The following is a 136,779-nucleotide window of genomic DNA, read 5'->3' as shown; positions in this document are numbered from 1 at the left end:
CCAGACGGGAGGGCGCGGGCCCCCGCCCCCGAGCTCGCCCCGCGCAGGGCGCCCCGAACCCCGCGGCACCTCCCCGCTCCGGCCGCGGGAAGGGAACCCCTGGGCGGGCTTGGGGGTCTTCGGGGCCCACCTCGGCGCCAGACGCACAGCAGGTACCCCTGGGTCCGGGCTGGCCCTGGGCGGAATGAGAAGCAGAGGCGCCGTCCGTCCTGCCGCCGAGGTCCGCAGCCTGGAACGCAGGGGAGTGCGAGGTCGGCTGCGGACGGACGGACCTGGAGACCGGGCTTGGGAAACCGTGGCTTCGGAGGAACGTGGTGTGGACCCCACTCGCGGGGCGCCCGGCACAGGCCACGCAGAGCAGACGCCCGACTGGGCTCCCGGGGCTGGGTGCAGGGCGGGGGCCGGCGGCGGCGGGCCGGGGTTTCTTTTTCGGGGGGATGGGCGTGCCCTTGCATTACGGTGGTGGTAGCTCACAACTCTGTTAATCGTGGTTTTTACAGGGTGGGTTTCACGATGTGTGAGTTATATCTCAGTAAAGCAATTATTTTAAAAAGGAAAAGAAGAGGGACTCCCTGCGCCGCCCCTCTCTGCAGCACCAGCTTCTGTCCCTGGGCGTCAGTGGCTCCCAGCTCCTAGCTTGCAGCCAGCCCCGAGCCGCTCCTCCGCCTCACCCCTTCCTCACCCTGCCTCTTGCTTCACGGAGCAAGCTGTAGCCAGACCCTCCCTCAGCGCCCCTTGACCTGTGCATCAAATCCCCGGCCTGTGGCTTCCTCCAAGGCACCCATCCAGCAGTTTCCCTCTGTCTTCTACAGCATGGTTTTTTTTTGTTGTTGTTACTAGTTCTCATTAGTATAAAAGGGTGCCGTTTCTCCCATACTAACAAAACCCTCTCTTTATCCAACTTTTCTTACCAATTGCTAAGTCCAGTCTCCTTTACACTGCCCCGGGGTGTCCTCGCAGCCCTCAGGCTCAACAGCACAGCCAAGCTGCCTGTCCACTGCCCTCTGTCCATGGCCCTGCAGTCTTTTTTTTTTTTTTTTTTGAGACAAAGTCTCGCTTTGTCACCCAGGCTGGAGTGCAGTGGCACGATCGCGGTTCACTGCAGCCTCCGCCTCCCGGGTTCAAACGATTCTCCTGCCTCAGCCTCCCGAGTAGCTGGGATTACAGGCACCCGCCACCACGCCCAGCTCATTTTTGAATTTTTAGTAGAGACGGGGTTTCACCATGTTGGTCAGGCTGGTCTCGAACTCCTGACTTCAGGTGATCCGCCCGCCTCGGCCTCCCAAAGTGCTGGGATTACAGGCGTGAGCCACCGTGCCTGGCCTGCCCTGCATCCTTCTGTTCGCTTGGACCAATTACCTGACTCACTTGGGCTTCTCTCTCCCTCTCACTCCATGCCCATTTGGTTTGCAAATCCTGACAGCCCTACCTTCAGAACACATCCAGATCTGAGCACGTCCCACTGCCTCATTGCCACTGCCAATTCCTGGCCACCCCTGCAGCGGGTCACTGCCGTCACCTTGTCTTTCCCTTGCACCCTGGTACCCCTAGACCATCATGCAGCAACCAGAGGGACCTTTGAAAGTCTAAGGTCAGATCACAGGATTCCTCCACACAAAATCCTCCGACAGCTCCCATCCCAGGGCAAGGCAAAACCTGTCGTGGCCTGTGTTTGCCGCCCCCTACATCCCACCGGTTGACTTCTCCAGCCTGCTCTTGCTGCCACACGGCCTCTGGGGAGCGGATCCCTCTGCCGGGAAGCTTCTGCCAGTATCCACAGAGTTCCTTGCCTCCTTCCAGCCACTGCTCATGTCTCACCCTGAGCAAACACTTCTGCACCCTCTCGCCTCCCTGGCTCAACACCCCCCATCCGTTTTCTAAACCTGCCGTGCTTGTTCCCAGGGCACTTCTGGCCCTGGTGTCACACAGACTTACTGTCTTACTAGGTGATTCGCTTTTTTCTCTTCACTCCTAAAACATACAGTCCCTGAAAATAGGGATCTTTGCTTTGTTTCATGAAGCCAGACAAAAAGTAGGTGCTCAATATTTGTTGAATGCTGGATAAGATTACAAAGCCAAGATAAATCATGATGAGAGTTAGACGATATTTTTGTTTGTTTGTTTTTGTTTGAGACAGAGTCTTGCTCTGTCGCCCAGGCTGGAGTGCAGTGGTGTGATCTCGGCTCACTGCAACCTCTGCCTCCCAGGTTCAAATGATTCTCGTGTCTCGGCCTCCCAAATAGCTGGGATTACAGGCGCCCACCACCACGCCCAGCTAATTTTTGTATTTTTAGTAGAGACAGGGTTTCACCATATTGGCCAGGCTGGTCTCGAACTCCTGGCCTCAAGTGATCTGCCCGCCTCAGCCTCCCAAAGTGTTGGGATTACAGGCATGAGCCACTGCACCAAGCCAAGAATTAGAAGATAGTTCTAAAAGACATTTTAAAAGAACCAACGGAAACTTAGAGATGATAAAACCCAAGGAGGATAAACAAAGAAAACCACCCAAGGCACATCTTAAGTTGCAGAAAACTAGTGACAAATCTTAGAGGCAGTCAGATTAAACAAGGCGTATGACATACAGGCACAAAGAAGCCAAGGATTTCTTGTCCCCTCCTCCCCCTCCACCCAAAAAAAAAAAAAAAAAAAAAAGCCAGAAGAAAATGGAACATCTTTAAGGTGGTAAAAGAAAAAATACTGTCAATCTAGAACTGTATATGCAGCAATATAGCTTTAAAAACTGAGGTGATATAAAAGCATTTTCAGACAAAAGCTGCATGAATTATGACCAGCAGATTTGCAGTCCAGGAACTGTTATAGGATGCTCTTCAGATGAAAGGAAAATGATACCAGAGGCAAACTTTATAAAAGGAATGAAAAGTTCTGTAAATACTTTTTTTTTTTTTTTTTGAGACGGGAGTTTCACTCTTTGTCACCCAGGCTGGAGTGCAATGGTGCGATCTTGGCTCACCGCAACCTCTGCCCCCTGGGTTCAAGCAATTTTCCTGCCTCAGCCTCCCGAGTAGCAGGATTACAGGCACGTGCCACCACGCCTGGCTAATTTGTGTATTTTTAGTGGAGACAGGGTTTCACCATGTTTGTCAGGCTGGTCTCGAACTCCTGACCTCATGATCTGCCTCCTGGAGGTGGCAATACCTTAGATGAGAGAAGGATCTAAATCTGCAGGAAGATATACCATATTCATGGGTTGAGGACTCAATATTGTTACGATTTATAAGTCCTTGTTATGGACTGAATTGTGGCTCCTGCCTACCAAATTCCTATGTTGAAGCCCTAACCTCCAATGTGACTTTATTTGGAGATGAGGCCTTTAAAGAGGGGAACGTTAAAGGAGATTCTAGGGATAGAGCCCTCATCTGATAGGACTGATGTCCTCGTAAGATGAAGAGACTCCTGAGATGTTTGTGCAAGGAGGAAGTCCACCACGAGAGGTACACAGTGAGAAGGGGGCCGTCTGCAAGCCGGGAAGAGAGGCCTCACCGGGAGCCAACCCTGCCAGCATCTCCTCTAGAACCGTGAAGAAATAAATGTCCATTATTTAAACCCGCTAGTCCGTGGTCTTCTGTTACGGCAGCCGAGCAAACTAATACCGTCCCCAAATAGGGATGATAGGTTCACTGCAGTTCCAGTGACAATCCCAGAACACTTTTTACAGTGTTCAGCAGACACTGATGAGTTGATTCTACAACGTACGTGGAAATGCAACAGACCTAGGACCACTGAGACCACTCTGAAAAAGCAGGACTGGAGGACTCATCATACCCCCTGGTTTCAAGATTTGCCTTAAAACAGCAATAGTTAAGATAATTGGAGTTAGGACAAGGATAGACCTAAAGGCCAGTCTAACAGAAGATAGTGTCCAGAAATAAACCCCAACTTACATAGCCAGGAATTTTTTCTAATGGAGCCAACATTATTCAACAGGATAAGAAAGGTCTTTTTAACAAATGGTGTTAGAACAATAGAGTAAACATACGGGATGGTGGGGAATCATCCTTAGGCTCTTCCTCACACAACACACACAAGTTAAGAGATGTGTTACAGACTTAAACATAAAAGCCAAAACTGAATCTTCTGGAAGATATATTATTGCAACCCTGGAATAGGCAGATTTTTTTTTTTTAGAACATAGAAAAGCATTAGCCACAAAAGAAAGAATAAACTGAACTGCACTAAAACTTAAAAAATCTGCTGATCAAATGACAGTCAATAAAGTATAAATACACATATCCCTCAAAGGATTTGTACGTGAGGAATCCCTACAAATCAATAAGATAATGCAATTTAAAATGAGCAATAGACAAATATGTAAATTACAATCAGCGCATCAGGAGGTCAAAATCAGACATCAAAGAAAAGCAAGGGAAAATCACTGTGGCCCCAGTGCACACCCACCTGAATGACTAACCTGACAACACCAAGTGTTGACAACAATGTGGGGCCACTGGAATCTTCACACTGCTGCTGGAGTGTAAAACACTACCACCAACTTTGGATAAATCTTTGGCAGTTGTGGTACAGTTAAACATAAACACACCATGACTCAGTTCCTTCTACTTCCAGAGAATTACTTCCCAAAGAAACGAAAATAATGTCTGCAAGAAGACTGGCACACGAATGTTCATAAGAGGTTTACTTATCATAGCCCCAAATAGGGAACAACCCAGATGTCTATCGAGAATGGATACGGGCCGGGCGCAGTGGCTCACACCTGTAACCCCAGCACTTTGGGAGGCTAAGGCAGGCAGATCATGAGGTCAGGAGATTGAGACCATCCTGGCCAACATGGTGAAACCCCGTCTCTACTAAAAATACAAAAATTAGCTGGGTGTGGTGGTGTGCACTTGTAATCCCAGCTACTCGGGAGGCTGAGGCAGGAGAATCGCTTGAACCCCAGAGGCAGAGATTGCTGTGAGCCAAGATTGCGCCACTGCACTCCAGCCTGGTGTACACTGTGGTCTGTGCATACATGGATTACTATCACTCCACTCAGCAACACTTAAGGACGGAACTGCTGACATGTGCAACAGGCATGAACCTCACAAGCGTCTGCGGAGTGAAACAAGCCAGACCCACCAGTGTCCACATTCCACCATCTGACACCTATGGAGGCACAGCTCACCTACGGTGACAAAAATTAGAGCAATGATTGTGTGTAGGGGTTGTGGATAACTCAGAAGGTACAAGGGGTCCCTTTCTGGGGCCATGGGGATGTTCCATACCTGGGCTTCAGTGGTGGTCACATGGAGGTACATTTATTAAGACTCATTGAGTAGCTTTTACTTGTATGTGCATTTTGGTGTATGTAATTTTTACCTCAATTGAGAAAGAGTACAATGAGATAACACAACCAACAAAACATCTCACATTCAAGACTCCCAGTGCCACTCGCTGGTGTGGATGTGGAGCAGATGGGCAGAAGTGGGTGCAACCCCTTTAGCAAACCGTCAGTGTCTGCTGAGTGGACACGTAGCCCAGCAATGGCAACTCCTTGGCATCTCCCCACAAAAGAATGATGCGTCCAGCAAGGGTCGCCTCCCGGAATGCTCACGGCAGCTTTACCTGGACACCGCCTGATGTCCACCGGCGGGAGAGGGGCCAGGCCGCTGCGCTTGTTCTGCCTGGAGAGCACAGGCCTGTAACCAGGCAAGACTTTGCCGTGCCAGGGCTGAGCCGCCGAGTAACGCTGAGCCACGGACCCACGCCATGTGGCTCTGTGTTCGAGGAGCTCAGGGCCGGGGTGCACCACTCCGATGATGACTGACCAGGATATTGACCGGGCAAGGCCAGGGGCTGGGAACAGTCTGTTTGGTGGTTACATGCATGTTACACAGAAATTCGTTATGTGAACTTAGAATGTGTGTGCTCCAGTATGTTCTACTCGAGTTAAAAAGGAAAGAACAAGACGCAAGACAAGGAAAGCCCCTGCACGTGAGGACGGTGGAGGCCGGGGCGGCTGCGTGGCGGTAGGGCCACAGGGTCTGCTTCGGCCAAGGGCTGACCTGGGGACGGGCACTCCAAAGAACAGCACATGGGAATGTGGTGGGTTCCAGCTGGGTGCTGTGGAGGGGCCAGGGCAGCCACCATGGGGTAAGAGATGGGCTAAGGGGCACCAGGCTGGCCACAGGAGCTGCGACGGGGCACTGGAGAGAACGGGTGGGCGGTGGCGGGAAGGGCCAGTGGCCACAGCCCGCAGGCCTCCTTAGCCCAACCCTAGACTCAGCCCAAGCCGCAGGCCCAGGCTTGCTGGTGGCTGCAGCCTGAGCCCCCACCCCTAACAGACAATGGCCCGCGGGTCCCAGGAACCAGTGTCTGAGTCATCCAGCTGCAAGCCGGGGCCTCAAGACGCTGGGGCCATCACGCCTCAGGGCAGCGCCCGAGACGAGGACTGCGGTCCGGGCAGGAGTGGCCTCCAGCCGGCTTCTCAACTCCCGGTGGCCGTGGTGCCAGAAGCTACGCATATGCCCGCCATGCTGCCCGGGCCCCGGGGAGGAGCAGAACACAACCTCGGTGTTAGAAACGCACGGCAGCCTCGGCTCACACGGAAATGAGAAATAGAAAACCATTTTATTCGCATGGTTTACATTTACAGTTTATTAGCTAGTCAACATCAACATGCAAAAATAAGCACTAACTACAAACCTCTACGATACGGTTCTCTGTCAGCTACGGTGGTTCATTTGTTTTGAAAAGTCATCAGTACTTCTTTCAACTGAACGATTAATTTCTGTAATGGATAGCAATTAGACTCTACAGTTATGGAACCATCCGGCAAGGCCTCTGCAGAAACTTGGTCCCGTGGATTTCCACGTTATACATTCTCGAAGCAGGAAGTAAGGCGGCACACAGAGGGTGTGATATCGAAACGACGCAGCTACGAACACAGCCCCGCGATGTGATATCGAAACTATGCATGTACGAACACAGTCCCGCGGACACGGCCCGCGAGGCAGGCGGGTGTCCTCGAAGCCAGCCCCTGACGGTGGCGGCGCCAGGCGTTTTGGCAGCAGCTCTCGAATGAAGCCATAAGTGTCCCTCATGGCGCGGCATCGCGGGTCACTGCAGGTCAGTCCAGTGCCGCTGCCACCTTCCCCGGCCGGGCCACGGCCAACAGGAAGTGGTGAAGGACCAGCCCGTTCTCCAAGTCTCATCGTTCACAGAAGGAAAGAAACTGAAAACACAGGGAAATCACGCACTCCTATATTTTAAACGTTCTAAAGTTTCCCTCGGTGTTTAGGTCAGTCTTTAAAGAAGAGTTTCCTTCGCAAGTTGAAAGTACTTTTCAGAAGCATCAAATGGTTGACGTGTTACAAAATCCTACCAATCCAAATGTTTTCAAGTACAAACTTATGAAACCTTATTTTCTCTCTTCCTAAGAGTATTTATCGTTGCTCACTGATCTTTGGTCGCAAGAAACAGAAACGCCGCGGCAGGCTGGAGCGTGGGACAGGAGGAAGGCGTGGCCTCCCCGCCCGCTGCAGCCCGTCCCCGAGGCGTGCGCTTCACGACGTGGGGCCTACATGATGTACACCTTCTCGGCTTGTGAGAAGTGGAAGACTTCTTTGGTTCTCGGGCACACGACTTTATCATCTTGACGGATAGAAAGCAGAGACTGAAAAATAAAACCGGGAATGCATTAAGGCAAGCGAATACAACGTACACACAGATTTCCATGGAAAATCCCCACAATGAACCACCAGGGAATGACTCATCCTCTCAGGCAAAGTTCCTTCCCGAAGACACACCTGCCAAAGAAATCCCGGGGCCACCTCGCCTGTCCTTCCCACCCCTTCATCCATTTCAAATGAAGCTAAGGCAGGGTGGTGCGAGAGGACAGCCCTGTCCCAATGGCGACGTGTGCCAGCCTGGCCCCCCTGCCCTGCCCATCCCACACAGCCCTGTCCCAATGGCGATGCGTGCCAGCCTGGCCCCCCTGCCCTGCCCATCCCACACAGCCCTGTCCCGATGGCGACGTGTGCCAGCCTGGCCCCCCTGCCCTGCCCGTCCCACACAGCCCTGTCCCGATGGTGACACGTGCCAGCCTGGCCCCCTGCCCTGCCCGTCCCACACAGCCCTGTCCCGATGGTGACGCGTGCCAGCCTGGCCCCCCTGCCCTGCCCCCCTCACATTGTAGCCGTAGACGTAGCCATTGGGCAGCATCATGGGCGGATTGTTCTCGTTCATCACGTCGCCAGAAATCTTGCAGACCAGGCGGGAGTTGGCACAGTGGGCCATGGGCAGGGGCTGCGCCAGCTTGTTCAGGGAGCGGCTGCACACAGGGCAGTCAGGGCTCTTGGAGCTGCCGTCCTCCTTGTAGCACTGTCTGAGCATCAGGTCAAGGAAGGGTGGGGGCCACCCAGGGCAGCCGGGGTGAGCCCAGCCCCCTGTGGCCACTCTGCCCTGGGCTGCGTGCCCTTCTGGCTATGTGGGCGCCATGCTGACTACACGGGGCTGTCTTTCGAGGCACAGGAAGTGCTGCACTCGACAGCTAAACAGCCCCACTGAGGCCTCGGTGGAGACAAGAAGCCTGCGCCTTCTCACCCCGGCCTCCGGCACCAGGACCACAGGCACAGAGTGGCTCCGTCGCCCGCCGCCCTCTCCCCGGCCACGCAACCTCTCCAGGCAGGACGAGAGCCACCCAGCAGGGACGTTCTGCTGGCACCTAGGAACAGGCAGTGGGCAAGCACGCCAGCCCTCTCGCTCAGAGTTCCACAAAGAGGGGACAAGGGAGGGGGCCTGAGTCTCATTCATACCCCGGCACAGCCAGGTACCAGCGGCAATCCCAAAACACTCACTGCCCTCTGGGCCTGAGGCAGGTCACATGAAAGACATTCATAGGCGGGGACAGAGTCAGTTGCAGGAGGACAGTCAGTCACAGGTGGGGAGAGTCAGTCACAGGTGGGGACAGAGTCAGTCACAGGTGGGGACAGAGTCACAGGTGAGGGCAGAGTCAGTCACAGGCAGGGGGTGAGTCAGTAAGAAGCTGAGTCAGTCACAGGCAGGGACAGTCAGTCACAGGAGGGACAGAGTCAGAGGCTGAGTCAGTCACAGGCAGGACGGAGTCAGTCACAGGTGAGACAGTCACAGGGCAGGGGCAGAGTCAGTCACAGGCCAAGGCAGTCAGTCACAGGCAGGGGCGGAGTCAGTCACAGGCGAGGACAGAGTCACAGGCGGGATGGACTCAGTTGCAGGCAGGGACAGACTCAGTTGCAGGCGGGGGCAGAGTCTGTCACAGGCGGGAAGAAGTCAGTTGCAGGTGGGACAGAGTCAGTCACAGGAAGGAATCAGTCACAAACGGGACAGACTCAGTCACAGGCAGGGCCACAGTGAGTCGCAGGCAGGGACCAAGTCCGTTGCAGGCGGGAGCCGAGTGAGTCACAGGCAGGAACTCAGTGAGTTGCAGGTGGGATAGAGTCACAGGCAGGATGGAGTCAGTCACAGGCAGGGACAGAGTCACAGGCAAACAGAGTCGGTCACGGGCGGGACAGAGTCAGTCACAGGCGGGACAGAGTCAGTCACAGGCAGGGCAGAGTCAGTCACAGGCAAGGTTCTTGGTAATCACACAGGAAAACTAATCACACAGGAAAACTATTCTGAATGGTAATCTCCCAGCTGCCAGAACACATCAAAATCGGGCTTTTAGATCAATGCCCACGGCGGCCTCTGAGATGATGAGAGAGGAAGCGTGCCACTTCCCAGAGTGAAGGCTGCACGACGCATCCGAGGCCCCTCAACACGGCCCCACCCCGACCATCCAGACACCACGCAAGTGCAGCACACGGGAGCTCGGGGCTGTCTGTGGTGGGAGGACAAGAGTGGCAAGGTGCAGGGTCAGCGTGTTAAAACATGACCAAAGACGCCAACCCCAGGGCAAACCGCACTGTGCACGGGAGGTAGGATACGGTGTCTTGATGGCTGAGAGGCCGGCCTGCAGGGTGAGGGTGAACACAGAGTTGTTTCCCAGCTGGTGTAGTCGGTAGTTGTCGTACCGGAACTGCTGGATCAGCATCCGCCACCGTGCAGGGTCCAGAAGGTCCTGGAAGACAGAGGGCAGAGGGTCCTGGGGATGCTCCCAGGGAAGCTCCTGGGACAGCTTAAAAACGTGGGCCATGGTGAGGCAGGTGCCATCGGCCCACAGCCATCCCCCAATGACCGACACACTTTGCACTAAGGGTCAGCACAAAGCATAACTCCCTCAAGTGTTGACTGATACACACAGTGGGATGAGTGCTGACTTAACTCTGATTTCAACACGCAGTGGGATGAGTGCTGACTTAACTCTGATTTTAACATGCTGTGGGGTGAGTGCTGACTTAACTCCGATTTCAACATGCTGCAGGATGAGTGCTGACTTAACTCTGTGATTTCAACACACTGTGGGGCCGGTGCTGACTTAACTCTCTGATTTCAACATGCTGCGGGATGAGTGCTGACTTAACTCTGATTTCAACATGCCACAGGGCTGGTGCTGACTTAACTCTGCTACACTCACTTGTGAATCAACTTGAATGATCTGGAATGTGTGCATCCTGTGCACTGTGACAAAAAATAAGACTCACACAGCTGGAAGGACAGCTCAGTGCAGAGTGCCCCTCAGAGCATTAGGTGTAAAAACTCTTACTTCAGAGAAATCATGTATGAAATGGAAAACAGCCTGTCCATGTTAGGTTAAAGCATCACAGAACAGAAAATTAAACCTGATGAATGTCTGTCCCTAAATAACCTCAGGTTTAGACTTAAGAGAGAGAGTGTGTGTGAGCACAGGAGAGAAAAACCTTCACATCAACCCAGAAAGGCCACTCAGTCTCTAGCTTGGGGGGAGACGGCCACACCTGGAGGGAGGGGAGGTGGTCATCAGGGGACGTCACCCATCAGTCTCTGTAAGCTTCTCAGTCTCAGTTTAGGGTAAACACCACACTTAACTCCAACATTTTTAAAGGCTGTTTTTAATCTCATTTTTGTCTAAAAATCAAAGTCTACAAGGGAGGAAGCCCACAGTCCAGAAGGTCCTCACTGAGAAGGAACAGCTCCTGGCATCCTCACTCCCCAGGACTGGTTGCCTCTGGGCCTCTGGTGGCTTCTGCCATTCTCTGAACAAAATGCTTCCTTCTGTTTCTTGCCTGACCCATGGCAACGGGGCCCATGTTCCTGCCACGAGACACGGTTTTGCCCCCTGAATCTGGCAACAGATGAGCCTTGGGGCTGGCACTGCCTGCCTCCCTCTTTACCACACTGCAGGGCTGCGTCCGGTGAGAGGTGCATGCTCCACCCGGCCTAGGCCTGAAGTCTCAGCCCCCTGTATGGGTCAGCCTTTCCTGCATTTCTAACAAAATCCTCTCCAGAGCAAGTGAGAGAAACAAGGCGCCAACTCAATCCGGGAAGCTCAGACCCCACCCCTGAAGATCCTCATGACCTAATGATGATTTATTATGAGATGTCCCAAACGCCTGAGATCCAGGAGAATTCAGGCTGAGAAAGCTTCCAGCAGCTTTCAGAAGGCAGCAGGTCTGGGTCTGCCCAGGGCTTTGCAGTCCTTACAGGGTGGCAGGTGGGGGCTGCCGGGAAACACCCCTGCCTCTGACAGAGACTGGCGCCAGGCTCAGAGAACAAACTGTCAACTCCAGGAGGTTTTATCTGCTTCCCCCTTTTCCAGGAACTGAAACTGTTCCCAGTGTGATGAGCACAGGGGTGGGCACGGGGGTGGGTGCAGGGGTGAGCACATGGTGGGCACAGGGGTGGGCATGGGGGTGAGCACACGGTGGGCACGGGGGTGGATGCAGGGGTGACCACATGGATGGGCATGGGGTGGGCATGGGGGTGAGCACACGGTAGGCATGGGGATGGGTGCAGGGGTGAGCACACGGGCACGGGGGTGGGTGCAGGGGTGGGCACATGGGCACGGGAGTGAGCACAGGTGGGCACGGGGGTGAGCACATGGGCACGGGGGTGGCATGGGGGTGGGTGCAGAGGTGAGCACGGGCATGGGGGTGGGCAGGGGGGTGAGCACATGGTGGGCATGGGGTGGGTGCAGGGGTGGGCACGGGTGCAGAGTGGAGCCACTCACCCAGGAGCAGCCAGCTGCTGGGTTGGGGCCAGGTCTGAGCACAGGGTGCCTGGTTAGTGATGGCAGAACCCCCAACCCTACCCCAGTTACCACGGAGAGTCGGAGGCTCCAATATTTACAGATAAAATACAAAGCGTCAGCAAGAGAAAGAACCACGGAAGACGGTGCAGCCTAACTCCTGACTCAGGGGCTGCAGAGAAAGGAGAACCAGGGAAACAGGCAAGGAAGCTGGGCCCCGGCTGAACGCTCCAGGCTGAAAGGCTTCCTGAACCTTTCTCAATTGCTTTTTATTTTTTTTTTGGAGACAAGGCCCTGCTCTTTCACCCCAGCTGGAGTGCAGTGGCACAATCTCGGCTCACTGCAGCCTCAACCTTATGGGCTCAAGTGATCCTCCCACCTCAGCCTCCTGGGTAGCTGGACTATAGGCAGGTGCTACTATGCCCAGCTAATTTTCAAAAAAATTTTTTTTGTAGAGGTGGGGTCTCACTATGTTCCCCAGGCTGGTCTCAAACCCCTGGGCTCAAGCAGTCCTCCCACCTCAGCCTCCCAAAGTGCTGGGATTCCAGGGGTGAGCCACCACACACAGCCCTGATTCAAATTTCTTATGAGCAAAATGGGAGTCAAACAAGAAAAGCTTGTCTTGGCAGGCTGGACAGGCTGTGTGGCTGGGATGGGGCCCTCACGTCCCGCCCCATGTGTGGAAGCAGCTACAGACCAGAGACACACCCTGGATCCCCACCCTAGCATGACACCGACCCCAGGGACGCACGCCCTACCTTGTACGGGGAGATGTGCGTGTCGGGTGGGAAGGCCAGCATGCCCATGGCCTGGCGCACCTCGTCCAGCTGGCTCCCTTCTGCTTGGCTGAAGTGCTTTCTTGCATGTCTAAAAAACAACATTTTGGCACATTTAAGTTTGCATTTTAATTTTAACTTTTAGAGACAGGGTCTCACTCTGTCACCCAGGCTGCAGTGCAGTGGCACAGTCACAGCTCACTGTAGCCTCGAACTCCCAGGCTCAGGCGATCTTCCCGAGAAGCTTAGACCGCAGATGAGCAGCACCACACCTAGCTAATGTAAAAAACATCTTGTTAGAGACAGATTCTCGCTGTGTTGCCCAGGCTGGTCTCCAACTCCTGGGCTCAAGCCATCTTCCTGCCCCGGCCTCCCAAAGTGCTGGGATTATAGGCATGAGCCGCTGCACCCAGCCTGCATTTTTAAGTTGAAAAATCTGAGCTAACAACTTTTATGTCAGAGTCTAGGTACAAAGTAATCGCCTCACTCCAAGCCGACCTGCTGGGTGGGGCTGGAATGGCGGGAGGTGCGGCTCACCAGAGGCTGGAGGAGCAGCTACCAGACACTCCTTCCTCCAGGGGACAGGGCACCCAAGCCACACACACAACCCACGGAAAACACCAGAACTGCAAATGGCACCTGCCCCCGAGGCCTCTCCAAAGTGATTCTGGTTTACAAGGAACCCAAACCCTGAGGATTCCCACTCTCCCCGGATGCTCGCCCCCATGGACCCCGCAGCCCCAGCGGACCAAGAACGTGTAGTCTTCTCAACTGCAGTCCTTGCTGTTTGGCAGTGACGCCCAGCACAACCTTCCGAAGAACAGCCTCCCTCAGCCCACAGGCTGGACTCCCTGCAGATCCGGCCCAGCCCTCTCAGCCCTGAGCGTGCCACACACCACATGCAGCCACGATCTTTCCTGAGCCAACTCTGCGGGATGCACACAGGCCTACTCCAGGCCAGAACCCCACTCCAGTCTAAGGCTGGGCAACCAAGAAACCAAAGCAGAACATAACAGGTCCCTTTCAAGCTGACCAGCGGGCACCGGCTCACCCCCAGGGCCCCCATTCTCATACCCCCCACACACACAGGGTCACTGTCCCTCTGGCTGTCCTGAGGGCCTGCACCCCCATGTCCTGACCCTCACACGGGCCCCTGTGCACCCCACGTTCTCAGCCCTCAGGGCCCCTCTGCCAAAGCGACCCCAATGCACAGAACCAGGGGCCTCAAGTCCCATGTGTGAGTCAGCCCTGTGCTGTCCAGAACAAGGCATGTACCCAGGAACACAGGGCTGAGGAGGTGCCAGGCGCTCACGGTGGCCTTGGAGAAGATGCAGTGTCTGGCAGAGACTGGAGTTAGTGCAGGAGGTGGCCCAGCAGCCCCTTGATGGATAGCACGGGGACCACGTGGTGGAAGCACCACCAGGAGAGCCCGGGGCAGCAGGGAGTTGGGGGCGTCCAGGCTTGGGACCCAGCCTGGGGAGTCCACACGGCTGACCCCGCAGGGCGTGTGCAGGGCCTGGGAGTCGGGGGTGAATCCACACGGCCCACCCCACAGGGTGCATACAGGGACTGGGAGTCGGGGGTGAGTCCACATGGCTGACCCCGCAGGGTGCGTGTGCAGGGGCTGGGGACGGCCATCCGAGATTCCAGTGCCCATGCATCCCCCTCCTGGAGCGCGTGGGTGAGCGTGGGTCTGAGTCCAGGAGGAGCCCCACCCAACCTCCTCATTCCATCTCTGGAGACAAGTCACCCTTCGTCACACGCCAAGACGTGCACAGAACACGGCCAACGGGCATCTCACCTCCTCCCAGAGCTGCTGAAGAGAGGAAATTTAATCTCTGTGGTTGACATCTACAAGATCTCATTTGCATGACCTGGTTTACGCGTCTTATCTCACCATCAATCAAACCCCAGACAGACACTGTCCGCCTAACAAGCTGCCTCACCTCGCACCCCAGCTCCGTGATCCACAAATCCTGACCCCAAGACAGAAACAGAAAACCTAACAGTGGCGGCTGACTCTTTTCGGATCATTTGATGCCAGCATTCAGCCCCAACACACAGAGAACTGCAGCCGAGATGTGGGGCCCTCAGAGCAGGTCCGGGGAGAACAGCACGGTGTGCATCCACAGGACACAGAGGAAACAAAACCGTGACTTTTCTTTAACAAACTAAATGCAGCTAACATAAGAAACACAAAAACATCCATTTTTCTTTAAAAATATAAACACACGGGCCAGGCACGGTGGCTCACGCCTGTAATCCCAGCACTTTGGAAGGCCAAGGTGGGCGGATCACAAGGTCAGGAGTTCAAAACCAGCCTGGCCAACATGGTGAAACCCCATCTCTACTAAAAATACAAAAATTAGCCGGGCATGGTGGTGGGCGCCTGTAATCCCAGCTACTCAGAGGCTGAGGCAGGAGAATCACTTGAACCCGGGAGGCGGAGGTTGCGGTGAGCTGAGATTGTGCCAGGCAACAGAGCAAAACTCAATCTCAAAACACACACACACACACACACGGAGAGAGAAGAGAGAGAGAGAGAGAGAAAACACCCAGAAGACAAATTCCTAAACTGTGCCTGGCCAGGCTGAGGTGTGGGTGTGCGACAGATGGCACGGAGCTGCTCACACAAAGCCCATGAAGTACAGGCCAGGTCCCAGCCGCCTGGGGTCAGGGATTCACTTACTCATTTACTAAAAATTAAAGGCGTTAAAAGTTAATCACTAGCAGCTCATACTTTTGCATTTCGCAAAAACCCACAAATGCCCCAGGCAGGGCGGAGCTGCAGCCACTCCAGCCAACGAGGCCCCCTGCCCGGCCCAGCACGCTGGCTCCACAGACAGCAGGACTCACCTCGCCTGCCCCAGTGGACCCAGAGGCTAGGCTGCTGGCCTCAAGCCCTGTAGATGGTGCCCGACGCTCCAGCGCCATGTGGACCGTGAGTTCAGAGGTGGACGGGAAGCTCCTGCGGGCTGGGACCCTGGCAGCAGGTGAGAGGGCCCTGCCTGGAGCCCTCAGGAGACACGCGGCCAGGCTTCTCTGCCTTCCCTCTTGTCCAGCCTCAGTGATACACACCACCCTCTGGGCTCCCAGCCAGACACCCGCACTCCCTCACCCCACAAATGTCCTGCCGATGCCCCACCTGCCACCCCAGCCCAGTTCCCGTGTGCCTTGTGGGTGGCTCAGGGCCACGCTGAGCTGAGGCCGGACTTCCCTGACCAGGCCCTGGCACCTGGAGAACCACTCCCAAGATGGCCCCAGCAGAGGATGTAGCTCACACTGCGCCTGCCCCCGAGACACTGGGGTGTTGTTTGCCACACCTGCCCGGCTGGCGGCTGAGGCTTCGAGGCAGCACGTGTCTGCGTGGGGGACGAAGGACACGCACTTCCTGGGACCTGCCTGCTCCCCTGCAACAGACGAGGCCGCAGAGGGCACACTCTGAGCTCGGCTCAGACATTATGAGGTGGAGGCCCCGCGAGTCTCTAGGGCAGATTCTACCCAGAGCGGGGGGAGCACAGGCAAACAGACCCTACCCGGAGTGGAGGGAACAAGGCACACAGACCCTACACGGAGTGGGGGTAACACAGGCAAATAGACCCTACCCAGAGCAGGGGGAACAAGGCAAATAGACCCTACACGGAGTAGGGGAAACACAGGCAAATAGACCCTACCCAGAGCGGGGGAACACAGGCAGAGACCCTACGCGGAGTAGGGATAACACAGGTAAACAGACCCTACACGGAGCCGGGGTAACACAGGCAAACAGACCGTATACGGAGCGGGGGTAACACAGGCAAATAGACCCTACACGGAGCCGGGGTAACACAGGCAAATAGACCCCATGCGGAGTGGGGTAACAGGTCAACAGACCCTATGTGGAAACAGCTGCCGCCTAGATGAAGACACCTGTGACAGAGGGACTCCGGGATGGACACGTTTTGTTTTCAGACTCCAGGGCTGACAGTGGCCGGGGCCCTCAAGGAGACGGAGGCTGACTCGGGATGGAAGAAGACTGCCGCCGGACAGAAGCCAGCGACACAGGCACCGAGGCCACACGGAGGCCAGAGCAGAGCGGGAGCCCCTCCTCTTGACAGGGCGCCCCTGGCCGTGTCCCCGCAACACTCACACGCCACTCTCCGCTGGCCCGGGTCCCGAGATCCCCGCTTTAGCCCTCTCAGCCACAGAAGGGACCCCGTCACAGGCCTGGCTCAGGCCTGGCTCCCTCGTGCATGAAGACGAGGCCTGACCTGCCACCATGCGCCCGGGTCGGCATCAGGAGCCGGAGCAGGACCCCGGGCCTCTCCAGGGTCCACGCGAGGGCGGGGACTTGTTGTGGTTCTGCCGTGCGTCTTGGGGACCACCCTCAGCACCTCATCGCGAGATGCCCACTTCTCCAAATGGGCCCTCTGTGGAACACTCGGCCACCCGGCCCACTGCAGGTGGATATGGAATCGCGGCCGGGTTTCTGTGGGCATGGACAGGCTCCCCCTCCTGGCAAACACACCTGCTGGGCACTCGCCCGGGAGCTGAGGGCCAGCCAGGCCCACACACCCCACACAGCAACTCAAGCGTCACCGCAAGGCCTGGCCACTCAGGAACCTCCACAAAAGTGAGTGAGACGACCTAGCACTCAAGGAGCAGCCCTGCCCCGAGACGGGGTGAGCACGAACTGGCCGACACTGCCCAGGCCAGGGACCACCGCTGCCTGACGGTGCCCACTCTGGGGAGCCAGCGGACAGCCTCTCTTACTTTGCAGACGCCGTGTACCCCAACTGGGCTGAGCCACAGTGACAGCCAGCATCCCCTTCTCAGGCCTGACCACCAGGGCGCCGCTGGCCTCAGCTCACTGCACGCCGCCCTTGGGTCGGAGACAGGCCGGAGAACCCAGAAGTGCCCTCATCACACGCTGTCAACACTCCCCGATGACGCTGAGAGACATTCCCAAGCTCAGGACGCTTGGAGCTACCTGAGGACCACACGTCAGAGACACTCCCAGCTACTGAGGCTGGCGGCACTTTCCAACGTGGAAAGGGGGTGCCGGGAGCCTGATCCACGTGTTTTACGTGGACGGTCGGGACCTCAAAGCTGGTTCCCCTGGCAGCCACGGGGGTCTGGATGCCCACCTGGGGTCACACCTTGGTGGGGGCCCTGCCAGGCTCCAGGCCTCACTCCCCAAGTCCCATTCAGGAACAGTGGGAGAAGCAGCCACCTGAGCGGGCAGGGGTCAGACTCAAGACCCAGGGGACGTCCCAGGACCCAGACCACGACAGGGAGGGCCGGCAGGGGCTGCAGCCGAACATCCTGCCCTCCCTCGAGGAGACGCACGTCCGCAATGCCTACCTCACAGCGTCCAGTCTCTTATTCTGCCGGATGAGTTCAATGAACTCCTGGATTCTGAGGCTGAACTCCAGGCAGCTCTGAGGGCAAAGACAAGACGAGGGCTTAGACAGCACATCCCACAGAGCCCAGGTGCCCGGGTGCCGCACCCGCATGTCCACCAGCAGACCCCACAACCAAACCTCTGAACCCCTCTCTCACAGGCACGGGGAAGGCAGGGCTGAGGCTGCAGCTGCCACTTTAACCTGCAGCAGACTTTCCAGGGAACACTGGGTTCTGAATGTGAGTCCCGCCCCTGCTCCTGCAGCTGCGGTGGGGCGTGCAGCCGCCCAGCATTTCAACCCGAAGGCCGGGGCACTCAGGGCGCTTCCAGGAGCACAGCTGGGAGGGCAGAGCAGCAGGTGCAGCTGCTGGAGCAAAGGCACCAACCCCTCTGCAAGGACAAAGCAGCTTCCTGGGTCCCGCCCTGAGGCCACTGCTTCCTCTACATTCCCACCGGGCCTCTGGACCCAACTATCCCGAATGTAGACTGGGTGCTGGCTTGAGCCCGGGGCTGTTCTGGGAGAACGTGGGCAAGTCCTGTCCCAAGGTGCTGATGCCCCGGGTGGGGAGGAGACAGGGACCACATGTGGGGTTGCTGGCTGGTGCCTCACAGGGGCATGAGGCAGAGAAGCAAGCTTGGAGCAGGCAGGACCCAGGTTGGCAGGGTGGGGAAGAGACAGGGACCACATGTGGGGTTGCTGGCTGGTGCCTCACAGGGGCATGAGGCAGAGAAGCAAGCTTGGAGCAGGCAGGACCCAGGTCGGTAGGGCGGGGAGCGCCTGCACTGAGGTTATGGACGGGGGACCGCACAGACACCTGGCGAGAACACGGCGGGCAGAAGCCAGGGCCGGTGCCGAGGCCCCAGGCGGGTGGCACGTGGAACGGAGGCCTGGCCCAGGGGACACTGAGGTCCTAGGTGGCTGTGAGGCCGAGGGGCGGCTCGCGTGAAGGGAGGGCGCTTCCAGGATGTGTAGAAGACGGAGAGAGGCCGAGTTGGGGCTGCTGGCTGAAGGCACTATGCCTGAGGCGGGGGCCGGGGGGAAGCTCCTGCAGGACCAAGTCCCACATGTGTCTGCCTATGAGCCTCTCACGTGCACCTAAGGGAAGCCCAACCCTCAGTCTGAAATCTCAGCAACCTCAGTCCAATGTGGGCCGAGACTTGTGGCTGGGGTGCGGGCAGCGGCAACATTGACCACAGTCATCCAAGATGAGACGCGGATTCTACGGAAGTGACACGTCCGTCTAAACCGTAAGATCTTCCGTGTGGTTTCAGGACATTCTCAGGGCTTCACCCCGGAAACAGGATATAGGCGTGGGCACCACGGAGCGAGTCTTGGGCTGGGGCCGCGTGTCACTCTGGGTTCACATGGCCTGGCTCTCAGGACGGCATGAACAGAAACTCCACGTGGCAGATGAATCCACCCCGGACCACTGCATTTAAGTTGAAGCTCATCACTTCCACTTCCCAGAGCTTTTCCCACTGAGCTTTCTGAGGAGCCACCTGTGCTCCAGCCCACCCCACCTGCCAGACTTGCTGCCCCGACGCACAGAGCACCCACAGCAGTGGCTCCGCGTGGGTGTGGGGAGGACTGGGCTGCCCAGACCCCCCCGGGGGCCACCTGCCTTCCAGGGGCTCAGAGGGGCTCAGGTCCCTGTCCTGCTGCCTCTGCCCTGTACCCTCAGCCCCTCATCACCCTGTGTCCCTAGACAGACGGGTCAACAGGCTGGACGCAGAACTCACAGGCTTGCTCCAAGCTGGGGCAGGAGGACTGTCTCTGACCCCAGCAGTGGCACAGGCTCTGGGTGGGGAGTGCCAGGCTTGGTACAAATCAGCTGAGAGGCACAAAGTCATCCCAGGGTCCCGAGTCCCCACCCCACTAATCAGCAGGCAGACTTCGGTCAGCACTCACTCCGCTCCCTTCAGAGGCAGCCCGGCAGGAGAGGAAGGGAAGGGCCAGCGGGAAGAGACAGAGGCTCCCCACCAGGGCCCCACCTGCCTCCCAGGGGCTGCCTGATGGCTGCCTTGTCTACAGCAGGCGAGTGCCGGGGCTCTGTCTAAAGGCAGGACACAGCTGCCGAGGGGTTGCTCTAGAAGAGCAGGACTCTGGGCCCCCTCTAGGTTACCGCTTCACACAAAAGACACCTCAAACCTGCTTTTCAATGACACCTTTTGCTCTAGTAGGTTACTTTCAATGGGTCCACTAATATGTAAGTGTGTCTATGTCGTGAAACTTAGGTATTCAGACCCAAATCTAAAACACCGAGTTTACACTGTCCCATACAGCGTGGAGCGCCAACAAGGCTGTGTCCGCCCTGCGACAGGCGCCCACACTGATGGCTCCGTGTGGCTTTCGCACAGACGTGCAGCAAACAAATCACTGCTTCAGTGGCCTTCAGGGCCACTCACCCACCCATGCCTATGAAATCCATCTCTCAGCCAGGTCAAACTTGGGCCTCAAGTTTCTTTTCCCATCTAGGTTCGCACAGCTGGTCCCAGGGACCCGTTAGAGCACAGTCTGGCTCCTCCTTGCCTCCCCACACACCCCCCGGCGTGCGTGCACATGTGAGCAGACTGCACAGACAGCCGTGTAACCCGACTGGCTCGGCTGCATCTCGTACCGGGCATGTTTTCGTGTCATTTGGAGTCGTCAGGGCGCATTTCTGGACAGCATGCAAATATGGATTCAGGCCCCGTCCAGTCTCGACTTCATCCAACACCAGGCACACTCATCCAATCTCAACTCATCCAACACCAGGCACACTCATCCACCAGGCATCCAATCTCAAGTCATCCAACACCAGACACGCTCATCCACCAGGCATCCAATCTCAACTCATCCAACACCAGACACGCTCATCCACCAGGCATCCAATCTCAACTTCATCCAACACCAGGCATGCTCATCCACCAGGCATCCAATCTCAACTCATCCAACACCAGGCACACTCATCCACCAGGCATCCAATCTCAACTCATCCAACACCAGGCATGCTCATCCACCAGGCATCCAATCTCAACTTCATCCAATACCAGGCATGCTCATCCACCAGGCATCCAATCTCAACTCATCCAACACCAGGCACGCTCATCCAATCTCAACTCATCCAACACCAGGCACGCTCATCCACCAAGCATCCAATCTCAACTTCATCCAACACCAGACACGCTCATCCACCAGGCATCCAATCTCAACTTCATCCAATACCAGGCATGCTCATCCACCAGGCATCCAATCTCAACTCATCCAACACCAGGCACGCTCATCCAATCTCAACTCATCCAACACCAGGCACGCTCATCCACCAAGCATCCAATCTCAACTTCATCCAACACCAGACACGCTCATCCACCAGGCATCCAATCTCAAGTCATCCAACACCAGACACGCTCATCCACCAGGCATCCAATCTCAACTCATCCAACACCAGACACGCTCATCCACCAGGCATCCAATCTCAACTTCATCCAATACCAGGCACGCTCATCCACCAGGCATCCAATCTCAACTCATCCAACACCAGACACGCTCATCCACCAGGCATCCAATCTCAACTCATCCAACACCAGACACGCTCATCCACCAGGCATCCAATCTCAACTCATCCAACACCAGGCACGCTCATCCACCAGGCATCCAATCCCAAATCATCCAACACCAGACACACTCATCCACCAGACATCCAATCTCAACTCATCCAACACCAGACACGCTCATCCACCAGGCATCCAATCTCAACTTCATCCAACACCAGGCACGCTCATCCACCAGGCATCCAATCTCAACTCATCCAACACCAGACACACTCATCCACCAGGCATCCAATCTCAACTCATCCAACACCAGACACGCTCATCCACCAGGCATCCAATCCCAAATCATCCAACACCAGACACGCTCATCCACCAGGCATCCAATCTCAAGTCATCCAACACCAGACACGCTCATCCACCAGGCATCCAATCTCAACTCATCCAACACCAGACACGCTCATCCACCAGGCATCCAATCTCAACTTCATCCAATACCAGGCACGCTCATCCACCAGGCATCCAATCTCAACTCATCCAACACCAGGCACGCTCATCCAATCTCAACTCATCCAACACCAGGCATGCTCATCCAATCTCAACTCATCCAACACCAGGCACACTCATCCACCAGGCATCCAATCTCAAATCATCCAACACCAGACACGCTCATCCACCAGGCATCCAATCTCAAGTCATCCAACACCAGACACGCTCATCCACCAGGCATCCAATCTCAACTCATCCAACACCAGACACGCTCATCCACCAGGCATCCAATCTCAACTCCACCCAACACCAGACACGCTCATCCACCAGGCATCCAATCTCAACTTCATCCAATACCAGGCACGCTCATCCACCAGGCATCCAATCTCAACTCATCCAACACCAGACACACTCATCCACCAGGCATCCAATCTCAACTCATCCAACACCAGACACGCTCATCCACCAGGCATCCAATCTCAACTCATCCAACACCAGACACGCTCATCCACCAGGCATCCAATCTCAAATCATCCAACACCAGACACGCTCATCCACCAGGCATCCAATCTCAACTCATCCAACACCAGACACGCTCATCCACCAGGCATCCAATCTCAACTTCATCCAATACCAGGCACGCTCATCCACCAGGCATCCAATCTCAACTCATCCAACACCAGGCACGCTCATCCAATCTCAACTCATCCAACACCAGGCACGCTCATCCACCAGGCATCCAATCTCAACTCATCCAACACCAGGCACGCTCATCCAATCTCAACTCATCCAACACGAGGCATGCTCACCCAACCTCAACTCATCCAACACCAGGCATGCTCATCCACCAGGCATCCAATCTCAACTCCATCCAACACTAGACACATTCATCCACCAGGCATCCAATCTCAACTTCATCCAACACCAGGCACGCTCATCCAGTCTCAACTCATCCAACACGAGGCATGCTCACCCAACCTCAACTCATCCAACACCAGGCATGCTCATCCACCAGGCATTCAATCTCAACTTCATCCAACACCAGACACACTCATCCACCAGGCATCCAATCTCAACTTCATCCAACACCAGGCACGCTCATCCAATCTCAACTCATCCAACACGAGGCATGCTCACCCAACCTCAACTCATCCAACACCAGGCATGCTCATCCACCAGGCATTCAATCTCAACTTCATCCAACACCAGACACACTCATCCACCAGGCATCCAATCTCAACTTCATCCAACACCAGGCACGCTCATCCAGTCTCAACTCATCCAACACGAGGCATGCTCACCCAACCTCAACTCATCCAACACCAGGCATGCTCATCCACCAGGCATCCAATCTCAACTTCATCCAACACCAGACACACTTATCCACCAGGCATCCAATCTCAACTTCATCCAACACCAGGCATGCTCATCCAATCTCAACTCATCCAACACGAGGCATGCTCACCCAACCTCAACTCATCCAACACCAGGCATGCTCATCCACCAGGCATTCAATCTCAACTTCATCCAACACCAGGCACACTCGTCCCCCAGGCATGCATTCAGGGCCCCGAGTCCTGGCCCTGCCTGTCCCCACAGCAGCTTCAGACAGGTCGTGTGCTCGTGGCAAGCCCCCAACACCCTCCAGCAACACTGTCTGGCAGGTAATTAGGGCTTGCAGAAATATCCTGGCAGCACCAAGAACCTATCTTCCCTCTGACATCCACAGGAAACGGCCCTGGCGGAGTTCCCACTGTGAGGTGTGTGCCGGCTCCCTGGGAGGGAGTGTGGGGCTGGCACTGTGTGGTGGGGCCGCAGGTTACATACCAATTCTGGCTTTCCTTTTAGGGTTTCCATACCAAGGTCCAAACTCTCTTTAGGGGAGCCACTAGCCGCTCTACTTTTTCGTCCCGTCTTTGCTTCGTGCTTGTTTTGGCGGCCCTGAGTGGCAGTGTGTCACTCCTGGCTGGTAACTGCGTGCACCCTGCCAAACTCAGCCAGGGTGAGGTTAAAGCAGCGCTCAGTTTAGAAAACAGAAAAGTTTTGCTAATGGAGGCAGAAGTGTTAACATAAGTTAAAACATTTCTGCAAGCCCCTAGGGTGACAATGCCTTTTAATAAGCAGGTTTAAATTTTGTCCTTTAGGAGTCCATTTCTTAAGCTTCTTTTGGTCTCTAGAAAAGTCGGTACTCCGCCGGGCACGGTGGCTCATGCCTGTAATCCCAGCACTTTGGGAGGTTGAGGCAGGTGGATCACAAGGTCAGGAGATCAAGACCATCCTGGCCAACGTGGTGAAATCCCATGTCTACTAAAAATACAAAAATTAGCTGGGCATGGTGGCACATGCCTATAATCCCAGCTACTCAGGAGGCCAAGGCAAGAGAATCGCTTGAACACTGGAGGCAAGTGAGCCAAGATCGTGCCACTGCACTCCACCCTGGCGACAAAGTGAGACTCCGTCTCAAAGAAAAAAAAAAAGAAAAGAAAAGTGGGTATTCATTAACAATATCACAGCCCAGAGCTCTGCAGCCTCGCAGATGGAGAATGACTTCCCAACCAGCTTTTCTGTGTCTATAACTGAGTGCAGGGAGCGCACAGAGTACCCCCATGGAGCAGGACTGATCTGTCTCCAGGCTCTAAGCCCAGCAGCCCCAACACGCTGTGTGCACGTGGTCAGCCTCCTGTAACCCACCCCTTCTGAGCCTCATGCCAGGTGTACAGAAACTGTAATGCCAAATGAGGTGCATTTTTCCAGATTTTAGCCTAAAAGTGTAACACAGCCACCAAAAAAACTCCCAAACCCAACCCCCACCTTACAAACCAAAACCAAACTACCGTGAACCACCAGACAAGGGGGTGCTGGCTCCAGGGCAGGTGGTGCAGCCTCGGCCCCGACCCACTCCCACCCCAACCTGGGAGTCCGTGCACCTTCATCTTCCGGAGCCGGGACTTGTTGTCATGGCACCAGGCCAGGCAGGTGGCCGTCTCACGCCTCTCCAGGGACTCCTCCACCTCTTTGGCCGTCAGGAACATCTCAATATTCACTAGGTCCTTAGAGGAAGGAAGCAGCACCTGATCAGAATGTGCTGGCTCAAGGCCCCCATGCCACCCTCCCACACCCCAGCCTCCATGAGGCAGGCCCAGCACCGGCCACCGCTCGAGATGTATCTCCAGTCCACACTGTGGGTCTGCACTCGTGGACTACTCAGGGCCGCTCTGAGATCCTAGGAACAGAACAGCCCCCAAGGACCAAAAGGTCAGACGCTCACGTAGACAGCAGCCATAGCCGGGCAAGGGAGCCAGGCTGGCCCCACCTGTCCATGGAGAGGAGCTGCTGAGACACACATGCAGGCAGGGCCAGGCCACATGCCAGGTGGCCCCGTCTCCACTCCCCACAGCCCCCCAGCACATCTACAGCCCCTCCCTGGGCAGCCCCCTCATTTCAAAATCAACAGTAAGCAAATAATAACATGCTAAATAATACATAAACTTATGGCTAATATCACGGTAGTTACAACCAATGATTTATATGAAAGCAAAGAAAACAAAAAAAAAAAAACAAAAAAAACCCCAAAAAAAACAGAGTAACCCAGGCTTAGTTAGCATCAAGTCTCCACTAGTGGCCAGGCACAGGGGGTGGGTGCTCAGTGCCTAGCAGTGGAACCCATGGTCTCTGGCAGGGGCAGGACAGCAGCTGGTATGGGGCTCCACCAGGCACGGCAAGGCTGGGGGCAAGCGCTCAGGTGGTCCTCAGCAGCAATGACTCCCGACCTTCCCCAGTGGGACCAAGGACAGCACCTCTGCCTGCACATAGCCCAGGACCCAACGGCCCAGGATGAGGCCACAGTTCACCACTTGGGTCCCACAGCCCCACGTCTGGACCACCGGCCTCACAGATGCGCTGTTTTCTTTGATGATTTCTCTTTTCTGAAACCCCTCATAATGTTGTTTTCTTGCACCTTTTCTTTCATGATTTCTTGTTTCTGAAACCCCTTCATAGCGTTTTCTTGCATGTTTGCTTTGATGATTTCTCTTTTCTGAAACCCCTCATAGTGTTGTTTTCTTGCATCTTTTCTTTAACGGTTTCTTGTTTCTGAAACCCCTTCATAGCGTTTTCTTGCATGTTTGCTTTGATGATATCTTTTTTAAAGCCCCTTCATAGCGTTTTCTTGCACATTTGCTTTATTTCTTTTCTGAAGCCCCTTCATAGCGTTTTCTTGCACAATTGCTTTGATGATTTCTTTTCTGAAGCCCCTTCATAGTGTTTTCTTGCATGTGTGCTTTTGTTTGTTATTTTGAGACAGAGTCTCGCTCTGCCGCCCAGGCTGGAGTGCAGTGGCGCAATCTCCACTCACTGCTAGCTCCGCCTCCTGGGTTCACACCATTCTCCTGCCTTGGCCTCCCGGGTAGCTGGGACTACAGGCGCCCGCCACCATGCCCAGCTAAATTTTTGTATTTTTAGTAGAGACAGGGTTTCACCGTGTTAGCCAGGATGGTCTCGATCTCCTGAACTCGTGATCTGCCCGCCTCGGCCTCCCAAAGTGCTGGGATTACAGGCGTGAGCCACCGTGCCCGGCCTCTTGCATGTTTGCTTTAATGATTTCTTTTCTGAAGCCCCTCCATAGCGTCTTCTTGCACGTTCGCTTTGATGATTTCTTTTCTGAAGCCCCTCCATAGTGTCTTCTTGCACGTTTGCTTTGATGATTTCTTTTCTGAAGCCCCTCCATAGCGTCTTCTTGCATGTTTGCTTTGATTTCTTTTCTGAAGCCCCTTCATAGCGTTTTCTTGCACGTTTGCTTTGATGATTTCTTTTCTGAAGCCCCTTCATAGCGTTTTCTTGCACGTTCGCTTTGATAATTTCTTTCTAAAGCCCCTTCATAGCGTTTTCCTGCATGTTGATGATTCTTTTCTGAAGCCCCTTCATAGCGTTTTCTTGCATGTTTGCTTTGATTTCTTTTCTGAAGCCCCTTCATAGCGTTTTCTTGCACGTTTGCTTTGATGATTTCTTTTCTGAAGCCCCTTCATAGCGTTTTCTTGCACGTTCGCTTTGATAATTTCTTTCTAAAGCCCCTTCATAGCGTTTTCCTGCATGTTGATGATTCTTTTCTGAAGCCCCTTCATAGCGTTTTCTTGCATGTTTGCATTGATGATTTCTTTTCTGGAGCCCCTTCATAGCGTTTTCTTGCATGTTTGCTTTGATGATTCTTTTCTGAAGCCCCTTCATAGTGTTTTCTTGCATGTTTGCTTTGATGATTTCTTTTCTGAAGCCCCTTCAGGGCAGGCGAATGTTGGGTCTCCCACAAAGTCTTGCTTTGTTTTGCAACTTGAAAAACCATTTTTTTTTTTTTTTGAGACAGGGTCTCGCTCTCTTGTCCAGACTGGATGGAATGCAGTGGTGAGATCACGGCTCACTGTTGCCTCAAATTCCTGGGCTCAAGTGATCATCCCACCTCAGCCTCCTGAGTAGCTGGGACTACAGGCGCACACCACCATGCCCAGTTAATTTTTTATTTTTATACAAATAGGGTCTTGCCACATTGCCCAGGCTGGTCTTGAACTCCTGGGCTCAAGTGATGCTCCCACCCTGGTCTCCCAAAGGCCTTGTTTTGTAGTTTTGCTCTAAATTTCAGGAGGTGGCTCCTGGTCTATATCCTGCCTCATGTCCCATCCACACAGCCTCGGGGTCTGAACCCAGCTGGATCTCTCTTTCTGAGGGTTTCTCCAATGTCCGGGTCTCCGGTTGTGAGAGTCACATGAAAGATGTGAGGCCAGCTGGCAGCAGGCTCGTACGTCAACTGAAACTGGAAACCATGTAAGTGAACTGGTTTTCTGTCTCACACGAAATGCTCATGCTGACTTTTGTTTGTTTGTTTTGAGACAGGGTGTTGTCCTGTTGCCCAGGCTGGAGTGCAGTGGTGCAATCTTGGCTCACTGCAGCCTCCACCTCCTGGGCTCAAGTGATCCTCCCACTGCAGCCTCCAGAGTAGCTGGGACCCCAGGCACCCACTAACACTCCCAGCTAATTTGAAAAAAATTTTGTAGAGAAGGGTTCTCACTTTGCTGCCCAGGCTGGTCTCAAACTCCTGGGCTCAACGGATCCGCTCGCCTCAGCCTCCCAGAGTGCTAGGATTACGGGTTCAAAGCCCTGCGTCCAGCCTAAGGCGGCACAGGCAGGCGCACAGCACCAGCCACACTGAGGACTCTGTTCTGCCCCTCCTGGGCAGCCTTCCCTCGGCAGCAGGCTTCCTGTCCTGTTCCTGGGTGGCCTTCCCTGGGCAGCAGCTTCCTGTCCTGTTCCTGGGTGGCCTTCCCCCGGCAGCAGCTTCCTGTCCTGTCTCGTCTGGGACCTTGCTCCAATCCAGAGCATGAGGTTATTTTCCTAAGTTTGTCACGTCTCCAATTTTGGTGCACAGGAATTTTGATGCACAGGTAGGAAACTGGGGTCCCACGTGGGAATTTCATGGCGCCCCCTACAGGAAGTCCAGGTCTGACCAGCGCAGACGGGGTTTACATTTCCACAACCTGGCAGCTCCCCCCTCGGCCACAGCAGCACCTTCCCCAGGGCTTCCTAGTGCCGTGGTCACCTGTGGTCAAAAGCGATTCCTCAGCTCAACGCCCTCCGGAGCATCTCAGCGGAAAGAACCCCTCCCCCCCAACCCAGTCCTCATGGGTTCCACACGCCCACCTTCTTCCACACAGCAGCTCCAGGCCCTCTTTGGGACAGACACGCTCAGGGCACCCCAACACCTCGAGTCTAGCCTGTCTCACCCTGCTGAGGCCTACTCCAACTGGCCTTAGAATCATCAGCCCTCCCATATCCACCCTGCTCTACGCACTTCTGTGGAACGCGTGACCTGTGCCCACCACAGGACCCCCTTCTTTCACTTCACACCTCTCTCCCCCAACACAGTGCACATTCCCTGGGCCAGGGGCACCCACAGCTTATGCTTCAGCAGCCACCGCCAGGTTGCTTGGCCACACCCCGTAGGTCCCAAGGACAATGTGCTGGGCGTTTAGGAGAGGATGGCTAGGTCATCTGTGAACACACGGTGGGCCGCCCCAGGCAGCCAGGACATATGGGCAGCACGGAGTGAGGGCCTGTGCATTGGGGGAAGCCGGGCACACGGGGCCAGGGAGGCGGGCGGGTGGGTGGGACAGGCACGTGGGACGGGGCACCGGAGCAGACATGTGCTGGCCCCACTGTCCGTCACATGAGCCTGGGCAGGTGCAGGCGAGAATGCCCTTCCCTGACACCCAGGTGGAGGAAAAATGGCACCAGATGGGGGCCACAGCAGCCCAGTGGGCAGCTCGGCAGAGGCATCACAGACGACCCCGTCCAGCGACGAGAATGTTGGGTGCACACTGGAGTGGCTGCGAGTCATGACCTGGAGACTTCGGAAACTCAACAAGACTGCAGGGCACCCAGGAGCACCAGCCGCGGTCACCGCAGAGGATCAGTGCACTTTGCCATGTGGCAGATCAACTCATGGCACAGCTGTGACACGTCACACTCACACTTGTGAACCGAGACGCCATACCCCAGCGGTGCCGAGAGCAACAGCACTGTGCAGGTCTGGGCAAGTGAGGGCCTCCAGGACACGAAGACTCACTCGCTCACCCTGCCCACTGGGCAGCTGCTCGCCACTCCCCTCCTGGAGGGCAGGACGGACACCACACACACAGGAGCAGGGAGGCCGTGCAGCAGTGGGGAGAAGGCATGGGTGGGAGGGTGCCGCTCCGCCCAGGGCAGCTTCTGAGAGAAGCTCAACGAGGTGCGGGACAAATGCCGAGGACAGGAGCCAGCAAGAGGGTGGGGCCGGGTGAGGACAGGAGCCAGCAAGAGGGTGGGGCCGGGTGAGGACAGGAGCCAGCAAGAGGGTGGGGCCAGGTGGGGACAGGAGCCAGCAAGAGGGTGGGGTCAGGTGGGGACAGGAGCCAGCAAGAGGGTGGGGTCAGGTGGGGACAGGAGCCAGCAAGAGGGTGGGGCCGGGTGGGTCTGGGGGTGAGTCTAGAGTGTGGGGCCAGGTGGGCCTGCGGGTGAGTCCGGAGTATGGGGCCGGGTGGGCCTGCGGGTGAGTCCAGAGTGTGGGGCCGGGTGGGCCTGCGGGTGAGTCTGGAGTGTGGGGGCCGGGGTGGGCCTGCGGGTGAGTCCAGAGTGTGGGGGCTGGGGTGGGCCTGGGGGTGAGTCTGGAGTGTGGGGGCCGGGGTGAGCCTGCGGGTGAGTCTGGAGTGTGGGGGCCGGGGTGAGCCTGTGGGTGAGTCTGGAGTGTGGGGGCCGGGGTGGGCCTGGGGGTGAGTGTGGAGTGTGGGGGCCGGGGTGGGCCTGCAGGTGAGTGTGGAGTGTGGGGGCCAGGGTGGGCCTGCGGGTGAGTCCAGAGTGTGGGGGCTGGGGTGAGCCTGTGGGTGAGTCTGGAGTGTGGGGTCCGGGGTGGGCCTGGGGGTGAGTCTAGAGTGTGGGGCCGGGTGGGCCTGCAGGTGAGTGTGGAGTGTGGGGGCCAGGGTGGGCCTGCGGGTGAGTCTGGAGTGTGGGGGCCGGGGTGAGCCTGTGGGTGAGTCTGGAGTGTGGGGGCCGGGGTGGGCCTGGGGGTGAGTCTAGAGTGTGGGGCCGGGTGGGCCTGCAGGTGAGTGTGGAGTGTGGGGGCCAGGGTGGGCCTGTGGGTGAGTCTGGAGTGTGGGGGCCAGGGTGAGCCTGTGGGTGAGTCTGGAGTGTGGGGGCCGGGGTGGGCCTGGGGGTGAGTCTAGAGTGTGGGGCCGGGTGGGCCTGCAGGTGAGTGTGGAGTGTGGGGGCCAGGGTGGGCCTGCGGGTGAGTCTGGAGTGTGGGGCCGGGTGGGCCTGCGGGTGAGTCTGGAGTGTGGGGGCCAGGGTGGGCTTGGGGGTGAGTCTGGAGTGTGGGGCCGGGTGGGCCTGCGGGTGAGTCTGGAGTGTGGGGGCCAGGGTGGGCCTGGGGGTGAGTCTAGAGTGTGGGGCCAGGGTGGGCCTGCAGGTGAGTCTGGGAGTGTGGGGCCGGGTGGGCCTGGGGGTGAGTCTGGAGTGCCGCAAGGCGGGGGAGCTGGGCAGGAGCGTGACAGGAGTGTAGGGGAGGCTGTGAGCCAGCAGGGCCTGCAGATGGCTGCATGGGGGGGTGAGTGTGGCCCCACGGGCACCCGAGGCCTTGGACTGCACAATGTGAGGCCGCCTCCAAGGCTGGGAAGGGAGCCTTGTGCTGGGGTTGAATGCAGCCAGGGCTGAGGCCCATGATGCCCCAGGTGGGAGCCACACACATGTGGGTGGGATTTAAGCCGTGGAAAGAGAGAAGACCCCTGGTTAGACAGAAGCAGGGAGGAGGTGGGCTGAGGAGCCATGGCAGGGGAGCAGCATGGGAGGGAGGCCTGTGGGGCCAGGCGCATGGCTGGGCATGGGGAGGCTGGGCCCGGGACAGGGCCATGGGGCACAATCCTCTCGCACAAGTCCTGCCTGAGAGGTTCTCAAGTGTTGTCATCTCAGTCAAATGGAACACGGACGCCACCTTAATCCGAGTCAGGTGAGGCTGTGCTCCCACAGCGGGATCTGGACAGGGGCAAGGGCGACGGGCCCAAGTGCTGGTCTGGGAGGCTCCAACTGCCATGGGCCCCCACGGCAGTGGACAACTGACCGATGGCAGAGAGGCCGCCCCAGCTAACCTGGCCCAAAGGTGCCAGAGGGCAGCACCGCCCAGCGTCTACTCAGCTGTACCCACGGAGGGCAAGGGTGCCACGTGTTTCTACAGGGTGCCGCAGAAAACACGGAAAACGCACCCTCCTGAGATAAAGGCAAAGCTCTCACGAGGCAGCAATGGAGCATGTGTCAGCGCAAAACCCAGGGTGCAGGCAGCGGGCGGGAAAATCCTAAGCAGGATGTGTGCAGACACCACAGGAAATGAGAAGAACCTGGAGAGCCGCTTAGACACTGACGTCCTGCCTTCAGAAGGCTAAGTCCCAGGTGCGTTTCCACCAAGGGTCAGGGCCTCTCAGCTGGGGAGGAGGCCCTCACCACAGTGCGGACACACACACGGGGTGGGGGAGAAACACGCACACGGGGGGGGCACACACACGGGAAGGGGACACACGCACACAGGGGTGGGGACATGCACACGGGGGGAGGGGGACACGCACACGGGGAGGGGGACACACACACACACACTGGAGGGGGGACACACGCACACGGGGGTGGGGACACGCACACCGGGGGAGTGGGACACGCACACAGGGAGGGGGACACACACACACTGGAGGGGGGACACACGCACACGGGGGTGGGGGGAGGGGAACACAAGCATGTAGGGACACAGGCATGCCGGGGGACATGCCACAGGGCGGCTGGCCACAGGCCTGGGGCCAGCTGGGGCGCTGTGCCTGCGTCTGGCGGGCACCCACCTCGATGCCGCTCTGGCGCGCCAGCTTGACGGCCGTGTTGTAGTAGCCGCAACGCAGCAGGTGCTCCACCATCATGCGATCCATACGCTTCCTCTTCCACACGCTGGCCGCCGCGGGCTGGTCGCTGCTGTGCTCTTTGAGGTGCTCGATCCGGCGCTTGCACAGCTTGGCGCTCTCATCCTCCGCCTGGATGGATTCCACCGCCTGAGCCACACACAACAGAGGCCCGTTCAGGACAGGGATGCCCCACAGCCCTGCACCAAGGGAGGCCAGGCTGCCCCAATCCACAACACTCACAAGGAGAAAAGCGGGGATTAAGGGACAGAAAAAAAACCGTGCTCTACCGAGTCCACCAGGCAGGTGTGCCCGGCCCAAGAGCTGCAGACAGAGGCAGTGAAAATCCACCACCCTGGATCTGCAGCTTCTCTCTGCTATTTCTGGCTTTATATTAATATACCCTGAAGCCATGTTGCCAGATGCATACAATTTCAAATTTGCTATGCCTTTCTGGTTAAACTGTTTATCATTATAAGGTGACTTAAAAAAAATCTTTTGCAATACTTTTTTTCTTAAAGTCAATTTTGTTAAAAATGAATCAGGCTAGATAGAAACGTTCCAGGCCTGTGCTGCCCAACACAGCTGCCACCAGCCCACGTGGCCGCCACACACTTAAGGGCAGTGGTGCAACTGAGGAACTGAATTCTTCGTTACAATTTGACAGCACGCACGGCGACTGACTACTGGACAGATCCAGGATCCGGGCTGGCTTCTTTCAGCACATTCTACCAATTTTGGCTTCCAACTGCTGTGCAGAAATCAGCTGTCCGGCTGTCTGTTGCCCCTTTGGAAGTGATCTTTTGCCCTCAGGAGCTTTTCAAATATTTCTTTGTCTCTGTTTTCTTCAGTTCCACCACGGGAAAATCCCATGTCGGTTTATTTTCACTTACTCTGTGTCGGATTCTGACCTGGTGGTACTCATCAGTTCTGAAACCTTGGTAACTCTCCCCGCACCATCTCTGTCCCCACCCACTGGTGGGCTCTGGTGAAACACGCCACAGGTTTCTGCTCTATTCCATGCTTTACTCTCGCAGCCACTTTGATTTTTCAGTCTCTGTGCTCCATTCTCGATCACCCTCCAGTTCACTAATTCTGTCTTTAGCTTTGTCTGTTAACTGTTAAACTGTTATAGGCAAATGTTGAGTTTTTCATTTTTGGTTATTATATTTCCCATTTCTTGAAATTTTAATTCCTTTTAAATTCTGAATTTTTTTTTGTTTGTTTGTTTTTTTGGAGACAGAGTCTCTGTGCAGGCTGAAGCGCAGCGGTGCGATCTCAGCTCACTGCAACCTCCAGCTCCTGGGTTCAAGTGATTCTCCTGCCTCAGCCTCCCGAGTAGCTGGGACCACAGGCGTACACCATGCCCGGCTAATTTTTTGTATTTTTAATAGAGACGGGGTTTCGCCATGTTGGCCAGGCTGGTCTTGAATTCCTGACCTCAGGTGATCCGCCTGCCTTGGCCTCCCAAAGTGCTGGGATTACAGGCGTGAGCCACTGTGCCTGGCCAATCACTTTTTTAAGACAGTGTCTCACTCTGTTGCCCAGTCTGGAGTACAGTAACACAATCTCTGCTCACTACAACCTCGACCTCCTGGGCTCAAGCGATTCTCCTGCCTCAGCCTCCCAATTAGCTGAGACTACAGGTGTGTGCCACCACGCCTGGCTATTTTTTGTAGAGATGGGGTTTTGCCATGTTGCCCAGGCTGATCTCAAACTCCTGGGCTCAAGCAATCTACCTGCCTCGCCCTTCCAAAGTGAGCCACAGTGTCCAGCCTTAAGTCACTTTTTATACTGTCTGTTCCCTGCAGAGACTTTCAAACTCTTTTTTTGAGATAGGGTCTCGCTGTCGCCCAGCTAGAGAGTGCGGTGGCATGATCGTGGCTCACTGCAGCCTTGACCTCCTGGGCTCAAGCAATCCTTCTGCCTCAGCCTCCTGAGTATCTGCTGGGGCTACAGGAGGACACCAGTACGCCTGGCTATTTTTTATGTTTTGTGGAGATGGGGTCTCCCTGTGCTGCCCAGGCTGGTCTCAAACTCCTGCGCTCAAGTTATTCTGCTGCCTCAGCTTTCCACAGTGCTTTCCAGGTGTTAGCCACCGCGCCCAGCCTGCTTCTGTTCTTTAAGCACAGTAAGGTGTGGCACCTGGCAGCCCCTGCACCTGCAGTCCGTGCAGCCCTCTGTCTACTGCCTGCTGGGTCTCCAATCCATCGTGGTGTCTTGAGACAGGGTCTCACTGTCGCTTAGGCTGTCTCTGTGCTGGACGTTGTACTTGAAAACTGAGAATCTAAGAATCATCTTATACCCATATTGAAGGTATCCTCCCCAAGAAAGAATCTGAATTGACTCTGCCCGGAGCTGGAAGGCACCACCAGCCGGGACCACCTCACTGGAGTGAAGGCTGAGGGTCTCCAATCACCCCAGTCCTCTGAACGTAGGCTGCAACGCTGTGTCAACGCCAGTCCACTTCTGGTACACCCCACCCTGAGCTGTAGTACCGTGGGGTCCCATCTTCTCTCCACTGGGCCCCACTTTCCAAGGCCTGGGTCATCGGTCCTCACCTCCATCTGGCCTGGCCAGCACTCCAGGGGGCAACAGCAGTCTCTTGCTGCTCACCTCTGACCCCTGCCCTCCGGTTCTGGCCTGGCGATTCCTTTCGGTTTCATGGTTTATTGGGTATTTTCAGTGCGACGTTTCAAGATATCTCATCCCACTTTCTGGGTGTCCTCAGTGGGCCAGATTAGTCCCAACGCCCCTGTCCACCAATCCCAGTGACAAGGAACTCCACACGCTCCTTGGAGGTGAAATTCCATCTAAAAATAATCGATCAGGCCGCGTGCAGTGGCTTACACCTGTAATTTCAGCTTTGGGAGGCCAAGGCAGGTGAATCACCTGAGGTCAGGAGTTCGAGACCAGCCTGGCTAACATGGTGAAACCCTGTCTCTACTAAAAATACAAAAATTAGACGGGCATGGTGGTGGGCGCCTGTAGTCCCAGCTACTCGTGAGGCTGAGGCAGAAGAATCGCCTGAACCCGGGAGGTGGAGGCTGCAGTGAGCTGAGATCGCACCACTGAACTCCAGCCTGAATGACACAGTGGGACTCTGTCTCAAAAAAAAAAAAAAAAAAAAATCAATCAACCTGCTATACATCCTGGTCTCCCTGTGGCCTGGACTCTGGACACTCCTGGAGCAAGACAACACGGTCTCTACAGGAACAGGAAGCTGGCCTGCTCAGCCGACAGTGGCCCCAGAAGGCAGACAGCAGGGAAGGGGGCCCCCAACCGCACCTCCCGCGTTCCCATCATTGCAGCTTGCCTGTCTTAGGACTCATTTTCGAGACAAAAGGGGTGTCCATGCCCCAGACCGAAGAGGGACCGCCGGGCGGGACCAACCTTCCTCTTGAGGACGCTGAGCTTCTCCACCACGCCGTCCAGCAGGCTGACCACGGAGTCCACGGCGGGGCAGCCGCTCAGCGTCTTCTCCAGCTCGGCCACCACCATGGTGACGTGGCTGGTCTCCCGGTCAATGTTCTTCTGAGCGGCGCGAAAGCGTTTGTTCAGCGTCTCGTAGGGCACCTGGAGAGGAAGAAGGATGGTGAGGGATCTGCTCCCCTGGTGTGAGCCCCACCAGCCCCACACCCAGGACACACCAGGTCTCCTCAAGGCACTTGTAGAGGCAGAAGTCTCAGAAGGTTCATGGTCTCATAGTATCTACTCTAAACCTCAACCAAGACCCACAAAAGCCCTGCTGAATGGAGAGCCACTCCACATCCCTGGATGAGAAGCAACCTCAATTTTTGCCAAAAACATTGTACGTGTATGTTGACAAAATAATCCCAAAGTTCATCCAGAATAACGAACAGTTAAAGAAATTTCCAAACAGGAGAGGAGTGACCAGGGTGTGAGGCTATCAGACGGTAAAACACAGGCCTGGCCGGTGATCAGCCAAGCTGCTGCGGCTGCAGGCGCCACCACACTAGGCCAGGCCGGGCAGGGACAACGGTGCATGGGGCGTGGGCTCCACACGGGCTGGGGTTGGGCACAGCAAGCCTCAAACACGCACGTGAAGCCACAAGCGCATGACCCACACCTCTCCTGTGTGACAACATTTGCCTTCCCCACTCGTAAGAACCATCCATTCCCTGTGGAAAATAAGCCTATCAAGGAGAATCTTAAAGTCATCGTTAGTTTTCTGTCCCTCTGAGAGAAGCGCTGCTGAGTTCTTCTCCGCCCGTTTCCTGTGCTCTACGGTTTGAAAGCAGCATGACAGAATCACGCCCCAGCGCTCCCCGGCCTCTGTGGCCGGGCTCCCGCAGGAAACACTGCCCGCGGTCCTGGCTGCGCTGGCGGCCGGCAGCTCACCACACAGCACATCAGCAACACGGCCGTGCTGCCGCCCAAGAGCAGTGGGCCCAACTCTGCCGTCGCAGCTGTGCCGGAACAAGCGCTCCACCTCCGCCTCCTCTCCAGCCGTGCCCAACCATGGAGGACAGACTCTCGGGTACCGCCTGCTCCCCCGGCCCTGGGCACGCCTCGACCTCGTGTCAGCCACTGTGCTTAGCCGTGAGGCCACGTGAGGAAGGCAGGGCTGCAGTGAGGGAGACCTGGACGCAGCTCAGCGCTTGGGCTTCCCAGAAGTAGGGACAGCCAGGGCAACAGAGACAGGACTGGCCTCAGCCAAGGAAGGAGCCACACAGCAGGGCTCTTCCCCAGACTCACTTTCCCTCTGAAAGCAGGGGCAGGAGGCGGGTGGCAAGGCCAGCCCTGAGCCTGTCCCCCCGGCTGCCACTCCCCACTCGGCCTGGCCCCAGCTGCCCTCCACTCAGACATCCCCCAGGGCCGACGTGGACCCACCGCGGGTGACAGGGTGCACACGCTCTCGTCCACACCAGACAGCCACACAGGAGGGTTTGCAAATGGCAGCCAGCATCACCGTCTGCTACCGAGCAGGACTCACACTTGCTGGTGAGCAAATGAGTCAGGATGTTGAGAAGGACGGCAGGGAAGCTATCAAGACACAACACGTTTAACCGACTCACAAAGCAGTGACAACAGGAGACGGACTCGAAGCCAGGCACCGTGTGTGGCATCTGGAACCAAGCTTGCTGGTGCCACGCAGCCTGGGGTCCCATCATCCACACTGCCTGCCTTCAAGATTTCTCCCAAGGATTCGGCACTGCTTAGGAAAGACGGGAAAGATTCTTTTCGTCTGCTCTACATCTAGTGGATGGGAAGTCACAGCAGACAGCACTTCAGCTCTCCATAAATACCTGACCAGTGCAAGCGAGCTCAACGAGACCCACTGGGGAAGGCCCCCCCCCGAGGCCCTGACACCACAGCCCGACACCGGCCTGCAGGACTCTCCCACCGGAGACCCTATCTGAGTGTGTCCTGCCACGAGGTAGAATTTCTAAACGACGCAAGGCATATACTCAGTCTTTGCTCTGCCTGTGCAGGCGCCTCACAAGAGCAGGACAGAAAGTCTTCGCCATCAGACCATTAGACAAAGCGGCACAACCACCCTCGCTCGCGCGGAGGAACCCACACAGCATCCGCACTCGAGCACATTCCAGACCGCCACCAGAAAAGGAAAGGCCTCTCTGGACGTCCCTTAGCTGCATTCAAGTTCTACGCGGGAACGGGGCCTTTCTGGACTTTCCAACCCCTGCCGGGCCGTCCGCCTCACCGCGGTGCTGACGCCGCTCAGGCACAGGGCAGAGCTCCGGGCAGCTGGTGTGCTGCAGACAGGAACCCTGTGCTCCCAGTGCAAGGGAAAAGGCCCTGCCCAGAACGCGCCACGGTTACGCAGAACGCAGGCATGAAGGAGGCCGGGGAGGGGCTCACCGGGGCCACGGTGTCTTCACAACTGGAAGACGCCACCTCCCTGCCAGTGGCTCTCAGGGTCCACATCCAGCCGCTTACTCCTCAGGCCTCCCACGCCTCTGCGCACGCTCCTCCCACCTCCCTGCCTCTGCTCCTCCTCCAGCGCTGGCCCGGGGCTATCCAATCTGAGTTCAGGGGATGAGCGCAGCACCCCCTCTCACTCCAACAGGGCAGCTGCTGACCCAGACAGCAGCTCCTCCCCACATCCACGCCCCCCAGAGGAGCCAGGCCAGCCCCGGAAAGCACCGCCTCCTCTTCCGGGGGACCCAGCACGTGACTCCCGGCCCTAAAAGCTCCCCTCCACTGGCCTGGGCTGGCAGGTTAGCAACAGCCCCTTCACAGGCTCCTTAAAGGGCATTTGGTGACGGAGTGAGTGGAATTTCAGAAATGCTAAAGACTCTAACTCGAGCCAAATTATCACTCAAGAATGAGGACAAACTGAAGTTACTTTCAGATACGCAAGGGCTGTAAGCTGAGCACACACAAACCTTCCTGGCAGAAAAACTACTCAGAAATATTGCTTAGTGATCAAACACAATAAATCCATGGAGAAAGACAATGTAAGACACAAGAAACAGCAATGCAGAGAGGGGCCAGCAGATTCTAAGACACAAGAAACAGCACTGCAGAGAGGAGCCCGCAGAAGATACAACTCGCCCAAATGAGGACAGGCAACCTCACAGACCGTATCACAGGAAGAACGGTGAAAAGGGGCAAAGCATTAAAAATAGATTCCTAATAGCAGAGGCAACAGAAAGAGACAAATGGGACTACATCAAACTTAAAAACTGCAGAGCAGGAAAAACCAAGAGAGTAAAAAATGGGAAAAAATAGCTGCAACCCAGGGATCTGCATATGGAGATACTATCCAGAATGCACTTTTAAAAACGCCTACAACTCCACAACCAAAGGAAATATCCAATTTTAAAATGGGTGAAGGACTTAGACACTTGTACAGAGAAGATAAACTAATGGCCAAGCGGCACATGACAAGATGCTCCACACGACCAACCACTGCTCAGGGGACACAAGTGCAGACGTGAGGCATCACCTCGTGCCCATTAGGACGGCGATCACTCAACACCACAAGCTATGCCACAGCAGGAAGCGGAGCAGCGGGACACGCGTGCAGCGCCAGGGAACGTGCCCGGCGCAGTGTGGAGAGCAGCGAGGCAATTCCTCAGAACGTTAGGCACAAGGCTCCTGAGTCCCCAGCAGGCCACGAGAACTGAAGGCAGGGTCCCAGGAGGTATCTGCACACCTGTGTTCATGGCAGCCACGAGGCAGAAGCCACCCACGTGTCCATCACCAGCGGAATGAAGAAAGAAAACATGGCAGTCACACACCACATAACGACATTTTGGTCAACAACAGACCGTGCAGGTGATAGTGGTCCCATTAAGATTAGGATACTGCATTCTCACTGCACCTTTTCTATGTTTCGATGTGTTCCATGCAAAACACCACCGTGGAACAGCTGCCTGCAGTATTCAGCGCAGTGACATGCTGTACAGGTTTGCAGCCCAGGAGCCACAGGCTGTACCATGGTGCGGGCGTGCAGCAGCCACACCATCTGGGTTCCTGTTAGTTCATTCCGCGATGTTCACACCGCGAAGTCGCCTAACGATGCATTTCTGAGAGTTTTTCCATGTAAGTGACACATGACCGTATCTGCACAGGTAATGGTTCATTTCAGGCATCAACTTGATGGGATTAGGGATACCTAGAGAACCTGTGAAGCATTCCTTCTGGGTGTGCCTGTGCGGGTGTTTCCAGAGGAGACTGGTGGGTGAGTGGGAAGATGTCCTCCAGGTAGGTGGCGCCATCCAGTCCGCTGGGGCCCAGACAGAACAAGAAAGGCAGAGGATAAGCAATTTCCTGTCCCTCCTGGAGCTGGGATCCTGCCCTTTGGCATCAGAACTCCAGGGTCTCTGGCCTTTGGACGTTGGGACGTACACCAGCATCCCCCAGGGTTCTCAGGCCTTTGGCTTTGGACTGAGCCATGCACCAGCTTCCCAGGGTCTCTGGGGTGCAGGTCTGCTGGGGGACTCAGCCTCTGTAATCACACAAGCCAGTTCCCCAATAAATCCCCTCATCTACCTCTGTATATTATCAGTTCCGTCCCCCTGGGGACAACTAACACAATACACAGTGGCACAGTATTCAGCCTTTTAAAAGAGGGCAATCCTCTCACTCACTGTAACAGGGGTGAACCTTGAAGACATTATGCTAAGTGAAATAAGTCAACCATGAAAAGACAAATCTGCATGACTCTGCTTGTATGAGGTGTCTCACACAGTCCAACTCTTAGACACAGAAAGCAGAATGCTGGATCCCAGGGGCTGGGGTGGGGAGGAGGCGGTTTTGTTCAATGGCTATGGAGTTTCCGGTCTGCAAGATGAGAGGGTCCCGGTGATACAGATGGTATGACTGTACTGTGTGCTTACGGAACGGTGTCTACGCTATAAATGGATAAAGTGGTTGCTGTATAAAATGGCTGATGGCAAATTTTATACATATATAATAGTATCTTTTTAAATTAAAAAATGTTAACAAAAATTCTAATGAATTTTGGTAAATGGCACCTGACTGCAAGACTTCTTATAAAGCTAGAGTGCTGAAGCCAGTATAGCACTGGTCTAGGAATGGATGCAGGGGTAATACAGGGTGGGGAACCCAGAAAAGGACCCACAGGCAGGGTCTGTTTACATCCAGGCAAGGGGTCAAGGCATCTGAGGGGAAGGACAGTCTCTGCAACAGCCAGGACAGGGAAGGGATGGCCCTCAACCCAAACCTCACATCCCATGAAAAGTGCCTCCGAATGCATCACGGACCTAAACACAAAAGCTCAAACTGTGAAACTCCTTAGAAGGAAACAAGGGAGAAAATCTTTGCATCCTTGAGACAGGCAACAATTTCTTAGAAGGATACAAAATGTACCAACTGTAAAAGAAAAATCCATCCTCTGAACCTTATCAAAACTAAAACTTCTGCTCTTCAGAAAACAATGTAAGAAAGTTAAGAACACGAGCCATAGACTGGGAGAAGGCCTTCACAGCACAGCTGACAAAGGGCTTCCATCTGGAATACAGCCAACTCCTGCAGCCTCAGTATTACGACAAGCAAGCCCCCCAACCCACTTTTCTTTTCTTTTCTTTTTTTTTTGAGACACAGTCTCACTCCATCACCCAGGCTGGAGTGCAATAGCGCGATCTTGGCTCACTGCAACCTCCGCCTCCCGGGATCAAGTGATTGTCCTGCCTCAGCCTCCTGAGTAGCTAGGACTACAGGTGCCCGCCACCTCGCCCGGTTAGCAATCCCATTTTTTTAATGGGGAAAAGGTTTGAACAGGAACATCACAGAGAAGTTCTATGAAGGGCAGGTAATCTCTAGGAAGACGTGCAACACCGTGAGTCATCAGGGAAATGCAAATTAGACCACAGCGGAAAGCGCGATGGTGAATTTTATGGGTCCATTTGACGCTGCCAGGTTCCCCAACAAACATTTGGCCAAGTATTATTCTGGGTGTGTCTGTGAGAGCATTCTGGGATGGGATTAATGTCTGAATGGGTAAACTGAGGAAAGCCCACAGCCTTCCCCTTTGGGGAGGGGCCCTGCCCAATCTGCTGAGGACCTGAAGGGAAAGGCAAGGCTGGGTAAGAAGGAATTCCTCCTGTGGGCGGGGCATGGTCTTTTCTGGCCTTTGCACTTGGACTAAAACCCTGGCTCTTCTTGGATCTCCCGCCCGCCCGACAGCTTCCGGGTTAAAACTGTTACTGTCAGCCCTCTTGGTTCTCAGGCCTTGAGACTGAGACTGGAACTACATTTCAGCTCTCCTGGGTCTCCGGCTTGGGACTTAGCCTTGATAATTGCACCAGCCAATTCTTTGTGACACAGCTCCTTACATGCACGCGTGTGCATGTACACGCACGCACACTGCCACACACACGCGCGCGCACACACACACGCGGATGCCACTGGCTCTGTTTCTCTGGAGAACCCTGGCACCCAGAAGAACAGTTCCAAGTCAAGAGGCCGCCACCACATGCTGGTGGAGCCGGGATACCTGGACTGTTGCTGGCAGCAGTTCTGATGATCCTTCTGGAAAAAGCGCTTAGTTCTTTAAAAGGTAAAGACACCTACCAGATGACTCAGCCATTCCACTCCCAAGAAAAATGGACATAGAATATCCACATACAGGTGCAGGAATGCTTGTTCACCACAGTTCCAGTTGTCCATTGACCAGGACGGGTAAACAAACCACGGTGTGTCCACACAGAAGAGTCCTCCAGCAATCAGAGGGAGGGCCACGCCGCCTGGAAGCAGCCGGGCACAGCAGCACAAGCAGGCTCCATTCACAAGGCACCCTCACCAGGGCCGGGCTCACCTAGTGCAGCGGCTTTCTACAGGGACAACTTGCTCCCCAGGGGACATCTGGCAATGTGTGGAGACCTTTTTGATTTGCCACAATTGCAGCATGGCTGTGAACTGGACAAACCACAAGAGGAAATTAACTGGAACAAAGAAAACCTTAACGATCCACCAAAAAAAAAAAAAAAAAATGAAAAAATGAAGACAAAAGCATAGGAAATAGAAAGCAAAATAAGATGGTGAAGAGAAGTCCACGGTATCAATAATCATCATAAATCTGGATGGCTATGGAAAGACAGAAACATCAGTACAACTTTTTTGTTTTTAAAACATCTCTGAGAAACCGAAGCAGATAAAAAAAGGATAAAGCCACAAAGCAGTACCATTCAATAGAGTATAGCGTGAGACACATTTGTATAGTTTCAAATTCAATAGAGTATAGCGTGAGACACATTTGCAGAGTTTCAAATTTTCTAGTAGCCATAGTACAAAGAAACACATGAAATGTGTTTTAATATATTTTATTTAACCCAATTTATCCCGAATATGTTCATTTAAACACTCAATATAAATTACCAGGGGCCGGGCGTGGTGGCTCATGCCTGTAATCCCAGCACTTTGGGAGGCCGAGGTGGGCAGATCACAAGGTCAGGAGATGGAGACCATCCTGGCCAACACGATGCCCCCGTCTGTACTAAAAATACAAAAAAATTAGCCGGGCGTGGTGGCGGGTGCCTGTAGTCCCAACTACTCGGGAGGCTGAGGCAGGAGAATGGTGTGAACCCAAGAGGCGGAGCTTGCAGTGAGCAGAGACCACGCCACTGCACTCCAGCCTGGGTGACAGTGCGAGACTCCGTCTCAAATAAATAATTAAGTAATTTTCAGGGCCAAGCATGGTGACTCGTATCTGGAATCCCCGTGCTTTGGGAGGCTAAGGTGGGAGGACTGCTTGAGGCCAGGAGTTGGAGACCAGCCTGGGCAACATAGAGACACCCCCGTCTCTACAAAAAAAATACAAAATAAACAAACAATAAATAATCATTAGATATTTTACATTCTTTACCCTCTTTGTACTAAATCTTTGAAAGCCAGGGCATATTTTACATTGACAGCACACGACGATTTGGACCAGCAACATCTCAAGTGCTCAACAGCCACCTGGGGCTCACAGAAAACACACCGGTGAGGCGAAGGAAACTGGAGCCACACTACTGACAGGGGGAGGAGGGTGCGTGGGGTTTGACAGGAGCTACAGAGCCTGGGCCTCACCCTTCAACCCAGGTATTCTACTTCTATGGACCTGGACTAAAAAATCCCGACTCCTGTGTGCAGAGCTGCACACCACGGACGCCCCCTGCCCTGCCGGACCCCCACCCTGCCCTGACCGGCCCCCACCCTGCCCTGCCGGACCCCCACCCTGCCCTGACCGACCCCCGTGCCCTGCCGGACCCCCCTGCCCTGCCAGACCCCCACCCTGCCCTGCCGGACCCCCCTGCCCTGCCGGACCCCCGTGCCCTGCCGGACCCCCGTGCCCTGCCGGACCCCCCTGCCCTGCCAGACCCCCACCCTGCCCTGCCGGACCCCCACTCTGCCCTGCCGGACCCCCACCCTGCCCTGACCGACCCCCGTGCCCTGCCGGACCCCCCTGCCCTGCCAGACCCCCACCCTGCCCTGCCGGACCCCCCTGCCCTGCCGGCACTGTGCAAGCATGCTCTTCAGTTGTCTATTAAGCTGAATCATACAAAAAATCCCAATGTCATTTTTAATTTTACCAATTTTTACTGATACAATTCACAGGCCGTAAAATTCACCCTTTTAATATGTACAATTTAGTAGTTTTTAGAATAAGCACAAGGTTGTACAAACCACTCTACATCTAGAAGATTTTCATCACTCCAATAAAGGAACCCGCTGTAGTCCCCTCAGACCCAGGCAATCAACCACCAACCAATTCCATATAAATGGAATCACACGTGATGTGGACTTTTCTATCTGGCTTTTCTCACTTAGCATGTTTACCAGGTTCACCTGTGATGTGGCATACAGAGACGCTCCATTCCTCTTCATGGCTGAATGGTCTTCCGTGGTATTCGTATACCTGTTTGTTTAGGAATTCACAAGTGATGGACCTCTGGCTGCTATCGAGAAGGACATGACATTCTTTTTTTTGAGACAGAGTCTCACTGTCGCCCAGGCTGGAGTGCAGTAGTGCGATCTCAGCTCACTGTAACCTCTGCCTCCCCGGTTTAAGTGATCCTCCTGCCTCAGCCTCCCAAGGAGCTGGGACTACAGGTGCACGCCACCATGACCGGCTTTTTTTTTTTTTGTATTTTTAGTAGAGACGGGGTTTCACCATGTTGGCCAGGATGGTCTCAATCTCCTGACCTCATGATCCACCCGCCCTGGCCTCCCAAAGTGCTGGGATTACAGGCATGAGCCACTGCACCCGGCCCGAGGATGACATTCTTAAGAGTTTCTACTGCTCTTGGGGATAAGCTGAGGAGGGGAACTGCCAGGTCCTATGGTAACTCCGTGTGTCACCTGAAGAACGGCCAGGTTGTTTTCTGAGGTGGCTGCATATGAGGATTTCAATTCCCCACATTCACACCCAACAACTCGCCATTGTTTTTGCTACAGCCCTTCTGGTGGGGTAGGAAGCAGCACCTCACTGTGGTTTTAGTTTGTATTTCCCTAAGGATTAATGATGTGCTTAGTGGCCATTTGTATATCTTTGCAGAAGTTTGCTAAAATTGTGTGCTCATTTAAAAAATGTTTTCTTGGCTGGGCGTGGTGGCTCACTCCTGTAATCCCAGCACTTTGGGAGGCTGAGGCGGGCGGATCACGAGGTCAGGAGATCGAGACCAACCTGGCTAACACAGTGAAACCCCGTCTCTACTAAAAATACAAAAAAATTAGCCAGGCATGGTGGCAGGTGCCTGTAGTCCCAGCTACTTGGGAGGCTGAAGCAGAAGAATGGCATGAACCCGGGAAGCGGAGCTTGCAGTGAGCCGAGATGGCGCCACTGCACTGCACTCCAGCCTGGTGACAGAGTGAGAATCCAACTCAAAAAAACAAGTTTTCTTTTGCCTTTGTATTAATGAACTAGAAGAGTTCCTAACCTATTCTGAATACTAAACCCTTAACAGATATATGACTGGCAAACATTTTCTCCCTGTTCTGAGCGGCTGTCTTAGTCAGCTCAGGCTGCTGTAACAAAAATATCACAGACTGGGCAACTTAAACAGCAAACACTGATTTCTCACAGTGTAAAGTACTTTTGTAGCATCTATTGAGATGATTATGTGGTTGTTGTCCTTCATTCTATTAATATGATACATGACATTGATTTTCACACGTTGAACCAACTTTGCATTTCTGGGGGAAATCCTACTTAGTCCTGACACATAATCCTTTCTATATTTTGTTTTCTTAGATTTTCTTAGTTTTCTAAGATTTTGTTGAATATTTTGGCATCTATTTTCTTTCATCTGGAACAATGGTCTATGGTTTTCTTGTGATGTCTTTGTCTGATTCAAGGTTATATCAAAGTTATACTGGCCTCATAGAAGGAGGTGGGATGTAATCCCTCCTTAACTGTTTTTAGAAGAGTTGGTATAAATCCTTCTTTAAATGTTTAACAGAATTCATCAGTGAAACCATCTGGTCTCAGGCTTTTCTTTGTGAGGTTTTTTGTAGTAACTTCACCTGTTATAGGTCTACTCGGTCATCACTTTTAACTTACAAAAATAACAACTGTATATGATTCAACCTAACATTTTTTTTCCTTCTACACATTTTGTCTGTGTCTCTTGTCCAGTGCTTATTTATTTTTATTTACTTTTTCACTTACTTATTCATTCATTCATACAGGGCCTCACTCTGCTGCTCAGGCTGGAGTGCAGGGACACAATCATGGCTCACTGCAGCCTTGAGCTCCTGGCTCAAGTGATCCTCCTGCCTCAGCCTCCCAAAGTGCTGGGATTACAGGCATGAGCCGCTGTGCCTGGCTTGGTATTTCCTTTTAAATTCTGGTTCTATCTTATCTGGTTATACCAAAGAATTAAACTTTTATTTATCACATCTCCCCAATTTTTCCTAAGTAATTTGTTGCATTACAGCTTTTTATGATCACGGGATTTCTCTACTTAGCGAATGTTAAATTACATCTCCTCCAGTACATCTTCCCCTTTGGTGACTCACAGAAGTAATCCTCCCTGATTTCGTCACTGAAACAGAATGTGGCAAGCAGTGTGAGTGGAGACATGCGTGAAATGTCTGCACCTGCCCGCCCGCTGCCCCCACACGGTGCCATCAGCTTCAGGATGCGCTTCCTCAAACCTTCTCCAGTGTTTGCCGTGCTTCTGACAGAATTTGCTGACAAAAAGAAACGCATTTCAGTGTGTCATCATCATGTTTTCACCAGCACGGGAAGGAAGAATTTCCCCAATGCATGAGGCTCTTTGTCTTTTGCAATTAACCAGAAGAGGTTTCTAAATATTGATCACGAAGCTCATCACAGGGCCAGAAGTGCTGGATTAAGCCCTGGGTGGCAGTTTACATCCCTCTCCGTCCTGGAGGGGCCAGTCTCATGTTCTGGTGTGGGGCACGTAATCACGGTGGCTTCCTGCCATCCTGAGCTAATCTCCCCAAGCACAGCACATACCCTGAGGGAGGCTCACCAAGGAAAAACGCTTTGAATCCCCTAAGAGGCTTCTTGAAAAAATGACACTTCCAGTCAACTTCTGAGGGGATGTGACCAGATTGATGTTGCGCCCTACAAAGCTCGCAGTGGCAAGAGCGCTGTCGGCCCTGAGCTCTGCGCTCCCTGTTGTGTGCACGCCCAGTTAGGCCCAGCCTTAGCCAGCCACTTCCTTGCAGGAACCTTTTTAAGCCACTGGTCCGTCTTGGAAAGGGTATGCGACCTGCGGCAGCGGCACACACGCACACCACGCAGCCCCAGCCTCGGAAGCCGGCAGCACGGAAGAGCCGGGGCCGTGCCCCACGCGGTCCAGTGCCCTCATCCCCTGGTCACTCCCTGACCAAACAACAGAGACTGCAAGCGGGCAGGAGTGTCAGTTCATAATCACAACATTAGCAGAGCTTCCTCTCTCACCTTTCCATAAAACATTTCAAAGGGAGCCAGCTGTTCTGCCACAAGGTCACAACTTTGGCAGTTACATACCTGGCTGTGGTGTCTGGCAGGGCCCAGCCCTTCTTGGTGTCCCTTTCATTATAAATAAGAAATATTTATCAAACACAAAAAGAACAATATGATACCATTACGGTTTTCATGCAGAAACACGGCATCCCCTGCTAGTGCCAATCTTCCTTCGGGCCTTTCCTGAAACAGCTCCGTGGCAGTCAGGCTGCCTGCTAAGGACGCTGTTGGATCGTCTGTCTCTGCTGCTTTGGGTTATGGTGAATGGGATGTGTTCTAACTGGCTGGCGGTGACATAGAGGATGGCGACTGGGTTTCGTGCACTTACTGTATGCCCCGTTATTGTGCTGACTTTCTCAATGGTTACACTTCCTTCTATTTCAATTCTCACTGCTTTAGACAGAATTGCCAAAATAATATTTAATATTATTTTGTTCATTTGTTAATTGGAGAATTTATTTCTTCTCTATCCTTCAAAAGAGCTTATAATCCCAGTGGTCAGAAACAAGCAAAATACCATTATGTGAGACAGCGGTCACGACTCACGAGGGAAAAGGGCAGAAGTGGGAGATGCTGGGGCTGCAGTTTCAACAACGGAGTCAGAGAAGCTTCACAAGGTGACAGCTCAGCGAAGATTGAAGGAGGTGAGGACATGGGACCACGGACGTTGGCAAAGATTGAACGTGAGGACATGGGACCACGGACATCTGTGGAAGGAGCGCTCCAGACAGAGGAAGGTGGCAGTAAAACCCTGGGCTCGGCATGCTGGCCTGGCTGAACGGCGGCAGAGAGGCCACTGGCCCAGCACCCTACAGGGCAAAGGGCCTGGGAGCCACTGTAACGACCCTGGCCTTCATCCCCAGGACAGGAAACTCCTAGAACAAAAAGACGACAGGATCTAGCGCTGGGGCAGCCGGGGTGGGCATGAGCAGAGCAGGAGCAGCCAGAAGGCTATTCAATATTCCAGAGAGAGACGCGACTTGAGCCACAGGGGCAGAGGCGGGAAGAGCAGCAGCAGCTGGGCCTGGGCATGTCCTGACGCCAGGGTGGAGGGGCAGATGGGCTGGGCATGAGCTGTGACAACAGAGGCATCAAGGCCAACCTGAAGGTTCTGGCCTGACCAAGGGAGATGGAGGGGCTGCCCTTCCCGAAGAGAAGGGAGACTGGTAGAATTGGTTTGGGCAGCAGGTGTTAAGATGATAAGCTCAGATCTAAATATGCCAAGGAGCTGGGCATGGTGGCTCACACCTGTTATTCCAACACTTTTGGAGGCCCAGGAGGGAGGATTGCTTGAGCCCAAGAGATGGAGACCAGCCTAGACAATGGAGCGAGAACCTATCTCTACAAATAAAAAAATTAGCTGGACACGGAGGCAGGAAGATCGCCTGAGCCCAGGAGGTCAAGGCTGCAGTGAGCTGTGATCATGCCACTGCACTCCCGCCTGGGTGCCAGAGTGAGATCCCATCTCTAAAAATAATAATAATTTTAATGCCCAAGTGCCTTGCCAAGTGGGTATGTTTTACAGGCTACTGGATACAGGGCTCTGGGGTTGGGAAGATACCTGCCTGGGAGTCATCAGTATACACAGAGGGTCCTATGAGTCCACTAGACCCTGTGAGAGCACCAAGGCAGCGGTGCTCACAGCAACACCCAGGGCCAAGGACTGAGCCCGGGGGGAAACGCGAGGATGGCGCTCTAGGAGCCCAAGGGGGTGAGCTGTGTTCCAGCCCTGTGAGAGGTCGAGATGGGCAGCAAGAATCCATCATGGGTCTCAGCAGTGTCTTGGGGTTACCTGGTGCCCTGACTATAGCACTGTGATGGGGGTAAAACCAGATAAGAAGCAATTCCAGAGACCCCAAGGCAGGGCTGGCTCAGACACAGGGGACCTGTGGGTCCCGCACACAGTTAACCAGAAGACGGCGCGTGTGCCTCTTCGTGGATAACCGGAAGACAGCACGTGTGCCTCTTCGTGGATAACCGGAAGACGGCGCGTGTGCCTCTTCGTGGATAACCGGAAGACGGCGTGTGTGCCTCTTCGTGGATAACCGGAAGATGGCACATGCCTCTTCAGGTCACAGGGATGGGGCAGGCGGTCGGGTGCATGAACAAAGGCTGGCCTTGGGCGGGGCACAAATGACATATCTCCAGTAACAGGAAGGAGACAGTGAGCACAAGCGGGCAGGTGACAGACAGGGCCAAGCCGCGAGCAGAGCACAAGGACGGGGCAGGCATGGGGGGCTCCTGGAGAAGGAGGGGCATATGGAACAGTACCTGGGGTACAGGGTGCTAAAATGCCTCAAGAAGCATGGCCATGCTGCCAGGCAGTACTTGACACCCACTCCAGGCAGCAACCGGGTTCCTCAGCAGTTAGGTGCGGCTTCTGTGGCCAGTGCAGGGGCCTTGCACAGTGGGGTTTCCATGCTGGAATGTTCTAGAACAATGGGAAGCAGAGAAGGGCAGGGGCTGGGGCTACATCGCGAGGGGTGGAGGCAAGGGAGAAAGGAAATGCAAGAGGCTGACCACATCCAGATGAGGGCACAGGCCATGAGACCAAGACATACTCTGGAATGCGGCAAGTGGACAAAAGTGAGATGCGAAGTTTAGGAATTTCCCAGACAGACGGCGGAGAAATTGGTTCGGCCAACAGCCACTGACTGACTCCTGTGCCAGGCACTCGTGGGTGTGACGTGAACAACGACAAAGGACGGCCCCTGCCCTCGCAGAGCAGACGCTCTAAAGGAGACGCCCAACCAAAGCACAGAGAGATGCAGGCGACGACCGCGTCAGACTGTGAAGAGTGCTGCAAAGGAAACCAGGCAGGCAAGGGACAAAGGGCAAAAGGAACCACATCCTAATTTTATTTAGGGCAGCAATGAGCCCACACTCAAGCACGTGCTCTCTCTCTATATATGTATACATACACACACACACACCCACGTACTTTTTCAGGCTCCTTCAAAGCTAGAAATGGCCAGCCCCACGCTCTGGGTAATGAGCTCAAGTGCAAACACGTGGGAGGATCTCCACTAAGGCCCCATGCAGGGAGCTGGCCACGCGGGGCGGCACTGATTCCCCCTTACCCTCCTCCTGGCTGCGAAGGCCACGGCCCCAGCAGCCATCGTGGACTCAAGGATAAACGTGAGAAACAGAAATCGAGAAAACCTCCGAGTTCTCGGCTGTCACTGAACACGTGCCGGGGGACATCACTGTCAACTGACTTGGGAAGGGTGGCTTAGTAAGGCAGGTCTGGGGCTCGTCTGGGGCTCCAAGGCCGAGATGCGGCATTTGGTTTTGCGCCTGGTATTGTATCTTTGAACTGCCTCCCAGACATGCGAAGAGAGCTCCCGGAGGTGACTACACGGGACGGCCTCAGGGAGAGGCCTGGGGAGGGCAGCAGTGTGGGGACAGGAGCTTGGAGACCGTCTGTGAAGCCACACAACCTCTGGAGGGCTGGCTGGTGACATAAAACAAAAAGCCTCCAAGACTAGAGAAGACAGCATAGGCAAGTGAGGACATGCAGCGAGGGGTGGGGACAGCCCAGAGGATGGTGTCACGGGAGCGTCTCGAGGCAGTGGGGTCCGCTGTGGACTGACCACTTTCAGGAGCATCACCCTGTCCTCAAGAGGAACATCTGGGTGGAGTGTTGGGGGGCAAAAATCTGATTTAGGTAAAACAGGAAGAGAGACATGAAGGGGCAGAGACAGGGAGTAGTAGTTGGAGGAGGACGGGGGGGCAAGGAAGGGGTTTAGTTCACGAGAGGAAGACTCAGAGCCATGTGCACACCAGGGAGCTGCACAGCCAATGGGAAAACCGACCAACAGAGAGGGAGAAACAAGTGCAGGAGCAGCCACGAGGCAAAGGGCACAGCACAGGTGAGGGGGGCACAGTGCAAGTGAGGGGGGCACAGCGCAGGTGAGGGAGGCACAGGCACGGGTGAGGGGGGCACAGGCACGGGTGAGGGAGGCACAGGCACGGGTGAGGGGGGCACAGGCACGGGTGCGGAACGGCACAGGCATGGGTGAGAGGGGTACAGGTGAGGAATGGCATGGGTGAGGGCTGCACAGGCACGGGTGGGGGGGCACAGGTGCGGGTGGGGGGGCACAGGTGAGGGTAGCATAGGTGAGGTGCAGATGTAGGTGGGGGGCGCACGTGAAGGTGGTGCAGGAGCAGGTGAGGGAGGAGCAGGTGAGGGGGCAAAGGCACAGGTGGGGGGCACAAGTGAGGGCAGCACAGGTGAGGGCAGTGCAGACGTGGGTGAGGGTGGCACAGGTGCGGGCGAGGGTGGCACAGGTGTGGGTGAGGGGGTGCAGGTGAAGGCAGCACAGGTGAGGGCGGTGCAGACGCAGGTGAAGGGGCAAAGGCGGGGGTGAGGTGGGCACAGGCATGGGTGAGGAGGGCACAGGCGCGGGTGAGGGGGCACAGGCGCGGGTGAGGGGGCACAGGCGCTGGGGAGGGGGACACAGGCGCGTGTGAGGGGGGCAGAGGCACGGGTGAGGGGGGCACAGGCGCTGGGGAGGGGGGCACAGGCGCGGGTGAGGGGGCACAGGCGCGGGTGAGGGGGGTACAGGAGCGGGTGAGGGGGGCACAGGAGCGGGTGAGGGGGGCACAGGCGTGGGTGAGGGGGGCACAGGCGTGGGTGAAGGGGGCACAGGCGCGGGTGAGGGGGTACAGGAGCGGGTGAGGGGGATACAGGCACGGGTGAGGGGGCACAGGCGTGGGTGAGGGGGGCACAGGTGAGGGGGGCACAGGCGCGGGTGAAGGGGGCACAGGCGCGGGTGAGGGGGTACAGGAGCGGGTGAGGGGGTACAGGAGCGGGAGAGGGGGATACAGGCACGGGTGAGGGGGGCACAGGCGTGGGTGAGGGGGGCACAGGCGCGGGTGAAGGGGGCACAGGCGCGGGTGAGGGGGTACAGGAGCGGGTGAGGGGGTACAGGAGCGGGTGAGGGGGATACAGGCACGGGTGAGGGGGGCACAGGCGTGGGTGAAGGGGGCACAGGCGCGGGTGTAGGGGGCACAGGCGTAGGTGAGGGGGTATAGGAGTGGGTGAGGGGGTACAGGAGCGGGTGAGGGGGGTACAGGTGCGGGTGATGGGGCTCATCCACCACAGGTGTGGGAGCAGGTGCAGGTCAGGCAGGGTCTGCGTGACAGGCATGGGCGAGCATGAAGTAGGAGGGAAAGTCTGAGACAAGGATAGGTATGAAAGGCTCGCCTGGGAGGAGAGGAAGGAGACTGCTCTGGGCCCCTCCCTCGAGTGGGGCAGCACTCAGGGTCCCGGTCCGGGTCCACAGCCGGCCATCAGCACAGCAGGTGCTTTCTTCTGCTCAGCCACATTCAGCTCAACAGTCACTAAATGTGGTATTAACACAGTGAATAATTCTTTTTGTTCAGGTTTTCAAAATAATGGCCCCTAGCTATAACGATTCTGAAATAACAGACCTAAAAATCATCAGCAGTTACCCCGGCAGGAAGTGTGCTTTGCAATGCCTGGGTCAGCACCCAGACATCCCCACTCGGCCTGAAGCCCCCAGAGGGTGGGGCTCGCAGCACGGCCTCTCTGCAGACGGGGCAGTCACATGCTACAGGCACCGGCCGGCCTTGTCTTCGTTCTGGTGCCAGTGTGTCTCCTTGGGCTTGCTTCCCATTCTGCTGACCACTGTACCCACAGACCCAGTCACTGCCCAGCACCCAGTCTCACTGTGAGACCCTCCCTGCACAGCTCGGGGACACCCCCAGCCACATCACCCCAATGGTGCTGTGTGCCTGTGTGCCTACTGGGGTGAGAGCTGGCCAGGACTTCAACACGGTCCACAGAGCCTCACCCCAAAACTTAGCTCCGCCAACCACACAATATCGCATTCACTGGAGGAAGCTCATCCCCACCCCCGCCCCAGCCCCTGCCCCTGCCCCCGCCCCCGGCCCCACCCCCACCCCCTGCCACTGTCCAACATTCACCTCAACCTCATCAGTGTCTTTAAAGGATCTGAGATGTCTGTGTGCGCTTGTGCTGATGCCTCCCTCCCGCCGGAGCGTAGACAGGGGCCTCACTTGTCTCCCCATCATGCTAGCCCAGGGCCTGACTGTGCAGGGCCTGACCGTACCTGGCCGATGGAGGCTCTCAGACCGCTGCGGAGGAGGAGGGCATGGGAGAAGCTAAGTGCACCTGCAGCCCTGCTCTGCACCCCCGCGGCGGTGCCTTGCTTAGGTCCCAGGGCCGCTCCAGGCCTCACGTCAGTACTGCCTCCAACCTAGCCCAGCCATTACGGTGAATCAGGCATTAAAAAGCCCTTTCTTGACTTGAAATGTGTTAAAAAATAATACTTAAAAAACAAAAACAAAACCAACCCCCCAGCTAGCAGTGAATTCAAGTCTACATCCTCATCTCAGCCTTGCCCAACCAGCTGGAAAGGCCCAGGCCTGGGAGGGAAGACCTGTGCCAGCACGGAGGCCGCGGAAGCCAGCCCAGGGCCAAACCACCAGCGAACGGTGGGAGAGGCGAGGGGAGTGGAGCTGGGAGCCACAAAGGGCAAACCATGGCTCTTCTGGGCAGAAGGAATTTCCACTGTGCTCTAGAGACCGGGCGGATTCTGGAGGGCTGTGACGTTACTGCAGATGAAGTACATCGAAAAAGCTGGCCACAGAAGAGGAGGAGACCCGGCCTAAGACTCCTCAGACACAGCATCACCAGGGTCCAACCCAATGTGTGTGTCAATAAGTCAAACGCTTCGTGGTTGCCTGTGTTTCTCACACTCGAGAACACATGATCCTCCCAAATCCAGCCAAGATGGAGTGAAGAAAACTACAAAAGGCGGAGGAGCAGTTACAACTTCAGCACACAGCTGGCACCCGAACTCCCTACCACAGGCACAGACCCAGGCTGTGAGGCATCAGGGCCATGCCTGGGCAACCAGACTGTCATCAAACCAAAGGCAGAACATGCAGATCTTCCTGTAGAGAATTCAGACACCTGAGAATGCAACCACAAGCCCGGTGTTTCTCAGCCTGTCCTCTGGGGAGAGGACAGCATCACCACCTCGGGTGTGAGAGGACTCACTGGAGCTGGGAACCCTTGCTGGGGCTCCAAGAGAGGAGAGGTGGGCCCAGGTGGGGTTCACAGAGAGGAGCCAGGTCCAGACCAGGGTCTCCAGGTGATGAACGCCGCTTCCCGCCCTGGGCTGTGCAGACACCCATGTGAAATTCTCTAAACTATTATTTTTCTTTGGCTATCTGAAGGGAAATAGTAGGAGTAGATACACCAAAATGTTAATGAAGTTCTCTCTGTGCAGCAGGGTAACTTGAAGAAAAAACAAATTACTTTTATTTATTTATTATTTGAGACAGGGTCTCACTCTGTCACCCAGGCTGGAAGGCAGTGGCGCAATCTCGGTTCACCACAGCCTGGATCTCCTGGCTCAAGTGATCCTCTCGCCTCAGCTTCCCAATTAGCTGGGACTACAGGTGCACACCACCGCACCCAACTCATCAAATTACTTTTATAATCAGAAAAAAAAAAAAACCTTTTACAAAATAATGAAAGCAAGGGCTTCCAATTCAAGATGGTGAACTATGCATGTTGAATTGAAAGATGGTGAATTCCTGAGGTCAGGAGTTCAAGACCAGCTGGACAACATGGAGAAACCACGTCTCTACTAAAAAATACAAAAAATTAGCTGGGCATGGTGGCGGGTGCCTGTAATCTCAGCTACTCGGGAGGCTGAGGTAGGAGAATTGCTTGAATCTGGGAGGCAGAGGTTGCAGTGAGCTGAGATTGTGCCACTGCGCTCCAGCCTGGGCAACAGAGCGAGACTCCGTCTCAAAAAAGAAGAAAAAAAAAAAAAAAGATGGTGAGTTATTCATCTTTCCCCTCCCCCACAAGGCATTACCCACCACCCTACACCAGACGGCGTTCACAGCATTTGACAGCAAAAAGACACAGCCACAGCCAGGACGCAAGGCTGAGTCCTCATGAGCCACACCTCCGTTTGGTAAGAGGAAGAAACAAGTCCCTTAAAGCAGGATCCAGCCCAGCAATTCTCATGGGTGTGTGCATGTCCCCAGGGCACATCTAGCAATGTCTGAAGACATTTTGGGGGCATGCTTTTGGCATCTGGCAGGCAGACACCAGGGATGCTGCTAAACATCCTATACTGCACAGCCCCCACCACCGACAAAGGCTCATCCAGCCCAAATGTTCACAGCCTGGTCCACCCCTTTGGTGGAAATAGAAGCTCATGACGACAGAGGTGCCCAAGGTCAGTGCGTGTTGGCTGCAGCAATTCACGTCTGTTCCATTCTCTTCCCACTTCACCAGGAAAATAGAAAAATAAGTATCTGCCAGGCACCCCGGAGCCCCACCAGCCGCCCTGACGCTGTGAGGAAGCAGACATCCCAGGTGTTACTGCTGAAACCCACCTAGGGCTACCAAGCCCTCTGAAGAGAAAGGAATCCCCTGTGAGTCTGTGGAGGACTCACATGGCAGGAAAGCAGTTTAACTCTTACCAGGTGAAGATCCAGTCCAGAGCATGCCAGCTGCTACCACCCTGCAGGAGGACGTGCTCTCAGACTAGAGAAGCAGGACATCCACCCCCCACCTTCCACAACCCCAGTCCTGCAGCCCTCGGTCCCTTCTCTGACATCTGCGCTGGCCCCTCCTGGAAACTGAAGAGTGCAGCTCTTGAGCTGTGAGCTCAGCATGTTCTGTTTAATTCTATACCAATAAATGCTTCTAAATCAAGGATCCCTAGTTTCCCAGCAAAACACCTCCATTATCCACTAGGAATCACTCCTGAAAACTTCTACGAAAAAAAGTTTTAACTCAGTAGTGACACAAGTGTCAACAGAGAAATTATAACACTATAATATCTCTTTACCTGTATGACTATCTGCATGACTATTTTAATCAGAAGCTATGCAATCACTCTGGAATACAAACTACATTCACGATTACAAAACAGCAGAAGACCTGAAGAAGAATCCTTTCCGGAGACCTTCCATCTTCCTTCCTAGTTCCTTCAATACACAATGAAAGGATTTCTGGAAACTTTTCCTATCTAGTGTTTCCCACATTCACCAGCCAGTACCAGAAGTGACAAACCACCACGGTTCTGATCTTCAAGCCTTCTTGTGTGTTAGCTGAAATGACAGGCCTGGAGGTGCACTGCGTGAGACAAAGTGGTCAGTGGTTAGGACTCCCTACTAATATCACCACAATGTCCTTGTATAGACCTCTCTCAGCTGCAGGGTCTCCATCTCTAAACCAACAGAGATCCACTAATGTTACTGAGTATTAAAAACCAAAAAACCAACCACCTACATCTTGGAGGGATCTAGCAAGAGGCTAGACCTTTGGTAATGTCAGCAACATTGCCCTCCCTTCCTTGATCAAAAGAAGTGCTGGACACACAAGCACCATGAAACCCCACTGCGAAACCATTAGTGTGCCGGGCGCGTGGTTCACACCTGCCAGCCCAGCGCTTTGGGAGGTCAAAAGGCAGGAGGATCGCTTAAGTCCTGGAATCCAAAACCACCCTAGGCAACAGTGAAACCCCGTTTCTTTTTAAAAATATGAAATAAACCGCTAGTTAATAAAGAGGAGGAGAAGCTTGCTTCTGCTTTCCTATGAAGACCAGCTACACCAGGGTACAGCCTGACTCCAGCAGCGCTAACTGTAGCAGGGACCTTTTAATGAATGCTAGGCACTGCTTGAAACAATACGTGATCACACCATTTCACCCTGAGGTGACACAGGCGCTACCATTGCTTAAACCTGACAAGAATAAACAGTCACCAAGTGGGCCCTGATGTCTCCCAGTAAGATTCACACCCCAGCAGGATGGCTCACAGCCTGTGCTCTTCAGCCCTTTGCTGAACTGCCCTGGGGCTGGGGGAACGCACAGCAACCTGGCCATACTGCATCCTCCACACCTGTCGCCACACCGTCCGTCCTGAGACGGACGTGAACACCAGAGCGCTCTGGGAGAGAGAAGCTACGCAGCTCTCCAGGAAGGCAACACAGAACCACAAAGCTCAGCCGCAGCTCTAGGAAAGCTATGACCTTGATCTTTTAAGGAATTCCTTCCCAGGTGCTTCATATCAAATCCTCTACTAACTAGGTAAAGAACAAGTATCGGCTCCTTCTACTAGGAGCACAAATTTCATTCTAAGCAGTGCGACGTGGCTAGGTGACCACCCAAGGTCACGCAACCGGCAGCCGGACGGCAAGAGCTGTATTTCAGGTTTGGTGACGCCCATCAAAAAGGTCGCTGGGTGCCATCAGGCCGTGAGGTTTCTCCTTACAGTTCCTAACTAGCGACCGGCGCAGCCGGCACCTCCCAGCCCTGGGCTCCCGGGAGGGCGGCCGGGCACTGGCTGGGCACGCCGCGCACTCCGTCTGCCTGGGCGCCAGAGACCCCACGCCCCGCAAACTCCGGCTTCCACCCCAGCCCCAAATTCGCCACCCTTCGCGCTGCCACAGTCGTCGCTGGCTCGGCTCACGCAGCTCTTCAAGCAGAGGGGCCACAGTCGGGCGCCTGGCAGGGCCAAAGCCGCCGCCCACGCCACACCTGCCCGGCGCGGACCGTGCGCCCCTGAGAAGCCCGCACAGCCCCGCGAGGCCGCGCCCAGCTCCCGCCGCCCTCGCCGCTGGCCCTCCCGGGGCGGCCCCTCGCGGCCCGAGGGCACTGGCTGGAGACGCCTTCGCTGCCCTCAGCCTGCGCGGCGCAGGCGCCCACCTTGAGGGTCGGGTACTCCTGGACCTTCAGGGTCATGGACAACTGAGCCGCCGACTCCTGCACCGCCATCTTGAAGCGGCCAAAACATTAGCGGGCGGGGAACGCGCGAGCGCGCTGCACGCCGGGAAATGACGCCACGCGCCGGCCGGAGCGGGATGGGGGCGGGCCGATGCCCCTGCACCAATCGTATCCGCCCAGTCGGCCGGAGGCGGAAGAAGGCGCGAACCAATCACTGCCGGGTTTCCTCTCGTTCAGCCAATCAACGATAGCCCCGGCTGGCGGTTTCCACCTTGAATTCGCTACCGGGTTCAGGCCGCAGACGCCGGGGCTGGGGATGCTCCTGGCCCGGGGCGGGCCGATGGGGTGCGAGCTGCGGCCCGGGCGGGTGGAGCTGGGGCCGAGCGGGCTGGGGGACTTGGCGTCCGTCCAGTTACTCGGGGCTCCCGCGGGGTGGTCCCCTGTGGGTCCCTCGTGTCTGCGGTACCAAGGGCAACGCCGACAAAACGCCTGGCCACATGCACCTGTAGCCAGCTATTTTTCTTTGGCCCTATTTTGACCGATTTACAGCTGCTGGAATCCTGATGTGGAACCTCCGACTTCCCATTGGAAGAGGAAAGGCCCAGTACCTAAAACTGATTTATGGACAGAAACTCCCGAAGCATGAGAAGCGTGTGGCTTCTCCGCCCTCTCCTTGCAGGGCGGGCAGCGCTGGCATCCAGGTCATGCCCTGCCTTCATTTCAGCCACTTCACATTCTCAGCCTTTCAAACACCACCCGTCTCCCTCCTTTCCAAAATAAAACTGAAATTAGATTTTATTAATTAGGAAATGACGTCCCAATTAAACCACCTTGTGTTTCACATAACACATTTCTAAACAACTTTTAAAATACTTCGTGTTTAAACAAAGGAAAAACATCTAAGGTGACACAGCGATGAAGCGAGAACCTCCGCTTGGAGGCTGCTACATGTTACAGCTGCAAGACATCCGACCCGCACTGTGGAGTCTTTCTGTGTCTTACTTAAACAGGAGTTGGGACTAAGGAAAGTGTTATTCCTCAAGTGTGTGGCTGCAGACTCCAGTCTTTTAGACATTTGAAGTAAGTTTTACAGTGAGGTGCACAAATCTTAACTATACAGCTTTAATGAATTTTCACCCATATTTGCACTTTTATCTAACCATGTCCTGGTTGAGATTTAGGACATTTCCCGTGGCACAGAAAGCTCCTCTGCCCCTTCCCGGGCTATATCCCCATCATTCTAACCCTGCTCCCCGTAACAGCGTTCCTGACCTTCCTATAGATGGAAGCATGCACTCTGTACTCTTTGCGTCCTTTCACGGTTCGCATCGTGTCTGCCACTCTCCGGGATGGTCCCAGTAGTACACGGGAGCACTGCAGCGGTTGGATGGACTGCCCTCCTCTTAGAGACTGCCTTCACTTCACCAGGGATTCAAGATTAACCCAAAGGAAAGGACACGGGTTTCATTTCCATGGTAAAATGATCCTATCCTAGTACCATCTACAGTCAGAAATACTTAGGAATTATAAGGCAGAGGTTTGCACGTTGGAGAGGTTGTTTAACCCTCTACAACCTTTGAGTCATTCATTCTAGGTTTTCTTATGTTGGAAGATAAAACTGTATTTGAATTAGTCCTTTTGTAAACCAAAAAGTGTCTGAGACAGATCTCAATCAGTTTAGAAGTTTATTTTGCCAAGGTTAAGGATCATGACCAGTGACACAGCCTCAAGAGGTCCTCAGAACACATGCCCAAGGTGGTTGGGTTACAGCTTGATTTTATATGTTTTAAGGAGATGTAGGCATCAATCAGTACATGTGAGATTTACATTGGTCCGAAAAGGCAGGACAACACAAAGCATAGCGGGGCTTCCAGCTCACAGGTGGATTCAAAGATTTTCTGATTGGCATTTGGTTGAAAGAGTGCTTATCTAAAGATCTGGAATTGAGAGAAAGGAGCATCTGGGTTAAAAGGGGTTGTGGAGACCAACGTTCTTATTACATAGATGAAGCCTCATAGGTGGCCACCATTAGAAGCAATAGATGGCAAATGTTTCCTATCTAGATCTTTAAAAGCTGCTAGACGGCCGGGTGCTGTGGCTCACGCCTGTAATCCCAGCACTTTGGGAGGCCGAGGCGGGCAGATCACGAGGTCAGAGATTAAGACTATCCTGGCCAACATGGTAAAACCCTGTCTCTACTAAAAATACAAAAATTAGCTGGATGTGGTGGCACTCATCTGTAGTCCCAGGTACTTGGGAGGCTGAGGCAGGAGAATCACTTGAACCTGGGAGGCAGAGGTTGCAGTGAGCCGAGATCACACCACTGCACTCCAGCCTGGGTGACACAGCAAGACTCTTAAAAAAAAAAAAAAAAAAAAAGAGCTGCTAGACTCTCAGTTAACCATTAACTTCTTCAGAATCAGAAAAGACCCGGAAAGGAAGGGCAAGGGATTCCCTACAAAGTGTAAATTTCTCCCACAAGAGACAGCTTTGCAGGGCCCTTTCAAAATATGTCAAAGAAATATATTTTGGGGTAAAACACTTTGATTTCCTTCAAGGCCAGCTATCTGTCATGTGATGCTGTACTAGAGTCAAGTTGGAATTTGGCATCTTATTGCTACAGAGTCTGTTTTGTCAGTCTTAAGATCTCTGTCTTAATGTTAATGCTGGTAAGTTTTGTGCCTGAACTCGAAAGGGAGGAGAGGATACTGAGGCATGTCCAACTCTCCCTTCACGTTAATAATGGCAGGAGGCAGACAGAGCAGTTACCCAGTGAAACCCGACCTTCAAGCCGAAGACAGTTTAAAGCCGACCTACAAGTCCCAGGTAAATCCATGGACTAGATTGGGAACCTGTCTTCCTGCTTGGCATGCTTTCCTCTGATTGGTCCCCACCCTTCACCTATTTTACATATACCTATCCTTCCCTAATTGGCTTTTTGTTTGTTGGTTGGTTTTTTTGTTTTTTGAGATGGAGTCTCGCTCTGTCTCCCAGGCTGGAGTACAGTGGCACGATCTCGGCTTACTGCAAGCTCTGCCTCCCAGGTTCATGCCATTCTCCTGCCTCAGCCTCCTGAGTAGCTGGGACTACAGGCACCTGCCACCACGCCCAGCTAATTTTTTTTTTATTTTTAGTAGAGACGGGGTTTCACCGTGTTAGCCAGAATGGTGTCGATCTCCTGACCTTGTGATCCACCCACCTCAGCCTCCCAAAGTGCTGGGATTACAGGCGTGAGCCACCGCACCCGGCCCCTAATTGCTTTTTACACTGTTGTCCCCACCTTTGAGTGATGCCTTTGTTTTAGCCATTTTTGCATCCTCACAAACCAATCAGTGTGCACTCTGAGCCCATGAAAGCCCCAAACCCAGCCACGTGGAGAGAGAAACCATCTGACTTCAGGTGGGGGACCACCCTCACATCCCTGCTCCACTGAGAGCTGCTTTGTCACTCAATAAAATTCTTCTCCATCCTCCTAACCCTTCAATTGTCAATGTATCATCATTCTTCTTGGACGTGGGACAAGAGCTCGGGATGCACCAAATGTGAATACAGAGAAGGCTGTAACTCCATGACCCTTTGCCCTTCACCAGCAGAGGGCAGCCACCCCACGTGACAGAAGTAGCAGCGGGACTGAGCCATCCCTGGAGCCATAGGCTGATGCGGGGCAAGCAGCTGACAGAGCTGTTGACGCACCACTGTCCATCAGGATGCAGACTAAAAGAGCTAATTAGCATGCTGTAACACCCCCTCTGGGGCTTCAGGATCACAGCACCCCTACCTGGGCGCCACCGTGTTCCCCTTGTCTGGACGCCGGAGTCCACCATGGGAGTGGCTTGCAACATGCCTGGTCCAGCCACAAGCCCTGCACGGAGCCTGCGTCTGTGCTGACACTTGGAACCGTTGGCTGGACCCCGCACTCACTCGCTCACACACCCCCTCCCACTGGGGGCTGAGTGCACAGTCGCAGCAGCCACAAACGCTGGGGTGTGGGCCTGGCATGACCTGACAGGCCAAGTGAATGGGCATCTCCTGTGGCAAACCTGGGCCTGAGCAAGGCCTGGGCAAGGGTGTCACTGGCTGGGGGTCTCTGGCTGACAAGTGACCAAGAAAAGTCCTGCGTCGCCATCGTGTCCTGAACTGATTTTTCAGGTTTCTTTGAAACCCCCTTGGCTGAAGGTGGGGGTAGGGGGTTCCATTCAGTCAGTTGGGGGAGCTTAGAATCTTATTTTTGGTTTATATAACTTGAAATTGTCCAGCTGTCAGACTCTGACACCAACTGGCTATCCTACAATCCAACCCCATTCACACTCACTCGCAGAGTTAGCACAGACTCCACAGGCCAAGGGCTCCGTTCCACAAGGCTGTCCCCACTCCAGGTGACGGCTGCACATGGGGTGCCCAGGCCACCCACAAGGCAGATGACACATTTGGGGCTCCCACAAACCCTTCCTCAGGTTCAATAATTTGCTAGAATGACTCACAGAGCTCAGGAAACACTTAATGCTTCCCAGCTTATTATGAAGGACACAGCTCAGGAATAGCTAACGGGAGTGCATCGGGCATGGTGGGGCAAGGAGCTCCCAAGCCTTCTCTGCACGGCAACCGCTCAGCACTTCGGGGCATCCACCAGCCAGGAGGCTCTCCTGAATCTCATTATTCACACATTTTCATATCTCAATCCCCAGCCCCCCTCATCCCCAGAGGTGGAGGTGGAGTGGGAGAGGGGCTGAGAATTCCTGCCAACCAATCTCCGGGTCTTTCTAGTGATATCTGGAGGCCCCACCCAGAGTCACTTCATTAACATAAACTCAGGTGTGGTGGGAAGGGGTTCCTTATGAAGAAAGAAGACACTCCCACACTCAGGAAATCGCAAGGGTTTTAGACACTTGGTGACCGGAACCAGGGACCAAGACCAAATATACTTTTTGTCGTAGTATAGCATTCAACAGCTGCCACGTTCTGCGTCTCTTGGTTCAAACTTCCAAGATCTTAGGCTCCAAAGTCTTGCCCAGTGTGGGCTGGCTGTCCATCTGGACTAATCAGCTATGCCAGGGATGAGCTGTGGGGCACACGTGGTTCCCTTGTGTGGGTGGGCCAGGAGCACCCAGAGAAGAGCAGCCCAGAGACGGATGGTGCTGGGTGCCTCCTGCATGGCCGTGTGGGAGGACCTGACCTGTAGCTCAGGGACGCACCGTCATAGCCAGCTCACATCACATGCTGCAGGGGGTCCACATCCTGGGGCCCTTCTTATCTCCACTGATGGATGTCAGGGCTCTGCTACTTAAAGGTAACCCCCTCAAGGTCGAGGGGGTGACTCTGCCCCAAGCTGCACAACACAGCCCTTCCTCTCATCCAGCCAGATCAGTTTTCTGCGCTGGAGTTGCCCTTGTCGTTATTTTGATCCACACATCTCTTAGGAGGTGGTTAACACCTGCTGAAAAACTTAATTCTTGAATGAATGAAACATGTACCTCACATCAGGTAAGAAGATTTTACACAGTTCACTGTTCTGTTGGTTTTTATTTATTTATTTTTTGAGACAGAGTCTTGCTCTGTCACTCAGGCTGTAGTGCAGTGGCACGATCACAGCTCACTGCAGGCTCTACCTCCCGGGCTCAACCGATCCTCTCACTTCAGCCTCCTGAGTAGCTGAGACTATGGGCATATGCCATCATGCCTAGCTATTTTTTAAAGTTTTTTTGCAGAGACAGAGTTTCACCATGTTGCCCAGGCTGGTCTCAAACTCCTGGGCTTGAGCGCTGACTGTTTTGTTGGTAAGAAAATAGCATCTGATTTTTCCCTTAAAAGTATTTAGTAATACAAACTATAATTAGTTCCTATGGTTAGCTGCAGAGGTGGAATCGACTCAAGCCACACAATTGTTATCTTCACAACATCTGTTTGTAAATGTCTCCAGTAAAGGCCTCCCGGCTCCCTGGAGGAGGAGGCCGGACACCTGCCAGTGCTGGACGGTGGCCTCCCTGCTCCCAGGTGGGGCCCAGCCAAGGTGAGTGCTTGAGGTAGCTTCTGTTGGGCCAAGCATCTTTTCCTCTGGATAAATACCCGGTAGTGGAATTGCTGGATGGTAGTTCTATTTTTAGTTTTTTGAGAAATTCCACTGTTGGTGGAGGGACTTCCCACTGTTAACCAGTACAGCCACCACTAATGTACACGCCCACCCACCGTTCCCACGGTTAACCAGTACAGCCGTCACTACTGTACACACCCACCCACCGTTCCCACGGTTAACCGGTACAGCCGTCACTAATGTACACACTCACTGTTCTCACTGTTAACCGGTACAGACATGCCCACCGTTCTGTTAACCGGTACAGCCGTCACTACTGTACATGTCCACCCACCGTTCCCACAGTTAACCAGTACAGCCGTCACTAATGTACATGCCCACCGTTCTGTTAACCGGTACGGCCGTCACTAATGTACACGCCCACCCACCGTGTGTGAGAGCTCCCTTTCCTCAGCATCTTCAGCAGCATCTGTTATTTTTTGTCTCTCTAATAAGAGCCCATGTAACTGGGGTAAGATGACGTCTCGTTGTGGTGGTGACTTGCCCTTCCCCAATGCTTAGAGGTGCTGAGCATTGTTTCATACACCTGTTGGCTGTTCGTCTGTCTTCTTTTGAGGTATGTTTATTCCCAAAATAGACATTTCTATTTTGGGGGCTAAAAGTGCCCTCAGGCCACTTTCTAGTGGGATTTTTTTTTTAAATTGTTGCTTGAGTTCCTTGTATACTCTGGATTTTAGTCCCCTGTTGGATGAATAGTTTGCAAATATTTTCTCCCATTCAACAGGTCGTCTCCACCCTCTGTTGACTGTTTCCATCATGGTGGGTTTTTTTGGGTTTTTTTTGAGACGGAGTCTTGCTCTGTCACCCCAGCTGGAGTGCAGTGGCACAATCTCGGGTCACTGCAGCCTCTGCATCATGGCATTTATTTTATTTTATTTTATTTATTTATTTTTTGAGTTGGAGTCTCACTCTGTCGCCAGGCTGGAGTGCAGTGGCGCACTCTCGGCTCACAGCAACCTCCGCCTCCCGGATTCAAGTGATTCTCCTGCCTCAGCCTCCCGAGTAGCTGGGATTACAGGCGCCTGCCACCACACCCGGCTAATTTTTGTTTTTGTTTTTGTTTTGTTTTGTTTTTAGTAGAGATGGGGTTTCACCATGTTGGTCAGGATGGTCTCAATCTCTTGACCTTGTGATCCACCCACCTCGGCCTCCCAAAGTGCTGGGATTACAGGCGTGAGTCACTGCGACTGGCCCACATCATGGCATTTTTAAAATTCATCATTTAATGTCATTCTAAGTAAAGAAAAATAAGCAGTTATTCACATGAATTGTAGTGTTCATCATCACCTAACGCTAGTTTTATTTTTTATTTTTATTTTTACTTATTATTATTATTTTTGAGACGGAGTCTTGCTCTGTCGCCCAGGCTGGAGTGCAATGGTGCAATCTTGGCTCACTGCAACCTCCACCTCCTGCATTCAGGTGATTCTCCTGCCTCAGCCTCCTGAGTAGCTGGGACTACAGGTGCCACCACCACGCCCGCCTAATTTTTTGTATTTTTAGTAGAGATGGGGTTTCACCCGTGTTAGCCAGGATGGTCTCGATCTCCTGACCTTGTGATCCGCCCGCCTCGGCCTCCCAAAGTGCTGGGATTACAGGCGCGAGCCACCGCGCCCAACCTGTCCAACGCCAGTTTTAAGTGCAAACATAAGCAAATCATAGTGTTCACCATCATTTGTCTGACGCCAGTTTTACACGCAAACGTAAGCGCTTTAGTTCGAACACTGCGTCACCAAACTCACAAGGCCTGTGCTTCCCAGCTCGATTGCACAGACCTGTTTTGTTCTTCTTCATGGAGTGCTGCATGAAGCTAATGCAGCTGTGATTTCATTTCTGATGTGCACATATTCTACCAATGCCCTCTACCTTTAACTTACTGACAAGTAAGGGGTGTCTGGAGGGAAAAGGAACTGTGGGTTGCCTGATCTTTCCTCCTATCCACCATGTTCAGCACACGCAGTTCTAATGTGAGGAAGTCCCATGCGTAAGAAGTACATGATGGGGTATGTGTTTCTTAGCACTCCCCTGTTTCTTCTGTGTTTATAGCATGTTCTGGTTCAAACAGAAGGCATGGCCTCTCTGGACTTCGGGGCCCCTGCTCACTCCGTCCTGGATGTGACACCCTCACTTGTACTCACTGGAAACCTTGCTGCCCTTCCACACCTCATGGACCCCTCAGAATTCTGTGTTCGTGGGGGACTACCCATGCTCTATGCAGCTGGGGTGCCGGGAACAGGTGCAGATGGGATGTCTCTCACCGTTGACCATCTTGTATATGCAAGATTTGGGGTTTTTTTCGAGACCGAGTCTCGCACTTTTGCCAAGGCTGGAGTGCAGTGGTGTGATCTCTGCTCACTGCAAACTCTGTCTCCTGGGTTCAGGCAGTTCTCCTGTCTCAGCCTCCTGAGTAGCTGGGATTACAAGCACACGCAGTTCTAATGTGAGGAAGTCGCATGCGTAAGAAGTACATGATGGGGTATGTGTTTCTTAGCACTCCCGTTTCTTCTGTGTTTATGGCATGTTCTGGTTCAAACAGAAGGCATGGCCTCTCTGGGCTTTGGGGCCCCTCCTCACTCCATCCTGGATGTGACACCCTCACTTGTATTCACTGGAAACCTTGCTGCCCTTCCACACCTCGTGGACCCCTCAGAATTCTGTGTTCGTGGGGCACTACCCATGTGCACCACCACACCTGGCTAATTTTTGTATTTTTAGTAGAGACAAGGTTTCACCATGTTGGTCAGGCTGGTGTCGAACTCCTGACCTCAAGTGATCCACCCGCTTTGGCCTCCCAAAGTGCTGGGATTAGAGGCATGAGCCGCCTTGCCCGGCCGTATCTGCAGATTTGTTTCTTGAATTAAATTGGGAAAAGTTCCAGTTACGATTTCTTTTTTTAAATTTTTATTTATTATACTTTAAGTTCTGGGGTACATGTGCACAACGTGCAGGTTTATTACATATGTATACATGTGCCATGTTGGTGTGCTGCACCCATTAACTCGTCATTTACATTATGTATATCTCCTAATGCTATCCCTCCCCACTCCTCCCACCCCACAACAGGCCCCGGTGTGTGATGTTCCCCACCCTGTGTCCAAGTGATCTCATTGTTCAATTCCCACCTATGAGTGAGAACACGTGGTGTTTGGTTTTCTGTCCTTGCGATAGTTTGCTCAGAATGATGGTTTCCAGCTTCATCCATGTCCCTACAAAGGACATGAACTCATCCTTTTTTATGTCAGCCACGATTTCTTTAATGATCTTTTCCTGCCCCATTCACTCTTGCTTCTCCTCCTGGGATGCCAATTACGTAAAGGTTGGACAGTTGGACACTGTGGTCTCCGTGGCAGTGCCACAGGACGGCAGGGCTCAGTCACGGCAAGCTGGGAGGAGCTGAGAGCCGACTCCTGTGCTCGGTGTGTCTGTTGGGCTCAGACACACAGGGAGCCAGAGATTTTGTGTAGACACGTGAGGAGAACTGCTGAGCACATTTGACATGGCAGAGCTCCTGAGCCGCGGCCCTGGCGAGGGTGTGAGGAACAAGAGAGGATAGCCAACAAGATGGAGAGGAGATGGTGCTGGGCCATCCACACTAACCTGGCAGGAACTGGAGACCTGCTGGGGTGGCTGTACAAAACAGAACAGAGAAGGCAAGAAGAATGCAGTGCTGCACAGCCCCTGCACATCAGCATGGATGCTCCCAACGGGCAGAGCTCACAGAAGGCAAGGATGCAGCCCTTGACCAGGGAGGAGCGAGGACGCAGAGGACCAGGGAGGAGCGAGGACGCAGAGGACCAGGGAGGAGCGAGGACGCAGAGGACCAGGGAGGAGCGAGGACGCAGAGGCCAGGGCAGAGCATGACTTGGGAAGTCCAGGGCGCAATTGGCAAAGGATCCTCAGCTATGACACCAAAGGTACAAGCAACACAATGAAAAACAGAAAGATCGTACTTCATCAAAACTAGAAATGTTTGTGCATCAAAGGACATTACGAAGAAAGCAAAAAGACAACCTACAGAATGGGAGAAAATATTTGCAAATCATATTAGATAAGACACTTGGAGACAGAATATATAGTGTTTACAACTCAACAACAAAAAGACAACCCCATTAAGAAATGGACAAAGCCCTGAGTACACATTTCTCCTGAGAAGACTTATAGATGACCAATTCGTCACTGAAAGAGGCTCACTATCATGAGTCCCCAGGTAAGGTGAATCGTGACACTGAGACATGGCTTCATGGCTGCCAGGAAGCCAAATCCAAGTGGCTGGCATCAGGGAGACTGTGGGAAGTGGGAACCTCCTACTTTGCTGGTAGGTGCAAAATGAATGCACTTGCTGTGGAAGGTACTTTGGCAGGTTCCCAAAAGTTAAACAGAGTTAGCATAGTCAGCAATTTCACTCCTACGTAGATACCCCAAAGAGCTGAAAATTGGCATTCCAACAAAAGTTTACACATGTAATAGCAGCACTATTCAGCCAAAATGTGGAAACGGGTGCCCATCTACTGGTGAATAAATGAACAACACGTCGCCCATCACATGACGGAATATCATGCAGCCATGAAAAGGAGTGAAACACAAGCACGTGCCACAATGCAGGTGAACCTCAAAAACACCAGCTAAGGGAGCTAAGCCAGTCACAGAAGAGTGCATAGCGTGTGACTCCAGTACTAGGAAATGTCCAGAAAATGCAAATCCGTAGGGACAGGATCAGACTGACAGTTGCTGGATGGGGGTGGAAATGGGAGGTGACTGCCGCTGGCACGGGGTCTCCATCTGCCCACCTGGGGCAGCTTCATGCCGCATCTGGGCCTCCTGGGTACTGCCCACCCCAGGTGAGGGGCCACCCCACAGGCAGGGCTCCTCTCTGGGCGTTGCACCTCAGGGGAAGACTGGACACTGGCCTAGAGATGTTGTTATTTGTTGTTAAATAAAATTGAGGAATTTTAAAAGATAGTTTTTTCTTGTAAAAAATATGTACCATAATATTTCTCATTTTCATCATTTGTAAGTGTACAATTCAGTGGCATTAGCTATATTCACAATGTTAGGTACCCATACCACTATCTATACCCAAAACATTCATAATTCCTAACATAAATGATGCATCAATTAAACAAGAACTCCTCATTCCCCTCCGCTCCCAGCCCCTGGTAACATCAGTTCTGGTTTCTGTCTCTATTAGGCTGCCTGTCCTAGGTACCTCATCTAAGTGGAATCATATAACATCTGTCCTCCTGGGTCTGGCTTATTTCACTAAGCATAATGTTTTCAAGGTCCACCCATCTTGTAGCATGCTCCAAAGTCAAATTTTGTAAATTTTATAAATCTTGTACATTTTTCCATTTTTCTTCAGGTACTGATTTCTAACTTTATACTGTGATGGTCAGACAGGATTCTTTTGTATGATATCTATCCTTTGTAATCTGCTGAGGCTTAATTTGTGCTTAACATGTAGTCTATCCTGGAGAATGTCCCATGGACATTCCTTTTCATGGCTAAATAGTATTCCATTGTATGTGTGACCAAGCTTTGTTTATCCATTCCTCTGTGGATGGACTCTTAGGTGTTTCCAGCTTTTGGTTATTGTATATAATGCTGCTATGAACATTCGTGTACAGGTATCTGCTTTCAATTCTTTTGGATCTAAACCCAGCAGTGGAATTGCTGGGCCATAAGAAAGTTCTATTTTTAGCCATTTGAGGAACTGCCAAATCGTTTCCTACAGAGTCTGCACCATTTTCCATTCCCGGCAGCAGTGCACACACAAGGGTTACAGCCTCTCCATGTCCTCGCCAATGCCGGTCTTTTTCCATTTCCTTAATCATGGCCACTGTCATTGGTGGAAAGCGGCATCTCTGGGTGGATTCAGTCTGCGTGTGCCCCAGGACTAATGGTGCTGGGCATCTCTTCATGTGCTCATCGCCCACCTGTCTATCATCTCTGGAGAAATGTTCACTCAAGTCCTTTGCCAGGGCCAAGCACGGTGGCTCACACCTGTAATCCCAGCACTTTGGGAGGCTGAAGTGGGCAGATCACTTGAGGTCAGGAGTTTGAGACAAGCCTGACCAACCCTGTCTCTACTAAAAATACAAAAATTAGCAGGGCATGGTGGTGTGCACCTGTGATCCCAGCTACTTGGGAGGCTGAGGCACGAGAATCACCTGAACCCAGGAGGCAGAGCGTGCAGTGAGCCGAGATCACACCACTGCACTCCAGCCTGAGCGACAGAGCAAGACTCCATCTCAAAAAAAAAAAAAAATCCTTTGCCCATTTTTAATTTCTTCTTGTTTCTTGTTGTTGAGTTATAGACATCTTTATACCCTCTGAATATTAGCCCCTTGTCAAATAGATAATTTGTAAAATTCTCCCATTCTGTCTTTTCACTTTCTTGATAGGGTCCTTTCATGCAAAAAAGTTCTTCCTCTGATAAGTTCAACTTCTCGATGTTTTTGTTGTTGCTGCCAGTGCTTTTGGAGTCATATCCATGCACTTATTACCAAATCCAACATCATGAAGATTTCCCCCCGTGTTTTCTTCTAACAGTTTATAGTCGTAGCTCTTAAGGTAGGCCTTTGATCCATTTTGAGTTAACTTTGCTTTATGGTGTAAGATAAGGGTCCAACTTCATTATTTCGCACACATATATCCAATTTCCCCATTGCTGTTTGTTGTGAAGATTGTCCTTTCCCTATTAAACGGTCTTGGCACCCTTATCAAAAATCAATTGACCACAGTGTGAGGGCTTTTTTCTGGGTTCTTTAGTCCATTGGTTTACATGTCTGTCATTCTGCAGTGCCATACTCTTTGAATTACTGTAACATTGCAGTAAGTTTCAAAGTTGGGAAGTGTGAGTACTCCAATTTTATTACTTTTTTTTTGACAGAGTCTCACTCTGTCACCCAGGCTGGAGTGCAATGGCATGATCTCGGCTCACTGCAAGCTCCGTCTCCCTGGTTCACGCCATCCTCCTGCCTCAGCCTCCCGAGTAGCTGGGACTACAGGTGCCTGCCACCACGCTCGGCTAATTTTTTGTACTTTTTAGTAGAGACGGGGTTTCACCGTGTTAGCCAGGATGGGCTCGATCTCCTGACCTTGTCATACGCCTGCCTTGGTCTCCCAAAGTGCTGGTTTTACAGGCATGAGCCACCGCACCCAGACTTATTCTTCTTTTTCAACAATGATACAGGGACTCCTTCAGGTTGAAATGAAAGGACACTAGACAGTAACTTGAAGCCACATGAAGAAATAAAGGTTTCTGCTAAAGGGTAGTTATAAAAGCTAGTACTGTTGTATTTTTGGTTTGTAACTTCTTTTTTTATTGTCTACACAATTTAAAAAATGCATAAAAATCACTATTAATCTTTGTTATTGGGCAAAAAATGTATAAAGATCTAATTTACGACATCATCAACAGAAGAGGTTCCGGAGTAGGACAGGAGAGATTTGATATGCTCTTGGAGTTAATCAGGCACAAACTCAGATGGGAGTGTTAGAACTTCAGGATATTGTATGTAATGCAATTCTCAATGGTAACCACAAAGAAAATAGCTATAGAATATACACAATAGGAAATGAGAAGCGAATCAAAAATTTCACTGCAAAAAAATTCGCTGAACACTGCAGTAACGGAGGAAATGGGGAACGAAACGGCTCCCAGGCACGTAGAAAACAAGCAGCAGCAGTCAAAGAAAATCCTCCTTATCCGTTCTCCCTTTAAATCAAAGACAGAGACTGGCAGAATGAATTTAAAAGCAGGGTTCAACCATGCACTCCTATATGAGACTCGTGTTAGTTCCATAGACACAGGTTGAAAGAGAAAAGAAGGGAAAAAGATGTTCCGTGCAAACAGTCTCAGAAAGAGAGCAGGTGTGGCTATCCCAACATGATACCAAATAGATTTTAAATCGAGAGACATGTGCCCTCCAAGAGACAAAGAAGGACATTATATATATAGATTAACACAACGTTCAGTACAGCAAAAATACAGTAAATATAAGCATTTGCCCACCAAACAACAGACGCTCAAAATATGAAGGAAAATGCAACAGAATCAAAGGGAGAAATAGAGAGTTTTACAATAATAGCAGGAGATTTCAAAACCCGACTCTCAATAACAGATGGAACAGAAGATAATTAAGGAAATGGAGGACTTAAAAACATAAACCAGTGAAACCTAATAGACACATCCAGAACCCGTGCCCAATAGCAAACCCCAATGAAACCTAATAGACACATCCAGAACCCCCACCCAACAGCAAAACCCAATGAAACCTAATAGACACATCCAGAACCCCCACCCAACAGCAAACCCCACTGAAACCTAATAGACACATTCAGAACCCCCACCCAACAGCAAAACCCAATGAAACCTAATAGACACAAGCAGAACCCCCACCCAACAGCAAAAGCCAATGAAACCAAATAGACACATCCAGAACACCCACCCAACAGCAAAACCCACTGAAGCCAAATAGACACATCTAGAACCCCCACCCAACAGCAAAACCCAATGAAACCAAATAGACACAACCAGAACGCACACCCTACAGCAAAACCCAATGAAACCTAATAGACATATCCAGAACCCCAGCCCAACAACAAAACCCAGTGAAACCTGATAGACACATCCAGAACCCCTGCCCAACAGTAAAACCCAATGAAACCTAATAGATACATCCAGAATCCCCACCCAACAACAAAACCCAGTGAAACCTGATAGACACATCCAGAACCCCCACCCAACAGCAAACCCCAATGAAACCTAATAGATACATCCAGAATCCCCACCCAACAACAAAACCCAATGAAACCTGATAGACACATCCAGAACCCCCGCCCAACAGCAAACCCCAATGAAACCTAATAGATACATCCAGAATCCCCACCCAACAACAAAACCCAATGAAACCTGATAGACACATCCAGAACCCCCGCCCAACAGCAAACCCCAATGAAACCTAAGAGATACATCCAGAATCCCCACCCAACAACAAAACCCAATGAAACCTGATAGACACATCCAGAACCCCCACCCAACAGCAAAACCCAATGAAACCTGATAGATACATCCAGAATCCCCGCCCAACAACAAAACCCAATGAAACCTGATAGACACATCCAGAACCCCCACCCAACAGCAAAACCCACTGACACCTAATAGACACATCCAGAACCCCCGCCCAACATCAAAACCCACTGAAACCTGATAGACACATGCAGAACCCCCGCCCAACATCAAAACCCACTGAAACCTAATAGACATATGCAGAACCCCCGCCCAACAGCAAAACCCACTGAAACCTAATAGACACACGCAGAACCCCCGCCCAACAGCAAAACCCACTGAAACCTAATAGACACATCCAGAACCCCCGCCCAACAGCAAAACCCACTGAAACCTAATAGACACATCCAGAACCCCCACCCAACAGTAAAACCCACTGAAACCTAATAGACACATCCAGAACCCCACCCAAAAGCAAACCCAATGATACCTGATAGACACATCCAGAACCCCCGCCCAACAACAAAACCCAAGTGTGCAAAGGACATGCTCCAGGATAGACCATATATTAGCCACAAGTTAGGCCTGAGTAGATTAAAAAGGATCGATATCTGTGATGGTTGACACTGAGTGTGAACTTGATTGGATTGAAGGATGCAGGGTATTGATCCTGGGTGTGTCTGTGAGGGTGTTACCAAAGGAGATTAGCAATTGAGTCAGTGGACTTGGGAAGGCAGACTCACCCTTAATCTGGTGGGCACAATCTAATCAACTGCCAGCAAATATAAGGCAGGCAGAGAAACATAAAAGGTTGAGACTGGCCTAGCCTCACAGCCTACATCTTTCTCTGTGCTGGATGCTTCCTGCCCTCGAACATCAGACTCCAAATTCTTCAGTTTTGGGAGTCGGACTGGCTCTCCTTGCTCCTCAGCTTACAGATGGCCTATTGTGGGACCTTGTGATTGTGTAAGTTAATACTTAATAAACTCCCCTAATATATCCTATTAGTTCTGTCCCTCTTAGAGAACCCTGACTAATACAGTATCATACAAAAGAATCTCTCTGACCATCACAGTATGAGGTTAGAAATCAGTACCAGAAGGAAAATTGAAAAATTTACAAAGTTATGGAAATTATTTTAAATAAGACTCTCTTAAACAACCAGTTGGTCAAAGAAGAAATCACAAGGGAAATGAGAACATAATTAGAGATACATGAAAATAAAAACACACTATACCAAAATTTAGGGAATGCGGTAAAAGCAACACCCAGAGGGAAGCTGATAGCTATCAATGCCTATGTTAAAAAGAAGAGTACAAAGACTGGGAACCAACCCAAAAGCCCATCAGTTATAGACTAGATAAAGAAAATGTGGCTTGTGGCCGGGCGCAGTGGCTCACGCCTGTAATCCCAGCACTTTGGGAGGCCGAGGTGGGCGGATCACGAGGTCAGGAGATCGAGACCATCCTGGCTAACACGGTGAAACCCCGTCTCTACTAAAAATACAAAAAATTAGCCGGGCATGGTGGCGGGCGCCTGTAGTCCCAGGTACTTGGGAAGCTGAGGCAGAAGAATCACTTGAACCTGGGAGGTGGAGCTTGCAGTGAGCCGAGATTGCGCCACTGCACTCCAGCCTGGGCGACAGAGTGAGACTCTGTCTCAAAAAAAAAAAAAAAAGAAAAAAGAAAAGAAAAGAAAATGTGGCATATACACCACGGAATACTATGCAGCCATAAAAAGGATGAGTTCATGTCCTTTACAGGGACATGGATGAAGCTGGAAGCCATAATTCTCAGCAAACTAACACAGGAACAGAAAACCAAACACCGCATGTTCTCACTCATAAGTGGGAGTTGAACAGTGAGAACACATGGACACAGGGAGGGGAACATCACATAGCAGGGCCCGTCAGGGGTGGGGAGCAAGGGGAGGGAGAGCATCAGGAGAAATACCTAATGCATGAGGGGCTTAAAACCTAGATGACGGGTTGATCGGTACAGCAAACCACCATGGCACATGTATAGCTATGTAACAAACCTGCACATTCTGCACATGTATCTCAGAACATAAAGTAAAATAAAAATAAAAATTTAAATTTAAAAAAAGAAACAACAACAACAACAAAAAAGAAGAATGATCTCAAATTAATAACCTAACTTACATCTTAAGGAACTAGAAAAAGAAGAGCAAACTAAACCCAAAGCTAGCAGAAGCAAGGAAATAATAATTAGCAAAAGCAAGAAAATAATAGAGAAGAGACAGAGAAAATACAGGCCAGGTGTGGTGGCTCATACCTGTAATTCCAGCACTTTGGGAAGCCAAGGTGGGAGGATCGCTTGAGCCCAGGAGTTTGAGACCAGCCTAGCCAACATGGTGAAACAGGGTGTGGTGGCATGTGCCTATAGTCCCAGCTACTTGGGAGACTGAGGTGGGAGGATCACTTGAGTCTGGGAGGTCGAGGCTGTAGTGAGCCATGATTGCACCACTGCACTGAAGCCTGGGTGAGAGAGAGAGACCCTGTCTCAAAAAAAGAAAAAAAAATAGAGAAAATTAATAAAACCAAAAGTTGATTTTTTAAAAAATATCAACACAATTGATAAACCTTTGAGTAGACTGACAAAGAACAAAAAGAGAAGACACAAATAAAAACCAGAAGTGAAACCAGATGTGAAAATGGCCTTATAGAAATAAAAAGGATTATTAGAGAATATGTCAACAATTGTATTCCAACAAATTAGATAACATAGGAGAAATGAACAAATTCCTTAAAACACACATTAACCTAAATGGACTCAAGAAAAAGTAAAAAATCCCAACAGACCTATAACATGTAAAGAGATTAAATAAGTGATTTGCTTTAAATTACTGATTAACCTTCCAGCACAGAAAAGTCCTGGGCCATATGGCTTCACAGGTTAGTTCAACTAAACATTTAAAGGAAAATTAATACCAGTTCTTCTCAAATGTTTCCAAATAGTTGAACAGGAGGAACACTTCCTAACTCATTCTACGCTGCCAGCATTACCCTAATACTGAAACAAAATAAAGACATTCATGGAAAAGAAAAGTACAGACCAATACCACTTACAAATACAGATGCAAAATCCTCAGCAAAATATTAGCAGATTGAATGCAACAGCATCTTAAAAGGATTGTTCATCTATTCATCATGACCAAGTTAAATTTATCTAGGAATGCAAGGATGGTTCAACATGAGAAAATCAATCAATGTAATACACCACAGTAATAGAATTAAGGGGAAAAAATCCACATAATTATCTCAATTTACACAGAAAAAGTATTTGACAAAATCTAATACCTTCCATGATTTAAGAAAGAAAAGCTCAGAAAACTAAGAATGGAAACAAAATTTCTCAACATGATAAAGGGTATTATGAGAAACCCATAGCTGGGCAGGCATGGTGGCTCATGCCTGTAATCCCAGCACTTTGGGAAGCCGAGTGGGGATGAACACTTGAGCCGAGGAGTTCAAGACCAGACTGGACAACATAGTGAAGCCTCGTCTCTCAACAAAAAAATATTAAAAAATTTGCTGGGCATGGCGGTACACACCTGTGGTCCCAGCTACTTGGGAGGCTGAGGTGGGAAGATCGCTTGAGACCAAGAGGTGGAGGTAGCAACGAGCCAAGATTGTGCCATTGCACTCCAGCTGGGACTACAGAGCAAGATTCTGTCTCCAAAAACAAAAACAAAACATGGCTGCGGGTGGTGGCTCACGCCTGTAATCCCAGCACTTTGGGAGGCTGAGGCAGGCGGATCATCTGAGGTCAGGAGTTCGAGACCAGCCTGACCAACATGGAGAAGCCCAGTCTCTACTAAAAATACAAAAAATTAGCCGGGTGTGGTGGTGCATGCCTGTAATCCCAGCTACTTGGGAGGCTGAGGCAGGAGAATTGCTGGAACTCGGGAGGCAGAGGTTGCGGTAAGCTGAGATCGCACCCATTGCACTCCAGCCTGGGCAACAAGAGTGAAACTCCGTCTCAAACACACATACACACACACACACACACACACACACACAGCTAACATCATACTCAGTTGTGAAAGACTGAAAGCTTTTCCCCTAAGGTCAGGAACAAGGCTCTCACCACTACTATTCAACAGCATACCAGAAGTTGTACCAATGCTATAGACTGTGGGCGGCAAGCCACCCAGGTGCCGAGGCAAGAGACCAAGGGCACGAGCTGTTCCAGTGTAATAAAATACATAAAATAACAAAAGTTATACTAGATACAGATCATAGATATGATTATATATGAATATAATTAATCATTAGTTTGTAGCAATTACTCTTTATTCCAATATTATAATAATCCTTGCTCTACAATTATAACCTAGGAAAAACCAGGCCATACAGAGATAGGAGCTGAAGGGGCACGGTGAGAAGTGACCAGAAGAGTATGAGCCCTCTGTAACTCCCAGACAGGGCCACTAGAGGGCTCCTTGGTCTAGCGGTAACGCCAGCATCTGGGAAGATGCCCATTACCAAGCAGACCATGGTCTAGCTGTAGCGTCAGTGCCAAGGAAAAGCACCCGCTACTTAGCAGACCAGGAAAGGGAGTCTCCCTTTCCCCAGGGGAGTTTAGAGAAGACTCTGTTCCACCACCCCTTGTGGAGGGCCTGACATCAGTTAGGCCCGCCCGCAGTTATCTGGAGGCCTAACCGTCTCCCTGTGATGCTGTGCTTCAGCGGTCACGCTCCTGTTTCACTTTCATGTTCCCCTCTGTACACCTGGCTCCGCCCTCTAGACAGCAGTAGCAAAATTAGTGAAAGTATTAAAGTCTTTGATCTTTCTAAAAAGAGCATAGAAAAAATAATGACCTAAGCTGTCCTCTCTCTCTCTGCTTTGGCTACCTAACAGGGAAGGGCCCCCTGTCCAGTGGACACATGACTCACGTGACCTTATCAATCATTGGCGATGACACACTCTTTACCCTGCCCCTTTTGCTTTGTATCCAATAAATAACAGCACAGCCAGGCATTCGGGGCCACTACTGGTCTCCACGTCTTGGTGGTAGTGGTCCCCCGAGCCCAACTGTCTTTTCTTCTATCTTTTTGTCTTGTGTCTTTATTTCTACAATCTCTTGTCTCTGCACATGGGGAGAAAAACCCACAGACCCTGTAGGGCTGGCCCCTACATAGAAAAAAAAAGAAATGAAAAACACCCAAATGGATGGGAAGTGGTAAAACGATCTCTATTTGAAGATGACATAATCCTACATATAGAAAATCCAAAAGAACCCACAAGAAGGTACAATAGCTCATAAACAAATTCAGCAAAGTTACAAGATCAACACATCAAGATCAACACGCAAAATTCATTTGTTTCTGTGCATCAGTATTGAACAATTCAAACAGGAAATTAAGTAAACAATGCCATTTACAACAATATCTAAAAGAATTAAATACTCAGGAATAAGTCTAACCAAGGAGGTGAAAGACTCGTATGCTGAAAATAGAGAAGATTGCTAAAAGAAATTAAATAACACCTAAATAAATGGAAAGACATCCCATATTCATGGATAGGAAAACTTAATACTGTTAAGATGTCAATACTACCCAAAGTGATCTACAGATTCAACACAATGCCTATCAAAATTCCAACAGCCCTGTCCAAAGAAATAAAAGTAGATTCTCAAGTGTATATGGAATTGCAAGGGACTCCCAACAGCTTAAAAATGAGGAATTTAAGGCCTTTTAAACAACAGGAATATTTATTTAAGATCATGCCTAAGTCTTCTCAGGGAATCTTCTGGAGAGGGAACTTTCCAGAGACGCCTTGGATCCTCATGATGTTGGTGCTTGGTGTGGTCTGGGAGGGCCTAAGTGTTCTCAGGGAATCTTCTGGAGATGGAACTTTCCAGAGATGCTTTGGATCCTTCTTCTGGAGAAGGAACTTTCCAGAGATGCCTTGGATCCTTATGACGGTGGTGCTTCATGTGGTCCGGGAGGGCCTAAGTGTTCTCAGGGTATCTTCTGGAGATAGAACTTTCCAGAGATTCCTTGGATCCTTATGATGTTGGTGCTTGGTGTGGTCCAGGAGGTCACTAGAAGGGAAGTGGTCCTTCCATTCTCATCCTCTTGATTTTTAGATTATGTCTTGTCAACATTAACAGATGTGACTGAAAAGGCAACTTTACTCAGAGTTCTGTGCAAATGTCACAGAAGCTATCACTTTATTGTGAAGGATGTAAATTCAGGGTTTTTCATTGTTGTTGGTGGTGGGGTGTGTGTGTGTGTGTGTATAGGTGTGTTTAGAATCAGGGTCTTGCTCTGTTGCCTGGGCTGGAGTGCTGTGATGCACTCTTAGCTCACTATAACTTTGAACTCCTGGGCTCAAGTGATCCTCCTACCTCCGCCTCCCTAGTAGCTAAGACTACAGGCATGCCCACTACACCAGGCTAATTTTTAAAACTTTTTTTGTAGAGGCAAGGTCTCGTTATGTTCCCCAGGCTGGTCTTGGACTCCTGGTCTCAAGTGATCCTCTATCTCAGCCTCCCAAAGTGCTGGAATTACAGGCATGAGCTATGATGCCTGGCTGCAAATTCAGTTTGATCCCAATGCAGTGTGTTGGGTAACAGAAGACTCAGAGGACTAATGAGGAGTCCAGTATGTAGGATATTGGACCCCCAGGCCCTTTATGGGCCACCATTCCATGTGTGCATAAAATGACAACTTACCATGTTGAAATGTTTCACTGTTACTGCCAAGTGAAGTCTTCACTTTTCAAGATCTCGAGGGAAAGGGACCGGATGTATTTATGTAGCAGGGAGTTCTGGGAAGCATTGGTCCTGGGAGCTATGGCAGGACCAGCAATGACACCACGTGGTGCTCTGTGAGGCCCTGAGGAGAATCCCCTGCTGGTGGGTGGGGGTGGGGGTCGGGGGCTGGGCCTCAGCTCAAGGCCTCCCATTATGTGCATTCTCCACACGGAAACCTGGCGTCTGTGGTGCAGCTCCTCTGCACAGCTCAGATCTTCAGTGCCACATCACGGGATCCACAGGTACCCTGGAACCCTGGCCGCAGCTGGACACCTTTAACCTTGGGTGTGGAGGCTTCCTGTGGAGTGGCCAGGTCATCACGCTCAGGGAAGCCTTCCACCACTGGCAGCAGTCTCTGGTCATGTCTGAGACCTGCTATGTCCTGTCATTTCTTCTGGCCCCACATGGTCCCCTGTCTGGCAGTGCCCACGTCTTGGCCACCCTGATGCTGGTGGTTCTGAAACTTTCCAGAGGGTTCCAGCTGGTTCTGTTTTAAGGATAGAAACCATCAAAGAACAAAATTTCAGCAAATTGAGTTTTGAGATGGAGTCTTGCTAGGTTGCCAAGGCTGTGGGCTTAAGCGATCCTCCCACCTCAGCCTCCTGAGTAGCTGGGACTACAGGTGTGCACCACACACCCAGCTTAATTGTCTTTTATTAGTAATTCATGAACTGGGCAGCACCCAGCCTGCAAAACAGACAGGAGCTCCTTTGGGCATGGCAGCTGACCAGCCATGACAAGGCAGCTTCAGTAGCAAGGACCATCACAGCACAAGCAGCCCGGCTCTCCTGAGGCTATTTTCCTTGTATGGATTGACTTCCTGATTATGCCGGCTTGGGTTGACTGGGTCCCTTTTGATTGGTTGCCATGAATCTTCTGGTTTTTGGAAAACTGGCCCGTTTGGGGATTTCTTGTGGTGTTTTTTGTTTGTTTGTTTGTTTGAGACAGGTTTTTGCTCGGTCACCCAGGCTTCAGGGCAATGGCTCAGTCATGGCTCACGGCAGCCTCCATCTCCTGGGCTCAAGGGATCCTCCCACTCCAGCCTCCTGAGTAGCAGGGACCGCAGGCATGTGCCACCACCCTCAGCTAATTTTTTGATTTTTTGTAGAGATGAGATCTCACTGTGTTGCCCAGGCTGGTCTTGAGCTCAAGTGATCCTCCTGCTTTGGCCTCTCAAAGTGCTGGGATTACAGGTGTGAGCCACCATGCCTGGCCTCCTGTGGTTCTTTTTAAAGTTCCAGTTTGATTATGTGCCACGTAGCACGTTTTAGTTTGGTCTGTTGGGGCCTAGTGCAGGAGCTCAGCCCAAATTAAGCTCCCCAGACATTTTATTTAATAGAAGTGGGCGGGTTGGCTGGGCGTGGTGGCTCATGCCTGTAATCCCAGCACTTTGGGAGGCCAAGGCAGATAGATCACTTGAGGTCAGGAGTTCAAGACCAGCCTGGCCAACATGGTGAAACCCCGTCTCTACTAAAAATACAAAACTTAGCCACGTGTGGTGGTGCATGCCTGTAGTCCCAGCTACTTGGGAGGCTGAGGTAGGAGAATCGCTTGAACTCAGAAGGTAGAGGATGCAGTGAGCCGAGATCGCGCCATTGCGCTCCAGCCTGGGCAATAAGAGTGAAACTTTACCTCAAAAAAAAAGAAAAAAACCCACAGATAAGCTCATTCTAAAGTTTGTATGGAAATGCAAAGGAACCAGGATAGCTAAAACAATTTTGAAAAAGAATAAAATGGGCCAAGTCCAATGGTTCATGCCTGTAATCCCAGCACTTTGGGAGGCCAAGGTGAGAGGATTGCTTAAGGCCAGTAGTTTCAGACCAGCCTAGGCAACATAGTGACAGTCTGTCTCTACAAAAATAAATTTTAAAAAATTAGGCAGGCATGGTGGTCCACGCCTGTAGTCCTAGGTAGTTGGAAGGCTGAGATGGGAGGATCACTTAAGCCCAGGAGTTTGAGGCTGTGGTGAGCTATGATCGTGCCACTGCACTCCAGCCTGGGTGGCGGAGCAAGACTTTGTCTCTAAAAAATAAAAATAAGAGGCTGGGCGTGGTGGCTCATGCCTGTAATCCCAGCACTTTGAGAGGCCGAGGTGGGCAGATCACAAGGTCAAGAGATTGAGACCATCCTGGCCAACATGGTGAAATCCCGTCTCTACTAAAAATACAAAAAATTAGCTGGGCGTGGTGGTGCACGCCTGTAATCTCAGCTACTCAGGAGGCTGAGGCAGGAGAATTGTTTGAATCTGGGAGGCGGAGGTTGTAGTGAGCTGAGATCGCGCCACAGTACTCCAGCCTGGTGACAGAGTGAGACTCTGCCTAAAAAAATAAATAAATAAATAGATAAATAAATAAAAATAAGACTAAAATGGGAGAAATCTGTATGTCCCATTTCAAGACTTACTCTATATATAACCATAGTAATGAAGGTTATGTGGTATTCATGGAGGAAAAGACACATTGATCAATGTTACAGAATAGAGTACCCAGAAGTCGACCCATGCTAGTACAACTAACTGGGTTTTGACAAAGGTGAAAACTTAATCTAATGGAGAGGATAGTCTTTTCAGCAAATGGTCCTGGTGCAATTGGACACCTGTATGCAAAAAACAAACAAACAAACAAAAACACCCAAACAAAAAGCAAAAACACCTTGATTTAAACATCACTTCTTCAACAAAAATTAGCTCGAATTGATCATCGTATAGGTTTAAATGTAAAATTATAAAACTTTTAGAAGGAGACATAGGAGAAAATCTTTAGGACTTAGGGTTTGGCTGAGAGATATTAGACATGACCCTGAAAGTAAAATAAAACGTTTGGTAAATTGGACTTTAGCAAAGTTAAAAACATTTGCTCTGTACAAATCCTGGTAGGAGGATGAAAAAACAAGTTTCATGTTAGGAGAGCATATCTGCAAACCACACATTTGATAAAGGACTTATGTCTAGAATATATATACTCAAAACTCAACAGCAAAAAAACCACACCACCCAAATAGTAAATGGGCAAAAGACAAGAAGAATTTTACCAAAGAGAATACAGTCCTCGCTCGGTATCCACGGGCTCTGCATCTGTGGATTCTACCAACCACGGATCCAAAATATTTGAAAAAAAAATTGTGTTTGTATTGAACATGTATAGACTCTTTTCTTGTTATTATTCTCTAAACAATACAGCATAACAACTGTTTACGTCGCATTTACATTGCATTCAGTATTATAAATAATCTAAGGTGGTTTAAAGTACATGGGAGAATACTTTGTTATGTGCAAATGCTGTGCCATTTTACATCACGGACTTGAGCATCCGGGGATTTTGGTATCTGAGGAGCGCCCTGAAGCCAATCCGCATGGATACTGAGAGATAGCTGGATACAGATGGCAAATAAGTGCATGAAAAGACATCCAACGGTGCTAGTCACACGGGAAATGCAAAGGAAAGCCCGAATGAGAGATCACTACCTACCTATTAGAACAGCTAAAATGGATAACATTAAAAATAGTGACAACACCAAACGTTGGCAAGAATGCAGAGCTGTCACATATCACTGGTGAGAAGGTGAGCTGGTCCAGCCACGCTGGCGAGACAGTCTGATGGGTCCTTAAAAAGTGAAACATACGCTTACTTCACAACCCAGCAATCACACAGCTGGACACTTGTTCCAGAGAATCAAAAACTTACATTCACATAAAAACCTACATGCAAATGTTTGCAGATTTCTTTGAAATAACAAAAAACAAAAACATCTGGAAACAACGGAAACATCCCTGAAAAGATGCACGGATGAAGAAACGATCCCATCCCCCATCCTCCACGAGCGACACCCCGGGGTCCTGGTGTGAGAAGAGGAAAGGGTTGCCCATGTCCCCCTCCTCAGACCTGCGCCCAAGGTCCCTGCACCCAATTCCCTGCTCAAACAGCCCCTCCTCCTGGTCCTCACGTTCCCCACCCCGGTGATCATGCCCTGACACTGTGGTTCACTGGATGTGCACCCGTCCACATCGGCTCCAAGCCGCTTCTCCTCAGGCAGGTCCGCGTTGCCCGAACTCTGCCCTGCCAGCCCCATTGTCTCTACTGCAGACCCTACTCATCCCTCCTCCTGCCAGGTTCCCCTTAGGTTCACTCACCTCCCTGGAAGGCATGCTCTGACCCAGGCCACGCTTCTCTGACCCCTCTCCTTGGCTTACCCACTGTTGCTCTTAGCTCCTGTGACTTCAAGTGCTGCCTCTGGGCACCAGGCTCATCGGCCATCCACCTCCACCGGGGGTTCCATGGATGTGTCCTGTTCCCCAGGTCTCCTCAGAAACCCCGTCCTCCCTGGAGCTTAGGTAGGACCGCAGCCCAGTCAGTGCAAGCCACCCACCACCCCAGGCTTCTTCCTCACCGCTTCTCAGCCCTACCGCTGGAAAGCAGCCCTTCCCCCGTGACCACGAACGCCACTGTGTCTCCTTGCCTTGCTCCTTCAATCCCCCTCTGAGAGCAGCCAGAATGACCCTTATGAAGACAAACCCAAAATCTCTCCCTGCCCCCAAGTCCTTCCACCCTTCTCATGGCCCACAGAGCAACCTCTATCCAGCTTCCCCACCTGCCACACTCCTCCTGCCTCACCCAGCCCCGGGGACTGCTTTCCAGGGACACCGCTGGCGTTCCTCACGCCTGCTGATCCCAGGCCTGTGGCACTTAGGAACCCGACAGTGTGATGCACCTGCCGCCGGGCCTGGTAGGAGTCCAAAGGCCCAGGGGAGGCACGGGACCCAGAGGATGGGGCAAAGTGGGCAGGACTGGAGCCATCACCTCTAGGTCTAAACCCAAACATTGCCAGACACTAGCTCTGGGGTCCCAGGCCACAAATGGTTACACAAAAGTCCCTGTGCGCCGTCCCCTTGGCTCCTGTACCCTGTATTGTAGCAGCGCTGTCTCACCAGCCTGCTTGGAGTTTGACGCGAGTCTAGCCGGGTGAGAAGCCCGTAGGGCAGCGGCGAGCAGTCTGTGCTGTGTTAGCTGGTGGTTCAGCAGAGTTGGACGCGAGTCTAGCTGGGTGAGAGGCGTGTAGGGCAGTGGCGGGCAGCCTGTGCTGTGTTAGCTTGGGGTTCAGCAGAGTTGGACACATAGTTGAGTGAGAGGCATGTAGGGCGGGCAGTCTGTGCTGTGTTAGCTTGCTGTTCAGCAGAGTTAGATGTGTAGTTGGGTGAGAGGAGTGTAGGGCAGCGGCAGGCAGCAACACAATAAACCAACTAGATCTAACACACAACCAGACATTCTACCAAGAACAATAGCAACATATACATCCTTCTCAAATAAGCATGAGTCATTTTCCAGGATATACCATCTGTTAGGCCACAAATTAGGTCTCAATCGATTTTAAAATGTAGGTATCATACAAACTCTTCTCCAACCACAACAGGATAACGTTAGAAATCAATAACAGAAGTAAAACTGAAAAATCCACAAATTTCTGGAAGTTAAACAACACACTCTTAAACAACCAATAGGCCAGAGAAGAAATCACAAGGGAAATAAGAAAATATTTAGAATGAAAACGAAAACACAGCAGACCAGCACTTACAGGATGCCGCAAAAGCAGTGCCACAGGGGAAGTTCATAGTTATAAATGCTTACACTAAAAAACTAGCAAGATCTCAAACCCGCAACCTAACTTTACAACTTAAGGAGCTAGAAAAAGAAGAATAAACTAAACCCAAAGCTAGCAGAAGAAAAGAAATACTGAAGGTTAGAGAAGAGATAAATGAAATAAAGAACTGAAAAACAATAGAGAAAAACCAGTAAAACCAAAAGTTAGTTCTTTGAAAGATCAACAAAATTAACAAGTCTTTCACTAGATGGACTAAGAAAATAGAGGGAAAACTCCAGTTACTAAATCAGAAATGAAAGTGGGCACATTACTACTGACTCTATAGAAATAAAAAAAAATTGTAAGAGAGTACTATGAACAACTGTATGCCAACACATTGGATAACATGGATGAAATGAACAAATTCCTAGAGACACAAAATCTACCGAGAAACAAATCAGGAATAAACAGAAAGTCTTAACAGAATTATAACTAATGTGGAGATTGAATCAGTAATCAAAAATCTGACAAAGAAAAGCCCTGGACTTGATGGCTTCACTGGCAAATTCTCCCAAATATTTGATGAAGAATACTGATTCTTCTCAAACGCTTCAGAAAAACTGAAGGCGAAGGACTACTTCCTAACTATTCTATGAGGCCAACATTATCCTGATGCCAAAGCCAGACAAAGACACTATGAAAAAAGAAAACTGGGCTAAGTGTGGTGAATCACACCTGTAATCCGAGTACTTTGGGAGGGTCAGGCAGGAGGATCACTTGAAACCAGGAGTTCAAGACCAGCCTGGGCAACATATTGAGACCCCATCTCTACAAAAGAATAAAATAGGCTGGTGTGGTGGTGCACGCCTGTAGTCCTAGCTACTTGGGAGGCTAAGGTGGGAAGATCACTTGAGCCTGGGAGTTCCAGGCTGCAATGAGCCATGATTGCACCACTGCACTCCAGCCTAGGCAGCAGAGCAAGACCCTGTCTCTAAAAAAAAAAAAAAAATTTTAAAGAAAGAAAACTACAGGCCAGGGCCAGGCACAGTGGCTCATGCCTGCAGCCCCAGTACTGTGGGAGGCTGAGGTGGAAGCTCAGGAGTTCAAGAACAGCCTGGGAAACATGGGGAAGCCCCATCTTTACATAAAATACAAAAATTAGCTGGGCATGGTGGCATGTCCTGTAGTCCCAGCTACTCAGGAAACTGAGGTAGGAGAATGGCTTGAGCCAGGAGGTATAGTCTACAGTAAGCCAAGATTGCATTACTGCACTCCAGCCTGGGCGACAGTGCAAGACCCTGTCTCAAACAAAACAAAACAACTACAGAACTAACATCCCTGATGAATATAGATGTGAAAATTCTCAACAAAATACTAGCAAACCTAATTCAGCAGCATATTAAAAAAAGGATTACACACTACGACCAAGTGTGACTTATTCTTGGAGTACTAAGATGGCTCAACTGAAAATGGATCAGTGCAATACACAACATTTCTAGAAGGGGAAAATCCCCCACATAACCATCTGAATTGATGCAGTGGCAGCATTTGACAAAATTCAACACATTTTATGATTTAAAGAAAAACACTGAACAAACTAGGAATAAAAGGAAACTGCCTCAACATTACATAATAAAAGCCATATACGAAAAACCCACAAGGAAGGGTGCCTGTTTCCCCACTGCTATTCAGCATAGTACTAAAAGTGCTAGCCAGAACAATTAGGCATGAGAAATAAATGAACTAATAAATGAATTCAGCTAAGTAGCAGGATAAAAAATCAATACATTGTTCATGCTAACTAACAGTGAACAGTCCAAAAAGGAAATTATGAAAACAATTCTACTTACAGTAGCAGCAAAAAGAATAAAATAAAATATTTAGGAATCAGCTTAACCGAGGAGGGTAAAGACTTCTGTACTGACAACTACAAAAAAATTGCAGTAAGAAATTAAAGAAGACATAAATAAATAAAGAAGACATCCCATGTTCATGGATTGGAATATGTCAATAGTACTCAAAGTGATCTACAGATTTAATTCAATCCCATCAAAACCACAAAGCCTTTTTTTCTCAGAAATGGAAAAACCCACCCTGAAACTCATATAGAATCTCAAGGGATCACAAATAGCAAAAGCAATGTTGAAAGAAAAGAAGAAAGTTAGAGGACTCACACTTCCTGATTTCAATACTTACTACAAAGCTACAGTAATCAATAATTTAGTAATCTGGTAAACTCACTATAAAGTTACAGCGATCAAGAATACAGTAATCTACAGTCTGTTGTCATACCAGTGTGGTACCCTGGACCTACATGTCTATCTTTATGCCACTACCACACTGGCATAGAGACAGACACATAGGTCAATGAAATAGAACACAGAGTTCACAAATAAACCTTCACGTATATGGTCAAATAATCTTTGACAAGGTGCTGAGACTGTTCAGTGGGGAAAATAATAGTCTTTTTGACAAGCGGTGTTGGGAAAACAGGACATTAATTTGCAGAAGAATAAAGTTGGACCTTTTGCCTCACACCATATACAAACTACAAAAACCTAAATGTACAACATAAAACTGTAAAACTCTAAAAAATAATAATAAGACAAAGCTATACAACTTTGGATTTGGCAATAATTTCTTGGATATGACAATAAAAGCATGGGCAAAAAACAATGTCAACAGAGTAAAGAGGCAACTCACTAGATGGGAGAAAATAGTTGCAAGTTGTGTATGTGATCAGGAATTAGTATCCTTAATATGTAGAAAACTCCTAAAACTCTACAATGAAACAAAAAGCTGATTCAAAAATAGACACATGACTTGAATAGACATTTCTCTAAATAAGTACTCAAATGGGCAATATGTATATAAAAATGCTTGATATCACCATTCATTAGGCAAATGCACATCTAAACTACAATAAGGCTGGGAAACAGTGGCTCACACCTGTAATCCCAGCACTCGGCGAGGCTAAGGGATTGCTTGAGCCCAGTTCAAGACCAACCTGTGCAACATAGTGAGACCCCCCCCCCCACCACATCTCTAAAAATAAATAAATAAAAATAATAAAAATAAAATAAAATAAAATTTAAAATTAGCCAGGCCTGTATTTCCAGCTACTCAGGAGACTGAGGTAGGAGGATCACTGGAGCCCAGGAGGTCAAGCCTGCAGTAAGCTATGATTGCACCACTTATACTCCAGCATGGGAAATGGAGTGAGACCCTGTCTCAAAAACAAAAAACAAAACAAAAACCAAACAAAACTGCAATGATATACCACCTAACACCATTAGGTTGGTTACTATATTAATAAACAAACAAGCAAACAAAAAAACACACAAAAAATCCAGAAAATAACTAGTGTTGGCGAGGATGTGGAGAAACTGGAACCCTTCTGCACTGTTGCTGGGAATGTGAAATGGTACATCCACAATGGAAAACAGTACGGTGCTTCCCCAAAAAATTAAAAATAGAATTACCCAGCAACTGAATTTCTGCACATATACCCCAAAGAATTGAAAGCAGGCTCTCAAAGAGATATTTGTATGCACATGTTCATGGCAGCATTATTCACAATAGCTAAAACATGAAAGCAACCTGTATTAGTCCATTTTCATGCTGCTGATAAAGACATATGCAAGACTGGGTAATTTATAAGGAAAAAGAGGTTTAATGGACTCACAGTTTCACGTGGCTGGGGAGACCTCACAATCATGGCAGAAGGTGAAGTGCACGTATCACATGGCGGCAGACAAGAGAAGAGAACTTGTGCAGGAAAACTCCCCTTTATAAAACCATCAGATCTCGTGAGACTTATCCACCACCACAAGAACAGCATGGGAAAGACCTGCCCCCATGATTCAATTACTTCCCACTGGGTCCCTCCCACAACATGTGGGAATTGTGGGAGCCACAGTTCAAGATGAGATTTGGGTGGGGACACAGCCAAACCACATCACAACCCAAGTGCCCATCAATGGATAAATGAATAAGCAGAATGTGGTATGAACAATGGGATACTATTTAGCCTTAAAAAGGGATGAGATTCTGACACAGGCTGCAACACAGATGAATCTTGAGGACACTGCACCAAGCGAAATAAGCCAGTTGCTAAAAATACAACTACTACAGAATTCCACTTATATGAGGTAGTTAGAGTAGTCAAAATTATAGAAACAGAAAGTGGAATGGTGGGTACCAGGGCCAGGGGAAGGGAAATGAGGAATTATTGTTTAATGGAGACAGAGTTTCAGTTTTACAAGATGGAAAGAGTTCTATACAGATGCATGGTGGTGATGGTTGCACATCACGAGTGTATTTACCACCACCAAACTGTACACTTAAAATGATTAAGGTTGTAATTTTAAGTTATATGCATTTTACCACAATTTTTAAAAGTTGAAAAAAAGACAGAAGTGAGGGCAGTGGTTGCACTGGGGAGAAGGAGGAGGGCAGTTACTGGCGGGGGCTTTGGAGGGGTTTTTGACACAGTGTTCTACTTCTCAAACCAAGTGGCAATTACATAAATATTGCTTTGCTTTTTTAAAAAAGATTGTGGCTTTCTTCTTCCTAGAAGACTGTGTGTTGTCCTCTTGTCTAGCGTGCTTTGCTGATAGAAGCTGCCCCATGGGAGAGCCTACATGGCTGGGAGCTGAGGGTGCCTCTGCCCAACAGCCGACAGAGAGTAAGCTCGGATGCAGACTTCCCCAGGCAAGCCTTCAGATGAGACCACAGATGCTGTGCCATTGTCCTGATTGCAGTCTGGTGAGAAGCCGATATGCAGAGGACTCAAGCCATGCCTGGATTCCTGACTCATGGCAATGGTGAAATACTGAATGTTTTTTAAGCTGCAAAGTTTTGGGGAATTTTGTTATGCCCCAATAGGTAACAAATAATGCTATGTACAGAATCCTATGTTACTACTTATTTTATCTTGTGACTTTGAAAAAAATCGATATTTGACTATTGCTTGGCTTTTATCATTGTAATTGATAGGCTGCTTTCATGATAACTGCTTTTGATGTAATCTGAGTGGTTTTCTTTTTCACTTTAAAATTTTTTTGTCTTTTGTATTCTGTAGTTTTACTCCTAAATGTAGAAGTGTAGTTTCATCGTCTTCCCCCAGCTCAAGTCTCACAGTGTTCCTGAATCTCAGGATTCACATTTTTCATTACGTATAGAACTTTCTTAGTGATTATCTTTTTAAATACTGTTGCTTCCTCATTCTTCTAATCATTCAGAATGGAACCCTCATAGATGTTTGGGATCTCCTCATTCTGTCATCATGCTCTGCCTCGCATCAGAAGTAATTTCTGCATATATCACAAATTCAGCTCTCAGCTGGGTCTAAATTGCTTTTTAAACTCACTCATTGAGTTAATTTTAGCAAGCATGGTTTTTCATTCTACATATTCCATTTAGTTCTTCAAAACTGCCTATTCTTCTCCCACTCCCTTGCAATCGTATTCTTGTTCATTTACTTCTTTTATTCCTGTAATTCTTACCCATGTTAAACATGTTTAATTAATGTTCTCTTTTTTGCTTGATTCACCTTTTGAAGGCCTTTGGTGGGGGAGTCCGTTCCTGCTGTTCACACATCTGCTGACTTCCCTCATGTGGTTCTTTCTTTGCATGTTTTGTACTTTATGATTGTAAATTCATCTTCAGTGGGCTTTATGGGTAGGAACTGGAGGGGGCTAGATTGATAATGTCTATGTGATTTTGTTTCTATCACTGTGCCTGCTTCTGTCATGGGCTTCAAGGGTATTACTAGCCTGGGCCCAGGTTTTATATCAAGTTATTTGCTGCAGGGGTGGTAGAGCCTGGACTGTGAAACCTGTGAAAATTCGATACCTAAGCTGGGCACAGTAGCTCATGCCTGTAATCCCAGCACTTTGGAAGGCCAAGGTAGGAGGATCACTTGGGCCCAGGAGTTCAAGACCAGCCTAGGCAACACAGCTAGACCCTGTCTCAAAAAAAAATTCAATACCTGAAGTCTAACAAGGCTCTGAGTCCTGATTATCAATTGTCAACAAAACTGTTTCTGTCTCACAGAACCACAATAGGCAGGCAAACACAGAACCATCCTATTGTCTTCCTGTTCCTGTGGGCACACTCATTCACATCTCTCCTGACGACATAGCCCTTTGACTGCCCTTGTTCCAGTTCCTGATTCACATGGATCCAGGGAGGCCTTGTCTCCTTTCCCATGTGAGTGTGGAGACTTAAACCCCGAGGGTCCAGACGAACACTCTCCTGGGCTGCTGCCCTTTGGCTCTCACACTTTAAGACCTGTTTTTCAGCCTTCTGTTTGTCTCTGGTTCCTGTCACATCCCTGACCTCCTTGTGAGCTCAGCTCTGCATCAAGTTTGTTGTTTCTATCTTGTGCTCACAAGTTCTGTTCTGGGAGGCTTTTGGGGTTAGACCATCACAGGTAAAGACAGAAGGGGAAATCTACTTTTGCACCATTTCTAAGATCAATTTCTAGGCTTGTTTTCAGAACATTTGCCATCCCCCTCTGTTCTGGTTTGAATAATTGTCCCCTCCAAAATTCATAAAGTTTGATTGTCATTGTGATGATCTTGAGAGGTGGAACTTTTGAGAGGCGATGCAGCCACGAGGGCTTTGCCCTCCTGAATGGGCTGGTGCTGTTATCATGGGAGTGGGCTTCTTATCAAAGGATGGGTTCAGCACCCTTTTCTTTCTCTCTCTCTTTGCCCTTCTGCTATTCTGCGATGTGATGATGCAACAAGAAAGCCCTCACCAGATGCAGTCCCTTGAGATTGGACTTCCCAGCCTCCAGAACCATAAGCCAACAAGCTTCTGTAAGCTGTCAGTTACCCAGTCTGCAGGAGTCTGCTATAGCAGCACAGAATGGATGAAGACATCCTCTGTATCATTTTGCAATCCTACAAGAAAGGTGTTCTTTTGTACTCATTTCATCACTGGCTAAACTGGACTCTGGAGGGCTAAAGTAACAAGGCAGGTCTGTCTGCTTCCAGAGGACCTGTCCTGCTGCGACAGTTCTGGGCTCCCCTGGGCTTTGTGGCATTTTACAGCTTGCAGTCATCCTGCAAGGTAGATGTTACTTCTCTTCCCATCTTATGGCTGAAATCAAGCCTTACAGCAGTTATACAAGTTATGTGGCAGTTTTCAGCGATTGTATTAAAAAATATTTTAGGTAGACAATGTGGTGTATATACGCAATGGTATACCAGTCAGCCTTAAAAAGGAAGACAATGCTGACATATATGACAATATGGATGAACCAGAAGGGCGTTATGTGAAAAACCCAGGCACAGAAAGACAAATGCTGCACGATCTCACTCACAGGTGAAATCTAGAAAAGCTGAACCCACAGAAGCAGAGGGTAGAATGGTGTTTACCTGGGGCTGGGGCTGGGCAGTGATGTTGGTCAAGGGATACAACATTTCAGTTACATTGGAGGAATATGTTCTAGGGATCTATAGTAGGACATGGTGACTGGAAAACTGCTAAGAGAGTAGATGTTAAGTGTCTTCACCACACCAAAAAAACAAAAAGTATGTGAGTTAATGCATGTTAATTAACTTGATTTAGCCATTCCACAATGTATTCATATTTTAAAACAAGTTGTAAACAATATATACAATTATTATTTGCCAATTAAAATACATACATTTAAAAATATTTTAGATATTTGTCCATTTTTGTTTCAAGTTTACTTGCTGGTCATTTTATTGTTAAAAAATTCTTGGTTGTTTTTGGCTGGGCACAGTGGCTCATGCCTGTAATCTCAGCACTTTGGGAGCCTGACGTGGGTGGACCACCTGAGGTGAGGAGTTCGAGACCAGCCTGACCAACATGGTGAAACCCCATCTCTACTAAAAATACATTAAATTAGCTGGGCGTGGTGATGGGTGTCTGCAATTCCAGCTACTCGGGAGGCTGAGACAGGAGAATTGCTTGAACCCGGGCGGCAGAGATTGCAGTGAGCTGAAATTGCACAATTGCACTCCAGCCTGGGCAACAAGAGCGAAACTCTATCTCAAAAAATAAAAATAAAAATGACCATTTTTTTTTCTGTGTGTATATGACTGACAACACCGGTGGTTTCCTTTAATACCTCATCGACGTTCCCAGGCACTTTTTGTATTTGAGGCGTGTGAATAGGGTGGCCCTTGTCTTGAGCGTGATACTGGACACACCGACCAATAAAATGGGGGCCTTTGGCTGCACACCAGGCGCTCTGGGTACTGATGAGCTCGCCCCCGACTCCGTGCCAGGAATCAGAACGGTTGCCCGGGAGAGTTGGCAGAAAGAGGAGGAACCGGACGCAGTGATCTACCTGGTTTGTCCTGGTGTCCAGTAACTTGGAGTTCTTCTTTCACACGTGGCTGGCACAGAGGAGACACTCATAAATATCCGAGTTGAATAAAATAGTCCATTGACGTGGAGTCGCATGAAGCAGCATTCGTCCATCCAAAACGCCGATGCTTCTTTAGAGTGGACTGAGTTTTCCCCCAATACTAGGTTGTCCCACGCGATGGACAAAAATAGCCCATGTGGCAACGGAGGCTGGCCGGGGGGACCTAGTGCCCACGCCTCTGGCATCCCCACCAAGGTGACTGTCCAGTAGCTCCCAGAACAGCCCATCCGTGTAGGGCAAACGCCATGAGCCCCTCCTGTGTGCAGGCACAGGGCAGGCCCAGGCACAAGGAGGCGGTGGGCAGGCACATGAACAGCCAAACACTGACCATGGAGGGCGGTGGTCATCTGCTCATCACAGGGGAAAGACTGGAGGTGGGAGAGGCAGGTGCCACCCGCAGGAGTTGGGACGAGCTGTGCACACGGCTGGGCACACGCAAAGCTGAGCCTTCTTCGTGAGCAACACGGTCACATTTGGGTGTAGGAATCTTGGCTGGAGTTGCCCAACGTGGGGAGCAGACAGCTCTGCAGCCAGGACCCCAGCTGGAGAAGGCAGCGCTTGGAACAAGCCAGGACAGTGGACGGACGGGCCGGGACCAAATAGAAGTCATGATAACGCGCTGACAAACTGTGCAGACGAACACTGTGTGCAGACGGAGGCCATGGAGAGTGGTGATGGGGAAGACGCTGGATCCCTGGCTGGCCTGCATCCCTCTCTGTTCTCAGTTGCCTGTGGAATTCCAGGGAGCTCTGCTCCAGCTACACTGCACATAAAAGTGGGCAGGAAGTGGATCCTGGAGAGGAACTGCTTTTCTGGACTGAGCTTGCTGCTCAGGGCAGCCCCACCTGCAGGACCCCAGTGTTTGCTGGACACTCAGCCACGTGGCTGCCTGTTGAGCTCTGCAAGTCCACGCGGGAGCGAGGAATTTCTCCCCAGAAGCCTCTCCATTTTATTCACCACCCCCTAGTAAATCACAACCTGACTTGCTGCAGAGGATGGAGTGCCTGGGACTCGTCTGACCCCAGCTCCCCTGGGGAAGTGGGGGTGGTACGTCCCTGCACCCGGCCACCTGCTGCCTTCTCATGGGCTGCCTGTCCATGCCGAGCAGACAGGAAAAATGCAGTGAGGTCCCTGCCTGTGCACTCCATCAACCACATCGTCCCTTCCCGGCAGCCTCACCTAGGCCCCTCCAGCTACGACCCCTCGTCCCCTGCACCGATGCCTGGCCTTGGAGGTTGCTGCTCATTTTTCTGGAATTTTTTCTTAGATCTCTGCAGGGCTGCCCCTCCCCCTACAAGGGCTCTACACGTGTTCCCTCCTTCAGGACTCCCACTGGGCTTCCCCGACAGGGCCCCACCCTCCCCAAAGCTCTGGTGACACCTGCCAGGTTTCCTCCAGGCCACAGCTCGGCAGCCCGATCTTAGAACAGAATGTGGCACGCAGGGCAGGTCTGGCTGAGGGCCCAGCATTGTCAGCGGGGTCGGAGGTCTTCCCAGGCCTCGAAGGGGAGACGTGGGCTTCTCAGGGCAGCCCAGGACGCGTCCTCACGAACCACAGCGAAACTACAGCAGGTGTCTCGCGGATAGGAGTCTGCATCATTCCGTCTCCATGCCGTGGTTTCTGAAATTATGCAACTATCTCAGCATTCCAGAGGGCTCAGAGTAGCCACGCGCAGAGGCCCTCCCCATGGGGTGGATGGAAGCGTCCACTCGCGACGCGAGGAATATCCCTGGGCCCCTCGGGAGAGTCTGCAGGGGCAGCCCCTGGGTGAGCAGGCCCAGTGCGGCCTCTCCCTGAAGGGACTTTCGGGCCCTCCCGGGTCGGGGCTTCACCGGCAGCAGGCAGGGCTTTGATATTAATGCTTAAAGGGAAAGCAGAGCTGAGCTGCCAGGACGTTGGTTGGCTACAAACCCTACTCTTGTTAAAAGAGAAATGGGGTCGGGGAGGGGGTTCTCCAGCCCTGAACTTCCCGGGCCGGGCAGGACGCGGTCCCTCCAGGAGTCGGGGTCCCCCCGCCTGGGGACGCACTGGGGCGGGCGCGCTTCTCCTCCCGGGGTCCCATGTGCCGCCGGCTCTCGGAGGGTAAATCAGGGCTCGGGTGGGGGCGATGGGGGGCCCGCGGCCTCGGTGCCCCTGGCCAGCCCCGGGGACAGCAGGACCGCAAGGACAAACTCCTCGGAGGCGCACGGGCCAGGCCGCGGGGCGAGAAGCGAGCGCGGGAGGGCGGCAGCTGGCGGAGCGGGAAGGGAGTGGGGCGGCTGCGGCTGCAGCGCGGAGGAGCGCCATTTACGTTCGGGCCCGCGCCGGGCGCTGACGTGGGCGGCCCTGTCTCGGCTTCCGGGCCCGGCGCCGTCCCGCAGGGTCCTCAGGGCGGACGGCGCTCCCGCCAGCGGCGCTGAGTCTGGCCCGACCCTGCCCGACTTCCTCGGGGACAGGCGGTTTAGAACGTGCGGAACACCAGGCCCGGGGCCTCCGCCGGGCTGCAGCCCCGCGAGCTTCCCGCCAGGCTCCCGCCCCGCCCCGCCGCCGCGTCCCGGCCGGGCGGGCCCTGAGCCGCCCGCGTGAGTCCGTGCGCCGCCCGCGCTGGGAACCAGGAGACCAACCGCGAGGCCCCGCCCGCGCGCGCCGCCGTGTCCCCGCCCGCGCGGTCGTCGGAGCGCGGCTCAGCGGCGCGGCGGAGACTCGGCACGGCGGCGGCCAGGCGCAGGCGGGCGGGCGGAGCAGCGGACGGCGCCGAGGCCGCCCCACGCGCCGGGCTCGCGGCGGCGCAGCGCGCCGGAGTGGTCGGGGCCCGCGGCCGCTCGCGCCTCTCGATGGGCAGCTCGCACTTGCTCAACAAGGGCCTGCCGCTTGGTAAGGCCGCGCGCGCGCGCGTTTCCGGCCGCGGGCGGGGGCGGGGCGGGGCGGGTGCCGCGCGGGCGGGGGGCGCGGGGGCGGACCGAGCGCGCGCCCGCGGGCCGCCGGCTTTGTGTGCGAGTGCGCGTGCGCGCCGGCGTCCGCGCGTGGCCGCGGTCGGGGGCGGGACCGCGGGAAGGGTCTTGCGCATGCGCGGGCCGCTGCGTGTGCGCGAGCGCCGCAGTCTGCTGTCCCCGCCCGCGGCCCGTGCAGGTGACACAAAAGGGCCTGTTGGGCCTCTGGGCTGCCCCGCCGGACCCCCAGCTCCACCGACCCTAGCCCCGTCGGACCCGGGACGGCATCCCGGGTCCCGATCCCCGGCCGCTACCCCGTCCCCGGTCATGACCCCGTGGCTGGGCCTGCGGGGCCGGGGTGGGGCGGGAGCAGTGCGCAGCTCGGGGTGTCCTGGGGCGCGCGCTCCCGGGCCACTCGCGGGAGCGCGCCTCCCGCCGGGAGGCCGCCGGCGACCGTGGCCGCGCGCTGTGGGGGAAGGGGACGGGGCGCGGGTGCCGGGTCTGACCGTGGAGGAGGCCGCCGCCCTCAGACCGGGCCCAAAGCGCAGCCCCCGGCGGTGACGCGGGAGGGGCCGGGGTCTCCGTTCCCGCGAACTCCGCGAGGTCCCGGACCGGCCCAGCGTCCCCACCTGCCCTTGCCTGGGCCCGCCCAGGTCCCGGGGCGCCTTCCTCGCGGGCTGCGGCCGCGGAAGCAGGGAGCACGGGCGGGCGCCGGGCTGGCCACCATCGCCATCTTGCAGCGCCCGCGTCCTGGGCCGGCCCGGGCCGCTGCGCGGAGCCTCTCTCTCCCTCGACCCGGCTGCAAAGGCAGAGTCCGTACGCCTGAGCCCCGGGCCGAGACTGGAGCGTTCTCTGGCGGCCTCCAAGGGCGCCAGTGTCTGGAAGCCCGGCCTGGGCCAGATCCCTTTTGCTGTCGTCTCCGTGATTGCCGGGACAGAATTCCCTTCCAGTGGGGAAAAGGGAAGGCGGTCGCGCCCTTCCCGGTGCCCTGAGTGGGGAGGTGAAACCCTGAGAGTTGGGGCAAGAGGGCCCGGAGCTAGGGCCGAGGCGGCGGGTGCGCGGGGTGCTCCGTTGAGCCCGAGCCCCCCCTCCCCCCTCCCCGGCCTCTCCACCGTTTCTGTAGGAGCGCGGCAGGGAGCACACGTCCCTTGGGAAGAAAACGGCGCTGGCGGCTGGGCCCGCACCGCGGCCGTCCTCGCTGAGCTCCTAGCGCGTGGCCTTTGCGCGTCTGTGTACCCCTCTGCAGCTTGGGGCAGGGTTGGGGCAGAACCGTGGGGTAACTATTTGCCGTTGCAGCTGAGGATGACAGCTGCGGTTTGGGGGTCCCCCTTTCTGTGTCCTGGAACTTTGTAGGGCGTGGCTCTGCCCTGGGCCTCAGCACCCGGCCTCCCAGGTCTCGCCTGCCTGCCCAGGCCTGGCCACCTCCCTCTGGGGTCTGGGTTTGGCTCCTGGTTGGCGCTGTCGGCTCCGCAGACGCCTTTTGCTCTCTGTGATTCTGTTGCCCATCTTTGAGCACCTGCTTCCATGCAGGCGTTCTCTGCAGAGCTCTGGGAGGGACACGCACTGGGGGTGGCATCTGGTCACTCCTGGGGGTGCCTCGTCCGCCTGCCCGGCCATTTTTGGGGTGTCTGCCGTGTCCCCAACATGCACTTCTTCCTGTCAGCCTTGACCAGGGCAGCTGTTAGTTCTGAGAGGTGGGCGTGTGGTTGGGGATGTCAGCGAGTAGGATCTTCCCTTTTATGCGCTTGTCATTAACCTGAGAACGTGGCAGTGGGGGAGGAGAGGCTTGGCCCGGGGTGCACAGGACTGTGGGCTGGTCCTGTCCCTCTGATGAGTGGGACGAGCCTTGGTCCAGTCTTGTGGGCTTGGCGCAGAGCCGACCCCCCGCCATGTCCTGGTGGGATTGGAAGTGCTGGCTGGTCCTGTCTGCCTCCCCCAGGGGCTGGGAGCCCCCCACTCTTTGGACATTTGTAGTGTAAGGTTCCATTATCCAGCAGACAGCCACTGTTAACCGTCACTCTTAATAAATTTTTTCTGGAGGAACCCTGGACAGAAGTAGTCATGCTCTCCAGGAAACGGGCCCCAGGCTCGAGAGGCCCAGTCTCTTCCCTCGGGGCTTAGAGGTGGCCGTCAAGCCACACCTGGTTCCCCACCAGCCTGGCAGTTTTTCTGATTTTTCTCCTCTGACTGTCACTTGCCCTCTCAACTTCCTGTGGCCAGTGCCCCCAGAATGTGACCTGGTCTAAGCTGACGGTGGTGTCGCTGAGCCAAGAGGCGTGTGGCTGGCACCACCAGTGTTGCTGAGAACTCTTCAGGCAGCACTTTGTGCCCAGCTGTGCCCTGGTGCTCCCCATGCAGTGCCCAAGTCAAAGGCGTGTGCCCTGTGAGGTGTTTACCCCGGTTGACTCACCTTGTAGAAGGACTTAATGTTTCCCACTCCACTCGGGGCTGGAGAGGGCTCCGTCCGGGTGGTGCTGACGGTGCAGGCCTGGCCCAGGGCCCAGGGGTGGCCAGGAGGTGGTGGAGGCAGCAGGCGGTGTCGTTCGGGTTCCGTGGTTGAACTGCATCGCCCGAGGGAACGCTGGTCAGAGCGCCGGGGTCCTCTGGTGGTCGCTGGATGTTGGTAGTTGTGGGTAAGAGCTCTGTGCCGGGAGTGTCTGGACCCCCAGGTCCTCCGTTGTCAGCTGCAGTGGCCGGAGCCCACTGCTCTCCCCCGCACTGGGTCGTGGTAACCCACAACGTGCCACCTGCGTCACTGACCGTCGTTTCCAGAAGCCCCTCCGGCCACACATTCCATGTGGTATCTCCCACGAGGAAATGTTCGTTTTTTTCCCTGTGAAGCCAGAAATTTCTTGGTGGCTCTTTGCCGAGCCAAACGTTACCCTTGAGTTGTCTCTCTGGGTGGCCCCAGGTGGTACCAGTTCTCACGGGTGTTGAAGGAGAGTGAGGATGGCCCTGAGGGAAGCCCAGTTGGTTTGGTTGGGGAGGCGTTGGGGCTTTGGCCCTGAGAGAGGTGTGGGCGGTGTTGGGACCAGGCCCCTTCTGCACCCTCCCCTGGCACCGCCATTAACTCTCCAGGCCTGGTGTGGCCCAAGCCACCCTGCCCACCCATGCTACCCTACCCACATGTGCCACCTTGACCTGCTTGTGCCATCCTGCCCGCCTGTGCCACCCTGCCCACCCGTGCCACCCTGCCCACCCGTGCCACCCTGCCCACCCGTGCCACCCTGCCCTGCCGCCCGTGTCACCCTGCCCGTCCGTGCCACTCTGCTATGCCGCCCGTGTCACCCTGCCCTCCCGTGCCACTCTTCCCTGCCGCCCGTATCACCGTGCCCTCCCGTGCCACCCTGACCTGCCGCCCGTCTGTGGTGTGGGGGCTCCTGGGCTGCCCTGTCTGCGTGGCTGGCAGGAGCCTCAGAGGCATCCGAGGCTGTCTCTCCAGTGGTGTCGTGTGTAGAATGTGTTGGGACGGGGAGGAAGGTGTAGCCCTGATACCCCACACGTGGTAGGAGCCAGGAAGGTGGTGTTCTGGGGGTTCCTGGAGCTCACAGGTTGTGTGCGTGTGCTCGCTGAACAAACAGGGAAACGTGCGGCTCCACGGATGTCCTGGAGAGGAATCTTGCTGGCAAATCCGTGCCTTTGATGGCAGCCCCTGCGCTGTGTCCTCTGAGCTGTGATGCGGCCCTGTAGGCCCCGTGGAGTGCGGTGGCTCCCTGGCTCACAGGGATGCTGCCATCCAAGGTGCCATATCGGCTCGTGGATGACTTGGGCAGTGTCTGTCTGGGGTGCTGTCGTCGGAGGAGCTGTTTCAACCTGTGGGTGACGGGCCATGTCTGTCTGGGGGAGGTTCTGTTGGCCCCGTGCTCTCAGCCCAGTGGCTCCATGCTGCTGTGCGGCTCCCTCTTGGGGGCCTGCCTTCTCTGCCATTGCAGGGCAGGGCCTCAGTTTCCTCTGGGCGGCAGGCAGCTGTATCTCAGGACTGGAAGGCTCCGGGTCAGGCTGTGCACAGCCTTTGTTCATGTCAGCCCCTGGCTGGGCAGCACCGCCAGGCCCTACTCTTTGGGCCTCCAGGCCTGGACAGCCAGAGGGGGCATCTTACCAATGCCCAGATGGCTGCCGGGGACTCACGGCAGGGCAGCTTTGTCACGAGAGGGCCACTCGAGCCCGGAGTAATCAGGGCTTATGGGGACAGGGCAGGGTGAGGGCCGGTGAGACTGTCCAGCCTTAGGGTGCCCTTCTGGTGGTCGGGGAGCCCTTCCTGGGCAGCGGCTTTAGGGGCTGCTGTGGGGAGGGGGAAGAAGGTGGGGTTGGTGAGGAGGGGCTTTTGGGACACTGTCCTGGTGGAGGCCATGAGGGAGGGGAGCGGACCGGTTGGCCCAGCAGGGCTGGCCGGTGGAGGGACGTGGAGGGTTGGTAGCTGCCGAGCCTGGGTCTGAGCAGGCGGGGATGGGGACCAGGTGCTGAGGCTGGGGAAGGAACGGGGGTAGCTGCTTGGTCCTGGCGCATCTTGGTGTCCCCTGGGACTTCCTGGAACCCCCCCCCCCCCCAGTACCCAGAGACCCGCTGTGGCTGTCTGGATCGGGGCAGGTCCCACCCCGTGGTGGCCCCCCAGTGTGCCCGGGCAACCCCGGTCCCTCTCCAGACCAGAATGGACCGATGCCCAGTACACACGTGGATCAGGGCCAAGTGGGCAGGCGTGGCCAACAGGAGGGAGGATCCGGCAAGCAGATGGTGATGTGCATCCAGAGACAGGGCGTTGACATGTGGCCAGGAGGCTCTGGGGTCATCGGGTCGCCACCGTGCAGCCCCCTGGGACTTGATACCTCCAGAGAACCTGGGGGCTGCTGCCCCTCACCTCACCCCCATTTACTTTAAAATCAGTTTTTGTTTTAGAGCAGTCTTAGATTTACAGGAAAATAGGAAGCACAAGCTTCCACGTGCTCTACACTCACTTCCCTTGTGGGTCCGTTGAGTGCTTTCTTACAACATGAGGTTAAGCGTCTGCAGGGTGAGAACCTGGAGACTGTCCTCGTGTCGCTGGGCTGAGAGCCGTGTGCGGCTGTGAGTTTTTGATGAGGAAAAGCAGTGTGGGTCCTGGATTTGGACAGCACAGGCCCCTCTGGGAGCCGTGTGCCTTCACCTCGGAGTGTGTGGGGGAGGTACAGAGCTGGAGCCCTTGACCCTGACCGGCCAGCCAGGAAGGCCATAGGAGGCCAGCTCCCTGGTGTGAGGTGCGCAGGGCCTCTGGCATTGCCCTAGGTGAGGGCTCCAGGACTCGGACGCTGGCTCTCAATGGGGCAGGTGTGGCCCGGCAGGGGGCGCTTTGTGGGTGCACAGTGGCCCCAGCGTGGTGCAGATGGTGGGCAGACCTACCCCAGGGCTGTTTCTGAGACAGAGGTCCCTGGAGGAGAACCAGGTGCTGGGCCTCAGGTGTCTGTCCTGAACTGGAGCAGCCTTGGAACAAGGAACCGCAGGAAGTCCCTGTGGCATGGGGTGCAGCACCTCAGGTCTGGCAGGGCTAGCCCAGGGAGTGCAGGGCCCCAGGAGCCTTGCCGCAGGTTCCTCAGCTCGGGAGCTCATGGCCTCCTCACTGCAGGGTCCTTTCAGGAGGGCCAGCGTGGCCTTCACACATCTGCTTCCTCCTCAGAGCCACAGGTGTGGGCACGTACTGGCTAGTATAGATAAGCATTGAGCGGCATTGATGGGTATCGATGAGCCTCCAGGAGCAGCGGCTGGTGCCATGCTGCTGTGGGCAGTATTGAGTATTGGCCGGTCTTGACGAGCAGCAGCCGGTACTGGGCCACCGTGGGTAGCATCGATGAGTATTGACTGGTATCAGTGAGTATCAGCCGGTATCAATGAGTATTGGCCCGTATCAATGAGTTTGGCCAGTATTGATGAGTATTGGCTGGCATTGATGAGTATTGGCTGGCATTGATGAGTATCGGCTGGCATTGATGAGTATCGGCTGGCATTGATGAGTATCGGCTGGCGTTGATGAGTTTGGCTGGGCGTGGGTGGCGCGGTACCTTGCCCCCTGGCCAGGCTGGCTCGTGGGTGAAATGTGACATTCAGGCGGTTTTCTCCTGTCCTTTTAGTTTGTTTTTATGCGGTATCCGGGTACCACGGGGAGATCTGGCATCCAGGGCAGGAGGCTGCAGCGCAGGTCATGGGGGCCCAGGCGCAGGCGATGGGGATCCCGCTCCACAGTGTTGCTCTTGGGCCCTCCGTCGGGGAGCCCCACACAGCACCTGCCATGAGGAGTGGTGTTGGGGACCCTGGATGGGAGGTGCATGTGTGGGGCTGCACCCCAGCCCCTGTGATGGTGTCTCTGGAAGCTGGAGATGGTCGGCATGTATGCTTGAATCCTGCAGAGGGAATTAAGGGTTGGAGATTTGTCTGCGAGGCCTCTGGCAGGGGCGGCCTCACAGCACACTACCAGGGTCCTAGGCTTGGCTGAGTGGCCCCTTCTGGCCTGGCAGGCAGTCATCTCAGCCCACACCTGCCACGCTGCTGGGCTGGTGGTGGCCGGCTCCTGTCCTGGTCAGCCTGATGTCAGCTGCACGTTGGGGTCAGCCTCGGTGCTGTGTCTTCATGCCAGAGCAGGGGCCAGATGTGGGCAGCTCAGTGACACCCTCCCGAGGGCTGGGCGATCATGTGCTCTCCCAGCACCCTCTACTTTGCAGGGCTGCGTCCCTGGAAGGCTTGGCCGTCTCAGGTGCCCCCTGCCCCTGTGCATTCAGCCATTGGGGTTTGTGCCCTCGGCTTCCCGCCAGGCCCTGGCCGTAGCGGTCAGGAAGAGCTGAGCAGTGATTTTGGGAGAATCGAGGGGAGCGTCGCCAGGATGCACCGAGGGTCGGAGGTGGAGCCGGCGCGGCTCAGGGCAGGCAGTGCCAGGCTGGATGCTGGAAAGCCAGCAGCACCTCTCCCGGTGGCTCCTGGGAAGTTCCACGTCCTTGCCTGGTCACAGAGGCCCGGGAATCAGTGACATGAGATAGAAGCTTCCAGAACAGGAGGCAGAGCCTTTCCGCAGTTTCCCTGCCCACAGCACACACCCTGTGCCCTCCGCCCCCTGGTTCTTGGACACTGGGGGACATCTGGGTGCGGCTAGAGCCTGTGGGGGTGGCCGCAGCCCTGGGGGACTGTTCCCAGGAGTAGGCCTCGGGGCCACAGGGGCGCGGCCTCGGGCCTGGCACTGCGACCTCAGGGTGAGCGCCCTTCGTGTGTGCGGCAGGAGCTGGGGCCCCTGGCTGGCAGCAGGCCCCCGAGTCCAGGTAGGTCCCAGACAGCAGTCCCGGGTGTGGCAGATGCAGTGAGGTCCACTTCTGAGGCGTTCCCTGGAGTCTGTGAGTTCTGGTCGGACCTTCGATGGCATTTTAATGTGTCTCTTGTGTTTGATTTTTAGTAAGACTTTGACCCCGACGCAGGCTTCAGTGATTGCCGCGGATCAGAAGCCTGAGCACTTTGGCTCGAGACAATTAAGGACGTGGGATGAGGCTCCGAGACAGGACGCGGTTCTGCCTGGGGATCCTGAAGATAAAAAGCTTTGAAAAGTCGAATTCATGGTCGTGGAAGCTGAGCCCATATTAAGAGATGTCAGGTTGGTAGGGGTTCCTGGCGTCGGCGGCAGAGTGAAGCCGGCCGGTCTCTGCGACCGTGTGGAGGAGGCACTGCCTCGGATCAAGTTGAGGGACCTGGGCTGCATGGGCGTCGGGCCCGACTGCTGCCACCCGACCCCCAGTGTGCTCTGGGCGAGGACAGGTGCCCCTCGAGGGAGGGCTTCCTGCACACCTGGTGGCAGAGCACAGCTGTGGTCAGGCCTGTCCGTGGCATCTGCTGTCTGTTTCTGTCGGAAAGTGTCTGAGAGGCACGGAGGGCCTCCACGTGGAGGCCGCCAGCACGAGGGCAGAGCCCCACACGGAACCCTGGAAATGTCAGGTGTCCACCCGGCTGGCCCAGGAGCAGGGCCATGGCCCCTGTGGAGCTGTTCCTTGTGGTTGGTCTGTGTTCTCTGGCCCAGAAGTGCGTGCGGTCGGAAACAGCCTTGGGCTTGGGGGGTGCTGCAAAGCCTGCTTCAGCACAGGCCGTGTGACTGTGAAGCCTCCTGGGTGTGTCCCCAAGCCTGCAAGGGTGGGCTGTCCGGGGAACCCTGGCACGGTGGTCGGGGGCAGCTCATGGGTGATGTGAGGAGGCACCTTGGGTGCCTGAGCCTGATGGGGCCTGGTGTCTCCACCTGCTCCCCCCTCCCCACCGTTCAGCTGAGGGACCCGGTTCCCACTCACCCAGCACCCGGAGTCCCCCACGCGGTTCCGACGAGGGACCCGGTTCTGACGAGGGACCCGGTTCCCACTCACCCAGCACCCAGGAGTCCCCCCAGGCGGTTCTGACGCAGCCGAGCGGTCTGCAGTGATCCCGTGTGTCCACGCCTTCCTCATCAGAAGTGAAATTCAAGGATACTGAGACCGGATGTCTATCCACTCACTCAGAAACAGCAACATAAACCTTTCTGCTCACGAGAAGTCATCACCACCACGCACAGCGGGGAGGGAGGCCACGTGCAGAGGGAGGCCATGTACAGTGTCACTGGGCGGCTGCGTATGGTGCTCGTGGGCAGCTCCCATCCAGAGGGAATGAAGGAACAGGCGAACCAGGACGCGGTTTTGACCGTGCAGACCTCACGTTTGGGATCTGGTTTCCTATCTTGAAGGAAAGTGGGTGGAATGGCCAGTGGCTCCTCCGAGGACGCCAGGGCGCGAGGACCTCACGGGAGGGGCATGGGCCCAGCCGTACTGGGAGCCCTCGGCTTTGGGGTGGTCAGTGGAGACCCATGCCCCGTCCCCTGCAGGCGTGTGCTGCAGGCCCACTGCACCTCTGGGCTGTCCACCAGAGCATTTCTTTTCTCTGCCATGGGTTCCAGGAGGCACTTCCTGCTTCCTGGATACTGGCAGCTCGGTGGCCTCTGCTCACCTGCAGGCGGATGGGGCGGGAGACTGGGCCGAGCATGCTTGTGGCCGCGGCCACTGGAGAGCCTGCTGGGTCACTCTTCTCCTTGGTTCTGTCCTGCGCCTCCCCTCCTGCTGGCCGAACGGTCCTGGGTACTGCTTGGTCTCCTGTGGCCGGTCTTTGGTGGGGCAGGGAGGGACCGGCTGGGCCCTGGCCCCAGCTCCGCCTCTGCCCAGCTGCCGTGGGGCTGACAGTGGCCCCACCTGGTGCTCCCTGCCTGGCACGGGGCGGTCGGGCGGTCGGGCGGTGCCTGGAAGCTGCCATGCTTCTGTGACACCTCAGAGCCCTTATTTCTCCAGTTGGTCCCGGTGAAGCTTAGTTGCGTCATACGCGAAAGGAATGGGTGTTAATGATCTTTAATCATCTGGTTCTGGGAAGGTCAGGGGCACAGAGTGGACTTTAATAGGTTTTAACCCTTTTCTTCCTTTGTTCTGTTTCTTTTCTCTTCACATCTATAATTGAAAGTGATGCCAGGCAGAGGGTGGGGGGGCGTCCTACGTGAAACACTGGTGACCCCATCAGGGATTCCGGGCAGCCACGTGGTAGCCCAGGCAGGAAAGGGACAACCGTGTTCCCAAAGTCCCGTGCTGTCATCTGTGTCCTCCAGTGTCCTGGGTCCCTCCTGTCCCCCTGCCTCATGGAGCTGCCCTGGGGTCTCGGATGGTCTGGGAGGGTCTCGGGGAGTCTCAGAGGGTCTTGGAGGGCCTAGGAGGGTCTGGAGGTGTCTCGGTGGGTCTGGGAAGGTCTTGGGGAGTCTCAGAGGGTCTGGGAGGTTCTCGGAGGGTCTGGAGATTTCTTGGGGGGTCTCGGAGGGTCTTGGAGGGTGTGAGAGGGTTTCAGAGGGTCTGGGAGGATCTCAGAGTCTGGGAGGGTCTCGGAGGGGCCTTGGAGGGTCTCGGAGGTCCTGCGCCCAAGGGAGATGGTAGTGGGTGTCCACAGTCTGTGTCCACTTGAGTCAGCGAGCTGAGGCACACACGAGTTGTCTTTCCCGTGGATTTTTAATTTACTTTTTACAAATATCACAACATATAGACCAGAAAACCCCCGGCGGTCGGCCCTCGTTGGCCCGCGTGCAGTGGGTGGCGTGGAGTGGGTTGTAGCCACGGGGCCGCAGTGGTGCAAGGCTGAGCACTTGCCTCTGTCTTGCAGGCGTCCGACCTCCGATCATGAACGGGCCCCTGCACCCGCGGCCCCTGGTGGCATTGCTGGATGGCCGGGACTGCACAGTGGAGATGCCCATCCTGAAGGACGTGGCCACTGTGGCCTTCTGCGACGCGCAGTCCACGCAGGAGATCCATGAGAAGGTACCACCATGTGGTCGCCTGGGGCTGGCAGAACCGCACGTTGGGGGGAGTCGGGGGGACGGGAGCACCGCAGGCCCGGGCCACAGCAGGTCTGGGTGCCACTGGGGCAGGAGCGGCCTCTGTCCCAGTCGTCCCGCGCCGTCAGGAGGTGGACACGGGGTTTTCCCTGCACACCATCAGGAGGTGGACATCGGGTTTGCCCTGAGCCCCATCAGGAGGTGGACACGGGGTTTTCCCTGTGCCCCATCAGGAGGTGGACACCACGTTTGTCCTGAGCCCCATCAGGAGGTGGACATTCGGTTTGCCCTATGCCCCATCAGGAGGTGGACACGGGGTTTTCCCTGAGCCCCATCAGGAGGTGCACACTCGTTTTGCCCTGTGCCCCATCAGGAGGTGGACACTCGGTTTGCCTTGTGCCCCATCAGAAGGTGGACACTCAGTTTGTCCTGAGCCCCATCAGGAGGTGGACACCGGGTTTGCCCTGAGCCCCATCAGGAGGTGGACACCGGATTTGCCCTGAGCCCCATCAGGAGGTGGACACGGGGTTTTCCCTGAGCCCCATCAGGAGGTGGACACGGGGTTTTCCCTGAGCCCCATCAGGAGGTGGACACGGGGTTTTCCCTGAGCCCCATCAGGAGGTGGACACGGGGTTTTCCCTGAGCCCCATCAGGAGGTGGACACCGGGTTTGTCCTGAGCCCCATCAGGAGGTGGACACTGGGTTTGTCCTGAGCCCCATCAGGAGGTGGACACCGGGTTTGTCCTGAGCCCCATCAGGAGGTGGACACCGGGTTTGCCCTGTGGCTTCTTGATTCATTTTCAGTTTTTTCCCAGAGAGCAGGTCCTCGGGATGCCAGCTTTTGTGGCGGGGGTGGAGTAAGGTGCTTCCCCCGGCCCCAGTTGCTCAGCGGTCTTCACACGGGCGGTCTCGGCATTGCCTGCGACCTGGCTTGGGTCCAGCAGTGAGCAGCCTTTGGGCAGCTTTCCTGATTTCATGTTTGCTCAGGAGACCCACAGGCTCCTCCGTTATGAGAACTAGGTTGGTCTGGCTTCTACTTGTAGCCAGGGATCAGTGATTCAGAGCAGCTTTTCCCTGAAGACAGACGAAGAAGCTGGGCCCCCAGGAGCTCACAGGATAGGGCCAGGCCCAGGCTGCAACCTGGAGAGGCCTAGAACCTGCAGGAACGGGCGGGCCTTGCCAACTCTGGCCTGGGGTGTTGGCTGTTCTGGAAGAAGTGGCTGAGAGGCTGAATTTGGCTTTGGTGGCATCACTGGCCTGCTGGGTGTGGGGCCCTGCCGGGATATCCATGGCCTGAAAGGTGACATCTGGAGTGAGGGTGACCTGGACTCTGACGCGCCACACGATCGGCACCCAGTCTGCTGATGTCCAGGAAACCTTGAATCTGGATTTTCGGGGACCCCGCACTGCTGGCCCCAGGTGCCTGGCAAAAGAAGTAAGACGGCCCCTTTAGAGGAAGACAGCGTCAGCCCAGGCCTCGGGTCATTTCTACAAATCACCGTCTGGTGCGGGGTCCATCACATGCAAGCAGAGGTAACCAGGCAGTCAAGGAGATGCGGAAAACACAGAAGCCAGGGAAGCAGTGCCACCCGCAGGAGCTCCCCGTGCTGCCCACGAGCCGATCACCCCAGCCCAGCCCCCAGGAGGCTGGGCCAGACACCGACGAAGAGCTGATGACTCTGGAACGAGGCGTAGCAGCGTTAGGGGAGAAAATGAGATGCGGATCTGAGAAACGCCGAAGCTGATCAGGGGTACTGAGGGGCGGGTTTACCAGCTGACCAGGCAGCAGCGGACAGGAGGGAAGGAGAGAACGCGGGAGAGGGCGAGACGAGGAAGGGTCGCTCTTGCAGAAACTTCAGAACAGGAGAGGGAAGGGGCTGGAAGTGATGATGACAGCAAAACCCTTTCCACATTGGACGGAAGAAAACCTGATGTTAAAAATGCGCGTGGTCTGCCGGGAGCGTCTGCTGGGGCGTTCGCCCTGGAAGATTCTTCACGGTTTCTCACACGGGTAGATGCGTGCTTGTAATGCAGCCCACTGGCCACACTCCTTTATCCCGGAGACGCGGAACGTGCGTCCACACGCCCACTGGCCACACTCCTTTATCCCGGAGACGCGGAACGTGCGTCCACACGCCCAGTGGCCGCACTCCTTTATCCCGGAGACTCGGAAGGTGCGTCCACACGCCCAGTGGCCGCACTCCTTTATCCCGGAGACGCGGAACGTGCATCCACACGCCCACTGGCCGCACTCCTTTATCCCGGAGACGCGGAACGTGCGTCCACACGCCCACTGGCCGCACTCCTTTATCCCGGAGACGCGGAACGTGCGTCCACACGCCCACTGGCCACACTCCTTTATCCCGGAGACGCGGAACGTGCGTCCACACGCCCAGTGGCCGCGCTCCTTTATCCCGGAGACGCGGAACGTGCGTCCACACGCCCAGTGGCCGCGCTCCTTTATCCCGGAGACTCGGAAGGTGCGTCCACACGCCCAGTGGCCGCACTCCTTTATCCCGGAGACTCGGAAGGTGCGTCCACACGCCCAGTGGCCGCACTCCTTTATCCTGGAGACTCGGAATGCACGTCCACATGCAGACCTGCACGTCATGCTCCCTAGCAGCTTAACTCACCATAGCCCAAACCAGAAGGACGCCCCTCACCGGCTGCCCTTCAGTGGGTGAGCGGCCAGGCAAATGCTGGCCACCTCCCTCGGTGTCCTCCTCAGCAACAGGCATGAACGCTGGGTCCCTGCCACACCCTGGGTGATCTCGGCAGCGTGATGGCGAGTGAAGAAGCTGGTTTCAAGGGGTGCGCACTGTATGATCTCTTCATCCTCAGGTGATAGGATTAGCGTGACGGAAACAGTGGCCCGGGGTGCAGGTGGGGGAGCCGCCGGCAGGCTGGTGTCTGGAATCGGCACATGGGCACGTTGGCACGTCACATGGGCGTGTCCACACGCATGCAAGGGGTTGTGGGTGAGCTGCCCGTGGTGCACACCTGAGGGAGTCGTGTGGCACCAGCTCGGTTTTGACAGTGCCCTTTGTTAGGTACAGTTTTCTCATTGGGAAGCTGGATTTGTATTAAAGATACACACGTAAGAAAAAAGAGGCTCGCAGAAAACTTTTGGTGTCGTAAACAATACTCAAACAAGTTTTGCCAACAAATTGGAAAGCTAAGGCAAAACAGATGTTTTTCTAAAATTGCAGTAATCCCAAACTGCCTTGACAGGTTCATATAAAATGCAGATCAGTGGTCGGGGTGGGGCCGGCGTGGGCCCTGGCATGAGACGGACTTCCTGCTCCCCACCCAGGCTGCACAGCCCAGGGCAGAGAAAGGACAACATAAATACACAGAAAACTGCCCCAGGGGACGCAGCTGGATTCTTGGAAGAGACGAGAGTGTTGGGAACCGTCCTGGCATCCTGGAGCGGCCTGAAGCAGCCCCTAACCAGAAGCAGAGCCGGCGCCACAGATAGGAGCCCCCAAGAACTAGGAGAGCTTGAAATTAAAAACATGAGTGAAAATCTCATAAAAACAGGAAGCTCAAAGACACAGGGACATTGCAGAAGCCAGAGAGGTGAAGAGAAGCCGTGACCTCCCGGGGCTGTGTGTGGCGTCTGCAGGGGCCGCCTGGATGACGAGTCCGCGTTGCGCAGCGTGTGGTCCTGCAGGAGGACTTGGCTGCCCACGCTTTCTTGCCACTAGGGGTGGCCAAAGGATTGAGCTCCAGAACAGAGGGGAGCAGGGCCTCTCCCTGCCGTCCCCTCCTCGTCCCTGCTGGCTGGAACCCGGGGTAGCCACCTTGGACCGTGAGGGGAGCCGCGTGCTGGGAACCGTGGAGCAACAAGACAGGAGGCAGGGACCCTCGTGGCTGTGGAGAGGGCAGCGGGGCCGCAGGCTGCCTGTCTCCAGGCTTCGGCGTGGGAGGAAACTGAACGCCTGCTTCGTGTGCCACTGTTAGTCAGGAATTCTGCCTCCTGGGGCAGAAACTTCCCGCATAGCTGGTTGGAGGTCGCCGCCGTCTGAGTGCCGTGGAGGGAGAGAATGTGATACCGTCAGTGCGGTCACAGGAGGAGCGGGAAGAATGTTGGGGCCTGGGAGGCGCCCCAGTGTTTGGGTTCAGAACTAGGATTTTACTGATACCACGGGTGGGGGATGTCACCCACCGGGACACAAGACTCAGCCCAGCCCCACCTGCCTGCTTTGGAATTTCCACGGGAGAAGGGTTTTCAGCCGAGCACTGCACATCTGATCAAACTGCTGAGCAAGAAAAAGGAAGCCCTGGAGCCTGGAGGCTGCGTCCGGTATGGGCTGCGGGGCCTGGAGCGGCAGGGCAGCTCCGGGAGGGCACAGGACGCAGTGGCCTGTGAGGACCTGCAGCCAGCTGGACAGTTGCACTCCTGCAAGACAAGCATCTCCAGGCCTTGGGGGTGGGGAGGCCACCAGAAAGCTCCGCCAGAGGTGCTGGGGCTGCGCAGGAAACGAAGTGATTAGAAATCCCGGAAAAACACACAAGCAGGCATTGTCATGGTGACTGGGAAAAACACACAAGCTGGCGTTGTCATGGTAATGGAGTGTAGGACAGGCCCGGAGCCCCTCGTCTCTTGCTGGCGGCTGGCACAGAGACGGGCTGCCGTGGGCTCTGACCACGGCACAGAGCTCTGACCGGGTCACAGTCGCTTCTAGGACCAAGAGGACAGAGACCCCATCGCCGTATGCAGGGGCCTGTTTCCAGGCAGACTGCCCAGTGCCCAGCTGAGCCTCAGGTGCAGTGCGACCCCCGCAGGGCATGTCCAGACCCCAGGACCCCCTCTCGGGTCTAGAAGATCCAGTTGGGCAGTGTTAGTACCACCAAGAGTGGTCAGGACAGAGGATCAGAGACGACCCCACCCGGCAGGACCCAAGGACTCAGGCAGTGGCTTTTCAGGTGTGTGGGCCGAGGACTGGGGAGTCGGTGAATTCTGGGGCTCCTGGGGTGGCCGTTCAGGAACTGCAGCAGCTCCCCCCACCACAGATGCTCGCTGCCTACTGAGGCAGCCACGTGTTTGAATGAAGAGCAATTAGAGGAACGCTTGCAAGAGAATGTGTTTATTACCTGAGGTTATGACAATACAGAACATACAATGTTTTCTGTGGAAAATGTGATACTACAGAGGAAAAGGTCACTTTGATTAAATGGCAATTAGAAGTAACAACATTGCAAGGTGGGGTGCAGCGGCTCACGCTTATAATCCCAGCACTTCTGGAGGCTGAGGCGGGTGGATCACTTGAGGTCAGGAGTTTGAGACCAGCCTGGGCAACATGGTGAAACCTCGTCTCTACTAAAAATATAGAAATTAGCCACACGTGGTGGTGCGCGCCTGTAGTCCAAGATACTCAGGAGGCTGAGGCAGGAGAATCTCTTGACCCTAAGAGGCGGAGGTTGCAGTGAGCCAAGATCGTGTCACCGCACTCCAGCCTGGGCGACAGAGCAAGACTCTGTCTCAAAAAGGAAAAAAAGAAAGAATGACATAGCAAAATAAATTTAAAAAATAAAAACGGGAGAGGTAGGGGTTGGGTATTTTCAATTTGTGTGCCAGCCTAAGGGTGAATGTCTGATACACTCAGAGCTGGTGCAGGGGCTGTGCCTGTCGTCCCAGCATATCCAGAGGCCAAGGCCAGAGGATCGCTTCAGCCTACGAGGTCAAGGCTGCAGTGAGTCATGATTACACCACTGCAGTCCAGCGAGGTCGTGTCTGTAAAATAAGTAAATGGAAAAGTTTATATATTCAAAGACTCCTCCCAATCAGTAGAAACAGAAAAATCCCGACAGAACATGGATGAGGGCGGTGGCGTTTGGTACAGACAGAGCGGTGTATGAGAACCGGGGTGCGCCTCCCGGGTTCTCATGGGTGCAGCAGGCACCGCCGGTAACCCCTGTCCTGGCCTGCGCTGAGCCCTGCACCAGCCGTGCTGAGGGAGCCTGGGCCTGGCCCTTCATGTGGAATAGAAACGGCCGTGCTGGTCTCGATGGTGCTTTGGCAGTTTCTCTGGAAATCTGAAACCTGCGGTCTTCAGCCCAGCCCCACCCTGGGCCTGCATGTGGCTGCGTGTTGTAGAGAAACATCTGCCCTGATGGTGACCTGATGTGAGCAGCAGTTTCACAGAGTAAGCCACCCCTGTGCACGAGGTCTGGAAAGGTAAGTGTGACGTCATCGAGTCCTGAGCACAGAAGAGAAGCAGGTGGCAGAACTGCATGGCAGGAGGTGGGTTTGGCAGGCCCCTTCCTGATCCCCAAGAGCCGGCTGCCACCGGGAGCGTCCTGGGGTCTGTTTCCAGCCCGGTGGCAGCCGAGCTTCCTGGGCACGTGGCTTTCCCCAGCTTGCTCTGAGCACTGGAGTTGAGGGCACTGAGCAGAGTGGGGCTGAGCCCCTGGCGGTGGAGGGGACACATCAGTGGGTGTTGGCTTGAGGTGGTTTCTGGGAGGCTGCTGGGTCCCGATCTAAAGGGACACACCTGGCTGCACCCACCTCCTGCAGACTTTCTCCATGGGAGACCAATGCAACAGGCGGGGTGGAGCAGCCACGTGGCAGCCACGAGGGGGAAAGGAAGGTAGACCCTGAGGCTGACGAGCCGCTGTGGCACCCTGGCCTGTGGACCTGTGGATGACGTGGCCGCCACGTGGTAAAGCGTACACGCTAGCAGCTCTGGCCCTGCAGCTGAGCACAGGCCAACCTGGTATGTGGTGGCGGTCGGGGCATGGGGTGCCCGAGCCGTGTTCAGATTCCTGTAGTGAGAAAGCTTTCACCTAATACTATGTTGTTAAACCTGTATTCAGTAGGGAAAAGGGCAAGGACCTGAAAAAAGTGTATTAAGAATCGTGCACAGGCAAGTGATGAAGGCCTCGTCGGGGAGGCAGCTTGCGCTTCACAGCTCAGCTGGGTGGGCACGCCCGGAGCACGAAGGAGGGCCCTTGGCCGGCGCACGTTTCGGCTTCTCAGAACTTACCTCGATGAGATAAATTTTCATCACGGAAGACCCGATGCGGGAAGCAACCTTAAGGCTGCGCAGATGAATGTTCATCATATTCACGTGAATCTGATCGCTGTCTCCTCCAAATGTGTGGGAGGTGACGTGCTGCAGTTCAGAATCGACTTTTCGAGGCCCGTGGCTAGTGCTCAGGGTGAAAGCAGGCTGTTGCCTGCGTACACACAAGCCTGTGTGGTGTGGGTCTGTCCAGCCTGTCCATGCCGAGCCTCTGCACACACACTGTGGGAGTGGCCCCTGCACATCCAGCTGCCCAGGCCGGCCCCCCGGGCTCACGTCTGGCACCAGGCCTGTCCCTGACCCCAGGGCCCATCTCCCACTGCGCCTCTGCCCACCGCTCGCATGCGCAGCCCCTCCTGCCCACAGTGTGCCGACGAAGCTTCATCTGCAGGTGACTCCCTCTTAGCTGCGGCTGCTTTGCCAGGCTGCCCAAGGCACCTCCTTGGTGTGTGGGCGCCCGTCTCCAGTCCACGCAGCGCAGGGGTCTTCCTGGCCGCACTGCTGGCCTCTGCCTGCCCGTGCTGTCCTTGTGGCCTCACCCCGTCAACACTACGTCTGGTCAAGTGTGGTACACCGGGGTCACCCCATCCACACTGCATCTGGTGCACCAGGGGTCACCCCGTCCACACTGCATCTGGTGCACCAGGGGTCACCCTGTCCACGCTGCGTCTGGTGCACCAGGGGTCTGCACGCATGCAGCCTCAAAGCCCTCCCAGGAGGCCTGGGGCAGCCATCAGCCCTGTCCATGAACTGATGAGTGCTACACACACCTGTTCCTCTGTGGTCCGGGTAGATGCCTCCCTGCCTCCTGCAGCCGAGGTGCTCCAACCTTCCCTTCTTCCTGGAGAATGCCCAGGCTAGCCCAGGGCTCCCCTCCCCTGCTGCCCAGCATCTGCTGTGGCCCTGGTCTGTGTGGTCCTCCATGGTCCTCTCCTCTAGGTCCCCTGCGATGGGCAGGAGGGAAGGGAGGCTGTGCCAGCCGCAAAGGGAATCGTCTGTTCTGGCTAAGCTGGAGGTCCGAGCACTGTAGGAGAAGGGGTTGCAGCTGGGTGGTGAGCGTCTTCCTGGGGGCTGCCCTCACCCTGCCCACGTATGCCTGCCCAACACCAGCTGCTCTGCCCAGGACCCAGGCAGGGTCAGCTCCCACAGGACGCCCTGCGGTCCAGCAACCCAGGCGCTGCCGCCCGGGATCCGCAGGCTCCGTGCTCGGCAGGAAGGGAGGGAAAGACGCCACCTAGGCCCCAGCGACCTCTGTGCTGAGCCTGTGCTGTTGATCTGTCAGCAGTACCTGGGGCCCCACTGGACAGGTGGTGGGTGGGAGTCATGTCCACATGGGAGGCTCACTGGTGTCTCCCGGGACTCGGACATCCCCACGTGGACGAGGCCTGTGCGTCCTGGTGTCCTCAGCCACGGCTGTTTGCACAGAGCGTCTCTGCACCCATGGGTGGGCGTTGTCATGCACGGGAGTGTGGGATGGACGTGTGCGGGTGGATGTGTTTGGGTGTGGGTGGACGCGCAGGTGGTGCACACACATCCCCACCCTGTGCCCAGTGCTGCACCTGGTTCTTTGGCCTAGGGCACTTCCTCCACCTGTGTGCCTCTGCACCCCACACTGCCCCTGCCCTCCCTGGGCTGGGGGTAACTGGGAGCCCTTGGCAGGATGGGGTTGGCTGTGACCACAGCGATGCCATGTACTGGCTGAGTGGAGGCACCAGGGTTGGGCTGCTGTGCTGTGTGCCAGGTCTGCGTTCATGGGAGCTGTTCCGGTCTGAGATTTGTCATGGAAACTGAAATTAAAAACGTGACTGTTGTGAACACTGCTCAGACCCAAGCCTCGCCAGCCAGGGGCAGCATTTCTGGGCAGGTTCTTGGGCGACACGGGGGCAGTGCATGCTCCTGTGGTTGTATCCTTATGGCTGGGTGGCGTCTGCCTGCCTCCGCCCACGTGCTTGTGTGCTGTGGGGACTTACCACTTTCTACCTGCATCCCCGGGCCTGCAGGTCTCAGGTTCCCTGGCCACCCCACCCAGCTGCACCTGCTCAGTGTCCTTCCTGGGTGTGGCCACACCCCCCCCTCCTGTGTCCTCGCCTGGCGGGACCCCATTTCTTCCACAAGACTGAGCAGAGTCTCAGGGTGGGGCGCATGCTCAAAAGGAAACATCTCAGCCACCACAGTGGGGAGTGGGCAACTCTGACCAGTGCCGGCCTGCAGCCTACATGTGGCTGAGGAGGCTGCGGTGGGAATTGCTGGGACTCAGGACGCCTGGGCAGAGGTTGAGGGGCCGTGCATGGCAGGGAAGCATTCATGTAGCCTCTCCCAGTGTCCGGGCTGGTGCTTGGGGAACAAGCCTGAGGGCCACAGGCTAATTTCCCAACCGGGCTCAGCCCCACCCCCGAAGGCCAAGCCCGAGGGTCTGCAGGTTCCAGGCTGAGCCTGTGTGCTTTCTCCTCGCTGCAGGTCCTGAACGAGGCTGTGGGGGCCCTGATGTACCACACCATCACGCTCACCAGGGAGGACCTGGAGAAGTTCAAAGCCCTCCGCATCATCGTCCGGATTGGCAGTGGTTTTGACAACATCGACATCAAGTCGGCCGGGGATTTAGGTAGGCCAGCTCCGAGTTCTCTCCTGTGCCCATTCATGCAAGCTCCGTCCCGTCTTGCTTCGTCCATGGAGGCTTCACAGCCACACTGAGGACCCCGTTGCACATCGCCTGGTGTGGCTGGCGGCGGTGTGTGGTCCCGTCTGGGGCCGGCATGAGGTTGCAGCCATTCTGTTCCTCACAGAGCCTCATCTCAGGGCACTTCCTCTCTTTTGGGCAGCAGGAAATCCAGCTGTGGCTTCACACAGGTCTGCATGCATGTCTGGCTGGTGCCCCTTGCTTGGGTACTGGGACCCTGTGGGTGAGGGCAGGGGCGTCAGTGTGTGGCTGTAATAGGGCGCATAGGTCTCTGTCCTGAGACACAGCGGGAACAGCAGCGTGTTGCAACCCAGTACATGTGCACTCAGCACACAGAACACGCACGTCTGCGCCTGTGCACTCAGCACATGGATCACGCACACTCAGCACACAGAACACACACGGAACATGCACATCTGCAGCCGTGCATGTGCACTCAGCACATGGAACACGCACACTCATCTGCACCCGTGCACGTGCAGTCAGCACACGGATCCTGCACACTCATGTGCACCCGTGCACATGCACTCAGCACACAGATCATGCACACTCACCTGCACCTGTGCACACGCATTCAGCACATGGAACACGCACACTCATCTGCACCCGCGCACGTGCAGTCAGCACACGGATCCTGCACACTCATGTGCACCCATGCATGTGCACTCAGCACACGGATCACGCACACTCATCTGCACCTGTGCACACGCACTCAGCACACGGATCGTGCACACGCACTCAGCACACAGATCATGCACACTCATCTGCACCTGTGCACACGCACTCAGCACACGGATCACGCACACTCATCTGCACCTGTGCACGTGCACTCAGCACACGGATCCTGCACACTCATCTGCACCTGTGCACGTGCACTCAGCACACGGATCACGCACACTCACCTGCACCTGTGCACACACACTCAGCACATGGATCACACATGCTCATCACACAGAACACATGCACCTCTGCTTGTGCACTCAGCATATGGAACACTCATAGAACATGCACGTCTGCACCCGTGCACCTACACACACACATGGAACATGCACATGTATCTGCATCCATGTACAGACACTCATTAGAACAAACTTGGGGCGGTGCTTGGCCGTCCTGCTTGGAGCGCACTTTCTGTTTTCTGCCAGGCTCGGTCTGTTTTTTCTCCTCCTCTCGATGCTGGTAACAGGCGAGGTTGTACCCTGCCCTTGCCCACAGTTGGCCAGCGCCTCACGGTTTTGCTTCCCTTTTCCTAGGATACAGCTTATGGCATTGCAAAGTTGGAACCGTCTGTGTTCCTGTGGGGGACGCAGGTGGTGTCGGAAGCCATGCCTCCATCTGGGGGTCTCCTGCGCTGGCTTCAGCTGCTTCCGCCGGCGCCCATGGGCCAAACCTGTGTGCCAGCCTCCTCCCGCCCTTGTCTCTGCGGTGGCGTCCCAGGAAGGGCCGGCCGCGGTGTCGGGTGCAGGCCTGGCTCTTTTTGAGGGGTCCCTGCTGTTTACCGTCTCTGTTACCCATGGAGTTTCCCAGGCCTGGGCTCTGTTCTTCAGCCAGGGATGGTCTGGGGCACCCCTGGGATCTGGCCCACCCTCAGGAGGTCTTTGTTCTAATCTCGTGTGGCGCCTGGCTTGGCTCTCCCTCAGTCTCCCTTGTTTAACATTTTTACGTCCATGTGAGTTGTGTCTAGGGGCTGTGCAGCCCCTGCCTGCGCCGCCCCACGTCAGGCCCTCTCCCGGCCCCCGGGACCCCTTGCGGAACCATGCCGTCCTGTCCAGCTTCCGGGCCTATGAATGCAGCCCTGTCCTGGCCTCCTGCCCCCTCCTCCTCCCCAGGGAGACGGATGGCCAGTCGGACACAGGAATGCAATCATCCGGATGGGGTGGGAAGTGCCGTGCAGGGGAGGCCCTAGCCAGGGACAGGCCAGGGATGAGGGTAAATAGGCTCAGGGAGGGGCACTGGCTGGGGAAGGGCCTGTCTCTGGGGACAAGGCCGGGAGCGGGGAGTAGGGGTCACACATGGGTGTGCCTGGCCACTCGAGATAAATGGGATGGACTTGCTTTCCAGGAATGGCTCCAGCTTCAGTGTTACCGACTGCAGGGGTGGGGCATGGAGGGTGGAAGGGGCTGCGGGGCCCGGCTGGGCCTGGGGGAGGCCTGAGGACATGTGCTGATGTCCACGTAGGGGTGTGCAGGTGGGGCCGGCACCCAGATTCTGACCTGGCCACAGCCTCCCAGCAGGGTACCCCCGAGAGGAATCGGGGTGGCGAGGTGACGCGGGGAGACATGTGCTTGTCTCTTCCTGGGCTGCCAGCGCTGAGTTGGGAGGGGTCAGGGCAGCGCCTCACGCCCCAGCCCTACCACACACCGTGCGTGTTGGTGCAGTTGCCGTGCGTGTGCTGCCACGTGAACCGAAAGTGGAGGTGGGGCTCCTGGAGTTGCTCTGTTGCGCCTGACCTGTGAGCAACGTGTTCATCTCGTGGCCTCCCGGGGTGGCCTTGGGGACACGGCCTTTGGCTTCTTCCTTGGGAAGCTTCAAACCCACTCCAGCCACGGTGACCCCGGTGTCCTCCCGGAGGCTGGGCCCGGCCCGGGGGTGACCGCCGTGTCCTTGTCCCCACAGGCATCGCCGTCTGCAACGTGCCTGCGGCATCTGTGGAGGAGACGGCCGACTCGACGCTGTGCCACATCCTGAACCTGTACCGGCGGGCCACCTGGCTGCACCAGGCGCTGCGGGAGGGCACACGAGTCCAGAGCGTCGAGCAGATCCGCGAGGTGGCGTCCGGCGCCGCCAGGATCCGCGGGGAGACCTTGGGCATCATCGGACTTGGTGCGTCGGCCACAGCTCCGCGCCTGTGCCCCTCCCTGTGTCTGGCGCTGCCGCTCTTCAGCTGTGCCCAGGAGGAGAGGCCTGGGGCGGGGTGGGGCTGCTGCAGGTGTCGGTCCCAACCCAGGACAGGACTGAGTGCGCACAGGCACCAGGGCCCGGGAATCCCAGGCATGTGCCCTACGTGCACGGACGTCACAGCACATGTGGGTCTCACACAGGCACACACAGATAACATACACGGATGCCACAGCACACACAGCCTCACACAGACATCACAGCACGCGTGGGTCTCATGGGCACACGCAGATAACACACACGGACGTCACAGCACTCACATGGGCTTCACGGGCACACAGATAACACACGGATGTCACAGTACACAGCCTCACACAGACATCAGAGCACACACATGGTCTCACACTGGCCTGCACGGAGGTCACAGCACACACAACACCACAGCACACATGGCCTCACACAGACATCATGGCACACACAGACATCGCACACGGATGTCACAGTACACATACTGGCCTGCACGGGTGTCACAGATGCCACAGCACACATGTGGGCCTCACACAGACATCATGGCACACACAGACATCACACACGGATGTCACAGTACCCATACTGGCCTGCACGGATGTCACAGATGCCACAGCACACATGTGGGCCTCACAGACATCACAGTATACATGACCTCACGGGCGCACACAGACATCACACATGGACATCACAGCACAGACGTGGACCTCACGGGCACACACAGATAACACAGATGTCACAGCACACAGCCTCACACAGATATCACAACACACACATGGGCCTCACACTGGCCTGCATGGACGTCACAGCACACAGGGCCTGCACAGATGTCACACACAACACCACAGCACACATACGGGTCTCCCACAAGACATCGTGGCACACACAGACATCACACACGGATGTCACAGCACACACAGCCTCACACGGGCCTGCACGGATGTCACACGCCACAGCACACATGTGGGCCTCACAGACATCACACACGGACATCACAGCACACACAGGGGCCTCATGGGCACACAGATAACACAGATGTCACAGCACACACAGCCTCACACAGCACACATGGGCCTCACACAGGCCTGCACAGACATCACACGGACATCACAGCACACACGTGGACCCCACACAGACATCACACATGGACATCACAGCACACACATGGGCCGCACGGGGACATACAGATGTCACAGCACACACACACGGGTATCACATGGCACACATGGGCACCACACATGGATATCACACCATACACATGACCTCACATGGACACACAGTGATGTCAGTCATGGGCACGTACGCAGATAGATACGGGCATACGTGTGGGCACGCACATCAACCACAGTCTAGCACCTGCTCGCCCCTTGAGTCCCCTGGAGCTGGCTGTGTAGATCCTGCTGGGGCCGGGGTTCGGGCAGCCGTGGGCTTCCTCTGCAGTCACCAGCAGCTGCCCCTGGCGCTGGCCCTATCCCCGGGGAGTGGTTTGCCTTTCAGCGACCCCTCGCTCTTCATTTGCTCACTCGCTTTGCAGCTGCCTATCCTGGGCCCAGCACTGTCCTGGGTCCGGCATGCAGCAGTGAACAGGCCCCACACAGCCAGGCCCAGGTTGAGCTCAGAGCGGCAAGCGTGTGCATGTTTGTGCACGTGTGTGTGTGCGTGTGTGAGATCCTGGGAGTAGAGCCATGTCTTAAGGGAAAGTAGAGCTGGGAGAGGCCAGGTGAGGAGCCCCGTGAGGGAGTGGGGAGCATCTGGGCGGGGCCCAGGTGTGGGGTGGGAAGGTGCTCCCTGAGAGGGTGGGCGGGGGTGGTGTACCTTTTCTGAAGACCCCCTGGACACCTCGGCCCAGGTGCCTGTCTCCCCAGATCGCGGGTTCCTCAGGAGGCCCCGTGGGGATGCAAGGGCCTTGCCATGCCAGGGACTCCCCTTGACCGGCCGGCCCCCCGCTTCCCAAACATCCAGGCAGCCCACTCCTGCTGACCGCTGTCCTTGTCCCGCCAGCGTTTGGGGAATCGGACGTTTCGGGTGGTCTTGGTGAGGCGGCCACACCTAGGTTAGTGGGAGAGGTTGGTTCACGGATGTGCATGGAACACGTGCCTGTCTCTTCCTGGACACGTCTCTCATGGTCTTGCTGGTGCCCCCACCAGGACCCCAGGGCTGGCTGGAGCCTGTGAGGATCCCAGAGCCCTGAGGTGCCTGTTCCTCATACCTCTGCCCGTCTGAGGCCTGGGCGGCCCCTCCTATCTCAGGGCCATGGCCTGCATGTGTGGTTTGTTGAAGGAGGGGAGGAGGGAGGGTGGGCAGGAAGCCCAGGTGGGGGCAGAGGTCGGGAGGGGCCGGGGACTCGGGGCTCTGTGGACCTTCAGCTCCGTGGGCTGCCTGCTGGCCTTGTCCAGGGGCGGTGCCTCCGCTGTCTCCAGAGCAAGCCCACAGGACGGGAGGCGCCTCGTGTGCCTTGCCTGCAGGGCACCGCCTGTCCTGCAGCCACAGGTCTGACACCTCACCTGAGGTGTACGAGGGACTGTGGGATGTGGGGGGGTATGGGCTGTGTCTGTGTGGCCAGGGATGTCTGTAGTTCCCCTGGTAAGAGTAGGTAGGTGTGTTGCCTCCAGAGTCATGTGTTCTGTCTCTCCTGGGGTCGGGGTCTGTGGTCCCGGCCCTGAAGGCCCCGGGCCCTTCCCATGGCCACTCTATGAGGCCTGAGGGCGGCGCCTTCCCAGGCTGATTGTGGAGCTGGGCCCAACCAGCCCCTCCCAGGGCCCCATGCTGAGTGGGGGTTGGAGCACCCAGGTCGGGATGCCCTCAAGAGGGTAGGGCTGTGGCCACCTCCTTCATTAAGGACCCCACCTGCCAGGGCCCCCGCCCAGGCCTGGCCTGAGGAGTGTGGGTGGGGACTGCAGGGGTGGGGACTCCGGCGTCCTGGGGAGTGCAGGGTGGACCTGGCAGGTTGTGGGGGTTTACCGTGGGCGTTGTGCCCTGCACTGGCCCAGGTCGTCCTGTGGGCTCTCGGGCACCCCCCGTGCACTGGCCCAGGTCGTCCTGTGGGCTCTCGGGCAGCCCCCGTGCACTGGCCCAGGTCGTCCTGTGGGCTCTCGGGCAGCCCCCGTGCACTGGCCCAGGTCGTCCTGTGGGCTCTCGGGCAGGCCCCCCTGGAGCTGCTGGGGTGCAGCTGCTTCCCTCCCTCTCGGCGCGGGCCCCTCTGTCTGTGGTGATCTCGTGATGACCCAGGCCAGGTCAGCGCTCCCTCGGCCTCGGGAGCTGAGGAGAGCAGTTCTGTCCTTAGGGACACGAGCCCCCTGACGCTGCAGCCTCTACCTTGTGGACGGGACCCCTACCCCACCCCGGCTGCCCACCTGGCACCGTTGACTGCAGAACACCTGCGTCCTGTCCCCGCCCCGCCCCTCGCCCTTGTCCCTGAGCCCCATCCCCACCCTCTGTGGAAGAGCCTCGTGCTCCAGGCGGGGCCGGTGCTGGGCACCAGCCACTCAGGCTCTCCCAGGGTGTGCATGTCCCCATCTGCCTTCTGCTGTGCAGACCCTGTGTCTGGGTTGTTCTTAGCGTGGAGTCCACGTGTGTGGTGGCTACAGGAATGTGGAAGCCCTGGGCAGCGTGTGGCTCACGGCGTTGGTGCCACTCGGTGCAGACGAGAGGGCGGCCGCTTCCTCTGCTCTACGAGGCTCTGGTGCCCGTGACTTACGTCTCCTTCTTGTTTTTTTCTTTCCTCCCTCCTTCCCTTCCTTCCTTCCTTCTGAAAAATGCACTGTCTTAGGTGCACACAGGAAAACATTGTACACATTCATACCCAAGAACCCACCAGCACGTCGACAGAGCAGGCTCCTGCACACAGACAGCTCCCTCAGGCCCTCTTCTCCCGTGGCGGCCCCGCGACGACCCTGCGAGGACCCGGGTCCCACTTCCTAGAGCAGAGGGCCTTCCCCAGCCGTGCTGAGGTGGGATCACGGGCACGCAGCCTTCTGGGTCCGCCTCCTGCCAGTCGGGGTGATGCCTCTGGGTCTCACCTGTGTTTTCACACAACCCAGCAGTTTCTGGTAACGGTTCCCTCACGTGAACACAGCACGATTTGCTTCTCCAGACTCTTGGTGATGCATTTTCTAAGTTTTTGGCTAATATTACAAACAAAACTTGTGTGAACACATTTCTGCCCGTCTTTTTTGTGCACATAGACTCATGTCTCTTGGGTTTGTACCTAGGAGTGGAATTTCTGAGTCCCAGAGCAGGACATTGTTTCGCCTGGAAGGAGTCGCTGTTCTTCAGGCAGGGGCGCGGCATCATGCTCTGGCAGCTGCGTATCCTTGCCAGCACTCTGTAATTCTAGCCCTTCCAGCAGGTATTTTGTGATATTTTAATTTTAACCTACAGTTTCCTGATAACTGAGGAGGCTGAGCACCTCTTTGTGCCCTTGGCCACTCGGAGCGCCTCCGGCCGTCTTTTTCATGTTGGTTACGAAGCCCTCACGTGGTCTGCGTCAGGTTCTTGTCAGATCGACACGCACTGTGGATATTTTCATAATTTCAAAATTTTTGTTTTTTCTTGTTTACGAATATCTCAGGCCGTGGCTTGACTTTTCACTTTCTTGACATCTGTCTGTGACGAGAACACGTTTTCAGTTTTTATGAAGCCCAGCGTATCACCCGTTTTTTAGGTGAATACCTTTTGTGTCCTGAGGAATCTGTTTACCCCAGGGTCATCCAGGTTCTCTGTGTTTTCTTCTGGAAGCTTCTACCTCTAGGTCCAGGGTCTCCTGGGCTGCCACTCACACGTGGTGTGAGGCTGGGGTGGTGGCCCACCCTTTCCCGGGATGGCAGGTCGCTGCGGCGCGATGCGCCGAGGAGCCCTCCTTCCGGTTGGCTTGGCTCCTCTGTGTAAAGGCAGTTGGCCACGTGCGAGTGGATCCGTCTGGACTCTGTTCCGTGGACCTGTTTTTCTTCCCTTTCTCCCGTGTGGCGCTGTCTGCACGGCTGTGAGCCTTGAGGTCCTCCACCGTGTTCTTGACGAGGGTCTTGGCTGTTTTAGGTCCTGCTGTGCATTTCCATTTCCATTCTGGAATCAGCTCATCGATTTTCATTTTGTTGAGTGCTTAAAATCAGTTTTGGGAATGCTGACTTCCTAATAATATTGAACCTTCGGGACATAAATATGATCTCTCCATGTATTTTAACTTTTCTTAACGGTATTTCGTCGTTATCAGTAGAAGGTTTCCACGTAGTTCATTAAGTTTATTGTGAGGCGTTTGGCATTTGTAATGCTGTTACAAATGTTTAATTCCTTTTTTCTATTTTTCTTTTTTTTTTTTGGAGACAGTCTCGCTCTGTCGCCCAGGCTGGAGTACAGTGGCGTGATTTCAGCACACTGCAATCTCTGCCCTTTTTTTTTTTTTTTTTTTTTTTTTGAGACAGAGTCTCACTCTGTTGCCAGGCTGGAGTACAGTGGCATGATCTCGGCTCACTTCAACCTCCACTTCCTGGGTTCAAGCAATTCTCCTGCCTCAGCCTCCTGAGTAGCTGGGATTACAGGCACATGCCACCACACCTGGCTAATTTTTGTATTTTTAGTAGAGACAAGTTTTTGCCATGTTGGCCGGGCTCGAACTCCTGACTTCAAGTGATCCACCCATCTTGGCCTCCCGAAGTGTTGGGATTACAGGCATGAGCCACTGTGCCCGGCCTAATTGTTTCTTGACGGTTGGTTATTAGTAGGTAGAAATACACTTGAGTTTTGTAAACCAACGTCATATCCCACAGCGTTCTAAATTCTCCATGTTAGGCCGGGTGCAGTGGCTTGTGCCTGTTATCCTAGTGCGTTATGAGGCCGAGGCCGGAGGATCACCAGGAGTTAGAAACCAGCCTGGATGGCGTAATGAGACCTGCCTCTGCCAAAAACAGATTCTCTTGAATTTTCTCTTGCACAGTCATCTGCAGATAAACACAGATTTACATTTTCCTTTCTGATCTCTCTACCTTTTATTTCTTTAATTTCTTTATTTTTGCCTTTTTGCATTAGCTACAATCATCAGCAGCAGTGAGTGTGGGTGTTACCGTGTTGACGCGGGAGAAAAAGTTTCTGACATTTCACCATTAAGCAGGACGTTTCCTGTTGGTCTTTTTGTGGTCTAATTAATTGGTCTGATGTTGAGGCAGCCATCCCAGCTCTTCTGATCAGTGTTTGTGTGGTATGTCTTTTTTCATCCTTTTAATTTCAGCTTCTCTCTGTTCTTACATTCATTCATTCAGAGACAAGGTCTTGCTCTGTCACTCGGGCTGGAGTGTGGTGGTGCGGTCACGGCTCACTGCAGCCTTGAGCACTGGGGCTCAAGAGATCCTCTTGCCTTAGCCTCTGAAGTAGCTAGGACTATAGGTGCGTGCCACTGCAATTTTTTAAAATTAATTGTTATTATTATTATTATTATTATTTTTTGGTAGAGACAAAGGCTTGCTGTGTTGCCCAGGATGGTCTTGAACTCCTGGCCTCAAGGGGTCACCTTGCCTTGGCCTCCCAAAGTGCTGGGATTACGGGTGTGAGCCACGGCGCCCGACTTCTGTCTTTTATGTTTCAAGTGTGTCTGTTATTAATAGTATAGAGTTAGTTCCTCTTTCTTTCTTCAGTCTGACAGTCTTTGCCTCTTGAGTGTTCAGTTCATTTATTTTTAGTGTAATTGCTGATGATTTGGATTTCGGTGTCATCTGGCTACGTGTTTTCTGTTCATCCTTGTTTTTCCTTTCTGGCCTTCTTTTATATTAATCAGGTGTTAAAGGATTCCTTGCATCTGTTGTTGCTTTTTAACCTATACTCTGCGTAGTGATCGTGTTTAGTTTTACTTCAGAGATTAGGATACGCCTTCATAACTCACTGCCACCCAGCATAACCTGTGAAGACTCGTCCAGGGCGGCCAGAGGCCCGCGGTGGCTCCTGTCACCCTCGGGCCGATTTTCCACGTCTATTATGCAGAAAACCGTACAAGAAGCTATTAGTCATGAGTCTGTCAAGGAATTTTTCAGTAATTTTTCTTTTGAATATCAACCGACACATCCACCCTTTCTGCCTTGTTTATCCTGCTCCCGATTCTGGCTGTCCTCCAGCGTCACGTTCCTGTAGCCTAAAGACTGTCTTAGAAATGTGGCTCACCAGTGACTGATTCCTTTTGCTTTTCTTTGTCTGAAAATGTGTTGCCTTTTTTTTTTTTTTTGTGGAAGATAGTCTCGCTCTGTCGCCCAGGCTGGAGTGCAGTGGCACGATCTCAGCTCACTGCAGTCTCCGCTTCCCAGGTTCACGCCATTCTCCTGCCTCAGCCTCCCGAGTAGCTGGGACTATAGGCGCCCGCCACCACGTCCGGCTAATTTTTGTATTTTTAGTAGAGATGGGGTTTCACCATGTTGGCCAGGCTGGTCTCGAACTCCTGACCTTGTGATCCGCCCACCTCAGCCTCCCAGAGTGCTGGGATTACAGGCGTCAGCCACCAAGGCCTGTTCTTTAAAATTTATTTTTTAAATTCTTTTCTCTCTGCTTCTGTTTGGATGCATCTGCTGACTTTGAGCCCCTCCCTTCAAGCTCCTGATCCTTTTCTTGCAGTTAGCTTTGTCCAGGGAGTTCCGTTTCAGAGGGATGTTTTCGTTCTGGAATTTCTATGTGGTTCTTTATAGAGTTACCATTCATCTTCCAGAAGCCTCCATTTTTCTGCTGTTTACATCCACACTTGTTGTCATCTCTGAGCATGTTTATAGTAGTTATTAAGAGCTTTTGCTGGCTGATTCCAGCCTCGGTCATCTGTGGGTCTGTCCGCTTCTAGAGTTTTGTTCTAATTAGAAGCTACATCTTCCTGTCTCTTCACCTGCACCATCATAATTTCTTATCATGAGCCAGACATCATGTGGAAGAGAATGGCAGAGACAAAAGTGAAGAATTGTCTCGCCCTGAACAGCCTCTGCTCTCCCGTGTCAGGCGTGGCCGGCGCCGGTCCGTGGCTTTAGCTGGTTTTCGCCACCGGCAGCCTGACTTCCAGGGCTTTGTGTTGTGCGCAGTGGGAAACAGCGTGTCGTCCGCCTTCTGCGCTGTGGGAGACGCCTTTCTCTGTGTCTGCCTGTGTTCTCTTCCTCCCCATTTGGTGGGATCCCTGGCAGGGGGTGTTGACAGACGGGGGCTGTTCTGCACCTGGGGAGCTGCCCGGGTATTCCGGCCATGGCTGCAACCCTCAGAACTGCTGCTCCCACCTCCGCCTGCCGAGCCCTCCTCCCTCCTGCAGCAGCCTCGTCCCTGGGGATGGAAGGAGCCACCATGTTTCTTCTCGTAGAACAGGCGCCTCCCTTTCTAGGATGTAGTGCGTTTAGACGGTCCTCAGCTCTTCTGACGGGCCTCCCAGCCTCCCCCAGGCCTGTTCCCAGAGTGACTGGGGGTCCCCTGGGCGTTTGGGCCACGTCTGGCCACCCTGTGTGCCTGGCGGTCTGGTCTCCTTGGCCCTCAGGCCGCCGCGGGCCCCTCGCACGTGTTGTTCCAGCTCTCTGGCTCCCTTCCTGTCCCCTTATGTCTCCAGCAAGCTTGGTCTTCTCAGGGAGGCCTGCCCTGGCTGCCGCCTTTGAAACTGCGCCCACTTCCTAGCCGCCCCGGCGCTCAACCTGCTTCCTTCCTGTGTAGCGGTTCCCTCTGAGGCAGTGCAGGAGACACCACGTTCGCGGGCTTGGGGTCCTGTGTCCTTTGCAGCCATGTCTGGGCTTCTGGGCTTCTGGGGTCCTGTGTCCTTTGCAGCCATGTCTGGGCTTCTGGGCTTCTGGGGTCCTGTGTCCTTTGCAGCCATGCTGTTGGCTCACAGTGGGCACGAGCACCCTGCAGACCCTTCCCCGAGGAGGAGCCGGCCCCAGCCAGACACGGTGGCTCAAGCTCAACAGGTCCTGTGCCAGCCTCGGACTGCTGGGGTTGGGGCAGGCACGTCTGCCTGGGATGGCTTTCTCTGCCGCTCCACTCGAAGGGGACAGGACGTGAGCCCAGCGGGGCCTCCCTGGTTTGGAAGGTTCCCTCCTGCCCGCTTTGCCGTCTCCACGTAGTGGTGGCTGGAATTGAGATGCCGGAGACATTGATGGGTGGATCGAAAGGCCAGCGGAGGGGCCTGGGCACGTAGGGCATGTGTTGGGTGGGTGGAGACCCACTGACCAGTCCGTTTGACACCGAGTGCTTCATGTCACGTCCTGTGGACAGGCTGCAGGGGAGTGGTGTGGCTGGCAGCTGGTGTGGGCCGAGGGGCTAGTGTACCGTTTCCACCCCTGTGCATCGCCTCCGCCTTGGCAGTGGGTGCGTTGGAGCGGGCGTGGAGCGCTCATGTGGAGCGAGCGTGGGCACCTTGGCTTGACCACAGCTGGTGTCATCCTTGGCAGATGGTCAAACTGAGGCACAGAGGCCACTCCGACCCTGGTGTTCAGGTCCGGCCTCCCGGCCACGGGTGAGCAAGGGTCTCACACTGTGTCTTGACGCCACCAGGTCGCGTGGGGCAGGCGGTGGCGCTGCGGGCCAAGGCCTTCGGCTTCAACGTGCTCTTCTACGACCCTTACTTGTCGGACGGTGTGGAGCGGGCGCTGGGGCTGCAGCGTGTCAGCACCCTGCAGGACCTGCTCTTCCACAGCGACTGCGTGACCCTGCACTGCGGCCTCAACGAGCACAACCACCACCTTATCAACGACTTCACCGTCAAGCAGGTGCGTGGAGCCGGGGACACAGGACTCTCCTTCTGCGGGGCAGGTACAGGTGGGGGTGTCAGGCAGGTCCCTCCCAGCAGCCATCTGCACCTGGGCAAGACCCTGCCTTCAGCGAGCCACATGGCGGCGGCTGCCAGCCCTGCTGGGGGAATCCCTGTCTGCCCAGACAGCGTTTTCTGTGTTCTGAGTTCTACTCAGGACATCTAAAATACTCTCTGGACAAGACAGAACCTCATACCTTTGAACACCAAATTCCCCTGAAGCCCTTGCTGCTGTCACAGTGGGGACGGATGCAGCTACCTGGGGGCGTTGGGTCGGCCCTTGTGACTTCCGTGCTGCCAGGTTCAGGTTTCACATCTGCAGCTGGAACGGGCTATGCTCAGGTCGGCCTCTAACATCTGCAGCTGGAAAGGGCTGTGCTCAGCTCGGCCTCTAACATCTGCAGCTGGAAAGGGCTGTGCTCAGCTCGGCCTCTGACATCTGCAGCTGGAACGGGCTGTGCTCAGGTCGGCCTCTGACATCTGCAGCTGGAACGGGCTGTGCTCAGGTCGGCCTCTGACATCTGCAGCTGGAACGGGCTGTGCTCAGGTCGGCCTCTGACATCTGCAGCTGGAACGGGCTGTGCTCAGGTCGGCCTCTGACATCTGCAGCTGGAACGGGCTGTGCTCAGGTCGGCCTCTGACATCTGCAGCTGGAACGGGCTGTGCTCAGGTCGGCCTTTGACATCTGCAGCTGGAACAGGCTGTGCTCAGGTCGGCCTCTGCCTCAGCACAGCTCGCAGCGCAGCCTCAGCCCTGCGTTCCCCTTGAGTGGGTGGAGCTGGGGATGGCTGCCTCCCGCTGGCTCCAGACCCTTCAGGGAGTCATCGTGTGTGCACAGTGATGTGTGTGTATGTGGGCAAGTGTGCGTGGGTGCATGTGTCTGCATGTTTGTATGAGCTTGTATGTATGTGCATGTGTGTACACACGTGTCAGAGGCCACCCGCCTACTCTAGCTGCCCCAGCAGCCTGTAGCCACAAGGAGGATGAGGCCAGGTTCCCGCTGCCCCTTCCTTTGTTCACAGAGTCAGTGGGTTTGGAGCCTTCTAGGGGACAGGGTGTGGCATGTGGATGCTGGTCAGAGCCCTGCCGTCCCTGAGGACCTTGGGTGTGAGGCTTTAATGGGCAGCAGTGCACCAAAGAAAAGCCACCGTGACCTGCCCAGCTGTCAGCCAAGCACCGTGGCTGGGTGGACTTCTTGGAATGAAATGGGAGGGCTGCAGGAAAGCCCTGGCCACGAAGCCGAGGGAGAGCCACCCCCAGGGCCTTTTGCAAAAGTGCATGAAAAGCGAGCCTGTTCCGAAGATGGAGGCTCTGCTGCAGGCCCCGCTGGGGTTGGAGTCAAAGACCACGCCTCAGAACAGACGGCCCTGGGCTTTGCCGTCCCAGGGAGTCCCACCTCGTTGGCTGAGGCCCTGCTTGGGGGAGGCTGGGCTGGAGGGGACCCAGGAAAGGGGTACCACAGGGGGACCAAGCCAGGAGCCCCCGCCCAGTCCTCAGCTCAGGGCTTGGGCAGGAGGGTGGAGCTCTCTAGGAGCTGTGGGGCCGTGCAGGTCTATACAGGGCCGATCCTCAGCCAGCCTGTCAGGGCCGCGGTGCAGCACGCCCGAAGCCTTCAGTCCTAGCGCCATGGTGAGCCCAGGGTGGGGCTGGGAAGGGGCTAGGGAGCTGGGCCTTCCCAACGGCGTGCGTGACCACCTTGCTTCCCTGGCTGCCCGCCCTGCGCGGATCCCTGACTGGGCCTGGCCTGTCCTTATGTCTTCTAGATGAGACAAGGGGCCTTCCTGGTGAACACAGCCCGGGGCGGTCTGGTGGACGAGAAGGCACTGGCCCAGGCCCTGAAGGAGGGCCGGATCCGCGGCGCGGCCCTGGATGTGCACGAGTCGGAACCCTTCAGGTGCCCCCACGGCCAGTGCCGCCCCCCTGCTCTTCCCTGTCCACCATCCTGCCGGCCTTGACCTCCAGACGGCGCCTCTGCCAGGCCGGACACTTGCCTGTACTCAGGCCTCTCGCTGGCCAGCAGTGGGGGAGTTTGCCGCCTGCTGCGGGGTGAGGATGGAGCCACGGGCTCTAGGCCTGCCTCGCCTCGGTCCTATGAGGGGCTGCTCATCCTCCTCAGCCCTTCTTTGGGCAGGGCTCCTGACCAGCCAGGAGAGAGTGAGGCCCCAGTGTCCGTGAGTGGTCCCCATGGGCCCTGGCCATGGAGTCATGGCGTCCCGTCCAGACCTACAGCCCCTACAGCGCCTTGGGACCCCAGGCAGCCCTGGGTTGGATGTTCAGCCACAGGAGGAGACACCCCCACAGGGGCAGTATCAGCCTGCAGCTCCTGGGGCTACAGACCCTTCGGCTGGAAGGGGCCAGGCAGCATGTCCCCCCATCAGGGCTCCTCCCACGAGGGACTCGGAGATTAAATCCCTTGAGCTCCCACACCCGCCGCTGTCAGGAGCCCCTGGTGTGTCTGATGGTCCCGGGGCTGTGCTCTTGAGCTCAGCCAGCCTGCCGAGCAGAGCGGGGCCGTGGGGTCTGTGGTTCCCAGGCAGGGCCCCCCACAGGGGGTTCCAGTGCCCAGCCACCTCCCCCCCGTACCCAGCCACAGCACTCAGGCTGCACTGACCATGCCTGTGCTGTTCCCAGCTTTAGCCAGGGCCCCCTGAAGGATGCACCCAACCTCATCTGCACCCCCCATGCTGCATGGTACAGCGAGCAGGCATCCATCGAGATGCGAGAGGAGGCGGCACGGGAGATCCGCAGAGCCATCACAGGTGGGCGTGGGGGCCGCTCGGTCAGGCCTGGGGGTCCCTTCCTGCCAGCCCCAGATGCTCATGGGCTCGCATCCGCCCGGCAGCCAGGCCCATGTTCTGCCAGCTCAGGGCCCGTGGTGCTCTCACTGCACCCCCAGCAGGGACCTCTAAGGCCAAAGTCAAGTTGAGCCCTGGCGTCGTGTCTTACACACAGGACCTGCTGGGAAGTTGCTGGGCTGAGCAGACAGGTCCCTCAGCAAGCTGGGCACGTGCTCTGGGCTGGGGGTCCCCACGCTGCAAGGGTGCCAGTGCCCAGAGAGACAGGACCCTGCTGTGCCTTGGGAGCCCCGGGGCTGAGAGGGAGGAGCACACTGCCAAGAATCCTGCTGCCCATGTCTTCAACCCAGTGGGCCACGCTCCTGGGGCCCCCTCAGAGCCACAGCTGTTCCTTCCTCCTGCATCTCCCAGGCCGGATCCCAGACAGCCTGAAGAACTGTGTCAACAAGGACCATCTGACAGCCGCCACCCACTGGGCCAGCATGGACCCCGCCGTCGTGCACCCTGAGCTCAATGGGGCTGCATATAGGTGAGCAGGCCTGCTGGCCCAGAACAGCCTCCAGGAGGGCCCCAGGCTTCCCCTGGATCCCAGCACAGCCCCTGGTGGGAGGGGCGGTGTCTCCACTGACTGACCTGGAGGATCTGGTTAGAATTGGTAAGGCCAACCTCACCTGAAAGGCCCATGAGAACCAGGGCCTCTTGGAAGGAGCCTGGGCTGGGGTGGCCTTCAGGGCTCAGTGGGCACAGGAGTGCTGTGAGCACGGGGCCTGTGGGAGGAGGGGGCTTTGGGTGAGGCGAAGACCTCATGTTCAAGTCACCTGGAGACACCAGGGCTCCCCCCCGCCGCCCTGAGAAGTAGCTGCCATAGGCAGGAACATCCGTGTAAAGGCCGGGATCCTTACCCTGACTGCTGGTCCTCCTGGAGAGGCCCCCTCGGTGCTGCCGATGCTATGACGGCAGGTGGGGCCCGGCCAGGCCGCCTACAGGTGGGCGTCACGGATGGACCCTCTCCCAGCAGGTACCCTCCGGGCGTGGTGGGCGTGGCCCCCACTGGCATCCCAGCTGCTGTGGAAGGTATCGTCCCCAGTGCCATGTCCCTGTCCCACGGCCTGCCCCCTGTGGCCCACCCGCCCCACGCCCCTTCTCCTGGCCAAACCGTCAAGCCCGAGGCGGATAGAGACCACGCCAGTGACCAGTTGTAGCCCAGGAGGAGCTCTCCAGCCTCGGCGCCTGGGCGGAGGGCCCGGAAACCCTCAGACCAGAGTGTGTGGAGGAGGCACCTGTGTGGCGGCCCTGGCACTGCAGAGACTGGTCCGGGCTGTCAGGAGGCGGGAGGGGGCAGCGCTGGGCCTCGTGTCGCTTGTCGTCCGTCCTGTGGGCGCTCTGCCCTGTGTCCTTCGCGTTCCTCGTTAAGCAGAAGAAGTCAGTAGTTATTCTCCCATGAACGTTCTTGTCTGTGTACAGTTTTTAGAACATTACAAAGGATCTGTTTGCTTAGCTGTCAACAAAAAGAAAACCTGAAGGAGCATTCGGAAGTCAATTTGAGGTTTTGTTTTTTTTTTGTTTTGTTTTTGTATGTTGGAACGTGCCCCAGAATGAGGCAGTTGGCAAACTTCTCAGGACAATGAATCCTTCCCGTTTTTCTTTTTATGCCACACAGTGCATTGTTTTTTCTACCTGCTTGTCTTATTTTTAGAATAATTTAGAAAAACAAAACAAAGGCTGTTTTTCCTAATTTTGGCATGAACCCCCCCTTGTTCCAAATGAAGACGGCATCACGAAGCAGCTCCAAAAGGAAAAGCTTGGGCGGTGCCCAGCGTGCCCGCTGCCCATCGACGTCTGTCCTGGGGACGTGGAGGGTGGCAGCGTCCCCGCCTGCACCAGTGCCGTCCTGCTGATGTGGTAGGCTAGCAATATTTTGGTTAAAATCATGTTTGTGACTGTAACCATTTGTATGAATTATTTTAAAGAAATAAAAATCCTGGAAAGAGCCAGCGTGCCCAGCATCTATTCTGGTGACTTTCTCTCATGAGGACACAGGTGAGCCTCAGTCCTGGCTCTGGTGACCTCCATGGCTCAGCTCAGCCTCTCTGAAGTGGCCGGCCTAAGAGAGACCCAGGGACAGTGCAGTGGCAGGTTGGGCAGTGGTCTCTGTGTGTACCGGGCCTGTCCCTCGGCCCACTGGGTCTGTGGGACGCTGTAGGGTCCTGGCTTGGAGGCGGCCTGCCCGAAGTGCCCCAGTGGGAGGGAAGCAGTGTGCCAGCTGGGCCGTTGTGTGGATGATGGTCTGACTGGCTGAGGTCCTGCCCCACTGCCCACCCCTCCCTTCTTGGCATAGCTCCCGCAGGCCGGCCTGCAACCTGGGAAGACTGTGGGCCACAGGAGGAAGGAAAGCAGATGTCAGGGCTGAGGAAGCTCCCCAGACCATGGGTCAGCCAGCCTACGGAAATGGGCAAAAATGCCAAAAGGGGTCATGCCTCACCTTGGCCCACAGCTGAGCCTGTTTACTGGTGTCCTCTTCAAAATCCCAGCCTCCTGGTTTCTCAGAGCTGCTTTTGGAAGCGTGGTCCATGCAAATCAGCAGAGTCCCAACTCATTTATGAGAAGGGGTTGCAGCGGGTCCAGGTAGCGCGAGGAGGGGCTGCAGCGGGTCCAGGCGGTGCGAGGAGGGGCTGCAGCGGGTGCTGGGGGAATCCGAGGAGGGGCTGCAGCGGGTGCTGGGGGAATCCGAGGAGGGGCTGCAGCGGGTGCTGGGGGAATCCGAGGAGGGGCTGCAGCGGGTCCAGGCGGTGCGAGGAGGGGCTGCAGCGGGTCCAGGTAGCGCGAGGAGGGGCTGCAGCGGGTCCAGGCGGTGCGAGGAGGGGCTGCAGCGGGTGCTGGGGGAATCCGAGGAGGGGCTGCAGTGGGTTCTGGGGGAATCCGAGGAGGGGCTGCAGCGGGTGCTGGGGAACCCGGGTCCCCTCGGGACGTTTCCATCCCAAGCCTTTCCTTGCATGCAGGTGGGTTATCCTGCCACCCCAAGCGTCCAGACCCTGCAGCGTCAGCCCCCAAGTGTCAACCTCCCCTTGCTCCCTGCCCCATATAAAGCAGAAGCGGGGGGCGGGGGGGGCTGCTGCCTTTCATGGGGTGCCCCCTCCTACCTGGCTCTGCACCCCAGTGCCCACAGAGGTCTCTTGGGTATGGGCAGTGGCTCCCAGTCTCGAGGCCCACGCCGAGGACAGCCCTACCTCATGACTGAGGCCTCTGCTCCCTGTCCCCCTGCAGGTGAGTGGCAGAGGCCGCCCAGCCCATCTCTGACCTGTCTCGGGCTCTTCATCTTGGAGCCCCCCGGGCCACTGAGGGAGGTGGCCTGGGAGGGGTGGGAAGGGTGGGTTCTGGACACGGTTAACAAGCCGGCCCTGGTTTTGCTGATGTGGGCACGGGTGTGAGGAGGGGCAGCCAAGGTGACTTCAAGCGTCTGGGCTGCAGGCTGGAGCTGATGTTTTCTGATATCTCTGGTGGGGGCTGCAGAGGCGGCAGTGGGAAGACCAGGAGTTCCGCGCTGACGGCTGGCTCCAGCCTCTCCACAGGCAAGCCCTGGGCTGGGTCACTGGGCCCTGGTCAGCCCCCACGGCAGCCGAGGGTGGGGCTGGCTTCTGGCAGGGTGGGCTGCCCTCCCAGCTCCAGCTGGAGACAGGCCCCGCCCTGAGAGGCAGCC

The 136,779-nt window shown here is 54.5% G+C and overlaps 2 protein-coding genes and 1 pseudogene across 14 annotated transcripts; 1 reads left to right on the top strand and 2 right to left on the bottom strand.

The window, feature by feature from the left end:
* Nucleotides 1-6,569: 6,569 nt before the first annotated feature.
* MAEA (macrophage erythroblast attacher, E3 ubiquitin ligase) lies at nt 6,570-59,063 on the bottom strand. Of its 6 annotated transcripts, none has more exons than XM_004038321.4 (9): nt 58,864-59,063; nt 36,118-36,300; nt 32,671-32,874; nt 25,207-25,329; nt 18,223-18,299; nt 12,862-12,970; nt 9,924-10,057; nt 8,149-8,344; nt 6,570-7,633 (listed from the first exon to the last, which is right to left on the bottom strand). In XM_004038321.4, exons 1-9 carry the CDS (start codon nt 58,930-58,932, stop codon nt 7,538-7,540), a joined length of 1,191 nt encoding a protein of 396 aa, XP_004038369.1. In that variant the 5' UTR covers nt 58,933-59,063; the 3' UTR covers nt 6,570-7,537. The 6 variants fall into 6 exon arrangements, with proteins under 6 accessions (XP_004038369.1, XP_004038371.1, XP_004038370.1 ...); XM_004038323.5 differs by lacking the exon at nt 58,864-59,063 and adding an exon at nt 38,569-43,020; XM_004038322.4 differs by lacking the exon at nt 25,207-25,329 and having other exon boundaries at nt 58,864-59,018.
* Nucleotides 59,064-93,882: 34,819 nt separating this feature from the next.
* Nucleotides 93,883-97,292, bottom strand: LOC101135745 (DNA damage up-regulated protein-like; annotated as a pseudogene).
* A 166-nt stretch (nt 97,293-97,458) lies between these two features.
* Nucleotides 97,459-135,072, top strand: CTBP1 (C-terminal binding protein 1). Of its 8 annotated transcripts, none has more exons than XM_063705160.1 (10): nt 97,459-97,598; nt 105,060-105,254; nt 107,807-107,961; nt 117,464-117,608; nt 120,300-120,506; nt 130,032-130,246; nt 132,051-132,181; nt 132,919-133,046; nt 133,494-133,611; nt 134,101-135,072. In XM_063705160.1, the coding sequence occupies exons 2-10, from the start codon at nt 105,248-105,250 to the stop codon at nt 134,282-134,284; spliced, it is 1,290 nt and encodes a 429-aa protein (XP_063561230.1). In that variant the 5' UTR covers nt 97,459-97,598; nt 105,060-105,247; the 3' UTR covers nt 134,285-135,072. The 8 variants fall into 8 exon arrangements, with proteins under 8 accessions (XP_063561230.1, XP_063561229.1, XP_030865863.1 ...); XM_063705159.1 differs by having other exon boundaries at nt 134,098-135,072; XM_055384309.2 differs by lacking the exon at nt 97,459-97,598 and adding an exon at nt 97,757-97,853.
* The last annotated feature ends 1,707 nt before the right edge of the window (nt 135,073-136,779 follow it).

This window comes from Gorilla gorilla, chromosome 3, assembly GCF_029281585.2.
Source record: "Gorilla gorilla gorilla isolate KB3781 chromosome 3, NHGRI_mGorGor1-v2.1_pri, whole genome shotgun sequence".
Classification (NCBI taxonomy): domain Eukaryota; kingdom Metazoa; phylum Chordata; class Mammalia; order Primates; family Hominidae; genus Gorilla; species Gorilla gorilla.
The sequence above is the reverse complement of the archived record's forward strand: the minus strand, read 5'-3'. Positions and strand labels throughout refer to the sequence as shown.

What these genes read in the sequence shown, in the direction of transcription:
- CTBP1 (XM_031010002.3), top strand. Translation starts at nt 97,559, where the DNA reads ATGGGCAGCTCGCACTTGCTCAACAAGGGCCTGCCGCTTG. An exon ending in ACGACTTCACCGTCAAGCAG is followed by an intron (nt 130,247 to 132,050) that starts GTGCGTGGAGCC and finishes TATGTCTTCTAG; the next exon opens with ATGAGACAAGGGGCCTTCCT. An exon ending in CTCAATGGGGCTGCATATAG is followed by an intron (nt 133,612 to 134,097) that starts GTGAGCAGGCCT and finishes ACCCTCTCCCAG; the next exon opens with CAGGTACCCTCCGGGCGTGG.
- MAEA (XM_063705161.1), bottom strand. Translation starts at nt 58,932, where the DNA reads ATGGCGGTGCAGGAGTCGGCGGCTCAGTTGTCCATGACCCTGAAGGTC. An exon ending in TCAGCGTCCTCAAGAGGAAG is followed by an intron (nt 32,875 to 36,117) that starts GTTGGTCCCGCC and finishes TGTGTGGCTCAG; the next exon opens with GCGGTGGAATCCATCCAGGC. An exon ending in CGCGCCAGAGCGGCATCGAG is followed by an intron (nt 25,330 to 32,670) that starts GTGGGTGCCCGC and finishes CCTTCCTCTAAG; the next exon opens with GACCTAGTGAATATTGAGAT.